We start from the raw sequence: 141,912 nt of genomic DNA on the forward strand, positions 1-141,912 counted from the left end.
TCCCTTCAATCTATGTGTTTAGCTTATTTCATTGTGTAACTAAACTCATAGGATTCTAGGGATGTGTTAGTAACGACTTTGGTTATACAATTTCAATTTTCTAGTTAATATCCATTTTGTTTTTACTTTGTTTCTTCCCTAAGTAGTTTTGATGCTGCATGATTGAGTGACACAATCTTGTATGATTTAATATAGCCTGCTTCATAACTGTGAGAGAGTTCTAGCGAGTTAGATTCACTTAGTAGATGCTACAGTTAGCTTTCCTTAAAACGGCACTGTTAATTGAGAGTGAGGAATTTTCAAGGGTCTTAGGAGCTTTATGGAGTTACGTGTTAGGATTGACAACCATAATTTTGTAATCAACGTTTTCAAGGGTCTTAGGAGCTTTATGGCGTACGGGCCGGCCTAGTGACCTGGATTGCGGCCGCAGTCCTTGTCATGTAGAATGAGGATATGGTAAACGTCGATGAGAATGAGAAAAATGGTTGCGCGACCGTGATATTTGAGAAATGATATATTTTGGTGCCTCGGGTCTTTCTAAAGTTAAAACCCCGATGGACACTTGGTGCCAGAAGTCGTTTTGATATACGATTTTATGTGAATTAGTTGGGTACTTTCTCCGAGTTTGTTTGTGGATTGAGTTTATACCCAGGAAAAGGTGGTACTAGTTGATGGCATTCCTCTCTGCGGCTGGCACTCGAGGAACCACGGGACACTCCATACAGAGCAAGCAAGTCTTAGGGATGAGACACCCGCGCAAGGACCTCAATTCTCATTAGGAGGTCTAGGCTTAGGAATATTCATGAACAACGAGCTTCTTGAAGCTCTGAAATCATTCAATTATATTTGATAAAAACTGTTTTCGGCAATGAGCCCACTGAGTATGATTTTACGTACTCAGTCCTGCATGTGTTTTCCCTATGTGCGGGTTGAGCGGTGATGAGCGGGCGGCGGTGTTGAGCAGAGCAGAGGAAAAATAATGAATACGATATGTTGAAACTATAAGTGTCGTTGTGTCTTCATACATAGCTTCACTTCTCTTGGTCGCTTCCGCTATACTATGAAATTTGTGATCTTTTGGTTGGGTTAAACTATGTTATTTCGTGGGAATATTTTGGGATATGGAACAGTTGGAATTGTCTTTGGAAACTTTGTTAAGTATTTATTGTGATAGTCTTTTTGGATTCCACTACTAAGGCATTATTTTTCTTCTAGTAAACTGTTCATTAAATGCTTTGGCTAAATCCCTTTAGATGAAACCCTAGCCTATGATCCTTGTGCATTTATGTCTACCTAGTTAGCGAACGCCATATTTATTGTACCCTAAAATGGCAGGTCGTTACAAATATAACTAATTTTTTACCTAGTTAGAATACTAATCTATAATTAATTAAAGACTAAAGTCTAGTTTGGTCATAAATATATGGTCATTTTATGAAAAAATGTGCCTTAATATGAAACAAGTGGACAAGTGGGCAGTCCTTTTTCCCGATACATTTCAGCCTATGTATGGGTGTTTAGTTTTTGCTTACGTTTGTTTTTCCTTTTCCGCTGTTCAGAACTGATATATATGACACAAACGATGAGACTGTTTGGATGATGGACTTCCTAGATGTCTAGATATCCATATTATCCTTAGTTTGAGTATTTTGAAGGAAGATCAATAATATGCACAACTCATGTACCAACATTTGTGAGAGATTTAGAATTTCGCAGTAATAATAGGCTGAAGTTATCACATTTATAATTGGTGCTGCCTTTTTGAGCACTATGGTAAATTCACAACTTAGCTTCAACATTTTGTGTGATTAAAAATGCATTTTTGAGCTGATTCTGTTCGTGTTTATGTTTGATGCTATAAGCAATTGTTTATCTCGAGGAATGAAGATATTAAATAGGCTTATGATTTTCGAAAATTGTAAGCTTTGGTTTCTTCATTTCATCTAATTATTCTGACTGTCTACTCGTGGTTTTACCTTTACTACATTTTTCGGTAGTGTAGTTTTTAATTGTGAGTACTTAATACATAAGGAAAATTGTAAGTTGTACAAGAAAAGAATTGAATGAATATCATGAAGATATTCGAGTACATAAAAAAATTGTCAAAAATACAAAGAAATAGCCCCAAGTAATGCAAATATGAGCTACACTCATAGAGGAATTATACGTTCCTGGTTATTTCAGATCCCAATTTAATATTTATCTTGAAAGAACAAAGAGTCAATAAACATTACTTCATTTGTCCACAAAAAATATACTCCCATATGACATTAATAGCATTTGGTGGACACAAAATACAAATCCACCAACATTCAATTATGGGTATTTGAAAAAACAGAAACTATAAGTTGTATACAAGAAAACAAATTGATAGAATATCACGAAGATATATGATACAGGCCAGAAAAGATAAGTTTGTATTGCTCAACTTATATAATGGAAAAACATACCTAAACCTATGTGGTTCGACTCTCATAATCTGATCCGGGAAAGAACCACAAAGAAAACCTGGATGAAGTTAAATAACTGACTCGATAACAAGACTTACAATAGACCCAACTCTATAAAGAAATAACTATACATAATCTTGGAACATATGAAGTGGATGTCGGTTGCGGTGTGGATGTGTTGGAGCCGATGCAGGTGGCTCAGGTGTTGGTCGTCGAGGTGCGCTGGAGAGCCTAATTATTAATATGAGAGTAATAATTAATAATTAGAAATCAAAGCTCTGTTGGACCGGAAAGTTATCATCTGATAAAGAAATTAGAAATAGCACAAGGTCAAATTCATTATGTATATATATAGCGGGGTGTGTTAGGGTCCTTACAGCATCTTAGTGTAAAACACAGCACTAATCACAGCCCTTAGATCATTAGATTGGATGGTTGTGATTACTTACATTATCATATTAAAAATCTACATTATTAGCCGAGGTACATTATTAGACTAGAAGTGTACATTGTAAGACTAAAACTGTACATTATTAAACCAAAATGCTACATTATTATCCGAGCTACATTATTAGTCTAAAATTCTACATCATTAGATGACATGTGGCATTAATCTAACCGTTAGATCATAAGATCCAATGGACTGCAAGTGTTTTGAGTTTTACTTATACTTAGCGTTCTGACCTGAATACATCCCTATATATAGCAGTTAGTTATATAGAAAACACAAAATTAAGAGAAACAACTACCTTGCCAATATATATATTATATAATTAATAATGTATGGTCACAAATTTATTACCTCCAAAAACATCAGGCACTTGCTCCTATTATACTTTTCTTGACAAATGGCCCATAATCTTCTTCATTTACTCTTTCTTTAAATTCTCTTGGCATATACATGATTTTCAACTGTCGAAGAGAGGAGGAGAATCTCAGACCATCTGGAAGCTTCTCCAAATTGAGGCACTCTATGATGAACAAGGAAGTAAGTTTTGGCATTGCTCCTTTTTCCACTTCCCATTTCTTTAAATCTGGCAACATGTATAATTTAAGGAGCTTGAGTTGTGGAAATGAATTTGAACGGAAAGTTATTGTTTCTGCCATCTTGACGGAGTCCTGTAAAGTCAGCTCTTGCAACATGGGATACTTGCCAAACTCCTCCACGTCTACCTTACCCTTGCAGTTATATAGTTCCAAAGTTACTAAATTTTGACACATCCCTTGTTTGTAGTATGGAAAACCGCCACTCATATTGCATCCATACATCGTCAAAGTAATCAACGATGGAGACATCAACCCCTCATTTAAAACCTCCATATCTTTCTCTGAACTTAGATCACATGACTCAACATAAAGATAAGTCTCACGTAATTGGCTATTTCTGTTGCTCAGCACAATTGACATGCTATCCACATCACAAACTCTAACACGTAGACTCTGTAGACTAATCAATTTGGGGATATCTGCAATGCAAGTTGTCTCACTGTTGATCCATTCTAATGTCTCCAACTCGTGTAGCCCATCTAGTCTTAGTTTCTCCCCTCCAATAACTTCTATTTCAGTATTGAGAAATAGATTCTTTAGTCTTTTCATCTTCCATATCACATTTGACAATCTAATTACATTCCAGACTCTCAAATCTAAGGTCTGCAGGTATGGCATGTTGCATATAGACTTTGGTAGCTCTCTCACATCAGAATTCCTCAAACTCAAGTATCTCAAATGAATTAGTTTACCCACCTTGCTTGGTAATTTCCCCTCTTCAAACCAACAACCTTCTACCACAAATATCCTCAAGTATTGCGACATCTTAAAGTCAATCATACTCTCTTTGAAGCCAATATTGGTTGGTACAATTAAACCATTTTGGAAAAGCATAAACGATATAAGACCTTTAACTTCCTCTAACCCATCTATACCTGACACTTCGCGCTCTATGTCACAACTGATGGCTAATCTACTTTTGGAATTGCCAATGGATGGAGGTATTACTAACCTTGTTTGAGTTGGTGAAAGAATGTCGGCCAGATATTTAGAAGCATCAATGCGCTTCAAAAACTTTTCTTCTTCAGCTTCAGCTTTAGAAGAGCAGAGATCATGCATCAAATCATGAAGCCCACATGTACCAAACTTGATTAGTGGAGGGTAGTAACTTTCTTCATGGAGTTGAACCATACACCTCATAACAAGTTCTGTTAGATATCTTTGGGCCACATCTCTTAGAGTCTCGCTGGGTCCTTTATCATGGTATGAAATGAAGCCTTCCGCCATCCACAATAGATACAATTTCTCTATATCAACATTGTGATCCTCGGGAAAACATGCTAAATAGAGGAAGCATGGCTTCAAGTAATAAGGCAAGGCATCATAGCTTAACTCTAGCACCTGTTTTACTCTTTTGTATTCTTCAACACCTTCTCCATGCCTTAAATATAATTCCATGTTCGCATTTACCTTTATCCATTCTGGTAAATTGTGTTCTTTTGAGCGCAAAATCCCTCCAATAACACGAATTGACAGTGGTAACCCTTCACACTTTGATACAATTTCTCTTCCAACATCTTCTAAAGATTTTAAATCTGTGTCTACGGTTACAATACACACACAAAAAATAAGATGCAGATATTCGATTAAAAGAAACAAATGAAAGTAAACATCTTCTAAAGATTTTAAATATGTGTCAACTGTCACAAAACAAAAAAAAAAACAAGATGCAGATTTTCAATTTGTTCTTAAAAGAAACAAATGAAAGTAAATAGTGCTCTAGATCAATTTCTAGTTGTGGGCAGCCTTACATGGAGTAGTACAATTCATCAAATTAAAATGAATGGAGTGCTCTAGATTATTTTTATCTCACTTCCTAACTTAGTGATTCATTTCACATCATATTGCCACCTTGTTATATCTTGATTATAGAATTTGTTTTTTCTCCTATTAAATAGGGGCATGTATTTGGATATCATATTGAATTAATGCATAATCTGAAGTAATTCAAAAAATATAATCTAATCATAAATTTAATTCAAAAAGTCCAAAATGCCTGTACTTAATCCAACCTACAACGACACATTCGAAATATCTTGTAAAATGAAAATTAAAAAATCCAAGAAAGTTAGTTACATTTCATTTAAAAAGGCTCTAATTTCTAATAGAATAACACAGAAATCATAAACAGCCAAAAATAGTGTTATGATCAAATAATGACTAATTTAATGCATAACTTTCGATTTTGTATATTAAAATTAACAACACAAAGACACAACTTTATCATCAACAACATTAAACATGTAAAGATAAATATCAACGCAAAGACAAATATCAACGTAAAGACATAAGTATATCAACACAAGACTAAAGACATAAGTATATCAACACAAGACTAATAATAAAGTTGTGTTTTAGTTTTAATAATTTTAATACTATAAAAAAGAGTTGTATTGGAAATTAATTTTACCATAAAGCGACCCGGCAAACATATTCAGAAATGCTCTATTTAGATGACACGCTCTAATTACACGATTATAACATCGAAGAGAGAAGAGAGTTAAACTTCTGACCTGGAGATAAATTTGCTACTTTTTGAAGTAAAGCCCAACCTTCATCTTGTGCAAGAAACTTCAACTTGAGAGGTTCGGATTCTTGATTAGCAATATTCTGGGAGCGAGTGGTGAGAATGACATTACAATTCACCGGAAAAGCTTGCTTTATGATCTCCCAATCATCATTATTCCAAATATCATCAATCACCACCACACATTTCCTCTCCTTCAGAAAACTATGTATTCCTCTCACCAGCTCTTGCTCTTCCATGCCACCAACCTCTGCGTTTCTATCAAGTTGTTTCAAAATATCAACAAAAACGGCCTTTGGTTGAAACTGTTGGGTGATGCAAACCCATGCTCGGGCATAAGATTGGAGGTCTCTGTGGTTGTAAATCTTTCTAGCGAGAGTAGTTTTTCCGAGACCACCCATCCCATATATCTTCACTACTCGTTTCCTCCTCGTTTCATCCTTCACCATGGAGAGTAAAAGCTCGATGTCTTTCTCCATTCCCACAAAATCACGATCAATCTCATGACCATACGTCTGCCTCAACATGCGCTGCCGCTCATCATCTCCCTGCCTGGAGAGAGATGAGCTTTCTTGTCCCAACTCCGACTCTAACTTGTTAGTGAGCTCGGCCAGGGCTGATATTATGTGGCGAGCCTCTTTCCCAACCTTGTGGACACTGATGCACTCACACATGATGCAAATGTACCTTTTGAATTTATCCTTGAGGCTCCTCCGCCCTTCTTCCCTTTTGGATTGGACTTCAAAGGCATACGTTTCAAGCAGATTCTCAGCTTTTAAAGCCAAATCTTTGAGTTGGGAAATGTAAAGCTTTAGAGTTGGAGAATTGCTTCTATCTCTGTCAGCTCTCATCAACAAGGCATGGATGCTTCTCAGATCTGCTTTGACTTTCTCAACATCACCACCCACACAAAGCAAAAACTTAGTTTCTTCAACCAGCAAATCACGAAGGATTTCCAGAGAAGCATTTGCAACAAATTCTGCCATTCTACACAAATGCTTCACAGCAATACAGAGATTTTCAAAGTGGAGAAAAGAAGTACACCCAATTAAAGCAGATGGAATTTTTTGATAAGGAAGGAAGCTCACTATACTTGCCTTGTGTAGTATAGAGATCCTACTTTTAGTCATTGGAGTTTGCTTTATTCTTTTGCTTTAATAATGTTTGGAAGTTTGCTTTATTCTTTAGTAATGTTTAGGGATTTAATTTATTCTTGAAGAGCCTACACCAATTCACCAAGGATTTCCAGAGACGCATTTGCAACAAATTATGCGATTCTACTTTTTTTCTCTCTCTCTCTCTCTTTTTTTTTTTTGCCCTGCCTTTTATCAGTAAATTAGCAATGCAAAGATGCACACACACTTGCATGTTTAGTTTCTGCGACTCTTGTCCGTATTGCCTTGGTCTTTTCGTAACACTACACAGGACTAAGGCCAATGTTTTAAAAATAGGACCGATAAGTGAATAAGTGAAGCTATCAGTTCATGGTTCAACTGGTCGGACTGATTAGACCAGTGGTTCAACCGTAATACTACTCCCTCCGTCCCACAAAAAATGTCAAACTTGTGGGACGACATGAGATTTTATGAAGTTTTGTTTTGTGTGTTAAGTGGAAAGAGAAAATATAATACTACTTATATTATTGTGAGATAGAACTTTTTTTTTTTTTTGAAGTGGAAATGTGATATCTTTAGTAGAACAATCTAAAAGGGAAAGTGAGATATCTTTTATAAGATGGAGAGAGTATTAAATACTATATATTTTATATATAAGTTAAATAGAAATGATTAATATAATTTAATACTTCATATAACACTATAATTTAAATTTTATTGGTGATAAAATAATTTAAATATAGATGATAAATATAATTAAATATAGATGATAAATATAATGGGGTGCGTTAAAATGACAACACCTCTTAAAATAACACCATACCACCATTCCTAGCCAATCATTTGTACACGTGGATGAATAATAAGTTGTCATGTGGCAATAAAAAAAATGCTCAAGTGCAAAAATCTCAGCTAGCAATATACAACACCCTATACAACAATTTTTTCTCAGCCAGCAATATCCAACACGCTGCACAACAATCTATAGATTGCTATGTAGCGTTTATAATATTGTTGGATATATGGTGTCACGGTGTCACTTTAAAAGGTTTTATCATTTTAACACAAACCTATAATTAAAGACTCCATATAATATAAATTTAAGTAAAATGAATGCGGTATAATTTAAAGGTAGATGATAATTGCATTATATATAAAATTATAAATTTTGTGAATGATAAAAATATAATTATAGACCATGCATGTTAAGTATAACTAAATTATAATTGATGATAAACAAATTAATCATATACAAGTACAGCTCCATTGTGCATAAAATTATTTGCATATAAAATAATTAATTAGTTTATATAGTATTACCGTGTATAATTAAATATGGTAATTATAATGATTATTTATCTAATTATATATTACCTCCATCCACGAAAATTTGTCCCATTTTTACATTTCCGTTCGTCCCCCAAAATTTGTCCCATTTCACTTTTACTATTTTTGGTAGTGGACCTCATATTCCACTAACTCATTCCTACTCACATTTTATTATAAAACTAATATATAAAAGTAGGACCCACAATTCACAAACTTTTTCAACTCACTTTCCATTACATTTCTTAAAACCCGTGCCCGGTCAAATCGGGACGAATTTTCGTGGACGGAGGAGGTAGTATAATAAAAATTGAAGTTCATGTTCACAAATAAGAAGGTGGTGGAGTGGTTCTGAAAAATTTTAAAACCGGTCCAACCGGCCGGCTCACCAGGTTCGAAACGGCACAACCTTCTCACGGTTTAATAGCATGAATCGGACCGGACCAAGCACCTGTTCGCGTCTGAATCGGTCGGTCTGATCCGGTTTTTAAAACACTAAATAAGGCCGATAGATCTTTTCGCATCAAAACAAAGGGCTTTTGTTCTCTTCGTGGCTATGTCATCATCCTCAGAATATGGATCGTCGTATCTATTAATATCCCCTAAACCTTGGATTCTCGAACCTGTTAGGATGGCAATGTAGTTAAACCTCTGGCTGTGTTTATTATAGTAACCCTTGCATAAAGAAGAGGAGTTGATATGATCCAATCTTTGCTGATGCATGATTACTGATTAGATAAGTACTTTATAGGAACCACTGGTTTAGTTGAGCCTTGTGTTTTCCTCTAACTAATCTGGTTCCTTCGTCAAAATAATGAAGGTGAGAATCATGTTTGGTAAAAAGAACTTTATTTAACAAATATCCTTATTTGCATGACTGTATTAACTTCAATTTGGCTAGTTGCCTAGTTGCGACTATTGTCCGCAGAAAATTTTGATTGTACTACAATACTACTTGGAGAGTGTGTTCAAATTTCAGTTAGGAGTGATATGTTTCTACATTTAAACTTTGTTTTCCTTTTTCCCGAAACATTTCAGCCTATGTATCTAGTGTTTAGTTTTTGCTTTCGTTTGTTTTTCCTTGTATGCTGTTCAGAACTGATATATTGACGCAGAAAGCAAGTGACTTGGTGGAACAAGGATGGAAGTGTTTGGATGATGGATTGCTTAGATGCCTGCATTTCACTTCATTTTTTGGGAATTCTTCATGATATTTTTGTCAAAATTGGAGCTTCAAATGTGTCTAGATATCCATATTATCCTTAGTTCGAGTATTTTGAAGGAAGGTCAATAATAAGCACAACTCATGTACCAACATTTGTGAGAGATTTAGAATCCGCAGTAATAATAGGCTGAATTTATCACATTTGTAATTGGTGCTCGCTTTTTGAGCAGTATGGTAAATTGACAACTTAGCTTCAACATTTTGTGTGAGATTGAAAATGCATTTTTGAGCTGATTCAGTTTGTGTTTGTGTTTGATTCTATAAGCAATTGTCTATCTCGATGAATGAAGATTCTAAATAGGCTTGTGACTTTTGAAAATTGTAAGCTTTGGTTTCTTCATTTTATCTTAATTATTCTGAGTGTCTACTCTTTGTTTTACCTAATTTACTATATTTCTCGGGAGCATAGTTTTTTATTGTGAGTATTTAATACAAAAGGAAAATTGTAAGTTGTACAAGAAAAGAGTTGAAAGAATATCATGAAGAATTGAAGATATTCGAGTACATAAATTTTGTTTTTCCAAAAATACAAAGAAATAGTCTAAGTAATGCACATATGAGCTACACTCCTAAAGGAATTATACTTCTTGGTTATTCAGATCCCAATTTAACATTTATCTTGAAAGAACAAAGAGTCAATAAGCATTACTTCACCTGTCCACAAAAACTATAGGAGCATATAACAATAATAGCATTTGTTGGTCAAAAAAAACAAATCCACCAAAGTTCGTATTGCTCAACTTACATAATGAAAATGGCAAGACTCTTTTATAATGGAAAATCAGACCTAAACCTATATGGTTCGACTCTCATAATCTAATACGGGAAAGAACCACAAAGAAAACCCAGATGAAAATAAATAACTGACTTGATAACAAGACTTAAAATAGACTTTCTCGAAAATAACTAAACATAATCTTGGAACATATGATGTGGATGTGGATATGGTTGCGGTGCGGATGTGTTGGAGCCGATGTAGGTAGCTCAGGTGTTCGTTGTGGAGGTACACTGGAGAGCCTAATTATTAATATGAGAGCACAATAAACACAATTCAAGAAATTCTTATCATTAATTGAGCCAATAAATGCGAATAAGCAAGTCTTGAGAGCCTTCACTAGGAATCAAAGCTCTGTTGAACTGGAAAGTTATCATCTGAAGAGAGCAAGATCATTATGTATATATAGCAGTTAGTTATATAGAAAACACAAAAGAGAAACAACTTCCCTAGCCAATATATATATATAACCATGTTTGGCGGGATAGATAACTCATCTAGGGATGAAATTTTATGAACAAAAATGTCTTTTTGTTCATAGAATATCAACCCAAGAGTCTTTTTGTTCATAGAATTTCATCTCTAGATGAGAAACTCCGTCAAACATAGCTATCTACCCTACCAAACATAGCGATAGTATATAATTACTAATGTATGCTCACAAAGTTATACCTCCTAAAACATCAGGCACTTGCTCCTAAGTTCTCAGCTTACGGCCAAGAAATCTTCTTCACAAAAATATTCTTCTCATAGAACGGAACCTAATATATTCTTTTCTCGACAAATGGCCCATAATCTTCTTCATTTACTCTCTCTATAAATTCTCTTGGCATACTAATGATATCCATCTGTCGAAGAGAGGAGGAGAATCTCAGACCTTCTGGAACCTTCTCCAGATTGGGGCACTCCGTGATGACAAAGGAAGTAAGTTTAGGCATTGCTCCCTTTTCCACTTCCCATTTCTTTAAATCTTGCAAATCGTCTAATTCAAGGAACTTGAGTTGTGGAAATGAATTTGAACGGAAAGTTATTGTTTCTGCCATCTTGACGAAGTTCTGTAAAGTTAGCACTTGCAACATGGGATACTTGCCAAACTCCTCCACGTCTACCTCACCCTTGCAATTACATAGTCTCAAAGTTACTAAATTCTGACACATCCCTTTTTTGTAGTATGGAAAACCGCCACCCAAATTGCATTCAAACATTGTCAAAGTAACCAACGATGGAGACATCAACCCCTCATTTAAAACCTCCATATCTTTCTCTGAACTTAGATCACATGACTTAACCTCAAGACGAGTAACACGTAATTGGCTATTTTTGTTGCTCAACACAATTGACATGCTTTCCTCATCACAAACTCTAACACCTAGACTCTGTAGACTAATCAATTTGGGGATATCTGCAATGCAAGTTGTCGGACTGTTGATCCATTCTAATGTCTCCAACTCGTGTAGCTCATCCAGTCTTAGTTTCTCCCCTCCAATTACTTCAATGTAAGAAAATGGGAGAAACAGATGCTTTAGTCTTTTCATCTTACAAATCACATTTGGCAATCTAATTCCATTCCGGACTCTCAAATCTAAGGTCTGCAGGTATGGCAGGTAGCATATAGACTTTGGTAGCTCACCCACCTCAGAGCCTTGCAAACTCAAGTATCTTAAATGAATAAGTTTGCCCACCTTGATTGGTAACTTTCCCCCTTCAAACTCACAACATTCTACCACAAATATCCTCAAGTATTGGGACATCTTAAAGTCAATCGTACTTTCGTTGAAGCCTATGGTTGGGAAAAAAGAAGGCTTTTGCAAAAGCATAAACGATCTAAGACCTTTAACTTCCTTTAACCCATCTATACCTGACACTTCATGTCGGAAGTCACAACTGATGGCTAATCTGCTTTTGGAATTGCTAATGGATGGAGGTATTACTAACCTTGTTTGAGTTGGTGAAAGAATGTCGGCTAGATATTTAGAAGCATCAATGCGCTTCAGAAACTTTTCTTCCTCAGCTTCAGCTTTAGAAGAGCAGAGATCATGCATCAAATCATGAAGCCCACATGTATCGAACTTGTTTAGTGAAGAGTAGGAACTATCTTTATGGAGTTGAACCATACACCTCATAACAAGTTCTGTTAGATATCTTTGAGCCACGTCTCTTAGAGTCTCGTTAGGTCCTTTATCTTGGTATGAAATGAAGCCTTCCGCCATCCACAATAGATACAATTTCTCTAAATCAATATTGTGATCCTCGGGAAAACATGCTAAATAGAGAAAGCATGTTTTCAAATAATAAGGCAAGGCATCATAGCTTAACTCTAGCACCTGTTTTACTCTTTTGTATTCTTCAACGCCTTCTCCATGCGTTAGATATGATTCCATGTTCGCATTTACCTTTTTCCATTTTGGTAAATCGTATTCTTTTGGGCGCAAAATTCCTCCAATAACACAAATTGACAGTGGTAACCCTTCACACTTTGATACAATTTCTCTTCCAACATCTTCTAAAGATTTTAAATCTGTTTCAACTGTCACAATACACAAAAAAAATAAGATGCAGATATTCAATTATTCTTAAAAGAAACAAATGAAAGTAAACAGTGCTCTAGATCAATTTTTAGTTGTGGGCAGCCTTATAACATGGAGTAGTACAATTCATCAAATTAAAATGAATGGAGTGCTCTAGATTTTATCTCTCTTCCTAACTTAATGATTTATATCACGTCACATAGCCACCTTGGTCTATCTTGATTATAGAATTTTTTTTTTTTGCTCCTATTAAATATGGGCATGTATTTGGATATCATATTCAAGTTAAGCAAAATCCGAAATAATTCAAAAAATATAATCTAATCATGGATTTAATTCCAAAAATCCAAAATGCTTGTAGTTAATCCAACCTGTAACGACACTTTCAAAATATATCTTGTAAAATGAAAATTAATCAAAAATCCGAAAAAGTTAGTTACAGACTTACAGTACATTTCATTTAAAAAGGCTCTATATTTCCAAGAGAATAACACAAAGAAAACATAAACCAGCCAAAAATAGGATTATGATTAAATAACTAATTTAATGCAAAAATTTCAATTTTGTATATTGAAATTAATAACACAAAGATATAACTTCATCAACACAACATGTAACTTTAAATATCAACACAAAGACATAAGTATATCAACAAGACAACTAATAAAGTTAATGTCTTTGTATTGATAATTTTAATATAAAAAATTAAAATAGTTATGCGTTCTGTATTGGAAATTGATGTTACTATAATGCAACCCGCCAAATATATTCAGTAATGCTATATTTAGATGACACGCTCTAATTACACAATTATAACATTGAAGAGAGAAGAGAGTTAAACTTCTGACCTGGAGATAAATCTGCTACTTTTTGAAGTAAAGCCCATCCTTCATCTTCGGTCAGAAATCTCAGCTTGTGAGGTTCGGATTCTTGAATAGCAATATTCTGGGAGCGAGTGGTGAGAATGACATTACAATTCACCGGAAAAGCTTGCTTTATGATCTCCCAATGAATATCTTCCCATATATCATCTATCACAATCACACATTTCCTCTCCACCAATAAACTATGAATTCTTGTGACCAAATCCTCAACATCCAAGACACCAACGTTTATGTCTTTGTCAAGTTGTTTCAAAATCTTTCCCAAAACTTCCTTTTGTTCAAATTGTTGGGTGATACAAACCCAAGCCCGGGCATAAGACTGGAGGTCTATGTGGTTATAAACCTTTCTGGCAAGAGTAGTTTTTCCGAGACCACCCATCCCATATATCTTCACTACTCGTTTTCTTCTGGTTTCGTCCTTCACCTTGGAGATCAAAAGCTGGATGTCTTTCTCCATGCCCACAAAATCATGCTCAACCTCATGACCATACGTCTGTCTCAACAGACGCTCAGCTTCCTGCTTGGAATGAGATGATGAGCCTTGATGATCCAACTCTGACTCTAACTTTTTAGTGAGGTCGGCCAGGGCAGATATTATGTCGCGAGCCTCATTCCCAACCTCGTGGACACTGTAGCACTCACACATGATGCAAATGTACCTTTTGAATTTATCCTTGAGGCTCCTCCGCCCTTCTTCCCTTTTGGATTCAACTTCGACCGCATACGTTTCAAGCAGATTCTCAGCTTTGAAAGCAACATCTTTGAGTTGGGATATGTAAAGCTTTAGAGTTGGAGAATTGCTTCTCTCTCTGTCTGCTTTCATCAACAACGCATGTATGCTTCTCAGATCTTCTTTGACTTTGTCAACATCAGCGCCAACACTAAGCAGAAACTTAGTTTCTTCAACCAGCAAATCACGAAGGATTTCCAGAGACACATTCGCAACAGCATCTGCCATTCTACTTTTTCTCTCTTTTCTCTCTTCTTGCTTTGATCAGTAAATTAGCAATGCGAAGATCCACACACGCTTACAATGTGATAATGAAATTTGATTTCTGTATTCCACGTTGTGGGAACCCATACTACCTTATCTTTTTTCAATAATTCAACTGAAAAGTTGGATTGGTTTTTAACTTTTTATGGTGTCTTTTTTCTTTCTGTCACTTTATCTTTAGAAAATCTCCAATAATGTTTACTAAAGAAGGCATCCAATCTGTAATTTCTTACCTTTGGACAAAATGTCTAGCACATTATTGTGTAGATCTAATATAAATATCGCATTCCATTTAATTGTTTTTTTAAAATTCTAAAACAAAATGGAAACAAATGATAATATAAGTTGAAATTTCCTTTACATACAATAATTAATTTAAATACAAAACAAAAATACAGTATAGCATTTGCTTCCACAATTTCATTGAGAGCTTCCTTATTTTCCACATTTCAAGACGTAGTGTCACAGTTTTAACCTGGTGCCTGAATTAGAGTTGGTTGCACCACTTGGTCAGACTTGTCAATTCCATTACTATTATACTAAGGGCTTTTGTTCCTAAAAACCATAAACTTTCATTGAATTCCGGTTTTTTCCACCAACTTTGAAATTGGTTTTTAAATTCACGAACTTTAGATTCGTTTGTTTCTTCCCACAGCAGGTCAGAGTTAAAACCCGGCCGGTCTGTGTCATTTTTAATCCTATTTGGCAGTAAATCATAAGTGAGATCCTATTTTGTAATGCCACATATTTATACTCTCTTTGTCCCATAATAGATTTCACACTTTTCTTTTTAGTTTGTTTCACAAAAGATGTCACATTCTAAAAAGCTCCTTATCACATTAATATAAATATACTCCCTCCGTCCCGCTACAAGTGAGACACTCCAAATAGGACGTTGTTTTACAAAAATGATAAAAATAGTTAGAGGAGAGATAAAGTAAAGTAAGTAAGATAATAATGTATATACGACTCTCTTCTATATTATTTTCTCTATTACATTGTTTTCTTTCCACTTTATGTATTTATTATCATCTTCGCCTAACTATTTTGCTATATTCCCATTTTCCACCCTTCATCTTTCCTGTATTCCCATTTTCCACCATTCATGAGGCCTCTCCAAACTCAAACGTCGTCAAACCCACCAGCCACTGACGCTCTCCCCTCAACTATTCCGACCTCGATCACCTCAGCCCCATCGGCAGCAGTGTTGCCTATGAAAGCGGCAACGAGATGCGCCGTGAAATTCATAAATCCAAAGAGAAACATAGAGATTGAGCATACCGAGAGAGAAGCTGAGACAGGGGCGGATCCAGCCCTTTAGCATGTGGGGCATTTGCCCCTCCACACCTCTTCCCCTCCATTCTATATTTATACAAATTTTCATGTATATATGTAAAACTATACTAAATGCCCCTCGTCCAAAACAAAATTTTTATTCATTTTGCCCCTCCTGTAATGAATTTCTGGCTACGCCCCTGAGCTGAGACATCTCTTAGCTGACCCGGCGGGGACTAACAGACGAGCTTCACAGAGAGAGAGAGAGCTAGACAGAGGAAAGACGGTGCGAAAAAGAGACATCGCACTTAGAAATTAAAGAGTTTTCCAAGAAGGAGAAGACTGATGGACGGGGGAGTCAACTCCGGCTCGCACGCCGGCGACAAAGTAGCACCGCGGTGGAGGCGGGACAAAGCCAGCAGCCGTGACGGCGGCAGAGGATCGTCACGAGAAGACAAAGACAACGTGAATTGAACAGGAGCTAGACGAGGATGGAGGCTGGTCATGAGCATCCCAGCGGCCGAATCTGATCGTAAGAGGGCCGAGAAAAAGAAATGAAAGAAAGATGGGAACAGAGCTGTAAGCAGTCACCGGTGAAGCCGCCGTGAATTCGGCGCCGAGAGAAATTGGGCAGAGATTATTTAAAGATTATTTCTTTAATTCCAAGTTTTAATTTAAAAAAATAGTTACGGTTGTCCACGTTGGACAATTACGCACCGGAAAATTATATTCGGGTCGGGTTGAGAAGAAGCAGACGAATCTAAAGTTCGTGAATTTAAAAACCAATTTCAAAGTTGGTGGAAAAAATTGGAATTCGGGAAAAGTTTACTCCCTTCGTCCCCAAAGAGTATGAACTTTAGGTTCGGCACGAGTTTTAATAAATAAGGGGAAATGATGTTAGTGGAGAGTGGGGTCCATATTATTATAATACTTATAAGTATTGATGGTAATGATATAAGTTGTAAATAAAATAATGTGTAGGGGTAGTAGTTGTTTGAATTTTTCAAAATTAGAAAAGTTCATATTCTTTAGGGACGAACGAACAAAAAAATACGAAATAATTCATATTCTTTGGGAACGAATGGAATATGATTTTTAAGGCTAAAAATCCTTATATGTTAACTAAGAGGCATCTCCAAAAACCCTTATATGTTAACTAGCACATTTATCTTTTTTTTTCATAAAAATTTATTATTCAAAAGGAAAGGTAAATATAACACATCATATTATTTTAAGGAGTTTTTTAGCTTTTCATTAAAAGTAGGTAAAAGAAAGAGAAAAATCGGGATAACAAAATCTCAACTGAAACATTTAGCATAAATACTGTTGAATCATCTAAATTGGTTGTTACTGCTAAATACATAAATTCGACCAACAAAGTCGGAAACCTGGACAATACCATCAAACTCACCTCATTCCTTACTTCTAGTGATTCACTCATGCTCTCAAAGACAAGTGGTCTCTTTTCAATATGGAGCAAGGAAATTGAAAGTGTTACAAATTTAGGAAAAAGAGAAAGGTCCTCAGTTCAAATTATCCATGAAGCGACGTCGTCAGAAGGCCACGGAAAGGTCCTCAGTTCAAAATTCTAATTCCTCTGATCTACGCCCCTGTTCTTCCTCTCAGTAAGTACAAATCAATCGACATAATTCTCGGTCGATTGGCTGCAGTTTGTATTTCACTCCGGCACAAACCGGTTTTGAGGGATCGATTGTTCACCGTAGCATGGATTGTACTTGGTGTATCCTTTAATTATGTCTCTCTCTGTGTGTATATGTGTATGTGTGTAAAATGTGAATGATTTGGGGGTGAATTTGAGTTTTATTAATTGAGCATTGCTGCTGATCTTAGCTGAGTAAGATGGGTAAATACCTAGAAATATACATTTGGCTTGTAGCTTTGAACAGTTATCTTTGAGAAGAGATAATCTTGCAATTTTACGAAAACCTTGGATTCTGAAACCTGTTAGGATGCTAATGTAGTTTAACCTCTGATTGTGTTTTTTCATAGTAACCTTGGCACAAAGCAGAGGAGTTGGACACTCTCCAGTCTCTGCTGATGCATCATTAACTATTTAGGTTCGGTTGATAATGATGTTGTGGTGAATTTGAGTTTTATCTGTGTGAGTATTATTGCCACTGCTGATCTTAGCTGAGTAAGATGGGCAAATACCTAGGGATATATTTTGCTTTGTTAGTGTTTGTAACTTCAAACTGTTAGCCGTGAGAAGAGAAAATCTCGCAATTTTTCGAAAACCTTGGATTCTTGAACCTGTTACGATGCTAATGTAGTTAAACCTCTGGCTGTGTTTATTATAGTAACCCACCCTTGCATAAAGAAGAGGAGTTGGATATGCTCCAATCTTTGCTGATGCATGATTACAGATTAGATAATTATTTTAGGAACCACTGGTTTAGTTGAGCTTGAGCCTTGTGTTTTCTTCTAACTATTCTGGTTCCTTAGTCAAAACAATGAAGGTGAGTTTCATGTTCGTTAAGAAGAAGCTTATGTAACAATTATCCTTATTTGTATGACCGTTTTCACTTATATGATGTTTCATATTCAGGAAAATGGTAATTGTTTAGTATTTTTCTGACGGATACAACAATGTTTCCTTAGATGCATATTTATCAATTTGGCTAGTTACAACTCTAGTCCTCTGAAAATCTTGATTGTATAATACTAGGAAAGTGTGTTTAAAATTCACTTAGAAGTCCAAGTCTTATAGGGTTGAGTCCTTTCTAATAGAAGTATATTGCAGGAGTGATATGTTCTCTACATTTAAATTTTAAACATAGTTTTCCATTTTCCTTTTTCCCCGAAACTTTTCAGCCTATGTATCTTGTGTTTAGTTGTTGCTTCTTGTTTTTCCTTATATGCTTGTTCAGAACTGATATGAGCAAGTGACTTGGTGGAACAAGGATGGAACTGTTTGGATGAAGGATTGCCTAGATGCCAGTGTTTCACTTCATTTCTTGGGAATTCTTCATGACATTTTTGCCAAATCGGAACTTCAAGTGTGTCTGGACATCTATCCATATTTTCCTTATTTTCTAATTTGTGTAATCCAAGGAAGATAAATAATAGGCACAACTAATGTACCGACATTTGTGAGAGATTTAGAAATTCACAGTAATAATAGGCTGGCCGTTAATGGCACATCGATAATTGGAGCTGCCTTTTTGAGCAGTATGGTGGAATGATAACTTAGTTTCAGCATTTTATGTGATTGAAAATGCATTTTTGAGCTGATTCTGTTTATGTCTGTTTTTCATTCTATAATCTGTGAGAATGGGCTGATTTGTCTGGTGTCGTCTATAAGCAATTGTTTATCTTGAGGAATGAGGATTCTAAATAGGCTTATGATTTTCGAAAATTGTAAGCTTTGGTTTCTTCATTTTATCCAATTATTCTGTGTCTGCTCTTGGTTTTCTCTTTACTTCATTTGTCGGAACAGTGTTTGATTCTAAATACTCTACTAATACTAACTTAAGAAGCAAATTTCCATCTTTGGTTGTAGCATCATTTACTGTCCAAGTACTAAGAGTGAGGGTTTGTTGTTAATGAATCGTCCAAGCTGGAACGCTTTGTTTGCAATAGCCGTTATTGGACTCTGTATTCTGTACCATTCTGTATTCAAGAACACTCTTTATAATACAAGAAAATGAACCGATAGAATATCATGAGTATATGTAATACAGGTCTTGACATGGAGGAAGAAGTTAGTTCTGGGTTTGAAAAAGATGAGGTCTTCTTACTCAATTGAAATAGTAGAAATAACAAGACTCAAATATAATGGAAAAACAAACCTAATCCTCCGTGGTTCGACGCTCATAATTTGATCTGGAAAAGAACCACAAAGGAAACCAAAACGGAAATAAATAACTGACTCGATAACTATACTTAAAATAGACTTGACTCTATATAAGGAAATAACTGAACATAATCATAGAACTTAGGATGCGGGCGTGTTGGAGCCGATGTAGGTGTCTTGGGTGTTGGTCGTGGAGAGTCGGGAGGTGCACTGGAGTGTGATAAAAATGTGGTTGGAGTGTGATCCGTATGAATATGAGAGTACATAAACAAATTCAAGAAAGTCTTCAGTTGAGAGAGCCTTCACTAGGTTGTTGGAACAGAACGTTTTCTTCTGATAAGGAAATAGCACAAGTAAGGTCAAGATCATATATATAATCAAATACTACTAATATGCTACTTGCTAACTAATCAACACATTACATTAAAAATGTCAAATGAATAATGTACGTAAGCTAAAAAATTCCATTACCACCTAATTAGCCTCATCCTTCTTATTTGAATATCGACAAGTGGCCCATAATCTTCTACATTTACTCTCTCCGCGAATTCTGTTGGCATAGTAATTATCATCTGTCGAAGAGTGTTTAGTTTTTGTTTTCGTTTGTTTTTCCTTATATGCTGTTCAGAACTGATATAAGCAAGTGACTTGGTGGAACAAGGATAGAACTGTTTGGATGATGGATTACCTAGATGCCTGCATTTCACTTCATTTTTTGGTAATTCTTCATGATATTTTTGTCAAAATTGGAGCTGCAAGTGTGTCTAGATATCCATATTATCCTCAGTTTGAGTATTTTGAAAGTAAATCAATAATATGCACAACTCATGTACCAACATTTGTGAGAGATTTAGAATTTCCAGTAATAATAGGCTGAAGTTATCACATTTATAATTGGTGCAATCTTTTTTAGCAGTATGGTAAATTGACAACTTAGCTTCAACATTTTGTGTGAATAAAAATGCATTTTTGAGCTGATTCTGTTTGTGTTTGATGCAATAAGCAATTGTTTATCTCAAGGAATGAAGATCCTAAATAGGCTTGTGATTTTGAAAATTGTAAGCTTTGGTTTCTTCAATTTATCTACTCTTGGTTTTACCTTTACCATATTTCTCGGTAGCATAGTTTTTGATTGTGAGTACTTAATACATAAGGAAAATTGTAGGTTGTTAAAAGAATATCATGAAGATATCCGAGTACATAAAACATTCAAAAAATACAAACAAATAGCATAAGTAATGTGAGCTACACTCCTAAAGGAATTATACGTTCCTGGATACTTAAGACCCCAATTTAACCTATATATTGAAAAAACAAAAAAGTCAATAAATATTACTACTACTTCATCTGTCCACAAAAACTATACTCCTATATAACATTAATAGCATTTGTTGGACAAAAACAAAACAAATCCACCAACATTCAATTGTGGGCATTTGAAAAAATAGAATTATAAGTTGTACTCTACAAGAAAACAAATTGATAAAACATCACGAAGATATATGATACAGGCCAGAAAAGATAAGTTCGTATTGCTCAACTTATATAATGGAAAAACATACCTAAACCTATTGGTTCGACTCTCATAATCTGATCCGGGAAAGAACCACAAAGAAAACCCAGATGAAAATAAATAACCGACTCGATAACAAGACTTAAAAAGACTCAACTCTATAAAGAAATAACTAAACATAATCATGGAGCATATGGTGTGGATGTCGGTTGCGGTGTGGATGTGTTGGAGCCGATGTAGGTGGCTCAAGTGTTGGTCGTGGAGGTGCGCTGGAGAGCCTAATTATTAATACGAGAGTAATAATTAATAGTAATAAGAAATCAAAGCTCTGTTGGACCGGAAAGTGATCATCCGATAAAGAAATTAGAAATAGCACAAGGTCAAGATCATTATGTATATATATATTGCAGTTAGTTATATAGAAAACACAAAAGAGAAACAACATCCCTAGCCAATATATATATATATTATATAATTAATAATGTATGGTCACAAATTTATTACCTCCAAAAACATCAGGCACTTGCTCCTAAATTCTCAGCTTGCGGCCAAGAATCTTCTTCGCAAATATATTCATCTCATAGAACGGATCCTAATATATTATTTTCTCGACAAATGGCCCATAATCTTCTTCCTTTACTCTCTCTTCAAATTCTCTTGGCATACTCATGATATTCATCTGTCGAAGAGAGGAGGAGAATCTCAAACCATCTGGAACCTTCTCCAAATTGCGGCACTCATCGATGAACAAGGAAGTAAGTTTTGGCATTGCTCCTTTTTCCACTTCCCATTTCTTTAAATCTTGCAACTCGCGTAATTCAAGGCGCTTGAGTTGTGGAAATGAATTTGAACGGAAAGTTAATGTTTCTGCCATCTTGACAAAGTTCTTTAAAGTTAGCACTTGCAACATGGGATACTTGCCAAACTCCTCCACATCTACCTTACCCTTGCAGTTATATAGTCTCAAAGTTGCTAAATTTTGACACATCCCTTGTTTGTAGTATGGAAAACTGCCACTCATATTGCATTCGAACATGTCCAAAGTAACCAACGATGGAGACATCAACCCCTCATTAAAAACCTCCATATCTTTCTCTGAACTTAGATCACATGACTTAACCTCAAGATAAGTCTCACGTAATTGGCTATTTTTGTTGCTCAATACAATTGACATGCTATCCTCATCACTAACATTAACACCTAGACTCTGTAGACTTATTAATTTGGGGATTTCAGCAATGCAAGTTGTCTGACTATTGATCCATTCTAATGTCTCCAACTCGTGTAGCCCATCTAGTTTCAGTTTCTCCCCTCCAATCACTTCTATGCCATGAAATGGGAGAAACAGATGCTTTAATCTTTTCATCTTACAAACCACATTTGGCAATCTAATTCCATTCCGGACTCTCAAATCTAAGGTCTGCAGATATGGCATGTTGCATATAGACTTTGGTAGCTCACCCACCGTAGAGCCATACAAACTCAAGTATCTTAAATGAATAAGTTCGCCCACCTTGATTGGTAACTTTCCCCCTTCAAACTCACAACCTTCTGCCACAAATATCCTCAAGTATTGCGACATCTTAAAGTCAATCGTACTCTCTTTGAAGCCAATGGTTCGTAAAAATAAACCATTTTGGAAAAGCATAAACGATCTAAGACCTTTAACTTCCTCTAACCCATTTATACCTGACACTTCACGCTCGAAGTCACAACTGATGGCTAATCTGCTTTTGGAATTGCCAATGAATGGAGGTATTACTAACCTTTTTTGTGATTGTGAAAGAATGTTGGTCAGATATTTAGAAGCATCAATGCGCTTCAGAAACTTTTCTTCTTCAGCTTCAGCTTTAGAAGAGCAGAGATCATGCATCAAATCATGAAGCCCACATTTATCGAACTTGCTTAGTGGAGAGTAGGAACTAGCTCTGTGGAGTTGAACCATACACCTCATAACAAGTTCTGTTAGATATCTTTGGGCCGCATCTCTTAGAGTCTCGTTAGGTCCTTTATCTTGGTATGAAATGAAGCCTTCCGCCATCCACAATAGATACAATTTCTCTAAATCAATTTTGTGATCCTCGGGAAAACATGCTAAATAGAGGAAGCATGGCTTCAAGTAATAAGGCAAGGCATCATAGCTTAACTGTAGCACCTGGTTTACTCTTTTGTATTCTTCAACACCTTCTCCATGCCTTAAATATGATTCCATATTCGCATTTACCTTTTTCCATTCCGGTAAATTGTATCCTTTTTGGCGCAAAATCCCTCCAATAACACAAATTGATAGTGGTAACCCTTCACACTTTGATACAATTTCTCTTCCAACATCTTCTAAAGATTTTAAATCTGTGTCTACGGTCACAATACACACACAAAAAATAAGATGCAGATATTCGATTAAAAGAATCAAATGAGAGTAAACATCTTCTAAAGATTTTAATATGTGTCAACTGTCACAATACAAAAAAAAAAATAAGATGCAGATTTTCAATTTATTCTTAAAAGAAACAAATGAAAGTAAATAGTGCTCTAGATCAATTTCTAGTTGTGGGCAGCCTTACATGGAGTAGTACAATTCATCAAATTAATATGAATGGAGTGCTCTAGATTATTTTTATCTCACTTCCTAACTTAGTGATTCATTTCACATCATATTGCCACCTTGTTATATCTTGATTATATAATTTTTTTTTCTCCTATTAAATAGGGGCATGTATTTGGATATCATATTGAATTAATGCATAATCTGAAGAAATTCAAAAAATATAATCTAATCATAAATTTAATTCAAAAAGTCCAAAATGCTTGTACTTAATCCAACCTACAATGACACATTCGATATATCTTGTAAAATGAAAATTAAAAAATCCAAGAAAGTTAGTTACATTTCATTTAAAAAGGCTCTAATTTCTAATAGAATAACACAAAGAAATCATAAACAGCCAAAAATAGTGTTATGATCAAATAATAACTAATTTAATGCATAACTTTCGATTTTGTATATTAAAATTAACAACACAAAGACACAACTTTATCAACATAACATTAAACATGTAAAGTTAAATATCAACGCAAAGACATAAGTATATCAACACAAGACTAAAAATAAAGTTGTGTTTTAGTATTAATAATTTTAATACTATAAAAAAGAGTTGTATTGGAAATTAATTTTACCATAAAGCGACCCGGCAAACATATTCAGAAATGCTATATTTAGATGACACGCTCTAATTACACGATTATAACATCGAAGAGAGAAGAGAGTTAAACTTCTGACCTGGAGATAAATTTGCTACTTTTTGAAGTAAAGTCCAACCTTCATCTTGTGTAAGAAACTTCAACTTGAGAGGTTCGGATTCTTGATTAGCAATATTCCGGGAGCGAGTGGTGAGAATGACATTACAATTCACCGGAAAAGCTTGCTTTATGATCTCCCAATCATCATTATTCCAAATATCATCAATCACCACCACACATTTCCTCTCCTTTAGAAAACTATGTATTCCTCTCACCAGCTCTTGCTCTTCCATGCCACCAACCTCTGCGTTTCTATCAAGTTGTTTCAAAATATCAACAAAAACGGCCTTTGGTTGAAACTGTTGGGTGATGCAAACCCATGCTCGGGCATAAGATTGGAGGTCTTTGTGGTTGAAAATCTTTCTAGCGAGAGTAGTTTTTCCGAGACCACCCATCCCATATATCTTCACTACTCGTTTCCTCCTCGTTTCATCCTTCACCATGGAGAGTAAAAGCTCGATGTCTTTCTCCATTCCCACGAAATCACGATCAATCTCATGACCATACGTCTGCCTCAACATGCGCTGCCGCTCATCATCTCCCTGCCTCGAGAGAGATGAGGTTTCTTGTCCCAACTCCGACTCTAACTTGTTAGTGAGCTCGGCCAGGGCTGATATTATGTGGCGAGCCTCTTTCCCAACCTTGTGGACACTGTAGCACTCACACATGATGCAAATGTACCGTTTGAATTTATCCTTGAGGCTCCTCCGCCCTTCTTCCCTTTTGGACTCGACTTCAACCGCATACGTTTCAAGCAGATTCTCAGCTTTGAAAGCCAAATCTTGGAGTTGAGATATGTAAAGCTTTAGAGTTGGAGAATCACGTCTATCTCTGTCAGCTCTCATCAACAAGGCATGGATGCTTCTCAGATCTGCTTTGACTTTGTCAACATCACCGCTCACACTAAGCAGAAACTTAGTTTCTTCAACCAGCAAATCACGAAGGATTTCCAGAGACGCATTTGCAACAAATTCTGCCATTCTACACAAATGCTTCACAGCAATACAGAGATTTTTCAAAGTAGAGAAAAGAAGAACACCCAATTAAGGCAGATGGAATTTTTTGATAAGGAAGGAAGCTCACTATACTTGCCTTGTGTAGTATAGAGATTCTACTTTTAGTCATTAGGAGTTTGCTTTATTCTTTTGCTTTAATAATGTTTGGAAGTGTGCTTTATTCTTTAGTAATGTTTAGGGATTTAATTTATTCTTCAAGAGCCTACACCAATTCACCAAGGATTTCCAGAGACGCATTTGCAACAAATTCTGCGATTCTACTTTCTTTTTCTCTCTCTCTTTCTTTATTTTTTTTGCCCTGCCTTTTATCAGTAAATTAGCAATGCAACACACTTATATGTTTAGTTTCTTCGATTCTTGTTCGTATTGCCTTGGTCTTTTCGTAACACTACACAGGACTAAGGCCAATGTTTTAAAAATAGGACCGATAAGTGAACAAGCGAAGCTATCAGTTCATGGTTCAACTGGTCGGACTGATTAGACCAGTGGTTCAACCATAATACTACTCTCTCCGTCCCACAAAAGATGTCAAACTTGTGGGACGACACGTGATTTTATGAAGTTTTATTTTGTGTGTTATGTGGAAAGAGATAATATAATACTATATATATTATTGTGAGATAAAACTTTTTTTAAAAATGAAAATGTGACATCTTTAGTGGGACAATCTAAAAAGAAAAGTGAGACATCTTTTATGAGACGTAGGGAGGATTAAATACTATATACTCCCTCTATCCCATTAAAAATGAAATGTTTTCCTTTTTTTACTGTCCCATTAAAAATGAAATGTTTCCTAAAATGGAAACAACTCTATCTCTACTTTTTCATCTCTCTTACTTTACTCTCTCTTCATTCACTCACAAAATAATACTACATAAAATTCCGTGCCGATTTCCAAATGTTTCATTTTAAGTTGGACGGAGGGAGTATTTTATATATAAGTTAAATAGAAATGATTAATATAATTTAATACTTCATATAACACTATAATTTAGTAGTAAATTTTATTGGTGATAAATAATTTAAATACAGATGATAAATATAATTAAATATAGATGATAAATATAATGACAACACCTCTTAAAATAACATCATACCACCATTCATAGCCAATCATTTGTACACGTGGACGAATAATAAGTTGCCATGTGGCAATAAAATAATGCTCAAGTGCAAAAATCATTTGTTCTCTTCGTGGCTATGTCATCATCGTCAGATTATGGATCGTCGTATCGATTAATATCCCCTAAACCTTGGATTCTCGAACCTGTTAGGATGGCAATGTAGTTAAACCTCTGGCTGTGTTTATTATAGTAACCCTTGCATAAAGAAGAGGAGTTGGATATGATCCAATCTTTGCTGATGCACGATTACAGATTAGATAAGTACTTTAAAGGAACCACTGGTTTAGTTGAGCCTTGTGTTTTCCTCTAACTAATCTGAACCTTCGTCCAAATAATGAAGGTGAGAATCATGTTTGGTAAAAAGAACTTTATTTAACAAATATCCTTATTTGCATGACCGTATTAACTTATATGATGTTTCATATTTAGGAAAATGGTAATTGTGAGTATTTTTCTAAACGGGTGACTCAAAGTTTCCTTAGATGAATATTTAGGAAAATGCATGGTAGTCAATTTGGCTAGTTGCCTAGTTGCGACTATTGTCCGCAGAAAATTTTGATTTTATAATACTACTTGGAGAGTGTGTTCAAATTTCAGTTAGGAGTCCAAGTCTAACAGGGGTTGAGTTATTCCTAATAAAAGTATATTGCAGGAGTGATATGCTTCTACATTTAAACTTTGTTTTCCTTTATCCCGAAACAATTCAGCCTATGTATGGGTGTTTAGTTTTTGCTTTCGTTTGTTTTTAACTTATATAAGCAAGTGACTTGGTGGAACAAGGATGGAAGTGTTTGGATGATGGATTGCCTAGATGCCTGCATTTCACTTCATTTTTTGTTAATTCTTCATGATATTTTTGTCAAATTGGAACTTCAAGTGTGTCTAGATATCCATATTATCCTTAGTTTGAGTATTTTGAAGGAAGATCAATAATATGCACAACTCATGTACCAACATTTGTGAGAGATTTAGAATTTCGCAGTAATAATAGGCTGAAGTTATCACATTTATAATTGGTGCTGCCTTTTTGAGCTGATTCTATTTGTGTTTGATGCTATAAGCAATTGTTTATCTCGAGGAATGAAAATTCTGTAAGTTTGGTGGTCGCATAAGCTGAGCCGAGAGTTGGGTTTTGGTTCGAGGCACACGTGACATGCCAGCTGCATGGGTCCATGTGGATGTGTCAGTTTGTTGTAACCGTTTTGGAGAGTCTAGCAACCGATGCATGAAGTAGTTAGATGCTCATATAAAACAGAGAACAACGCTCTGATCTTAAAGAAGAGAGAAAGTAGAGTGATCGAGTTTTCCATCTTGAGTGAATACGATCTTGAGATTAGATTGTATAGATTCTTGAGAGTTCTTTCTCCTTGTTCATCAATCATTGTAAAGTGAGGTAGTGTGATCAATAAAGTAGCTCAACCCAGATTTTCTCGTGGATGTAGACGTGAGTCGAACCACGTTAAACCCTTGCGTCCATTGTCGCTTCTTTTGTTCTTTCAATCGTCGCTTCGATCTAACAAGTGGCGCCGTCTGTGGGAAAGGGATAGACGATTATGGCGATGGCACGTTTCAAGACGGAGAAATTCAACGGGAAAACAGATTTCGGCCTATGGAGAATCAAGATGAAGGCTCTACTGATCCATCAAGGGCTCATGGATGCATTAGTCGAAGAAGAGGGCGATGATAAGCCAGCTGCTAAACGGCAAGAGATCTTGCAGAAGGCTCACAGTGCGATCATCCTCAGCCTTGATGATAAAGTGTTGAGGGAAGTCGCGCATGAAACTACGGCTAGCGCGATCTGGAAGAAGCTCGAAGGCCTTTATATGGTTAAATCTCAGGCAAACAGGTTATATCTGAAACAATTATATCCTATAGATTTACTGATGGAAAAAGTTTAAGTGAGCAATTAGATCAGTTCTCAAAGTTTGTTGATGATCTTGAAAACGTGGATGTGAAATTGGAAGATGAAGATAAGGCCATAGTTCTCCTCAATGCTCTTCCCTCCATGTATGAGCAGTTGAAGGATGCGTTGCTATATGGCAGAGATAAGCCAATCACTATTCTTGAGGTGCAAACTGCGTTGAAGACCAAGGAGTTCCAAAAGCTCAGTCAGTCTCAACCGGACGCATCTGCAGAAGTCTTGAATGTGAAGAAATTCAAGAAGTTCAAGCAGAAACAGAGCCTACCCAAGAATCAATCTGAGAAGGATAAGAAGGAAACAAAGAGTTGCCACTACTGTAAAAAGCCTGGCCACATCAAAAAGAATTGCTTCTCTTGGAAAAAGAAGCAAGAGGCCGAGAAGAATGATCAAGGCTCTACTGACATTGTGCAGGTTGAAGAACCTCACCAGATTATGAACATCATGGAAACCGAAATTAGTGACTGTTGGATCATAGACTCGGGTTGCAGTTTTCATATTAGTTCACACAAGGAATGGTTTCAAGATTTTTATCCTTCTCAAGGGTCTGTATTATTGGGAAATAATCATGTTTGTAGTATAAGGGGAAGAGGTAGCATAAGACTAAGGCTAAATGATCAATCTATTGTTCTGCTATCAGATGTCAGGTTCATACCCGAGGTGAAAAGAAACATGATTTCTCTTGGTGTTCTTGAATCAAAAGGGTATGGTTTTAGATCAGACAATGGTCATCTAAGGATATACAAAGGTTCTGTTGAGATTATGAATGCAGTGAGAAAGAATACCCTATACTATCTTGATGCTACTGTTGTTAGTGTTTGTTAGTGGTGTTATGAATGCAATTGAGAAGGCAAGTGATGATTTCATAATTTGGCATCAAAGGATGGGTCACCTGGGAGAAAAGGGGATGAAGGATCTGATTAAGAGGGGCTTGATTAAGGCAAGAGCAGAAGCATATTTAAAGAAGTGCGAGCAATGTGTAATGGGAAAAGGGAAGAAATTACCATTCCCTAAGGGAAAGCACACTTTTGTTTCTGTGCTTGACTATGCACATAGTGACATTTGGGGGCCTTCTCAGCCATCTACTATGAATGGAGGAAAGTATTTCATGACTATCATCGATGATTATTCAAGGAAGTTGTGGGTACAGATCCTTAAGAAGAAGTCTGATGCTTTTAGCTTCTTCAAAAATGGCATGCAATGGTGGAGAGGGAGAAAGGCACTACACTCAAATGCTTGCGGACTGACAATGGGCTTGAGTATCTCTCTGCTGAGTTCAGTGATTTCTGCAAGGTCAGAGGCATAAGAAGGCATAGAACGGCTCCTAGAAATCCTTAACAAAACGGAGTGGCCGAGAGAATGAACAGGACTATCATGGAACGAGTTAGGTGCATGCTCCTGACTTCTGGGGCAGATAAGAGGTTTTGGGGGGAGGCTGTATCTACTGCAGCAGTTGTTATAAACAAAAGTCCTTCGTCTGCAATAAACTTTGATATTCCTGATAATCTCTGGTATGGTACAATGCCATATTTTGCTAGCCTAAGATCTTTTGGGTGCAGGGCATATGCGCGTGTGAAACAAGGCAAGCTTGATGCAAGAGCTATCAAATGTATGTTCCTTGGATATCAGCCTGCCTGGTTCTAAGGCATTCAGGCTGTGGTGTACAGATCAAGGAAATGGAAAGCTGATAATGAGCAGGGATGTTATTTTTTATGAGAGTTTAATGCCTTGTTTGATAAAGAAAGACAAGTGGAGGTGGAGCCACAACAAGAGGCCATGCAGGGTGAGGGCATCAGCACTAATGATGATGTCTCAGTCTCCACAAGGACAGATGGTCCTCCAGTGCAGCAGAATCTCATGGAAAAATCAAAGAGGACAAGAAAACTGCCTTCTAAGTTTTCTGACAATGAAATGGCATTCTTTGCTCTATGTGTGGCAGAGGAAATAGAGTTCAGTGAACCTGGGACTTATGAGGAAGCAATGAGTGGTTCTGAGTGGGAGAAATGGTTGGAGGCTATGGTTGAGGAGATAGACTCTCTTATGAAAAATAAAACATGGATTCTGGTAGAGAGGCCAAGTTCTCAAAAGGCTGTTGGCTGCAAATGGGTTTTTAAGGAAAAGATGGAGTTTGCTAATGGAAATAAGATCAGGTACAAAGCTAGGTTGGTGGCCAAGGGCTACACACAGTAAGAAGGGATAGACTTCACTGAAATTTTCTTACCCGTGGTGAAGCACACCTCCATAAGGATTTTACTATCTGTTGTTGCACAAAGGAACTGGGAGCTACACCAACTTGATGTCAAGACCGCCTTTCTACATGGAGATTTGGTTGAGACCATATATATGGAGCAGCCAAAGGGTTTTGAGGTTCCTGGGCATGAAAGGAAGGTCTGCCTCTTGAAGAAAAGTTTGTATGGATTGAAGCAAAGCAGCAGACAGTGGTATCTTAAGTTTGATGCTCATCTCAACAACATTGGTTTCATGAAGTCGGCTTATGACAATTGTGTGTATATCAAGACAGGAAGGCTATTGCTTATTTGGTCTTGTATGTTGATGATATGCTTGTGGCAGCTGCAGACATGGGAGAAATCAAAGCTATAAAGGATGAGTTGATGAGAGAATTTGAAATGAAAGACTTGGGTGAAGCCAAGAGAATTCTTGGGATAAACATCCTTAGAAACAGAACTGAGGGAGAAATTTGGCTACTTCATATGGATTATCTCAAAAAGCTCATTCAGAAATTTCAGATGCAGGATTCTAAGGAAGTGGCAGTGCCTCTTGCTCAACACTTCAATTTATCCAAGGACCAGGCACCCAAAACAAATGAGGAAAGGTCACAGATGATGAAAGTCCCATATGCAAACATAGTTGGGAGTGTGATGTATTGTATGATATGCACCAGACCTGATCTGGCACATGGGATCAGTGTGACTAGCCGCTACATGAAGGAATATGGCAGGGAGCATTGGTCAACTCTTAAATGGTTGCTGAGATACATGAAAGGAACAGATAATGTAGGGATTTTGTTCAAGAAGCAGAATAGTGATACTGGTGATCCATTGGTTGGATATTGTGATGCGGATTATGCATCGAATCTTGACACCAGAAAGTCTGAAACTGGATATGTGTACAAGCTACATGGATGATATGACACGGTTGCTAGACGTCAAGAGTGTCCCTCTCGGCGTGAGCCATGGATCGATTGGGGTCCAAGGATAAGAGGGAGGTCATGCCACATACCCAATACAGCTCGAGGGATGGCCAGGGAAGCGAGGAAGAGGGAAGGCTCAGATTTGAGGAGAAATCCTTTCCAAGAAGGGGAGGATGATACGACCATGGAAGCCGTGCACCAAAGCTTGTACCTGCAGCTATCTTCAATCAGTATTATGCCCGTCAAGATGACTTCCAAATGCTTTGAAACTGCCACAATTATCTTCGTCTTTCAGAGAGCTTCGCGTGAGTATCTTACACGCCCCAATCGGAGTTCAGAGGAGAGAGTTATGGATGATTTACTAAAGCGCGCAGAACAGGCAGGGAGGGAGCTCCCGGACGGGTGTTTTCACCATGAAAATCACCCGACCGGGTGAAAGTGTTGTGAAGCATTTCCAGATTCCAGAAGAAACACCCGGGCGGATGTTTTGGACCGCACAATTCACCCGACCGGGTGAATCACCCGAGACTTAGTTTTTGTGGGCCTTTTTCACATTTTGGGCTCTTAGTATAAATACCTTTTTGGTGTCATTTTTCATTCTAGATAATATTGTGATTGAAGTTATCTTCCTAGTGAGTTTTTTCCTCTTTGAGGAATGTATCCAATTCCTTCCTTGAAGGTTGCTCGTCTCAATTTCATAGATTGATTCAAGTAGAGGTATGCATCAATGGGGTGTATCTATTGAGTAGTGGAGCCAAGGGGTGATAGAGCTATTGAAAGTTGCCTAAGGTTGTTTCCATTATTTTGGTCAAGGTCCTAAGGTCATAACTCTTTCATCTCATCATTATACACATGCTTTTCATTCTTAATCTACCATCCTTTCTTGTTTAGATTCAATTTTTGTTGGTTGGATCATCTATTATCTTTTGTCTTGTGTTGATAAATTGAAAATAGCATCACAAAAACAGTTAGATCAAGCATCATAAATGGGTAATCCTTGGGAAATGGATCATAAAATACATGGATCCTTATCAATGGAGCAGCAATCAGTTGGAAGTCCACCTTGCAATCAGTGGTAGCTTTGTCCACTACCGAAGCTGAGTACATAGCGCTAACCGAGGCAATCAAAGAAGGCGTTTGGTTGAAAGGGATACTCAGTGATTTTGGAGTTGAACAAAAAGTTGTTAGGGTGCTATGTGATAATAACAGTGCGATATGCTTGGCGAAGCATCAGATCTTACTTACATGAAAGGAGCAAACACATTGATGTAAGACTTCACTACATCAGAGACCAGATTGAGAAGAAAAAGGTGGAGGTGTTAAAGGTTGGAACAGATGATAATGCGGCCGACGCTTTAACAAAGGCTGTGTCATGCTCGAAGCTCAAGCATTGCTTGGAGCTGGTGAGTGTGCTTCCACATTAAGGTGGAGTGTGTTTGGAGAATCGGGTGTGGGCGGTTGCTTACACGACCAAGGTGGAGATTGTAAGTTTGGTGGTCGCATAAGCTGAGCCGAGAGTTGGGTTTTGGTTCGAGGCACACGTGACATGCCAGTTGCATGGGTCCATGTGGATGTGTCAGTTTGTTGTAACCGTTTTGGAGAGTCTAGCAACCGATGCATGAAGTAGTTAGATGCTCATATAAAACAGAGAACAACGCTCTGATCTTAAAGAAGAGAGAAAGTAGAGTGATCGAGTTTTCCATCTTGAGTGAGTACGATCTTGAGATTAGATTGTATAGATTCTTGAGAGTTCTTTCTCCTTGTTCATCAATCATTGTAAAGTGAGGTAGTGTGATCAATAAAGTAGCTCAACCCAGATTTTCCCGTGGATGTTGACGTGAGTCGAACCACGTTAAACCCTTGCGTCCATTGTCGCTTCTTTTGTTCTTTCAATCGTGGCTTCGATCTAACAAATTCTAAATAGGCTTGTGATTTTGAAAATTGTAAGCTTTGGTTTCTTCAATTTATCTACTCTTGGTTTTACCTTTACCACATTTCTCAGTAGCATAGTTTTTGATTGTGAGTACTTAATACAAAAGGAAAATTGTAAGTTGTTAAAAGAATATCATGAAGATATTCGAGTACATAAAAAATTCCAAAAATACAAATAAATAGCATAAGTAATGTGAGCTACACTCCTAAAGGAATTATACGTTCCTGGATACTTAAGACCCCAATTTAACATATATCTTTAAAAAAAAAGTCAATAAATATTACTTCATCTATCCACAAAAACTATACTCCTATATAACATTAATAGCATTTGTTGGACAAAAAAAAAAAAACAAATCCACCAACATTCAATTGCGGGCATTTGAAAAAAGAGAATTATAAATTGTAATACAAGAAAACAAGTTGATAAAACATTACGATGATATATGATACAGGCCAGAAAAGATAAGTTCGTATTACTCAACTTATATAATGGAAAAACAAACCTAAACCTATGTGGTTTGAATCTCATAATCTGATCCGGGAAAGAACCACAAAGAAAACCCGGATGAAAATAATAACTGACTCGATAACAAGACTTAAAATAGATTTAACTCTATAAGGAAATAACTAAACATAATCATGGAACATATGATGTGGGTGTCGATTGCGGTGTGGATGTGTTGTTGGAGCCGATGTAGGTGGCTCAGGTGTTGGTCATGGAGGTGCGCTGGAGAGCCTAATTATTAATACGAGAGTAATAATTAATAATTAGAAATCAAAGCAATGTTGGATCGGAAAGTTATCATCTGATAAAGAAATTAGAAATAGCAGAATGTCAAGATCATTATGTATTATATATAGCAGTAGGTTATATGGAAAACACAAAAGAGAAACAACTTACTTAGCCAATATATATATTTATATAATTTTGAATGTATGGTCACAAATTTATTACCTCCAAAAACATCAGGCACTTGTTCCAAAATTCTGAGCTTACGGCCAAGAATCTTCTTCACAAAAATATTCTTCTCATAGAACGGACCTTATTCTTTTCTCGACAAATGGCCCATAATCTTCTTCCTTTACTCTCTCTATAAATTCCCCTGGCATACTCATTATATCTATCTCTCGAAGAGAGGAGGAGAATCTCAGACCATCTGGAACCTTCTCCAAATTGCGGCACTCCGCAATGAACAAGTAAGTAAGTTTTGGCAATGCTCTTTTTCCACTTCCCATTTCTTTAAATCTTGCAATTTGTCTAACCCTAGCTGGTTGAGTTGTGGAAACGAATTTGAACGGAAAGTTATTGTTTCTGCCATCTTGACAAAGTCCACTAAAATTAGCTCTTGCAACATGGGATACTTGCCAAACTCCTCCACATCTACCTTACCCTCGCAGTTATATAGTCTCAAAGTTACTAAATTCTGACACATCCCTTGTTTGTAGTAAGGAAAACCGCCACTCATATTGCATTCAACCATCGCCAAAGTAACCAACGATGGAGACATCAACCCCTCATTTAAAACCTCCACATCTTTCTCTGCACTTAGATCACATGAGCTAACCTGGAGACGAGTCTCACGTAATTGGCTATTTATGTTGCTCAACACAATGGCCATGCTATCCCCATCACAAACTCTAACATGTAAACTCTGTAGACTAATCAATTTGGGGATATCAGCAATGCAAGTTGTCTCACTGTCGATCCATTCTAATGTCTCCAACTCGTGTAGCCCATCTAGTCTTAGTTTCTCCCCTCCAATCACTTCTATGCCATGAAATGGGAGAAACAGATGCTTTAGTCTTTTTATCTTACAAATCACATTTGGCAATCTAATTCCATTCCGGACTCTCAAATCTAAGGTCTGTAGGTATGGCATGTTGCATATAAACTTTGGTAGCTCACCCACCTTAGACTCATGCAAACTCAAGTATCTTAAATGAATAAGTTCGCCCACCTTGATTGGTAACTTTCCCCCTTTAAACCCACAACCTTCTACCACAAATATCCTCAAGTATTGCGACATCTTAAAGTCAATCGTACTCTCTTTGAAGCCAATATTGGTTGGTAAAACTAAACCATTTTGGAAAAGCATAAACGATCTAAGACCTTTTACTTCCTCTAACCCACTTATATCTGACACTTCACGCTCGAAGTCACAACTGATCGCTAATCTGCTTTCGTAATTGCCAACAGATGGAGGTATTACTAACCGTGTTTGAGTAGGTGAAAGAATGTCGGTCAGATATTTAGAAGCATCAACGCGCTTCAGAAACTTTTCTTCTTCAGCTTCAGCTTTAGAAGAGCAGAGATCATGCATCAAATCATGAAGCCCACACTTATCGAACTTGTTAAGTGGAGAGTAGTAGTAAGCTTTATGGAGTTGAACCATACACCTCATAACAAGTTCTGTTAGATATCTTTGGGCCACATCTCTTAAAGTCTCGTTAGGTCCTTTATCTTGGTATGAAATGAAGCCTTCCGCCATCCACAGTAGATACAATCTCTCTAAATCAATATTGTGATCCTCAGGAAAACATGCTAAATAGAGGAAGCATGGCTTCAAGTAATAAGGCAAGGCATCATAGCTTAACTCTAGCACGTGTTTTACTCTTTTGTACTCTTCAACACCTTCTCCATGCCTTAAATATATGTTCGCATTTACCTTTTCCCATTCATGTAAATTGTAATCTTTTGAGCGCAAAATCCCTCCAATAACACGAATTGACAGTGGTAAACTTTGACACTTTGATACAATTCTCTTCCAACATCTTCAAAAGATTTTATATCTGTGTCAACTGTCACAATACACACAAAAAATTAAGATGCAGACATTCAATTTATTTTTAAAAGAAACAAATGAAAGTAAATAGTGCTCTAGATCAATTTATAGTTGTGGGCAGCCTTACAACATGGAGTAGTACAATTCATCAAATTAAAATGATTCATATCACATCACACTGCCACCTTTGTCTATCTTGATTATATTTTTTTTTCCTATTAAATAGGGCATGTATTTGGATATCATATTGAATTTATGCATTATCCGTAATTATTCATTATCCGTAATTATCACAAATTTAATTCCAAAAGTCCCAATTGCTTTTACTTAATCCAACACTGCAACGACACATTCAAAATATCTTGTCAAATGAAAATTCAAAAATCCGAAGAAGTTAGTTACAATACATTTCATTTAAAAAGGCTCTATATCTAATAGAATAACACAAAGAAAACACAAACCAACCAAAATAGGGTTATGGTCAAATAATAACTAATTTAATTCATAACTTTCAATTTTGTAATTCGACATAACTTCATCAACACTATCATGTAATTTTAAATATCAACACAAGACAGTTAATATAGTTATAGTATGTCTTTGTATTGATAATTTTAATATAAAAAATTGAAAGAGTTATACGTTCAGTAATGCTATATTTAGATGACACACTCTAATTACACAATTATAACATCGAAGAAAGAAGAGTTAAACTTCTGACCTGGAGATAAATTTGCTACTTTTTGAAGTCAAGCCCAACCTTCATCTTCTGTAAGCAACTTCAACTTGTGAGGTTCGGATTGTTGATTAGCAATATTCTGGGAGCGAGTGGTGAGAATGACATTACAATTCACCGGAAAAGCTTGCTTTATGATCTCCCAATGAACATCTTCCCATATATCATCTATCACAATCACACATTTCCTCTCCACCAATAAACTATGAATTCTTGTGACCAAATCATCAACGTCCAAGTCTTCAATGTCTGTTACACTGCTATCAAGTTGTTTCAAAATCTTGCCCAAAATGGCCTTATGTTCGAATTGTTGGGTGATGCAAACCCATGCTCGAGCGTAAGATTGGAGGTCTGCGTGGTTGTACACTTTTTTGGCGAGAGTAGTTTTTCCGAGACCACCCATCCCATATATCTTCACTACTCGTTTTCTTCTGGCTTCGTCCTTCACCTTGGAGACCAAAAGCTCGATGTCTTTCTCCATGCCCACAAAATCATGCTCAACCTCATGAGCATACGTCTGTCTCAACAGACGCTGCTGCTCAGCTTCCTGCTTCGAATGAGATGATGAGCCTTGATGATCCAACTCCGACTCTAACTTGTTAGTGAGCTCGGCCAAGGCTGATATTATCGAGCGAGCCTCTTTTCCAACCTTGCGGACACTGCAACATTCAAGAATGATGCAAATGTACCTTTGAAATTTTTCCTTGAGAGTCTTTCGTCCTTCCTCTTCGGATTGCACTTCAACGGCATACGTTTCAAGCAGATTCTCAGCTTTTTCCGCCAGATCTTTGAGTTGGGAAATGTAAAGCTTTAGAGATGGAGAATTGTGTCTCTCTCTGTCAGCTTTCATCAACAAGGCATGAATGCTTCTCAAATCTTCTTTGACTTTGTCACGAAGGATTTCCAGCATTGTTTCTTCACGAAGGATTTCCAGAGCAGCATTTGCAACGAATTCTGCCATTCTATTTTTTCTCTGTTTTCTCTCTTCTTCTTTTTTTTGCCCTGCTGCTTTTGATCAGTAAATTAGCAATGCGAAGATCCACACATACTTGAGTATGAACGTAGTGGGACCTCTGGAAGTAGGCAAGCTTATTGAATGTTATATTTTAATTTTGATTTCTGTATCCACGTTGTGGGTCCCATTTTCGAGCATTGGGAGGCCGATATGTTCTTACAAAAAGGTTGAAACCTCATCCTTGCCGACAGTATTATAAGGGATGTTCAATCAGGGTATGTAGTGGCCCGCTAAAGGGAAGAGAAGAAAAGCCATTTGTTTCGATACGTGTTTATTTTATGCGATTCTTTTCCGCATTGTCATCGGAAAAAAGGGTTTTTCTTCTCTTCGTGGCTATGTCATCATCGTCAATAATGGATCGTCATATCGATTAATATCCCCTAACCCTTGCTCATATTTGATCAATTGAATGGGAACAGCATTTGAATTTTGAGAAGATAAATTGGTACTCCCTCCGTCCCTGATTAAGAGTCACACTTTGACCGGGCACGGGTTTTAAGAAATGTAAACAAAAGTTGTTGAAAAAGTTAGTGCAAGGTGGGATCCACTTTTTATATTGGTTTTATAATAAAATATGAGTGAAGTGAGTTAGTGGAATGTGGGACCTACTTACCATTTATGGTAAAAATAAAGTGTGACTCTTAATTGGGGACGACTACAATGAAAAAGTGTGACTTTTAATTGGGGACGGAGGGAGTATTTTGCAAAGAAAATTTGAATTTCACCCATAGAGATAATGAATTGAAATAAATATGATCGCACTAATGCGACATAAAAATGAACAAGTAGGTATTTATAAGTGAAAAAAATGATGACAGAATAACTATAATCTTTATATGATTCTAGAACACACACTCCATGTCTTGTTCTCATTTATGAAAGTGAAAACTTGCTACCTAACCAAGAACTCAGATTTTGGAATTTTGGACTCTTTTCTTCAACCAGCAAACCGAGAAGGGTTTCCAGAAACACATTGCTAGTAACAGATTCAGCTGTCCTAATTTTTATTATTTTCTAATTTTGTGTAGATTAGTAGTGTAAATTAGATTTTGTGTTATTGCTTACTCTATTTATCAACGAAATAATGTCTCAATTATTATTTTGAGATATCTACGTTTTAAAGTTTTACATAATACAGAGGAGGAGAACGAGTAGTTTAGTAGTGATTCACGTATTTCCAATTAATAATGTGATAGCTATAACAAGCAAAGGTATTCAAATTTAGGAAAAAGAGTGGCGAAAGAGATTGTTTGAAGACTGGGATTAAAGAAGAGTATGGCTTCTCGGTCCATTGCTTGAAGGACAAAGATTAAATTTTAGAGGGTAGGGAATTGGGTCAAGAAGAGCGGCACAAATTTTAGTACTCAATGTGTCCACCAATGCTTTACCAAATTTGACCAAATATAAATTTAAGATAGGTAGTAGAAGGTGAGCTGAACGGGTTAGAGAAGGTCAGTCTTACTTTTATATAGTTTTAGAGTAGAGTCCATTTTTAGTTTTACACGTATACAAATTTGGTCTATAACATTTACGTTTTGATTTTTCAATCATGAATAAATAAAAATGGTACGAAGATGGTCTGTTTTGAAAGACATTATCACAAGTTAATGATCAATGCTAATTAACTAATTTTTGACATAATTAAAATACTAATCTATAGTTAGTTAAAGACTTAAATCCATTTTAATTATAAAGACTAAAATCCATTTTGGTCATAAATATATAACGATTTTATGAAAATATGTGGCTTAATAGTATGAAACAAGTGGACAAGAGTATAAATTGTTACAAGAGTATAAATTGTTGCAAACTAAAAACACAAATACTCCTAAAACTATTTTTTTAATTTATATCCGAAGCATTTTTATTTGTATTATTGATATTTTTTTATGTCTATACATATTTTTTGGGATTAAAAAGATATTAGTCTGAAACCCAAACAAGTAGTGATAGGCTTGAAAATTTTTAACCCGATAAATTGCAGCTTTATTAAACCCTATTAGATTAGCTTGCAAATCTATTACGGCCGGACCCAATTGACATTTCTACCTGTGCATAGACATGCCCAACAACAACTATTCAAAAAGATAATATTATTCGTTTTCTAAAAACAAAATTAATGCTAATTGATCAAATATTATTTTATTAATCAGTTGCAACCATTTTCTTAGGTTATCTCCTACGGCGCCCTTTCCGTTCGCCCGTCGGGGACGGGCGACCCGACGGGCGCCATAGTGGGCGGGAAGGGCGCCCACGCCCGTCCCGGGTGCCCCTGCGACGAGCTCGCCCCTCCCGTCGACGGGCGAGTGGGACGGGCGCCACTGTGGCGAAGGTCGCCCGTCCCAACTCGGACGTCCGACATATATTTTTTTTTTTTTTTTAAACTCTATAAATAGGGCTCCTCCAACGTCATTTCATTCACACCACTTGTGTTGACAAGTTTCTCTCTCTAAACCTCTTTTTTCAATTATCTGTAATGGCGAGTAGTCGTGCGGGTGGTAGTGGCGGAGGCGCTAGTGATAGTGATGGCTTTAGCGATGATGAATTGGATCTCGCTGTGCAAGCGGCGATTGATCGACGGATCCGGCAGAGGCAGCAGCGGCGGCAGCAGGCGGCGGCGGCCGTGCCTCGGCCAATCCATCGCCGACGGCATGTACCCCGGGACCACATTGCTGCACATCAGCGGTTGTATGAGGACTACTTTGCTCCAGAGCCGCGTTTTGGGGATGCCTTATTCCGCCGACGTTTTCGGATGCATCGTCCTCTGTTTATGCATATCGTTGGTGCATTAGAGAGGAGGTACGAGTTTTTCAGGATAAGGGAGGATGCGGCTGGCAAACCCGGACACACGCCAATACAGAAGTGTACGGCCGCAATCAGGCAACTGGCGTACGGAGGGCCGACCGACATGTTCGACGAGTACCTCCACATTGGGGAATCTTCCGCCGTCCAGTGTATGTTGGAGTTTTGCGCGGGCGTTAGAGCGATATTCGGGGATCAGTATCTTCGACATCCGGGTCCCGAAGACTGCCAGCAGCTGATTAATATGCACGGGTCGGTGCACGGGTTCCCTGGGATGTTGGGCAGCATCGATTGTATGCATTGGGAGTGGAGGAACTGCCCCATCGCCTGGAAGGGGATACACACTTCCGGCTTCAAAGCCAAGCATCCCACGATGATCCTTGAAACTGTAGCTGACTACCGGCTGTGGATATGGCATGCTTATTTTGGAGTAGCCGGGTCGAACAACGACATCAACGTCCTCCAGTCGTCGCCCCTGTTCAACGATCAGTGCAATGGCGTTGGTCCCGCCATCAGTTTCATCGCCAACGGCAACCAGCACAACATGGGATACTATTTGGCGGATGGGATATACCCAAGCTGGCCCATCTTTGTGAAGTCGATCAAGCATCCGGTCGGGCCAAAGAAGAGCTACTTTGCGACCCGGCAAGAGGCAGCGCGCAAGGATGTTGAGCGCGCATTTGGTGCGCTCCAGAATCGATGGGCGATGGTGAGGGGTCCGGCACGGCAGTGGTATATCCCCAACATCGGCGACATCATGTACGCGTGTATCATTCTGCACAACATGATTGTCGAAAGTGAAGGGGACGAATTGACTCAGTGGAATAGCGAAGATGACACGGGTGCCGGACCCAGCCACGGCGTGGCCACCGCGAATGTGAACATGGGTGTACCTCATGGAGAGGTTGAGCGGTTGCGCGCATTTACCGACATGCGGCAAAGAAATGCCCATATTCGACTTCAGGAGGATATCATCGAAGAGGTTTGGACGCGGAGGGGTGGACACTGATGTGGTTGTTTTTTTTTTCGCATGATGTATGTTTTTTTTTCTACTATGTAATTTTTTTTTTCGAATTATGTATGTTTTTTTTTTAATGAAATATTCGTATTTCCCGTTCGTATTTTTGTCGGATTATGTCTTCCGTGAATTTAAATTTTAATTGTGAATTAATTTAATTGTGGGAAGGGCGAGTGGGAAGGGTTAGTGCAGTGGGAAGGGCTAGTGATGTGGCAGTGGAATAGGAGGGGCTAGTGCTGACGTGGCATGGGAAGGGCGCGTGGGAGGGGCGAATGGGAAGGGCGCCGCCGGAGACAACCTTAGGATATCACCAAACCTTGTTCGCACCATCCAGCCGGCCGGCCGGCCAATCTCTCCCCATTTCTTTCCCTTTATCACTTCGCTTTCCCAAAATCAAATTAACAATATCTCCCTCAATATCACCACCCTCAAATCCGCCCCCCTCCGCCGCCGCCGCTAGTGCCACGCCGCCGACGCAGCATCTTCAGATGCTCGGCCAATCCCAGCTCCAAAACGTCGTCGTACTGGAGAGCCACTTCACCCCTCCCACCACGAAACACGAGATCGACGACAGCCCCCCGCCTCGGCACAGGCTTCTTCCTCCACCCCACCCTCCTCGCCACCTCCATCCACTCCGTCGCCTGCCTCTCCCCCTCCCACCGCGCCCAAATCGCCCGAACCCTGGCCTTCAACCACCGCGGCGCCGTCATGCTCACCACCCCCCTCGCCCCCAGTAATAATAGGCAGAAGTTGTCACATTTATAATTGGTGCATCCTTTTTGAGCAGTATGGTAAATTCAAATTGACAACTTAGCCTCAACATTTTGTGTGATTGAAAATGCATTTTTGAGCTGTTTGATGCTATAAGCAATTGTTTATCTCGAGGACCGAAGATTCTAAATAGGCTTATGAGTTTCGAAAATTGTATCTTTAGTTTCTTCATTTTATCTAATTATTCTAAGTGTCTACTCATGGTTTTACTTTTACCACATTTCTCGGTAGTATAGTTTTTGATTGTGAGTATTTAATACAAAAGGAAAGTTGTAGTAAGTTGAACAAGAAAAGAGTTAAAAGAATATCAAGAAGATATTAGAGTACATAAAAATTTCCAAAAATACAAATAAATAGCACAAGTAATGCACATATGAGCTACACTCCTAAAGGAATTATACGTTCCTGGTTATATCATACCCCAATTTAACATTTATCTTGAAAGAACAAAGAGTCAATAAACATTACTTCATCTGTCATCAAAAACTATAGTATATACAGGCCACCTTTATCTTGAAAGAACAAAGAGTCAATAGCATTTGCTGGACAAAAACAACAAATCCACCAACATTCAATTGTGGGCATTTGAAAAAAGAGAATTATAAGTGATACTACAAGAAAACAAATTGATAAAATATCACGAAGATATATATATGATACAGGCCAGAAAAGATGAGTTCGTATTGCTCAACTTACAAATGGAAAAACAGGGCTAAACCTATGTGGTTCGACTCTCATAATCTGATCCGGGAAAGAAGCACAAAGAAAACCTGGATGAAAATAATAACCGACTCTATAACAAGACTTAAAATAGACTCAACTCTATAAAGAAATAGCTAAACATAATCTTGGAGCTTATGATGTGGATGTCCGTTGCAGTGCGGATGTGTTGGAGCCGACGTAGGTGGCTCAGGTGTTGGTCGTGGAAGTGCGCTGGAGAGCCTAATTATTAATACGAGAGTAATAATTAATAATTAGAAATCAAAGCAATGTTGGATCGGAAAGTTATCATCTGATAAAGAAATTAGAAATAGCAGAATGTCAAGATCATTATGTATTATATATAGCAGTTAGTTATATGGAAAACACAAAAGAGAAACAACTTACTTAGCCAATATATATATTTATATAATTTTTAATGTATGGTCACAAATTTATTACCTCCAAAAACATCAGGCACTTGTTCCAAAATTCTGAGCTTACGGCCAAGAATCTTCTTCACAAAAATATTCTTCTCATAGAACGGACCTTATTATTTTCTCGACAAATGGCCCATAATCTTCTTCCTTTACTCTCTCTATAAATTCCCCTGGCATACTCATGATATCTATCTCTCGAAGAGAGGAGGAGAATCTCAGACCATCTGGAACCTTCTCCAAATTGCGGCACTCATTGATGAGCAAGTAAGTAAGTTTTGGCAATGCTCCTTCTTCCACTTCCCATTTCTTTAAATCTGGCAAATTTTTTAATTCAAGGAACTTGAGTCGTGGAAATGAATTTGAACGGAAAGTTATTGTTTCTGCCATCTTGACAAAGTCCTGTAAAATTAGCTATTGCAACATGGGATACTTGCCAAACTCCTCCACGTCTACCTTACCCTTGCAGTTATATAGTCTCAAAGTTACTAAATTCTGACACATCCCTTCTTTGTAGTATGGTAAACCGCCACTCATATTGCATTTAGACATGTCCAAAGTAACCAACGATGGAGACATCAACCCCTCATTTAAAACCTCCATATCTTTCTCTGAACTTAGATCACATGACTTAACCTCAAGACGAGTCTCACGTATTTGGCTATTTTTGTTGCTCAACACAATTGACATGCTATCCTCATCACAAACTCTAACACTTAGACTCTGTAGACTAATCAATGTAGGAATATCTGCAATGCAAGTTGTCTCACTGTCGATCCATTCTAATGTCTCCAACTCGTGTAGCCCATCTAGTCTTAGTTTCTCCCCTCCAATCACTTCTATATCACCATATGGGAGAAACAGATGCTTTAGTCTTTTCATCTTCCATATCACATTTGGCAATCTAATTCCACTCCAGACTCTCAAATCTAAGGTTTGCAGGTATGGCATGTTGCATATAGACTTTGGTAGCTCACTCACCTTAGAGTGATACAAACTCAAATATCTTAAATGAATAAGTTCACCCACCTTGATTGGTAACTTTCCCTCTTCAAACTCACAACCGTCTACCACAAATATCCTCAAGTATTGGGACATCTTAAAGTCAATCGTACTCTTTTTGAAGTCAATCATACCATAAAACTTGTGGAGAAGTATAAATGATCTAAGACCTTTAACTTTCTCTAACCCACTTATACCCGACACTTCACGCTCGAAGTCACAACTGATGGCTAATCTGCTTATGGAATTGCCAATGGATGGAGGTATTACTAACCTTGTTTGAGTTGGTGAAAGAATGTCGGTCAGATATTTAGAAGCATCAATGCGCTTTAGAAACTTTTCTTCTTCAGCTTCAGCTGTAGAAGAGCAGAGATCATGCATCAAATCATGAAGCCCACACTTATCGAACTTGTTAAGTGGAGAGTAGTACACAGATTTATAGAGTTGAACCATACATCTCATAACAAGTTCTGTTAGATATCTTTGGGCCACATCTCTTAGAGTCTCATTAGGTCCTTTATCTTGGTAAGAAATGAAGCCTTCCGCCATCCACAATAGATACAATTTCTCTAAATCAATTTTGTGATCCTCGGGAAAACATGCTAAATAGAGGAAGCATGGCTTCAAGTAATAAGGCAAGGCATCATAGCTTAACTCTAGCACCTGTTTTACTCCTTTATATTCTTCAACACCTTCTCCATGTCTTAAATATGATTCCATGTTCGCATTTACCTTTTTCCATTCTGGTAAATTATGTTCTTTTGAGCGCAAAATCCCTCCAATAACACGAATTGATAGTGGTAACCCTTCACACTTTGATACAATTTCTCTTCCAACAACTTCTAAAGATTTTAAACCTGTATCAACGGTCACAATACACAAAAAAAATAAAAATAAAATAAGATGCAGATATTCAATTTATTCTTAAATAGTGCTCTAGATCAATTTCTAGTTGTGGGCAGTCTTACAAGACGGAGTAGTACAATTCATCAAATTAAAATGAATGGAGTGCTCATGATTATTTTTATCTCCCTTCCTAACTTAATGATTCATATCACATAACATTGCCACGTTGGTCTATCAGCCTTAAATATCAACACAAAGACATTCGTATCAATATAAGACAGTTAATAAAGCTATGTCTATATCGAAAGAGTTATGCGTTCTGTATTGGAAACTAATTGTACCATAATGCGACCCGCCAAACATGTTTAGTAATGCTATATTTAGATGACACACTCTAATTATACAATTATAACATCGAAGAGAGAAGAGAGTTAAACTTCTAACCTGGAGATAAATCTGTTACTTTGTGAAGTAAAGCCCATCCTTCATCTTCGGTCAGAAATCTTAGCATGTGAGGTTCGGATTCTAGATTAGCAATATTCTGGGAGCGAGTGGTGAGAATGATATTACAATTCACCGGAAAAGCTTTCTTTATGATATCCCAATCATCATTTTGCCAAATATCATCAATCACCACAACACATTTCCTTTCCTTCAGAAAACTATGTATTCCTCTCACCAGCTCTTGCTCTTCCATGCCACCAGTCTGTGCGTTGCTATCAAGTTGTTTCAAAATATCACCGAAAACGGCCTTTGGTTGAAACTGTTGGGTGATGCAAACCCATGCTCGGGCATAAGATTGGAGGTCTATGTGGTTGTAAACCTTTCTGGCGAGAGTAGTTTTTCCGAGACCACCCATCCCATATATCTTCACCACTCGCTGCTGCCTCTTTTCATCCTTCACCTTGGAGACCAAAAGCTCGATATCTCTCTCCATGCCCACGAAATGAGGCTCAACCTCATGACCATACGTCTGCCTCGACATCCGCTGCTGCTCAGCTTCCTGCTTGGAATGAGATGATGAGTCTTGTTGATCCAACTCTGACTTCAACTCTTTAGTGAGTTGGTCCAAGGCAGGTATAATGTCGCAAGCCTCCTTCCCAACTTCGTGGACACTGTAACACTCAGACATGATGCAAAAGTACCTTTGAAATTTGTCCTTGAGGCTCCTCAACCCTCTTTTGGATTGAACTTCAACGGCATACTTTTCAAGCAGATTCTCAGCTTTGAAAGCCAAATCTTTGAGTTGGTGAATGTAAGTCTTTAGAGTTGGAGAATCATGCCTCTCTCTGTCAGCTTTCATCAGCAAAGCATGTACACTTTCCAGATCTCGTTTAACTTTCTCAACATCAGCGCCCACACCAAGCAAAAACTTAGTTTCTTCAAACAGCAAATCACGAAGGGTTTCAAGAGAAGCATTTGCAACAAATTCTGCCATTCTATTTTTTCTCTGTTTTCTCTCTTCTTTTTTTTTTTTTGCCCCTGCTTTTGATCAGTAAATTAGCAATGCGAAGATCCACACATACTTGAGTATGAACGTAGTGGGACCTCTTGAAGTAGGCAAGCTTATTGAATGTGATCTTTTAAATTTGATATCTGTATCCACGTTGTGGGACCTCAGGAGGTAGGAAAGCTTTTATGTAATTTGTGTACTATGAAATTTGATTTATGTATCCACGTTGTGGGTCCCATTTTCGAGCATTGGGAAGCCGATATGTTCTTGCAAAAAAAGGTTGAAACCTCATCCTTGCCGACAGTATTATAAAGGGGGGGGCCTAACTCAATGTCTTGCAAGAAACCCACCTCTCAATGCCTCATACTTATACCTGAGAGGTGTTGCAACTACACGACACAACAGTAGTGGGAAGAGAAGAAAAGCCATTTGTTTCGATGCGTGTTTATTTTCTGCGATTCTTCTCCGCATTGTCATCGGAACAAAGGGTTTTTCTTTTCTTCGTGGCTATGTCATCATCGTCAATAATGGATCGTCGTATCGATTAATATCCCCCAACCCTTGCACATATTTGATCAATTGAAAATTAAGAAATTCAGATAAATGGGAACAGCATTTGAATTTTGAGAAGATAAATTGGTATTTTGCAAAGAAAATTTGAATTTCACCCATAGAGAATGCGACATAAAAATGAACAAGTAGGTATTTATAAGTGAAAAAAATGATGACAGAACAACTATAATCTTTATATGATTCTAGAACGCATACTCCATGTCTTGTTCTCATTTATGAAAGTGAAAACTTGCTACCTAACCAAGAACTCAGATTTTGGAATTTTGGACTCTTTTCTTCAACCAGCAAACCGAGAAGGGTTTCCATAAACACATTAGTGGTAACAGATTCAGCTATCCTATTTTTTATTATTTTCTTATTTTGTGTAGATTAGTAGTATAAATTAGATCTTGTGTTATTGCTTACTCTATTCATCAACCAAATAATGTCTCAATTATTATTTTGAGATAGTATCTACGTTTTAAAGTTTTACATAATACAGAGGAGGAGACCGAGTAGTTTACTAATGATTAACGTATTTCCAATTAATAATGTGATAGCTACAACCACGTGGTGGGTCCATTATTATTTATTAGCTTCGTGTAGTACTAGTACTACCTTATCTTGTTTCAATAATTTAAATGTTGTGTTAAAATTCTAATATCTTGCCCTACATCAGCTTGGTAACGATTCTAGTTCACCTATAAATGTATGAATAACCCTCCTCTTTATAAGACCTTTTAAGGGGTGAGTGGTCTATTTCTAATACGGTGTCTTTTCTCTTTCGTCACTTTAGGATTACGATCGTCCAAAGCTAACTATTCCGTCAAATTATAACATTCAATGTTTTTAATCTCAACTTTGACCAAATTATCATTTTTGTTGATAATTTTTTAATAAATTCGACAATATTAATTATTATTAGAATAAAATTATATTTAAAATAATATACTAACTTTTATTTCAAAAACCTTAGTTCTCATTCACGATATTAATCCTCTTCTTCCTCTTTCTTTCATCCACAACTGCGTAAGAAGCGAAGAACCCTAGTTCTTGAATGACTCAACTGCGTCAGCTATCGAGCGTTCGAGCTACAGCTGAGGGTCTGGGTCCGACGAGTGGCAACCAACGTAATAGTACCATCAAATTCACCTAATTTTTGAATAAAAAGACAACTACCATCAAGCTCACATCATTCCTTCATTCTAGTGATTCTCGAAGACAAGTTGTCTCTTTTCAATATCAAGCAAAGAAATTGAAGGTATTACAAATTTAGGAAAAAGAGAGGCGAAAGAGATTGTTTGAAGACTGGGATTAAAGAAGAGTATGGCTTCTCGGTCTATAATTGTTTGAAGGACAAAGATTAAATTTTAGAGTGTCAAGAAGAGCGGCACAAATTTTGGTACTCAATGTGTCCACCAATGCTTTACCAAATTTGACCAAATATAAATTTAAGATAGGCCGTAGAAGGTGAGTTGAACGGGTTAGAGAAGGCCAGTCTTACTTTTATATAGTTTTAGAGTAGAGTCCATTTTTAGTTTTACACATATACAAATTTGGTCTATAACATTTACGTTTTGATTTTTCAATCATGAATAAATAAAAATGGTACAAAGATGGTCTGTTTTGAAAGACATTATCACAAATTAACTGTCAATGTTATTTAACTAATTTTTGACATAATTAGAATACTAATCTATAATTAGTTAAAGACTTAAATCCATTTTGATTATAAAGACTAAAATCCATTTTTGTCATAAATATATGACCATTTTACGAAAATATGTGGTTTAATATGAAACAAGTGGACAAGAGTATAAATTTTTGCAAACTAAAAACACAAATACTCCTAAACCTATTTTTTAAAATTATACTTGATGCATTTTTATTTATATTATTGATATTTTTTTAGGTCTATACATATTTTTGGGATTAAAAAGATATTAGTCTGAAATCCAAACTACTAGAGTTAGGCTTGAAAATTTTTAACCCGATAAATTGCAGCTTTATTAACACGTATTAGATTAGCTTGCAAATCTATTAAGGCCGGACCCTATTGACATTTATAATTGTGCATGGACATGCCCAACAACAACTATTCAAAGACAATACTATTCGTTTTCTAAAAACATAATTAATGCTAATTGATCAAATATTATTTTATTAATTAGTTGCAGCCATTTTCTTAGGATATCACCAAACCTTGTTCGCACCATCCAGCCGGCCGGCCGGCACTATCTCTCCCCATTTTTTCCCGAAATCAAATTAACTTGGAAGAACAATGTCGACTTGCATTATTTCCCTCAAAACACTCACATCTCACACCACCCTCAAAGCCCCCTCCCTCCGCCGCCGCCGCTACTGCCACGCCGCCACCACATCTCCACCGCCGCATATACAGATGCTCGGCCAATCCCAGCTCCAAAACGTCGTCGTACTGGAGAGCCACTTCACCCCTCCCACCACGAAACACAAGATCGACGACAGTCCTCGCCTCGGCACGGGCTTCTTCCTCCTCGCCACCTCCACCCACTCCGTCGCCCGTCTCTCCCCCTCTGATCACCGCGCCGAAATCGCCCGGACCCTCGCCTTCACCCACCGCGGCGCCGTCATGCTCACCACCCCCCTCGCCCTCAATTTCTCCAAAGGCATCCCCCTGCTCCAGGTCCTGGAACCGAGCGATGAAACTCCACCAGTCTGCAGCCGCAGCTGCGCGGCTGCAGACTGGCGGACTCGCCACCACAGAAGGACAATGTCCTTCGGCCGGTGGCGAGGCACCAGAGCCTGGGGCTGGCGATGATGGTGGGGAACGCAAGGGGAGAGAGGGGCGTGGGAGCGAGGGCGCCGTGGCCGCTGGACGATAGGGCGGGGTGGATCGAGCACGGGTGGTTCGGGGTGGGGATCAGGGATCCTGAGGCGGGGAGGTGTGGGGAGTTGAGGGTGGCATCGGTGTCGAAGACTATGGGGAGTTGTTAGAAGTCGTTGGGAAAACTGTTGTTCTTATTCGATGATTATGAATACAAAGATTACACCATTATATAGGCTAGAGAGACTCTAAGTATGGTAAACCTAATTTACAATTATTGCTATGCTAAATATGGTACCATATATTTTCTATCAATTGCATATATTCTTCAAAATCTTATGCAATATTCTTCTGACACTCCTCTCAAGCTAGGTAGTGGGGTTCCCGATACTTGGCTTGCATAGTACCTCTTGAAACAACTTCGAGTTCACTGCCTTTGTCAAAATATCCACCAACTGATCTTTGGATTTGACATAAGACATTTCTACTACCTTAGCTTCAATATTCTCCTTGATAAAGTGTCTGTCCACCTCTGCATGTTTTGTTCTATCATGTTACACCGGGTTTTCGGAGATACTAATAGCCGTCTTGTTGTCACAAAAGAGTCTACAAGGAAGGGCCGATCGGAGGTCCAATTCCGTCATCAGTTTTCGCAACCACAGTATCTCCGTCAGTCCATTTTTGATTCCTCTAAACTCTGCTTCTGCGCTGGAAAGTGCCACTACTTTCTGTTTCTTGCTTCTCCACGTCACAAGGTTTCCTCCTACAAAGGTGAAGTACCCGGCAGTTGATTTCCTGTCATTGGGGTTCCCGCCCAGTCAGCATCGGTGAAGCCATGTATTTCCATGTGTCCATGTTTTCAAACATAAGTCCGTGTTCCGCTGTTCCCTTCAAGTAGCGGACAATCCTCAAGACTGCTTCCCAATGTTCTTCTTGAGGTGCATGCATGAATTGGCTCACTACTCCTATTGCGTATGCAATATCTGGTCTTGTGTGAGATAGATAAATAAGTCTTGCGTATGCAATGTCTTGCCCCTTCCTTTATCTGTAGTCCATGATTTTGCACCATCGGGGTGTCCATGGGTTTGCAGTCGATCATCCCAACTTCTGCTAATAGATCAAGAACATACTTCTTCTGATTTATGAAAATCCCCTTTTTTGACCTTATCACTTCAATTCCCAAGAAATATTTGAGAAGACCGAGATCCTTCATCTCAAATTCATGAAACAGATTCTTCCTTAGTTCAGCTATCTCTGCCTCATCATCTCCGGTAATGATCATGTCATCCACGTATATAATTAAACACGTGATCTTGCCGCCTTTTTTCTTGATGAATGAAGTGTGATCTGAGTTACTAGTTACTCTGTTTGTACCCGTACTTCTTCATCACTTCCGTGAACCTTCCAAACCATGCCCTTGGGGATTGTTTTAATCCATACAACGTCTTCTTGAGTTGGCATACTTCCCCATCTAAGAAATCTCCAGAGAATCCCGGTGGAGGTTCCATGTACACTGGCTTTGGCAACTCTCCATGTAGGAATGCATTGGTCACATCAAACTGATGAAGTGGTCACTCCTTATTGGTGGCAATTGAGAACAACACTCTAACAATGTTAATTTTTGCCACCGGTGAGAAAGTCTCGTCATAATCTACACCATAAGTCTGGGTGTACCTTTTCGCCACGAGACGAGCCTTCTATCTCTCTATCGTACCATCATGTCTTCTTTTTATTGTGAACACCCATCTGTAGCCAACTGTCTTCACCCCTTCGGGTAACTTGCCTCGTACCCACGTGTTGTTTTTCATCAATGCCTTCATCTCAACAAACATTGCTTCCCTCCTATTCTTATGCTTCATTGCTTCTTCGGCTGACTGTGGGATCTCCTCTTCTTCATACAACGCAACTTCAAAAGCTCAAGCTATTTTTGTCAGGTTTCCTTGAACAAAGTTTGCCACCCCATATCGACTCTTCTTCCCAATCTTCTCTGGAGAGTATCTCTTTGGCGGAATTCCCCTCGTACTCCGAAAAGGAAGTGCATATCTCCCCGTGTCTCCATCTATTGTATTGTCTTCTACAAGAGGTTTTGTTTCAACAGTGTCAGTGGTAACTGGAATTTCAACTGTTCTTGGTTCAGAGATTACCTCAGATATCATTGGAGAAGGATTACAAGGACTTAGGTGAGATGGCTCTTGTGGTGAGACCTGCCCGGCAGAAGTGACAACTGGATCTGTTGGTTCCTCAATCGAGGAGCTTGGAACTGGCATAACCCAACTTAGATAGTCCGTAGAACTACCTAGATCACTCTCCCCCTGACTACTAAGGTGGGTGTGGTAGAAAAATTCTGGTTCCTAAAAAATTACAGTTCATAGTGGTGGTGATTTTTTTGGTGTTGGGATCAAAGCATCTGTACCCTTTTTGGTTTACCCCATACCCCACAAAAACACATTTCGTTGCACACGGTGAGAGTTTTGTTCTTTCATGTTTAGGTATATTAGTGTAAACAGTACAACCAAAGACTTTCGGAGGAAGGTTAAGGTATTCGGGAATTTTGGCTTGTTTGGATAAAATATCGAGGGGAGTTTTCATGTTTAGGATTTTGGTTGGGAGGCGATTGATGAGAAAGATGGATGTAGCAACAGCTTCGGGCCAAAAATGTTTGGGAACTTTGGATTCAATCATAAGGGCTCGGGTCATTTCTAAAATAACTCTATTCTTTCTTTCAGCTACCCCATTTTGTTCAGGTGTATAGGTACAAGAAGTTTGATGAATCACTGCATTATTTATACAAAACTGGGTTATAGCACTGTTAACGAATTCTCTCCCATTATCGGACCTAAGGGTTTGGATAGTGGTATGAAATTGTGTCTGGATTAGTTTAAAAAAGGATGCAAATCTATCAAAGACTTCCGACTTGTGTTTCAAAAAATAAATCCATGTCATCCTAGTACAATCATCAACAAATATCACAAAATATCGAAAGCCATTTCCACCAATAAAAGGCGCATGACCCCAAACATCAGAGTGTACTAAAGAAAATATAGATTTCATACCGAGTATTTGTGGGTTTAAAAGTCTGTTTGTGGCTATTGGCTAAAACACAAGTCTCACAAGAAAAATCAGAAGAAATAGAAAGGTTCGGATAAAGTAATTTAAAGTAACCAGGAGAGGGGTGTCCTAGTCTTCGGTGCCAGAGCCAAGTTTCCTGTTTCGTGGATCTGTGAGCCAGCATCGCACTTCATGTTGGGCTATCTCATCTACGTAGTAGAGCCCTTGCTTCTAAGTGCCACGCCCAAGAATCCTCCTCGTCTGAATATCCTGCAGAATACAAAGGTCGGGATGCATTAGAAGTGTGCAATTTAACTCCTTCGTCACATGACTTATGGACATCAATCTTTGAGACAGTGTAGGCATATATAGATAGTTCTTAAGCCGGAGTGTAGGTGAAATCTCAATAGTGCCAGACCCCACACAGTAATCAATTCCCCATTTGCAGTTCGAATATAAGATCTAGTAACTTCACTAAAATCAAGAAAATTATTTTTATCCGGAGCCATGGTATCAGTTGCCCCACAGTCAAATATCCAGCCCTTCGAATTTTTATCAGTAACATCATAAACATGAAATGCAGCGGAAAAATTTTGTAGGGGTGCAAATTTATTTTTTGACTCAAAATTGAGGTAATTTTCGGATTTTTGGAGAGATAGGGGTCTTTTTCGAATTTTCGGCAAGTCTGGGGTCAGATATAAGGAGATGGGGTCATTTTTTATATTTCACATACTTCAAGGGGGGGAAAATAAACATCTTTGTAAGTAAAATTAGGGTTTGGATTTAATCCAAACCCTTTACCTCCTTTAGACGCGCCGCCTCTTATCTCCTTCCATTCTGCCAAATTTCCGATGCCCCTCACGTTGCCGCCGGCCGGTGGAAGCTCCTGACGCACCACCGTTCCAACTCTGGTTGATTCCCCATGGTTTCCGGCTTCGATTCGCCCCTTCTCCGTTTACACTGACCGTCATTTTCGCCTGGGCTTGATAAGCTCTCGCCTTCTGCCGTTCTTCCCACCAATCAGGATATCCGACCCGTTTGAAGCAGGTCTCCCAAGTGTGTTTCTGTTTCCCACAATGGGAGCACCACAATTTCGACGAGTCGAGCTTGTTTCCCAGTCGAATGGTGGCCGCGGGGCGCGGTGGTGGTGGGTCGTTCCGATTCAGAGGTTGTTGGGTCTGGGCGGCGAGGCCTTGTCCGATTTCTCCACCAAATGATGAGTCGGCACTGCCGTTGGCTTCGTCGGTGGGTGTGGAGGACGCAGTGGCATGATTCGACGTCGAGCCGCCTCCTTCACCCATCCATACGCTGCCTCCACTAATGGTGTTGGCTCTTCTTTCAGAATTTCCCGTCGGATTGAGTCGTATTCCTGATTTAATCCGGTCAGGAACTTGATGAGCCTTTTGGAGTTTGAGAACGTCCGGAATTGATCGATTCCTTTGTCACAGCAGCTAATTGGTTGTTTCTGACTCCGATCTATATTGATCCATAGTCCATGAATCTTTCTGTAGTATGTTTCCAATCTATATTTCCTTGTTTGATGTTAATTGCTTTTTCTTCCAGGTCGTAGATGAGGTACTTGTCGGCTTTACTCTCGAACGTCACCGCGAGATTGTCCCAGAGCGCCTTTGACGTCTGATGATGGGCAAAGTCTGCAATGATCTCATTGTCGATGTTGTCGACAATCCATGAGAACACCACTAGGTCATTCTCCTCCCATTCGTCATATCCCTTGCTCCCCGGTTCTGGGGGATCGTTTTTGACGTACGAGTAGGTGCCCCTGCCTCTGATCTTCACCTTGATCAATCTTGCCCACAAAGGGTAGTAACAAGAAATCAAAGCTCTGTTGGACCGGAAAGTGATCATCCGATAAAGAAAAGAAATAGCACAAGATCAAGATCATTATGTATTATATATAGCAGTTAGTTATATAGAAAACACAAAAGAGAAACAACTTACTTAGCCAATATATATATTTATATAATTTTTAATGTATGTTCACAAATTTATTACCTCCAAAAACATCAGGCACTTGCTCCTAAACTCTCAGCTTACGGCCAAGAATCTTCTTTACAAATTTATTCTTCTCATAGAACGGACCCTAATATATTGTTTTCTCGACAAATGGCCCATAATCTTCTTCATTTGCTCTCTCTATAAATTCTCTTGGCATACTCGTGATATACATCTGTCGAAGAGAGGAGGAGAATCTAAAACCATCTGGAACCTTCTCCAAATTGCGGCACTCCGTGATGACCAAGGAAGTAAGTTTTGGCAATGCTCCTTTTTCCACTTCCCAATTCCTTAAATCTTGCAACTCGCCTAATTCAAGGAGCTTGAGTTGTGGAAATGAATTTGAACGAAAAGTTATTGTTTCTGCCATCTTGACAATGCCCCGTAATTCTAGCTCTTGTAACATGGGATACTTGCCAAACTCCTCGATGTCTACCTTACCCTTCAAGTTATATAGTCCCAAAGTTACTAAATTTTGACACATCCCTTGTTTGTAGTATGGAAAACCGCCACTCATATTGCACTCAGACATCATCAAAGTAACCAACGATGGAGACATCAACCCCTCATTAAAAACCTTCATATCTTTCTCTGAACTTAGATCACATGACTCAACCCGAAGACAAGTATCACGTATTTGGCTATTTTTGTTGCTCAACACAATTGACATGCTATCCTCATCACAAACTATAACACATAGACTATGTAGACTAATCAATTTGGGGATATCTGCAATGCAAGTTGTCTCACTGTTGATCCATTCTAATGTCTCCATCTCGTGTAGCCCATCTAGTCTTAGTTTCTCCCCTCCAATCAATTTTATGCCACAAATTGGGAGAAACAGATGCTTTAATCTTTTCATTTTACAAATCACATTTGGCAATCTAATACTAATCTGGACTCTCAAATCTAAGGTCTGTAGGTATGGCATGTTGCATATAGACTTTGGTAGCTCTCTCACAACAGAATTCCTCAAACTCAGATATCTTAAATGAATAAGTTTGCCCACCTTGATTGGTAAATTTCCCCCTTCAAACTCACAACCTTCTACCACAAATATCCTCAAGTATTGCGACATCTTAAAGTCAATCGTGCTCTCTTTGAAGTCAATCATACCATAAGACTTTTGGAGAAGTATAAATGATCTAAGACCTTTAACTTCCTCTAACCCACTTATACCTGACACTTTACTCTTAAAGTCACAACTGATGGCTAATCTGCTTTTGTAATTGCCAACTGATGGAGGTATTACTAACCTTGTTTGAGTTGGTGAAAGAATGCCGGTAAGATATTTAGAAGCATCAATGCGCTTAAGAAACTTTTCTTCTTCAGCTTCAGCTTTAGAAGAGCAGAGATCATGCATCAAATCATGAAGCCCACATGTATAGAACTTGTTTAGTGAAGAGTAGGAACTATCTTTATGGAGTTGAACCATACACCTCATAACAAGTTCTGTTAGATATCTTTGGGCCACATCTCTTAGAGTCTCGTTAGGTCCTTTATCTTGGTATGAAATGAAGCCTTCCGCCATCCACAATAGATACAATCTCTCTATATCAATATCGTGATCCTCGGGAAAACATGCTAAATAGAGGAAGCATGGCTTCAAATAATAAGGCAAGGCATCATAGCTTAACTCCAGCACCTGTTTTACTATTTTGTATTCTTCAACACCTTCTCCATGCCTTAAATATATTTCCATGTTCGCATTTACCTTTTTCCATTCTGGTAAATCATATTCTTTTGCACGCAAAATCCCTCCAATAACACAAATTGATAGTGGTAACCCTTCACACTTTGATACAATTTCTCTTCCAACATTTTCTAAAGATTTTAAATCTGTGTCAACTGATCACAATACACAAAAAAATAAAAATAAAATACATAACATTGCCACTTTGGTCTATCAGCCTTAAATATCAACACAAAGACATTCGTATCAATATAAGACTGTTAATAAAGCTATGTCTACAATTTTAATATACAAAATCGAATCGAAAGAGTTATACGTTCTGTATTGGAAACTAATTTTACTATAATGCGACCCGCCAAACATGTTTAGTAATGCTATATTTAGATGACACACTCTAATTATACAATTATAACATCGAAGAGAGAAGAGTTAAACTTCTAACCTGGAGATAAATCCGTTACTTTGTGAAGTAAATAGTGCTCTAGATCACAATACACAAAAAAAATAAAAATAAAATAAGATGCAGATATTCAATTTATTCTTAAAGAACCCAATGAAAGTAAATAGTGCTCTAGATCAATTTCTAGTTGTGGGCAGTCTTACAAGACGGAGTAGTACAATTCATCAAATTAAAATGAATGGAGTGCTCATGATTATTTTTATCTCCCTTCCTAACTTAATGATTCATATCACATAACATTGCCACGTTGGTCTATCAGCCTTAAATATCAACACAAAGACATTCGTATCAATATAAGACAGTTAATAAAGCTATGTCTATATCGAAAGAGTTATGCGTTCTGTATTGGAAACTAATTGTACCATAATGCGACCCGCCAAACATGTTTAGTAATGCTATATTTAGATGACACACTCTAATTATACAATTATAACATCGAAGAGAGAAGAGAGTTAAACTTCTAACCTGGAGATAAATCTGTTACTTTGTGAAGTAAAGCCCATCCTTCATCTTCGGTCAGAAATCTTAGCATGTGAGGTTCGGATTCTAGATTAGCAATATTCTGGGAGCGAGTGGTGAGAATGATATTACAATTCACCGGAAAAGCTTTCTTTATGATCTCCCAATCATCATTTTTCCAAATATCATCAATCACCACCAAACATTTCCTCCCATTGGAAAAACTATGAATTCTTGTCACCAACTCGGCCTCTTGCATGCCATCAATCTGACTCTGTTGGACGCTGCTATCAAGTTGTCTCAAAATCTCGCCAAAAACAGCCTTAGGTTGAAACTGTTGGGTGATGCAAACCCATGCTCGAGCATAACTTTGGAGGTCTTTGTGGTTGTAGACCTTTCTGGCGAGAGTAGTTTTTCCGAGACCACCCATCCCATATATCTTCACTACATGGGGCCGTTTCACATCCTTCACCTTGGAGACCAAAAGCTTGATGTCACTCTCCATGCCCACGAAATGAGGCTCAACCTCATGAGCATACGTCTGCCTCAACATCCGCTGCCGCTCATCATCTCCCTGCCTCGAGAGAGATGAGCTTTCTTGTCCCAACTCCGACTCCAACTTGGTAGTGAGCTCGGCCAGGGCTGATATTATGTGGCGAGCCTCATTGCCAACTTCATGGATACTGCAACACTCACCAATGATGCAAATGTATCTTTGAAATTTTTCCTTGAGGCTCTTCTGCCCCTGCCTTTTGGATTGAACCTCAACGTCATACGTCTCAAGCAGATTCTCAGCTTTTTCCGCCAGATCTTTGAGTTGGGAACTGTAAAGCTTTAGAGTTGGAGAATTGCTTCTCTCTCTGTCAGCTTTCATCAACAAGGCATGGATGCTTCTCAGATCTGCTTTGACTTTCTCAATATCACCGCTCACACTAAGCAGAAACTTAGTTTCTTCAACCAGCAAATCACGAAGGATTTCCAGAGAAGCATTAGCAACAAATTCTGCCATTCTACTTTTTTTTTTTTTTTTTTTTTGCCCTGCTTTTTGATCAGTAAATTAGCAATGCGAAGATCCACACATACTTGAGCATGAACGTAGTGGGACCTCTGGAAGTAGGTGAGCTTATTGAATGTGATATTTTAAATTTGATATCAGTATCCACGTTTTGTGGGACCTCAGGAGTCAGGAGGTAGGAAAGCTTGTGTAAATTATGTACTCCCTCCGTCTAAAGGTATTAGACCAACTTTCTCTTTTGGGATGTCCCAGCATATTAGACTTATTTCCTTTTTTAGCAAAAAGCATTTATCTTATTTTATTCTCCACCTACTTTTTTCTCTCTTCTCTCTCCTACTTTTTCCCTCTCTCATACTTTACTCTCTCCTTTTTAACTATTTAAATACCAATTCCTTAAATCATGTGCCCAAAAGAAGTGAGTCTAATACTCCGGGACGGAGGGAGTAATACTTTGAAATTTGATTTCTGTATCCACGTTGTGGGTCCCATTCTCGAGCATTGGGATGCCGATACGTTGTTGCAAAAAGGTTGAAACCTCAACATCAACATCAACATCAAGGGGCCCCACATCCCGGTCCTATAGTATTGTGACGAGTCTTCAATTAGGATGCGCAGTGGCTTAGGGCCTAACCCACCTCTTGGCTTACACTTGTGCCTGAGAGATGTTGCAACTACAAGGCATAGCAGTAGTGGGAATAGAAGAAAAGCCCTTTGTTCGAATACGTGCTTAGTTTATGTGATTCTTCTCCGCATTGTCATCAGAACAAAGGACTTTTCTTTTCTTCGTGGCTATGTCGTCATCGTCAGATAATGGATTGTCGTATCGATTAATATACCCAACCCCTTGCACATATTTGATCAATTGAAAATTTAGAAATTCAGATAATTGGGAACAGCATTTGAATTTTGAGAAGATAAATTGGTACTACTATTTTGCAAAGAAAATTTGAATTTCACCCATAGAGATTCTGCCATTCTACTTTTTTCTGTTTCTTCTTTTTTTTTTCTCTCCTTTTGACAGATGACAAATTGTGTTATCTAGGCAAGTGCTTCTCGTCAATAGAATAGCTGTAACAACTCTCGGGAAGTGGCCAAGTGGGCAAGCTTATTCATCTATATTGAGAGATTAGTAATGTATTCAAATGCGATACCTGCACCTATGATTATTTTTATACACCGATCACGTCTTGATAGACATGGTTTCAATTATTTTACAAGGTTAGGTATTCATATTGTTGACTTCATAGACAGAGACAATTATTTAAACATAAACACAGTCATGTTTTTAGTATTATCTTCTCAAACCATGGTTGTTGATATTTTGACCAATCATAAATAGAGTACACTATATTAAACTTTGAAATTATATTAAATGTGATACTTACCTTTAAAAATATCTACGCATGTCCCAAGACTTTGATGTAATATTACTAAAGAGACTTTGATGTAATATTTTAGTCTAAAATACTACTCTTTCCTTCTGTCCACCATTTAAAGAGTCCTTTTGATTCGGACGGTTTTAAGAAAAGAGAAAAGAGAAAGTGAGTGGAATGTGATACTCATTTAAAGTATTAATTTTATATTGAATTGTGAATGTAAAAAGTTGGTAATGTAGGATTTGCATACTAAAAATTGAATAAAATAAATAGTTTTATAAATTATGGACAAAGCGAAATATCAAATGGGCTCTTTAAATGGTGGACGGAGGGAGTATCCTCCAACTCTTAAAAGGGTATCTTAGTTATTTGTATTGATAGACGGCCATCATTTCCTTTTCTGAATTTGTAGGGACGTCACACTATCCACTACTATATAAATCTATAAAAAATAGAATATGAAACCTGTATAAAACGGGTGGAGTATGTTAGAAAGTTATCATTTCTCTTTCATAACAATTTGACTAAAATGTCTTTTAATGACTAGAGGGTATTTTAGACCAAAAAAGTCCAATGCAAAAGTCCCCCACCAATATTACATCAAAGTCTAAAGGCGTGTGAGTATATTTTTAAAATTTGAGTACTGCATTTCATAAAATTTAAAAACTTTAGGTACTAAAGTATAATTCTTTCAAAGTTTAGGTACTAAAGTATAATTCACTCTATTTTAATTAGTGTTCTCAAATTGTTGATCATATTAAAATATATATTTAGGCACATCAATAATACTTGAGAAATAGGATTGGCTCAATCCGCAGAATAAGGCATGATGCTTCTCATTTGACCAGCAAATCACGAAGGGTTTCCAGAAACACATTTGCAAGATATTATGCCATTCTTTTTTTTTTTTTTTTTTTTTTCATCCTCTTCTATCGTGTTATCTAAGCAAGTGCTTCTCGTCAATATAGAAATCCATGCACATTGATTTAAAATGGGAGAATAGCTGTAACCACTTTGTAGATCCATTATTTTTGGTATTTAAATAGTTGACACCGGATGTACATGTTTATAAATATAAGAGTAGTTATTTTTATATATACGGAGTGGTTTACAAAAATGACGTTTAATTTTTATTAAATAATTTAGAACGTATTTTAAAATGAAAGGATAGAGATCTCGCCATGTGGGCGAACCTTATGATTTAAAATGAGAGGATTAGCTGTGTCCATGATTATTTTTATAGCAACCACGATTTCAAAGAAATGGTCATGATTATTCCATTTCAAAAAATTATTAAAAATTTGAAAAGGCTATTTTTCTCTTTTGATATATGGTAGTTATTCAATCCCTTATATTTCTCATTCCTTCCGTATTAGTATTATACTACTACTATAACTTATAAATGGCTCATTCTTTCCTTATTATTATACTATTAACTAATAATTAAGGAAAATCACGATAAGTTTGAACTATTAGCAAACAAATCTTTTATTTTCATTTAATATATTTATTATTTTGTTAGTTTGATTGATAATTGTTATATTGGTTGTTTCTTTGTACTCCATATAATATTCATTATTTTAATTAATTTCATATATTGTTTCATATGTGATAATCTATTAATTAATAGTATTAATGAATAGTTATATTGATTATTAAAACTTTTTAATTTGAATAGGTATCCATACATATAATACGAAAGACAATACAGATTTTCATATTCTTTATACTGATTGTTTAAAATGTTTCATATTGATTATTTAAACTGTTCACGTTGCCATTGGTATTTAAAAATAAATGTATTGATAGGTAGGACGTATTCATATCCAAACGCTAAATACAACTAAAATTCAAAACATTTGCCATTCATTGAATCTTATGATCTAACGGTTAGATTAACGTCACGTGTCATTTAATAATATAGATTTGTAGCCTTGGATAATAATGTAACATTTTAGTAGATTAGTGTAGATTGTCAGTCTAATTATGTAGCTCGACTAATAATGTAAACTTTTAATACAATAATGTAGTTTATCACAATCATCCAATCCAAGTATTCAAAGACTGTGATTTGTATTGTGTTTAAGGACCCTAATATGCCCCTGCGTGTATATAAACAGAATAATACTCCCTCGTCCCACTTTAGGAGTCTCTGTTGAGTTCAGCACAGGTTTTAAGAAATACAAGGGAAAGTTGGTGAAAAAAGATAGTGGAATGTGGGTCCTACTTTTATATATTAGTTTTATAATAAAATGTGAGTGTAAAAGGTGAGTGGAATGTGAGGCCTATTACCAATTATGGAATATTCCAACCGGGACTCCTAAAATGGGATACCTAAGAGTAGTAAATCGGGACTTCTAAAGTGGGACGGAGGGATTACTTACTAAATAGGGATGAGTTGATCATAACTGTTTTTTACAGAGTAATAATAATTATTATTATTTGATACTAGTCTTTATGTTGTTATGAATTTCCCAAAATCATACTCCCCCTCTGTTTGCTAATAAGAGTCTCATTTTTCTATTTTAATTCGTACGCGAATTAGAGTCCCGATTCACTCTTACTATAAATAGTAACATGGTCTCACTATAAATAGTAATAGGGTCTCACTTTCCACTAACTCATTCCACTCCCATTTTATTCACAAACTAATATATACAAATAAAACCTTTATTCCATTAACATTTTTCTATGCAATTTTTTAATATTTCTTAAAACTGGCTCATTAATTAAACTCTTACGGACGGAGGGCGTACCACCCAACTTTTCGCGCAATGACATAAATAGACAAAGGCCACGTACATAAAAAAATCCAGAAAAGGGAAAAAAGTTACAGAATGAGGTTAGACAAAAGGATGAATTCTATCTGATCTACGCCCCTGTTCTTCCTCTCAGTAAGTCAATTTCGTTGTGTGTATTTTGGCGCCGTACAAATCAATCGACGTAATTTCCCCTAATTCTCGGTTGATTGGCTGCAGTTCGGATTTCACTCCGGCACAAACCGGTTTTGAGGGATCGATTGTTCACCGTAGCCTTGGCAGGAGCTTTCGCGCATGGATTGTACTTGGTGTATCCTTAATTATGCCTCTCTGTGTGTGTAAAATGTGAATGATTTGGGGGTGAATTTGAGTTTTATCAATTGAGCATTGCTGCTGATCTTAGCTGAGCAAGATGGGCAAATACCTAGGAACATATTTGGCTTTGTTAGTGCTTGTAGCTTTGAGAAGAGATAATCTTGCAATTTTACGAAAACCTTGGATTCTGAAACCTGTTAGGATGCTAATGTAGTTTAACCTCTGAATCTGATTGTGTTTTTTTATAGTAACCTTGGCACAAAGAAGAGGAGTTGGACACCCTCCAAACTCTGCTGATGCATCATTACACACTGGATAACTTTCGGTTGATAATGATGTTGTGGTGAATTTGAGTTTTATCTATGTGAGAATCATTGCCACTGCTGATCTTAGCTGAGTAAGATGGGCAAATACCTAGGAATATATTTTGCTTTGTTAGTGTTTGTAACTTCAAATTGTAAGCCACGAGAAGAGAGAATCTATCTTGCAATTTTTCGGAAACCTTGGATTCTTGAACCTGTTACGATGCTAATGTAGTTAAACCTCAGGCTGTGTTTATTATAGTAACCCTTGCATAAAGAAGAGGAGTTGGATATGCTCCAATCTTTGCCGATGCATGATTACAGATTAGATAATTATTTTAGGAACCACTGGTTTAGCTGAGCTCGAGCCTTGTGTTTTCTTCTAACTATTCTGGTTCCTTAGTCAAAAAAATGAAGGTGAGTTTCATGTTCGTTAAGAAGAAGCTTATGTAACAATTATCCTTATTTGTATGACCGTTTTCACTTATATGATGTTTCATATTCAGGAAAATGGTAATTGTTTAGTATTTTTCTGACGGATACAACAATGTTTCCTTAGATGCATATTTATCAATTTGGCTAGTTGCAACTCTAGTCCTCTGAAAATCTTGATTGTATAATACTAGGAAAGTGTGTTTAAAATTCACTTAGAAGTCCAAGTCTTATAGGGTTGAGTCCTTTCTAATAGAAGTATATTGCAGGAGTGATATGTTCTCTACATTTAAATTTTAAACATAGTTTTATATTTTCATTTTTCACGAAACTTTTCAGCCTATGTATCTTGTGTTTAGTTGTTGCTTCTTGTTTTTCCTTATATGCTTGTTCAGAACTGATATGAGCAAGTGACTTGGTGGAACAAGGATGGAACTGTTTGGATGAAGGATTGCCTAGATGCCTGTATTTCACTTCATTTCTTGGGAATTCTTCATGACATTTTTGCCAAATCGGAACTTCAAGTGTGTCTGGACATCTATCCATATTTTCCTTATTTTCTAATTTGTGTAATCCAAGGAAGATAAATAATAGGCACAACTAATATACCGACATTTGTGAGAGATTTAGAAATTCACAGTAATAATAGGCTGGCCGTTAATGGCACATCGATAATTGGAGCTGCCTTTCTGAGCAGTATGGTGGAATGATAACTTAGTTTCAGCATTTTATGTGATTGAAAATGCATTTTTGAGCTGATTCTGTTTTTTTTTTTTTTTTTTTTTTTTTTCATTCTATAATCTGTGAGAATGGGCTGATTTGTGTGGTGTCTATAAGCAATTGTTTATCTTGAGGAATGAGGATTCTAAATAGGCTTATGATTTTCGAAAATTGTAAGCTTTGGTTTCTTCATTTTATCCAATTATTCTGTGTCTGCTCTTGGTTTTACCTTTACTACATTTCTCGCAGTATAGTGTTTGATTCTAAATACTCTACTACTAACTTAAGAAACAAATTTCCAACTTTGTTTGTAGCATCATTTAGTCCAAGTGCTATGAGTGAGGGTTTGTTGTTAATGAATCGTCCAAGCCGTTATTGGACTCCGTATTCTGTACCATTCTGTTCTTCATGCCGTACTCTGGGTTTGATAATACAAGAAAGGATATGTAATACAGGTCATGACATTGAGGAAGAAGTCAGTTCTGGGTTTGAAAAAGATGAGGTCTTATTACTCAATTGAAAGAATAGAAATAACAAGACTCAGATAGGAAAAACAAACCTAATCCTCCGTGGTTCGACGCTCATAATTTGATCCGGGAAAGAACCACAAAGAAAACCCAAATGGAAATAAATAACTGACTCGATAACGATACTAAAATAGACTTGACTCTATATAAGGAAATAACTGAACATAATCATGGAACTTTGGATGTGGATGTCGGTTGTGGTGCGGGCGTGTTGCAGCCGATGTAGGTGTCTTGGGTGTTGGTCGTGGAGAGTCAGGAGGTGCACTGGATTGTGATAAAAATGTGGTTTGGAGTGTGATCCGTATGAATATGAGAGTACATAAACAAATTTTGATTATATAATACTTGGAGAGTGTGTTCAAATTTCAGTTAGGAGTCCAAGTCTTATAGGGTTGAGTTAATTCCTAATAAAAGCCTATGTATCTAGTGTTTAGTTTTTGCATTCGTTTGTTTTTCCTTATATGCTGTTCAGAACTGATATATATGACGCAGAAAGCAAGTGACTTGATGGATTGCCTAGATGCCTGCATTTCACCTTATTTTTTGGAATTCTTCATGATATTTTTGTCAAATTTGGAGCTTCAATAAACATCCAATTATACGTTCCTGGTTATTTCAGATCCCAATTTAACATTTATCTTGAAAGATTACTTCATATGTCCACAAAAACTATAGTGTGTAACAATAATAGCATTTGCTGGACACAGAAAACAAATCCACCAACATTCAATTGTGGGCATTTGAAAAGAGAGAATTATAAGTTGTACTACAAGAAAACAAATTGATAAAATATCACAAAGATATATGATACAGGCCAGAAAAGATAAGTTCGTATTGCTCAACTTATATAATGGAAAAACATACCTAAATCTATGTGGTTCGACTCTCATAATCTGATCCGAGCCAGAAAAACATACAGGCCAGAAAAGATAAGTTCGTATTGCTCAACTTATATAATGGAAAAACATACCTAAATCTATGTGGTTCGACTCTCATAATCTGATCCGGGAAAGAACACAAAGAGAACCTGGATGAAAATAATAACGGACTCGATAACAAGACTTAAAATAGACTCAACGCTATAAAGAAATAACTAAACATAATCTTGGAGCATATGGTGTGGATGTCGGTTGCGGAGCGGATGTGTTGGAGCCGATGTAGGTGGCTCAGGTGTTGGTCGTGGAGGTGCGCTGGAGAGCCTAATTATTAATATGAGAGTTATAATTAATAATTAGAAATCAAAGCTCTGTTGGACCGGAAAGTTATCATCAAATAAAAGAAATTAGAAATAGCACAAGATCAAGATCATTATGTATTATATATAGCAGTTAGTTATATAGAAAACACAAAAGAGAAACAACTTTCCTAGCAATATATATATTTATATAATTAATAATGTATGGTCACAAATTTATTACCTCCAAAAACATCAGGCACTTGCTCCTAAATTCTCAGCTTACGGCCAAGATTCTTCTTCTTCACAAAATATTCTTCTCATAGAACCGACCCTTATATATTCTTTTCTCCACAAATGGCCCATAATCTTCTTCCTTTACTCTCTCTATAAATTCTCTTGGCATATTCATAATTTCCATCAGTCGAAGAGAGGAGGAGAATCTCAGACCATCTGGAACCTTCTCCAAATTGCGGCACTCATAGATGAACAAGGAAGTAAGTTTTGGCATTGCTCCTTTCTCGCAAGTGTAGTTTTTCCGAGACCACCCATCCCATATATCTTCACTACTCGGGGCCGTTTCACATCCTTCACCTTGGAGACCAAAACCTTGATGTCACTCTCCATGCCCACGAAATGAGGCTCAACCTCATGAGCATACGTCTGCCTCAACATCCGCTGCCGCTCATCATCTCCCTGCCTCGAGAGAGATGAGCTTTCTTGTCCCAACTCCGACTCCAACTTGGTAGTGAGCTCGGCCAGGGCTGATATTATGTGGCGAGCCTCATTGCCAACTTCATGGATACTGCAACACTCACCAATGATGCAAATGTATCTTTGAAATTTTTCCTTGAGGCTCTTCTGCCCCTGCCTTTTGGATTGAACCTCAACGTCATACGTCTCAAGCAGATTCTCAGCTTTTTCCGCCAGATCTTTGAGTTGGGAACTGTAAAGCTTTAGAGTTGGAGAATTGCTTCTCTCTCTGTCAGCTTTCATCAACAAGGCATGGATGCTTCTCAGATCTGCTTTGACTTTCTCAACATCACCGCTCACACTAAGCAGAAACTTAGTTTCTTCAACCAGCAAATCACGAAGGATTTCCAGAGAAGCATTAGCAACAAATTCTGCCATTCTACTTTTTTTTTTTTTTTTTTTCCCTGCTTTTTGATCAGTAAATTAGCAATGCGAAGATCCACACATACTTGAGCATGAACGTAGTGGGACCTCTGGAAGTAGGTGAGCTTATTGAATGTGATATTTTAAATTTGATATCAGTATCCACGTTTTGTGGGACCTCAGGAGTCAGGAGGTAGGAAAGCTTTTATGTACTTTGTGTACTATGAAATTTGATTTCTGTATCCACGTTGTGGGTCCCATTCTCGAGCATTGGGGGGCCTATACGTTGTTGCAAAAAGGCTGAAACCTCAACATCAACGTCAACATCAAGGGGCCCCACATCCCGATAGTATTATGACTTCTAAAAGCAACTCTAATGCCGGCTAGTCGATCTACGTCGCTAGCCGGTCGGCTAAACGAACCATTGCAATCGGCCAGTTCGAAATCGGTGTGGACTAGCCGATCGCCTGGCGCTGGCCGATGCGCTGGCCGCCATTATGGCGTGCCGATCGGCCAGCGCTATTTTTTTAATTTTTTTTAATTTTTGAAAAACTATATAAACGCGATTTTCTCTTTCTCTAAATTTCTGTACAAGAGCAACATCTAACGATGGACAAAAACAACTAGGCTCAATACAAAATTAAGATCTAAAACAGACACATGTCATACCGGCAAACTATAACGGATTCAAGGCATACTAACATTTTTTAATGTATTTTTTTAATAAATTAATGAGGAGTAGAGTGGGGCAGTGGCTCGTGTGTGTAAGCCCGGATTTTTTTTTATTATATAATTTTTATAATTTTTAGTTAATGTACTTTTTTTTTATTTAAATAAAATTAACGAACTTTTTCTGTATATGTGTCGTAAATTTAATTCCATATTTTGTGTTTAATTCCGTAAATGTAGTTGTTTTTTAATTATTTTTATTGCGGCTGGCCTAAATTTGATGTGGCAGGTGGATTTTTAGTGCTGCTGACGTGGCAGGGAGAGAGAGTGGCAAGACTTAATACGTGCATTATGACCAGCCCAAGCAAGACTTACTATATCCATGTGCATTATGCCCCCTAATTTCTATAAATACGAAGGAGTTGTTCCTCCGTAATAATAGTGGAATTAATGTCGCATGAGTCTTCAATTAGGATATGCGGTGGCTTAGGGCCTATCCACCTTTTGGCCTTAAACTTGTGCCTGAGAGATGCTATGCCGTAGTGGGAATAGAAGAAAAGCCCTCTATTCCAATACGTGCTTAGTTTCTGTGATTCTTCTCCGCATTGTCATCAGGACAAAGGACTTTTCTTTTCTTTGTGGCTATGTCATCATCGTCAGATAATGGATTGTCGTATCGATTAATATCCCCCATACCCTTGCCCATATTTGATCAATTGAAAATTTAGAAATTCAGATAATTGGGAATAATTGGGAACAGCATTTGAATTTTGAGAAGATAAATTGGTACTGCTATTTTGCAAAGAAAATTTGAATATCACCCATAGAGATAATGAATTGAAATAAATATGACCGCACTCATGAGACATAAAAATGATGAAAGAGCCTTTTAATGCAAAGTGAGAAAAAACATCTACTTATATGATTCTAGAACGCATACTCCATGTCTTGTTCTCGTTTATTAAAGTGAAAACTTGGAATTGTATTTTTTTTCTATTCTTTTCTCGGTAGATTAGTTGTATTTCCTCCGTCTCAGAAGAATATGCACTATTTTTTTAAGTCTGTTCAATAAAAATATGCATTTTCTCATTTTGAAAACTCTCTTCTCTCTATTGAGGTGGACCCATTCGCATTAATAATACTTTAATTACTTTATTCTTGTATATCTTTCTTACTTTATCAACTTTGCATTAAAACTCGTGTTGAACCCGAAATTCATATTCTTTGGGATGGAGGGAGTATAAATTAGATCTTGAGTTATTGCTTACTCAATTTATCAACGAAATAATGTCTCAAATTCTCAATTATTATTTTAAGATGTCCACGTTTAAGAGTTTTACTCCATTCGTCTCATATTAAGAGTCACACTTACGTTTATGTACTCGTTTTATAAAAATAATAGAATAAATACTTCTTCCGGCTTTTTAAAAATAGGGATATTTAAAACGGCACAGGTTTTAATGCACAATTTGGTAAAAGTAAGAGAGAGTAGAGAAAAATTAGTAAAGTAAGAGAGAGAGGGAGAGAGAAAAATTGGTAAAGTATGAGGGAGAGAGAGAAAAAAAAATAATAGAATTAATGTTAGTGAATTATGGGGCTCACTTTATTAGGGAAGTGTAAATGACATAAGTGGTAAATAAATTGATGTATAAGATTGTAAAGATTTCCAAAAATAGAAAGTTTGAATGTTGTTAATTTTAAAGAACGGACTAAAATGAAAAGAGTTGCTATTTTTAAAAAACGGAGGGAGTAGTGGTAAAAGTAGATTTTTCTCTACATTATTCTCTCTCTTTACCATTTTACTACTTTAACTATTTATTATTCCCCGTCCCAATTAAGTTGAGTCGCATTTTTTTTTGGAATTCCCTTTTTGACAAAAAATAAAACATCTAATCACTCTTACTTCATTCAATCACTTAATTTACTCTCTCTTTATAATTCCTACTTTATTCCTCTTTCCTACTTTCCAATACAATTTCTTAATCTCCGTTTCCAAAAGTTATGTATTAACTAAATTGAGACAGAGAGAGTATCATTTTTATAAAACGAGCGTAGAAACGCAAGTGTGACTTATAATGTGGGACTAACTCCCTTCGTCTCACAAGAATGTGTAATCTTTCCTTTTTAATCCGTCCCACAAGAATATGCATTTTCCATCTCTGGAACTTTTTTCTCTCTAATAAGGTGGGTCTCATTCCCCACTAATAATATTATACTTAATTATATTTTCTCTCTATCCCTCTTTTATTTTACTTACTAGTTTTGCGTTAAAATTCGTGTCAAACCCAAAGTGTATATTTTTTATGGACGGAGAAAATACTTATACTCCATCCGTTCTATAGTAATTGAGGCAATTCTTTTCAGCACGGAAATTAAGAAAAATTGTGTTGGATGAGTTAAGTAAAGGAAGAGTAAAGTAGGAAATGAAAAAAGTAGAGAAAAAGCAGAGAGAATAAAGTAAGAAATAGTAAAGTACTCCCTCCGTCCATGAATAGGAGTCCCGGTTCATAATTACCACAAATGATAAAGCGACCTCATATTCCACTAACTCATTCCACCCACATATCATTTAAAACACTAATATATATAAGTGGGACTTATATTCCACTAACTTTTTTCCACACACATTTTTTAGCATTTCTTAAAAACCGTATCGAATAGAAATGAGACTGCTATTTGTGGATGAAGAAAATAAGTGATAAGAAATGTATTTAATTTTACTAAAATGAAAAATGATTTCTTATCGTGGAATGTATTAAAATAACACAATGACTTTATTAATGTGAAATAGACGTAGGGAGTACTACTGAAATATTAGACCGAGTAGTGTACTGTGTACAAGTGATTTTTCCAATTAACAATGTGACAGCTATAAGTCTAGTATACTAGTACTACCTTATCTTGTTTCAATAATTCAAGTGAACAGTTGGAATGGTTTTTACTTTTTATAGTGTCTTTTCTCCAATATAGTGAAAACCATCTTTTTGAAAAATCTCCAATTATCTTACCTTGGACAAAATGCCAAGCACATTAATTTGTAGATCTAATCTAAATATAGTATTCCGTTTAATTAAATTAGTTAACTAATTTTAAATTAATAATATACAAGCTTGAATTTACCTAATTTTTTAAAATTCTAAAAATTAAAAATGGAAACAAATGATACTCCCTTCATCCCGATTAAGAGTCAAACTTTTCTATTTTGGTCCGTCCCAAATTAAGAGTCACACTTCATTTTTACTATTAATAGTAAATAGGTCTCACATTGCACTAACTCAATTCACTCACATTTTATTACAAAACCAATATAAAAAATATGGGTCTCACGTTCCACTAATTTTTTCAACCATCTTTTCTTTACATTTGTTAAAACTTGTGCCCGATCAAAGTGTGGCTCTTAATCGGGGACGAATGAAGTAATAAAAACTGAAATTTCCTTTACATACAATAATTAATTTTAAAAAAAATACTTCATCCGTCTCATAAAAGATGTCACACTTTCCTTTATTGTTTGTCTCACAAAAGATGTCACATTTCCATTTTCAGAAAAAGTTATCTCTCATATTAATATAAAAAATATATTTTCTCTCTTTATCTAATTCACAAAATAAAATCTTCTAAAATTCTGTGTCATCCTGCAAATGTGATATTTTTTTATGGGACGGAGGGAGAGTAAAGTATAATAGGAGTACACAATTTCATTGAGAGCTTCCTTTAGAATTTTCACACATTTCAAGATGCAGTGTCCCAATTTTAACTTTTAACCTTGTGCCTGAATTATAGTTGGTTGCACCATTCGGTAAGACTTGTATATTCTATTTATATCAAAAGGAGAGGTAAATCTATAAATTATACTCCCTCCGTCCCAATAAATATGAAACATTTGGTTTATGATACGGGATTTTATGCAGTGTTGTTTTGTGAGATAATAAAGAGGGAGTAAAGTAAGAGAGAGAAAAGTAAAGATAGTAATACTTCCATTTTAGGAAACGTTTCATTTTTAGTAGGACAACCTAAAAAGAAAAACGTTGCATAAATAATACTAAAAATCATTTTTTTTTCAAGAAAGATAAATGAGAAGATATCATATAATTTTAAGGAGTTTTTGACCTTTTCATTAAAAGAAGGTAAAAGAAAAAGAAAAATCAAGATAACAAAATCTCAACAGCAAACATTTAGCATATATCCTCAATAATTTAAAATTGGTTGTTACTAATTAAATAAATTCCACCAACAAAAAACATTGAATACCTTGAAAATCGAAAACCTAATTTTTGGATAAAAAGACAACTACGATCAAGCTCACCTCATTCCTTCACTTCTATTCACTCCGTCCCGGCTAAGATGACACATTGCTTAGCCGACACGAGATTTTAGGAGTTATTGGTTTAAGTGTTTAATTTGAAATAAAGAAGGTGGGTGTAAGCATTAAAGTAGAGAGATAAAGAAATATGGATATTTTAATAGAAGTGAGAAAAAGTGGTTGAGTGTATTAATTGGAGAAAGAAAGTTACCAAAAAATGAAATGTGTTATCTCAGTTGGGACAAACTAAAAAGGAAAACGTATTATCTTAAGCGAGACGGAGGGAGTAGTATTCATTCATGCTCTGAACACAAGTGGTCTCTTTTCAATATCAAGCAAAGAAATTGAAGGTGCTACAAATTTAGGAAAAAAAGAGGCGAAAGTGATTTGTGTGTGAAGATTGGAATTATAGAAGACTATGTAGACGTCACCACGGTTCGTGAACCGCCGGTTCCCAGTTCGGAACCGCCGGTTCCGGTTCCCAAAAATATGGAACCTGAACCGGCCCGCCTAGGGTCAGGCGGTTCCGGTTCCGGTTCCGGTTCATGCACGGTTCCAAGCCGGTTCAAAACCGGCGGTTCCCAAACGGTTCCGGGCCGGTTATAAATAAATAAAATGAGAATGACAATTGACAAATGGAGTAGAAGTCGACATTGGAGTTGGAACAATTGGAATTTTATTGAAACAATCATACATAACAATCATACAAATTTGAACTATATGTGAATGTCGATATTACAAATACAAATGTTGAAATTTGAAAATTGAAATTACAAAAGAATCAAAAGACTTAAATAAAAAAAAGTTGAAGTAAAAAACAATAAATTATAAATGTAAATAGATAGTATATGTATATACTCTTAGTCGGCGAAGGAGATGTTTCTAGATAACTAAATTGAGGATACCTTTAGCAATTCAACCTTAATTGTTGAGTTTAATTTTAACCATCAACAATCATGGTAGAATTGTCAAAAGTCTCCCGGATTTAGTTTTATAGAGAAGTCTTCTTCACCGATTAGAGTATATACAAATACAATTATGTAATTGTATTTGTATATTTTAAAATTGAAACAAAGTGAAAAAAAAAAAAAATAAAGGAAAAGGACTTGAGCCCAACTTAAATTTAAAATTTAAGTTGGGTTGCCTACGTATCCTTAATGCCCGATTACATTAAGGAATCAAAGTCCACGTAGTTCTCTTACCTTACTTACCTATCCGGCTATCGGCGGACGGCGGTAGACCTCCAACTCATTCTTCTTCTTGTTGTTCATCTTCGTCGGGGTAGTAGTCTTGGTCATTTTGTACTTGGGTGTTCCAATCTGGCTCTTGGTCTCTAATGTCAGCCGAACACCAATCATCAAGTAACATGGTGGCTTCCATATTTTGGCCGGTTAGTCTACTTCTTCTATCGTCCAAGACGTTGCCTCCAACACTAAAAGCGGACTCGACGGCGACAGTGGAAGCCGGAATTGAAAAAATCTCCTTGGCCATTGATGCAAGTATGGGAAAATCTTTCTCATGTGTTCCCCACCAATCGAGGACGTCAATTTGGTTGGGAACGGGACCTTCATCTTCATTCAAAGAAAAACGTGAGTCAAAATATAAATCTAACTCACTTACCGTCCTCGCCGACGAACTGGCGCCGGTGGTGTAACCGTATAGGTCGGCCAATTGGGATTGTGCGTCGGGGTCATCATCATGAAAGAACCCAAAATTGTGTTGTTGTTGAGGGGTGGGCCGTTGTCTCACTTGGTGGGTACTGTTGTACTTGGCTTCGTATTCGGCAAAGAGAGCTCGTAACTCAAACTCAAATGCATGTTTGATGACGGAGAGATTGGGGAGGTTTATTTGGAATACTTCGGACAAACGTACATTGTAGCTCTCATTGGTGTTCTTTTGCAAATCTCGAAGTGGTTGAAGATCAATAGAACCAAAATTCGTGTAATAAAATTCTAAAAACTTCAACGTACCAGCTAATTTCCATTTCGGATCCAAAACCTTTGCAATCAAAAACACTGATGGAATCTCACGGAAATACTTAAGCCATTTGTCAATCATATAATATAAAACACACATCTCAGGATTTGAGACGGAATTTTTCATAGACGTCTTAAAACCAAGTGATATGTACATGCAATGCTCTAAAACACGAACAGATGTGCAATAATAAACACCGGATAACTCAACAGTTGCATTTTTGAAACCTTTGAACAATTTAAACAAACTCATGCTTTGCTCCCAACATGCATGCGTTAGATATAAATCATCAACGGGATTGGTCCTAAAAAAATCAATCAAATAATCTATATGCTCCAAAGTAGAGTTCAAACAATCATATGTGGAGTTCCATCTAGTAGACACATCAAGAGAAAAATTTGTGTACCTTATTTTCTTTTGACGACAATACTTTTTCCAAGCCTTACCAATAGGAATCTTCCAATGGATCAAGCTTACGGCAGTTCTAATAGGATCAACGTGCTTTTGCCACAAAGATAGAGCATCTTGTACACATAAATTTAAAATATGACAAATGCATCTTTGATGAAAATACTTACCATTTATAACCGGGGCACAAGCCGCAATTAAGTCGGCAATACTTGCAGTGTTAGCGGTTGCATTATCAAAACCAACAGAAAAAAACCTTATTGCACAATCTATATTCATTCAAAACTTGAATAATTAAAGCAGCAATCGCGGGTGCGGTGTGTGGTGTAGGAAATTGTCTAAAACCAATCAAACGCTTGTGCAGCGTCCAACTATTGTCCAAAAAATGACATGTAATGCCCATATAAGAATTTCTTTTAAAAGAATCAGTCCACACATCAGAGCAAATATTTACTTTGTGACCCAGGGTGGACAAAAGACGTATTACTTCTCTTTGTTTTTCAAAAAATTGTCTGTTGTTAGATCTTTGGTGTGAAGTTGCGGGTATTCTTTTAGCACCCACATTAAAAGCGGTTTGCATAGTGACTTCATATTTTTTGTCATCAAAAAAATTGAATGGCAAATGCTTCATTGCAGCCCATCTAACCATGGCATCTTGAGCGACTTTATGATCATATTTAAAAAGAGGCGTACCTGTTGTTTCAGACGCACCGGTCGGGAAGTTTAGTTGGGTTTGGGATTTAGCGGTCCCATATTCGATCGGATGCTTTGTCTTTAAGTGACGATGGAGAGTACCATAGCCCCCACCGGCCGAAAATGGGTAGAATTTATCGCAATAGTTACAATATGCCACAAATTCACCGGTCTCTTGTTGAGTGGTTCCATCTAGTACCGGGACTTTTTTATAATGTTTAACAAAAATATCCGATTTCAACGCCTTCTTAGTTTTACCTCGCCCGGTTTGAGTTTGAGGAGGAGGAACCGCTTCATCATTTTCACCAACTAGTCCGGCGCTCGTCGGAGGATATTGTTCCGATCCTCCATCTCCGGTTTCACCATTACCATCGTCGTCGTCGGATGATAAATGCACGTTCCCATAAGAGTGATAAGACTCGTAACCTTCGCCGCCACCGGCACTCATATGGCTAAGTACCATGGCAGCCCTATGATCTTCTTCTGCCTACAAATATTATATACAAACGGAAACGGTGTAAGTGTAACTATATAAATAAATGTGTAGTACCAAAAACAAGAATATATTTATATATTATATATAGTTGTGAATTTAAATAGAATTTGTAAAATTAATTTCCAACAACCAACTTACTTGCAAACGCATAGCGGTTTGTCGGGAAACCTCATCCATAACGTCACGACGACTAGGGCGCCTTGATTTCCGACGACCACTTTCATCTTGGTCTTGGGCAATTCCCTTGCCCCGATCACCACCACGACGAGATGAAGACATTTTGGAAATTGAAAAATAAAGAGAGAGACGAGAGAGTATGATAATGATACGATGATAGTAGTGAGTAGTGACTAGTGAGGGATGAATAGATGATATTATGATAGACAATTGAAGTAAATTATAAGAACAACAACTTGAGCAAATTAAAGAGAATGGAGATAGAGATGAGAGAAATTGTGAGATTGAGAAGAGAAATCCTTGTTAACACAAGAATGAGGTGAGTAGAAATGAAGGGGAAGGGGGTATGTTGGGGTTTGTATACTAAAAGATGCTTCGAGCGTACATGCCTTTGTACAGTCAGCTTGTGCATGTATACGAGAAACGCCACATCCACTTGTTTACCTAATTATGAGAATAAATAATATAATATAATGGTTTATTATTGAAATATAATAAACAAGTCTAAGGCTTTTTACTAAGAAGGTCAAGTATGGAAATTTGATGAACCTCCTCATGAGTTTTCCAGTAGGGGACTTGGCCAGATCTAGTAAGAAGAAAAACGTATTCACAACCTAGATAGGCTTTGGCTACCTATTGGTACGGTTGCGGTGTTTGTGATAATTCTCTCTTACCTAAGACGAGATTAGTAACACCGGTGTGGTAAAGCACTGAAAGGATCTAAAGTGAAATGTATTCTTTATTGCTATCTACCGTAAGAATATATTTCGGAAATTTTAGTATTTTCTAGTCTATGGAATTAATATCTATATTGTTTATTCAATCAAACGCCACTTTGACTTATCAATATGTGAGAGTTTGTACGTAACTCAAGTTCATGATATCTTGGGTGGTAGTAATTGAATAACATGAAGGTATTGGAATATTATTTCATAGGATTCGCGTGCCCAGTGTGGTATGATTAAATCCCTAAGGGGTGATCCCCAAGAGGTGTTTGAAAAAGGAATTTATTATTCAGAAAACTGCGCAGTTGGAATTTATTCCACGAATAATAAATAAAGTTTCAAACTAGAAAAACTCTTTGGAGAATTAATTTATTCTAGTCACATAGCAGACAAAAGAATTAAATTGATGGATCAAGATAATCTTAAACGCGGGAAATATTATAAAATAAAATGGACCCAAGTTATTTGTAATTTGGTGATTTAAGTGGGAGTGCAATATTATTCTTTAGTGGAACAAAATAATATTCCATTGATAATATATTAAATCATGGGTCATTTGATTTAATTAGTAATTTATCTAATGGGTGAGCCCAACACTTAAATCATTCCATGGATCCCCAAACCTAGCCCAACAAGTCCATTATAAATAGTGATGAGATGTGGAAACCCTAGAACACAACACAATTCACAACACTCCTCCAAACCCTAGCCGCCGCCGGCGGTTTTCTCTCTCTCTCTCGTGCCTCGGTTTACGTGCCTTGGCACGTGGGAGAATTAGGGTTTGAGTTTGTGATTGGGTTTTCTCTAGATCTCTTCAAGACTATTTTGATTATCTAAGATCCGCCCACACGGATGGAGAATCAAGGACTAGGGAATAGGTTGGAAGATTCACGGTCGATAAACCAAGGATCTCCGGGTGGTGCAGCTAGCAACTACGATCCTATGACGGATCAAAATGAGGTAACAATCCAATCTACATCAAATTGCATGATTATGTGTTTATTTGATGTTAAATCTATAGATCTAGGTTAATTGCATGAAATTGGAATCGAATGCATAACCACCTAAATAGATCCGTTCTAGGGCCTATTTGATTTCCGTGTCTTCCGCTGCGGTATGTGCCAACAACTGGTATCAGAGCCAATTTTTAGGCTCTGGTTATGTATTTGATTAATTGAATTTTTCGAAAATTGTAGTGTTAAAACTTGGGATTTTCGAAAATAATGCAATGTTTGATTGGATCTATGTTTTTCTTGATTTCAATTTTTGGATCTATGATATGATGTTCTAGATCGATGAAAGAATATTATGAATCTTGGATTTTATTCAAGTTTTTCACAAAGATATTCTAGATCTATGATGAACATCATTAGATCTATATATTCTAAGTAATATGTACTAGATTATATGTTTGTAATTACATATATGTATATGTTTAAGTGAATATATGTTTTTAAATCAAGAAATAAAGTGGTCCATGATTGAATACTTGGATCGATGAAAGAATATTATGAATCTTGGATTTTATTCAAGTTTTTCACAAGAATATTCTAGATCTAGGTAAGTATTCATAGATCTATAGTTTTTATGTTCTTAATATGCAAGAATAATTTAAATTGCTAAATGCTAGATGTTTAAATATACATATTTGATATGAACATAAAAGATTGTTACAAGAGTAAGAAACGATTAATTAAGATTTAAGATCGCGGTCAAGCGAAGCGACCGCGATGAATCAAGTTAATTAAATTGAAAACGATTAAACGATCACAAGGGTTTGAACCCTAGTTGTGTTCGGATACCGGGCTGCCTTCATCGGGGATCGCCGATCCAGATCTGGTGAGATAAGGCGGCGGCGGTCTTCGGCTGGTCGGAGGCGTCGGCGGGCAGCAGCTCCGGCAGCCGCTGCATCGTCTTCGGACAGCAGCGCCGGGCAGCGGCTGCACAGCCACGTGACAGCAGCGAGCTCCAGCAGCTACGTCGTCTTCGGGCGACAGTGGAGAGGCTGACCGGCGGCAGCAGCGACAGCCACAGTCAGCGGCGTCTCCAGCGGGCAGCAGCAGTGGCGTCGTCGTCGTCTTCGGGCGCCGGCGGACAGCAGCTGCAGCAGCGCCGTCTTCGGGCGGCGGCAGGCAGCGGCAGAGGCGGCCACTGCAGTGGGAGCAGCCGCGGGAGGCGGCGGCGGTCGGGCGCGGCAGCCCAAACCCTAATTAGGGTTTTGGGTCTCGTCGTCTCGTTCTTCATTTTCGTTTTCGTTTGTTTTCGTTTCTTAAGGCACAAGCTATTTATAATTGTGGTTTAAAATCCTAAACCTAGAATATTTAAAATATCTTGTGGGAATTAGAATGATTTTGTCATTAAAGTCAAGATTCTAATTTAAAAAATGAATATTTGCCTTCTTTAAAATTGCCAATTGAATAATTAGTCAAATAATTGATTTAATTTGTTAATTAGTTGATTTTGGTGGATTATATCCATCTAGATAATATCATGGTAATTAACATAAGGAAATTCAAATATTTGTTAGAACTAATTTTTGGCTTTTCCGTAATTGGATAGAATTTTAAAGAATATATTCTTAATATGCTTTCATGTTTTAATTTTAAGGTTTAATTGAAATTGTCTTAATTTTAATTGGTGTGTTATGGAATTATTTCCTAGAAATATACCTAAGGAAAAGACATAAGTTTTTCAATGGTTAAAACTTTGAAATTTTCGAAAATTGCATAGGAAATAATTGGATGGATTTTAATTGGAATTCAATTCCTAGTTTGAATTTTGTCTTTAATTTGATGTAGATGGATTTTATTTCATCTAGATAACATCGGTTTAATTAAAGAAGTGAAAAATTCATTTGGCATTAACATGCTACTTAAATCCTAAATTATTAAAGTTTTAAAATGATTAATTGGATTTTAATTGGAATTCAATTCCTAGTTTAATTTGAATTTTATCTTTAATTTTGATGAAGGTGAATTTGTTTCATCTAGATAACATCGAATTGATTTAAAGATATGAGAAATTCATAGAGCATTAATTTTGCTATTAAAATCCTTAATTATTTATTTAAGTTGAATTTTGTCTTTAATTTTGATAAAGGTGAATTTTATTTCATCTAGAAAATATCATGTTGAATTAAAGATGTAATAAGATTCTACTTGTAATGTGATTTTATGAAAGCTATAAGAATTTTAATTCTCAAATTTAATTGGTGTGTTTTAAATGGATTTAGTCTTAATTGGATAAGTGCGGATTTTTATATCCAAGTGGGCATTTTAAATTAAGACTTAGCTAATCTTTTATGATATACACCTAGACATTAATTTTAGGATAATGATGGATTAATTCTATCTAAGTAAATCCTAATAGTATTAAAAGGTAATTCTAATAATCAAGATACGTTATTTTAACTAATAATGTATGATTATTTAAGATTGGACTTAATGTCTAGATAATCTTGTTCATGTGAAGGTAGAACTTTGTTTCTATCTATATAATCTATTTAAGATGCTTAATTAAATAATCAAGTTTCATCTTTATGGTTATGTGAACCTTTTGTAAATGTGTTTGCATGTTTTATTGATGATAATAGATATTTAATTGTGGGTTATGATTTTATTTGCTAAAGTCTAGTTTAACTCATGCATCGCCTATGTACTTATTGCCTCACATGCATAGCTAGTACATGTTTAATTGTTCTTTGAATGTGGATATCTGCCTTATCTGCTTAAGTAATAATTAAACTATTAAAACCACAAATAAGAAAATATGAAGCGATAATTACAACACGTTTGTATATGGCCTCCATAAAATTGGTCTTAGTGCGAAGTAGTGACCGGCCTGTCTTTACGGGAGGAGCATTACCAGTTCGTAAGTTTTGACTTCTCTAGATAAAGGATTATTAAAATCGTAAAATTAGTTTTTCAGTAATATCGCGACTGGTTTTTACCGGAGCAATATTGCTGCCAAATTATAAGGATTGTATTTTAATAATGCTTAGAGGGAGCTATAGGAGGAGGTGCTTGTCCGGTCCGACCTTTCTTTAGAGGAGTTCACGCACAAGTAAAGAATCCTTAGTGCTTAATTTTATGGTTATACGCTTTAGCATTGTTAGTCAGCCATGCCATTCTTATGGTCTCTGGACTATCTGTCGACATTGTGGCCAGTAAAAATAATGAATTTCTTGCATGAATAAGACTCGGCTTCCTAGTAGAAGAACGTTTGTGCATGATTTTTGGATGTAAAATTGATGAATTGTTTTGTGGTTATTTGCAATTCTTTGAAATTTTACATGTTTATATTATTGGTGTTTATTCTCAGCTTGAACGAAAGATGTTTGATACTTGGGATATTTATTATGCCATACTTAGTTCGAGGAAGCATGACTCTGAATTGTTTAAGGAATGGAAAAGTAAGCTTGATGTTGATCGTTTGATCAATGACTTGAGGTTGATTCTCAGCAAGAATCGTCCGCCCACATACCATCTACAAGGAGAGGACAAGAAGTTTCGTGATCAGTGGCATACCGCGGAATGTCATCTCAAGGGCTTCGTTTTAGCCAATGTTGGCAATGCCCTTGAGAGGTTTGACGATCCCAAAAGGCCGCTGGTCAACAAGCCCACGTGGTTTGAAGAAAAGTCCTCTAAGGTACGAGCTGGTATAGCCGTGAAGCATTTAAGGAATGATGTTTTTGAAGAGGGCCGAGACGTGGGGGTATATGCCCTAGTCATGCTTGGCTACTTCAATCAACTTCACTTGTCGGGGGGGAAAATTGACCCAGAAACCCAACAGATGATGATCCTTGATGGGCTTCCAGATAGCTTTAATGAAGTCAGAGATGAAATTTTGTTTAGCGACAAAAGATTTTCATTTTTGGAGCTTTATAACAAGCTTGTGGCTGCTCAAACTAAGATGAACAGAAGGGGTGGACCTTTGAGATGATCATGTTCAAGTCAGAAGAGTTTATTTTGCTTTATTTACATTGTTGAATTTTGAGTTTTTGATATTGTTTGGTTTTGATATCATATGGATTATTGATATGGAATTTTTACTTCCTAGTTTATCAATTGTGTTTTTGGATTATCGATGTCATTTTATAATGCTTGCATTATTAGATAAATGAAGTTTTGATTATCCAATTATTTATGACATCAAATGTAACATGGTTAATATCAAAATATTTACTTGTGGTTAAACTTGTTGATTCAATTGTTATGAAGTTTTCTTCTAGAAATATTGATTATTAAGTTTCTTTAATCCTTAAGTCTTTTGAACCATTATTTTGTTGATGAGTCAATAGAACGTTAATGTTCGACATGGATTCAATACAAAATAAAATGATCTTATGATCGCGTTTGTTCAAATAAAGGTGTAAGAAAAATAATCACAATAATTGATTACAAGACAAGTAAATTAAATTCAACTAGAAACAAGATAAGTATTTTTATAAATACTAGAAGTTCTTGTATAGTAAATATAGTATGCACATTAAATTTATTTTAATGTTCCAAGCCTAGAGTTGACTATTTAATTAGTTATTATTTTATTTATTTTGTTGTGAAAGTGATAATTAAAATAGTGGGAGCTTTTCTTAATGAATAATTAAATTCTAAGTGTTTAATAAGAGCGTCATGGCTCGTTTTATTAAACTAGGATGAATTTAACTCCAGACACTGTTTAAATTGTTTTAATAGCCTTAAAGAATATTGAGACTGCTATTTTTCTACTTTTAAAAGTGGGAGCTAAATTTTGTCTCATAGAATATTCATAAATGGAATTAAGGTAATGTTTAGTAGAGTTAAAGGGGTTCACACCCTAGGATGAAAGAGGTGATGAATTGCACACTTTTTAAGACTCTAATAACATTAAAAGACATTTCCAAGTTAGCTATTAAAAATTAGAATTACTTTTGGATTTCCAAAGAAAGTATTTCTAAAGATCACAACAAATGCTTAAATAAATGAACTCTTGGAATTTATGACTATAAAACAAAGAATGCAATCATTCGGTTTTATTTGTTATAAGGACTAATTTCCAGTTAGTCATTGTGATGAGGTAATTATGTTCATACATAAATTTACATCACAAGTAATATAGCAAGGATAATACCAATTTAGGTTGGTATTATATAATTAAAGTTTTGGGAATCATATTCGACATGATTAAAACTTTATATATTGCTATAAGTACTCTACTTTAATTAGTAGAAATTCAGAAGGATCAAAATAATGGATTTTGATAGAGGAATATGTATAAGTGCACTTGAGAAAGGCACATAAAATTATTCCACTGGATCAAATGGCCTAGAAATATTTTGATCAAATATTCGTGCTCCTTAGGAAGAATTAAGGTTATAAATTACAAGTATATTTTCGTTTCATGTACTCTAGCAAACTATGTTGGTAGATTCTTTTATAAAGAATTATAGTTTTGAGTACATAGTGGCCAAAGCCTGCTTTCAGTATAAGTGGGAGAAAGAAATTGTGCGTGAATGTGTAGCACAAGGCCAATAAAGCGGTAGGTATACTCGAAAGCATTCTTTGAGTATAAGTGGGAGATTGTTGGGGTTTGTATACTAAAAGATGCTTCGAGCGTACATGCCTTTGTACAGTCAGCTTGTGCATGTATACGAGAAACGCCACATCCACTTGTTTACCTAATTATGAGAATAAATAATATAATATAATGGTTTATTATTGAAATATAATAAACAAGTCTAAGGCTTTTTACTAAGAAGGTCAAGTAGGGAAATTCGATGAACCTCCTCATGAGTTTTCCAGTAGGGGACTTGGCCAGATCTAGTAAGAAGAAAAACGTATTCACAACTTAGATAGGCTTTGGCTACCTATTGGTACGGTTGCGGTGTTTGTGATAATTCTCTCTTACCTAAGACGAGATTAGTAACACCGGTGTGGTAAAGCACTGAAAGGATCTAAAGTGAAATGTATTCTTTATTGCTATCTACCGTAAGAATATATTTCGGAAATTTTAGTATTTTCTAGTCTATGGAATTAATATCTATATTGTTTATTCAATCAAACGCCACTTTGACTTATCAATATGTGAGAGTTTGTACGTAACTCAAGTTCATGATATCTTGGGTGGTAGTAATTGAATAACATGAAGGTATTGGAATATTATTTCATAGGATTCGCGTGCCCAGTGTGGTATGATTAAATCCCTAAGGGGTGATCCCCAAGAGGTGTTTGAAAAAGGAATTTATTATTCAGAAAACTGCGCAGTTGGAATTTATTCCACAAATAATAAATAAAGTTTCAAACTAGAAAAACTCTTTGGAGAATTAATTTATTCTAGTCACATAGCAGACAAAAGAATTAAATTGATGGATCAAGATAATCTTAAACGCGGGAAATATTATAAAATAAAATGGACCCAAGTTATTTGTAATTTGGTGATTTAAGTGGGAGTGCAATATTATTCTTTAGTGGAACAAAATAATATTCCATTGATAATATATTAAATCATGGGTCATTTGATTTAATTAGTAATTTATCTAATGGGTGAGCCCAACACTTAAATCATTCCATGGATCCCCAAACCTAGCCCAACAAGTCCATTATAAATAGTGAGGAGATGTGGAAACCCTAGAACACAACACAATTCACAACACTCCTCCAAACCCTAGCCGCCGCCGGCGGTTTTCTCTCTCTCTCTCTCTCGTGCCTCGGTTTACGTGCCTTGGCACGTGGGAGAATTAGGGTTTGAGTTTGTGATTGGGTTTTCTCTAGATCTCTTCAAGACTATTTTGATTATCTAAGATCCGCCCACATGGATGGAGAATCAAGGACTAGGGAATAGGTTGGAAGATTCACGGTCGATAAACCAAGGATCTCCGGGTGGTGCAGCTAGCAACTACGATCCTATGACGGATCAAAATGAGGTAACAATCCAATCTACATTAAATTGCATGATTATGTGTTTATTTGATGTTAAATCTATAGATCTAGGTTAATTGCATGAAATTGGAATCGAATGCATAACCACCTAAATAGATTCGTTCTAGGGCCTATTTGATTTCCGTGTCTTCCGCTGCGGTATGTGCCAACAGGGTATTTATAGGAGAAAAATCAGAAATAAAAAAAAAACAAAAAAAAAAAAATTTTGAATTTTGAATCGGCCGGTAAACCGCCGGTTTCTCGCCGAAAACCGGCGGTTTGGGCGGTAAACCGCCGGTTCCACTGACAAAAACCGCCGGTTTCCCTGCCGTTCTGGACACCTACGCCTGCAACCCTAGCCTGCACGCCTGAAAAGCTGCCGGAACCGCCGGTTAAAGCTGTCGGAACCGCCGAAAACCGGCGGTTTGGTACACGGTTTCTGACAGAAACCGGCGGTTTCTGCGCCCTACGCCTGCACCCCTATACCCTAACCCCTGAAAAGCTGCCGGAACCGCCGGTTTCCGGCGAACTGGCGGTTACGGTTCTTGTTTTATCGCGAACCTGAACCGGCCCGCCTAAACCGCCGACGCATACCCGGTTCCGAACCGCCACCGCGGTTTCGGTTCACGGTTCCGAACCGCCGGTGACGGTTCCGGGCCGGTTCGGACGGGCCGGTTCGGTTTGGTGACGGCTAAGACTATGGCTTCTCGGTCCATTGTTTGAAGGACTGAGGTTAAATTTTAGAGTATAGGGAATTGGGTCAAGAAGAGCGGCTCAAATTTTAGTACTACCTGTGAGTGTGTTGCTATGTGTGTGCGTGTGTTTTTTTGTTGTGTGTGTGTGTGTGTGTGTTTTTTTTGCTCTGTGTGTGTGTTTTGCTGTGTGTGTGTGTGTGTGTTTTGCTGTGTGTGTGTGCGTGTGTTTTTTTTTGCTCTGTGTGTGTGAGTGTGTTGCTATGTGTGTGCATGTGTTTTTTTTGGGGTGTGTGTGTGAGTGTGAGTGTGTTGCTATGTGTGTGTGGATTTTTTTTTCAATAATTAAAATTTTTAAAATTTTAATTTTATCATAAAATTGGATGATTTTAAATTCAAATATAATATAAAATAATATTTATATAATTTTGTTAAATTTTAAAATAAGTAAAATATAAAATGAAATGTAATGGAATGGTCATTCTTTAGCTAAATTGAATGAATGGTTATTCCCATGGGGAATGGAATGGTGATTCCTAAGAAAATAAAATACCAAGCAAATGAATGGAATTGAGGTAGGAATGCCATTCCATTCCATTATACCAAGCATGACCTTAAAGTCATCGTACAGGAGAGCCACTTCACCTCTCCCACCACGAAACACGAGATCGACCACAGCCCCCGCCTCGCCACCTCCATCCACGCCGTCGCCCGCCTCTCTTCTTCTCTCCAGGCCCAAATTGCCAGAACCCTCGCCTTCACCCACCGCGGCGCCGTCATGCTCACCACCCCCTCGCCCTCAATTTCTCCAGAGGCATCGCCCTGCTCCAGGTGCTGGAGCAGAGCGATGAGACTCTGTCACGGCTGCAGACTGGCTGACTCGCCACCGCAGAAGGACGATGTCCTTTTGGCGGTGGCGAGGCACCAAAGCCTGGGGCTGGCGATGATGGCGGGGAACGCGAGGGGGGAGAAGAGGGGCGTGACGCCATGGCCGTTGGACGACGGGGCGGGGTGGATCGAGCACGGGTGGTTCGGGGTGGGGATCGGGGATCCTGAGCCCGGGAGGTGTGGGGAGTTGAGGGAGGTGTCGGTGTCAAAGATTGTAGGGAGTCCGTGGTTTAATATGGAGGGAGAGGTCGTCGGGGTTGCGTCGTGGGAGGTGAAGGACGAGGCGGATCGATTCTCGGTGGGTTTCGCGGCGCCGGCGTCGAGTGTTAGAGCGGTGGCGGAGTATGTGAGGATGAAAGGGGGGAAGAACTGCTTGTGATGGATAGTTGGGTCGATGGTCATGTCTATTATGGACAAGATATTTGTTAACGATTTATTATGTTACTACTTCCTACTCCCTCCGTCCCACGAAAGATGTCACACTTGTGGGACGACACAAGATTTTAGGAGGTTTTATTTTGTGTGTTAAATGGAGAGAGAAAATATAATTTTTATATTCATATGAGAGATAACTTTTTCCAAAAAGAAAAATGTGACATCTTTTGTGAAACAAACTGAAAAAGAAAGTCTGATATCTTTTATGGGACGAATGGAGTACTTAGTTGCAACTTATTTCTACATTTTTTAAAAACTGAATTATAAATTATCTTGTAGGTGTCTTTTAAACACATGGAAATGTTAAGTGTGTTTAGGATCGGCTTTCAAAAAATCACATAATTCAACAAAGAAGAGTACTATGATACTTTTGAAAATTGCAAACTTTGATTTATAATTTAGTTTTTAAGAAGTGCGGAAAGGAGCAAAAGTTGACCATATTTCATGATTTATTTATTAATTTACTCTTTTATTATAGGATAACATATAAGTACGCTAATGTCCTAAAACAAAGTTGAATGATGTACATTAGTTTAAATATGCATCATTTCAACTTGACTATCGACTAATGGGGGCACCTAGAATATGGCAAAATGGACCTTGAACCTCGTTTAGCTCCATCGCAGATTCTCTAATAAATGCATCGAGGTTTGCATCACCTCTTCTCGTTCCGTCGAGGTAGTTTATTAGTAAGAGCAACTCCAAGGAAGAGGGTAAATGAAGAGGTAAAGAGAAATAACTACCATTTTTACATATTCTTCATAAAATTTCATGCTCCAAGAGAAAGGGTATTTGAGGAGGTATTATACCTTCTTTCATGTTGAGGAGGTATCTTTACCACTTCAAGATAGAAAAGGTATAAAGTTAATTATTTTGTTTGCTTTTTGAATTTACCTTCTTTCCTTGTAGTGCATTACTTTTTAAGAAGTTATAATAACTTTTTTGAGGAGGTAAATGAGAAATATACCTTCTCAATATACCTTTCCCCCTTAGAGATGCTCTAAGGATTCTGTTTAAGAAATTAATTTGATTTTTTAATTTTTTAATTAAACATAGAGTAGTCATAATCTTAAAAATTGAAAAGTGTAATTTTAGAATTATGAAATACATTCAATTATAATAGCTACAAAGGTAAGAGAAATTATGTCTTTATTATATTACCAATTAATACTATTATGAAAATCTTAATACAATTACTAAAATTATGAATCATAATATTATTATGTTCTCAATTGATAACATATTATACAAATTTGAATATAATAGTACTAAAATTAGTGAATCATTTTATCGATTAAAAATGTAATTAAAGAAATCTCACTTCCATTATTATGCCAATTAAATAAGTAAACGTGGAATCATATTCATGGAATAATCAACTTCAACAAAATTAATTTGATGACTAACAAATGGCCCTAAGATACTAAGCTAAAATTAAGAAACAATTGTGATTAAGTAACTAATAATAATAATAATAATAATAATAATAATAATAATAATAATAATAATAATAAAGTAAAATAATTATAGGAGATAGTATATTCCAACCAATTGGGCTGGATACATATTATGATTTCTCAATGTATGGCCCAATATTTTAATATGTTTTCTGACAAATAACTTAGGTCCAAATATATTCATAATTATTCACACCTAATGTCCTCAAAAGAAATAATTTTCAGATATTCATATATTGATTCTAATTTCTAAATACAATCGGCAAAATTCAGGTGAAAAAAGGAATTATATTTAATAAAACATCTTCTTCCTTTGATTTAACGACCGACTTCTGCTTTCACCGATTTCTTCGATTTTCAGGTGATTAATTTTGCAATTATATTCCAGAATTTCACATTGAATTTTGCCTGGGCATTAATTTCCTGTACACTTACGTTGTGAATTATTGTTTCTGTTCCATAATTGCATAAATTGTGTGAATTTTCAAAACCCTAATTGAACCCTTATTGATGATCGATTATCTAAGATTTTTGTATCGTTGCAGAGATTACGAGTTGGAGCTTTGTAGATCAAGCATCTTTTTGAAGATTTTAACAGTGATTCTGACAAAAAAAAAAAAAAGTTTACTTTGCAGGTACCCTTTTTTCTAAATGTTTCTGAAAGATTAGTGCTTTTTTTTTTTTTTTTTCTAAATTTTGCTGCTGTCATATATAGTAGGCTATGGTAACTTACTGTTTATTGAATCTGAGTATTTGCTGGTTTTCTTTTGATCACATGGTATAATTGTTTCCTGTTGGATTCTTAGCTGTGTGAGGAGAAGCATTTATTTTTGATTCTAAAGTTTGTGGGTGATACTTAGATAAATGGATAGTGCAAAAATGTATTTTGAGCAAGTGAGCTGTCCTAATTATGAATGCAAGCTGGCTAATTAAGTGGATTTTTATGGGAGCATTAATTAAGCTCAAACTATCTGCAAGAAAGAATAATTCTTTCAGAGAACTCAAGGTAGTTGTTACGGATTGAGATATTAGGAGTCGATATAAAAGTTCCAGATTTGGTATAGAGTTAAAGAAGTAGCATCCATTGAATTATCTGGTTATATTGTTTGATAATATTGATACAAAGTTGCATTTATAACTTCTTATTTTTAAAGCTTGTACATGCATATAATGGGAAAAATGTCCGCTGATGGGTGTCTTTGGTCTTTGCTTTGCTGCCATTTAACATTCTGTGTTGATCCCTGCAATGCTCCTTTTATTTCATTTTAAACTGCATTCCATCATCATTTCTGTGTGGGACTTGGAATGCATCTGCAGTGTAGTTTCAGGGTTAAGGTAAATCTCTATATAACATGCATTTTGGTTTTCTTTTAGGCACAGGTTTGTCAGTGTCCTGTCGTCATATTCAACCCTTCTGAGCGTTGGTTTGATGCGTATATATTCTAGTAATACAACATTGCCATGCAAGATTGTGTTAACTGGTTTCTCAACACTGATAGTTTGTGGAAACTGATGCCATGTCAGCATCTACAAAATTTGATATATCTAGTAGTCCTGATAGGCCATTGTATGCATCTGGCCGCCGTGGTTTCTTTGGTACCACCTCACTGGACAGATTAGGTAGCTTTCAGGAGAACTTGGAGAACCCACTTTTATCAAGTCTGCCAAGTATGACAAGAAGCAATGAATCGGTAACTCAAAATGATGTAGTCAACTTCTTCCATAGTGTGCGTATTGGTCCAAAGTCCATGGTCGTAGATCATAAGTTGAATAGGCCGGCAGATTTTAAGCGGCTTGCCCCTGGAAGACTCTCTTCCGGCATCTTCGAAAAGCAAACATCTAACTTCCCACGCACTAGACGATCTCAGACGCCTAAAATCTGGTGTGCGGGAAGGTGGTACTAGAGCTAGGTAATTGTTACTAATCTTATCCGGTCCCTTATATTTCTTACCCATCTGAAGTGAGCAGCATATTATAATGTTCCACCTTCATCAGGGAACGCGTGAAGATATTCAATGACTGTTTATAAGAAGTTAACAAGTGTTTCCATGCTATTCCATCGAGAAAGGGATCCCGACTGGATGCCTTGTCAATCGATTGTTCAGCATCTGGGATGGGTGTTAGAAATAGGGATTGCAAAACCATGATATTTCAAGTGATTGCAAAAGGAATTATATTAATAAAACATCTTCTTTGTTTGATTTATTGACCCTTCTGCTTTCACCGATTTCTTCGATTTTCAGGTGATTAATTTTGCAATTATATTTGAGAATTTCACATTGAATTTTGCCTGGGCATTAATTTCCTGTACACGTACGTGTGAATTATTGTTTATGTTCTATAATTGCATAAATTATGTGAATTTTCAAAACCCTAATTGAACCCTTATTGATGATCGATTATCTAAGATGTTTGTATCATTGCAGAGATTACAAGTTGGAGCTTTGTAGATCAAGCATCTTTTTGAAGATTTTAACAATGATTGGTACCCTTTTCTCTAAATATTTCTGAAAGGATTAGTGCTGTTTTTTTCCTAAATTTTTCTGCTGTCAGATATAGTAGGCTATGGTAAACTTACTGTTTATTGAATCTGAGTATTTGCTGGTTTTTCTTTTGATCACATGGTATATTCTTTTTCTGTTGGTAGTTGATGTGGTTTCTTAGCTGTGTGAGGAGAAGCATTTATTTGGCTTCTAAAGTTTGTAGGAGATAAATGGATAGTGCCAAAATATATTTTGAGCAAGTGATCAATTATGAATGCATGCTGGTTAATTAAGTACACTCCCTCCGTCCCTCTGTAGCTGAATCGTATTCTTTTTTGGTTTGTCCCACTGTAGTGAGTCGTTTCTTTTTTGGCAAAAAGCAACAACTTTTCTTCTCTCTTACTTTATTCTCTCTTCATCTCTCTACCTTTTTCCTTTCCTACTTTATCATTCATTTACTTAACTCACTTAACACAAGTTTTCTTAAATCTCGTGCCGTAAAGAAACACCTCTACTACAGAGGGACGGATGGAGTATATTTTTATGGGAGCATTAATTAAGCTCAATTATTTGTAACACAAAGGTTCAACATTTAGACTATCTGCAAGAAAAAATAAATCTTTGAGAGAACTCAAGGTAGATATTAGGAGTCGATATAAAAGTTCCAGATTTGGTATAACGTTAAAGATGGTAGCATCCGTTGTATTATCTGGCTACATTGTTCGATTATATTGATACAAAGTTGCATTTATAACTTTTTTATTTTTGAAGGCTTGTACATGCATATAATGGGAAAGTGTCTGGTGATGGGCGTTTTTGCTTTACTATCATTTAACATTGTGTGTTGATTCCTGCAAAGATCCTTTTCTTTCATTCAAAACTGCATTCCACTGCAGTTTCTATATAACATGCATTTTGGTTTCTTTTAGGCACAGGTTTGTCAGTGTCCTGTCGCCATATTCAACCCTTCTGAGTGTTGGTTTGATGCGTATATATTCTAGTAATACAACATTGCCATGCAAGATTGTGTTAACTGGTTTCTCAACACTGATAGTTTGTGGAAACTGATGCCATGTCATCATCTACAAAATTTGATATATCTAGTAGTCCTGATAGGTCATTGTATGCATCTAGCCACCGTTGTTCCTTTGGTACCGCCTCAGTGGATAACCCACTTTTACCAAGTCTGCCCAAGTATGACAAGAAGCAATGCATCGGTAACTCAAAATGACGTAGTCAACTTCTTCCATTGTGCGTGTTGATCCACGGTCACGTTCCATGGTCGTAGATCATAAGTTGAATAGGCCAGCAGATATTAAGCGACTTGCTAGTGCTGCTGTTGGCATGCCCCTGGAAGATTCTCTTCTGGCATCTTCGAAAAGCAGGCAACTATCTTCCCTTCCCCCACACTAGACAATCTCAGACGCCTAAAATCTGGTGTGCGGGATAGATATTATAATGTTCCACCTTCATTAGGGAACGCTTGAAGATATTCAATGACTGTTTATCAGTAGTTGGCACGTGTTTCCCTGCTATTCCGTTGAGAAAGAGATCCTGGCTGGATGCCTTGTCGATCAATCGTTCAGCATCTGGAGCGGGTTTTGGGAGAAAGGGATTGCAAAACCATGCTTTTTCAAGTGGTATTGAGTTGGATCGACAAAGGTCTGAAGAAGGGACAAAGAATACCATTCCAAGAAAGCACACTCGAACTTCTAAGGCTGATGCTAGGGTTTGTGCTCATTTCCTTCTTTCTTTCCCATTGTCACTATTTGTTCTTTTTCTTCTTTTGTTTCTCTGTGAATTTCCAAAAGGAACTCTGTTTTTCTTAAAAAGACATCACGATGCCTATTTCTTGTCTCATATTTTTCATGCTCATGATTTTGAAGGAAAAATTACTCAATGACCTTGCATGCTTCTGTCAAATTAATTGTTTTTTGTTTATCCATGTTATTCTTGTCATGAATTGATGTTGGACTTCCATAGGTACTTGATTGAAATTGATCACTAAAACCATTTTATCGAAGGCCTGACTTTATATTTCCTTACAATTAGATGGATGCACATACTACTATCCTTGCCTGGCCACCTGCTACTATGGATAAGGACAGGGATGCACTAAGAGTATCTAGTTCTAATTCAGTTCAGGGTGAGGATCAAACTATATCCATTGCTGTTGATGGTTGGGAGATTTCCAAAATGAAGAAAAAGCGCACAGGTATAAGGATAGACTATGCTGGTAGTTCAATGACAACAAAAGCAGTTCCCGAAACATTTCAGCGTATGCATCTAGTGTTTAGTTCTTGCTTTGGTTTGTTTTTCCTTATGTGCTTGTTAAGAATTGATATACTCCCTCCGTCCCCGAAATGTTGTCCATGTTTGACTCGACATGAGTTTTAAGAAAAGTGAGTCGAAAAATATGCATGTGTTAAAAAGAACCTTATAGGAACCACTGGTTTAGTTGAGCCTTGTGTTTTCCTCTAACTAATCTGGTTCCTTCGCAAAATAATAAAGGTGGGAATCATGTTTGTTAAAAAGAATCTTATTTAACAAATATCCTTATTTGTATGACCGTATTAACTTATACTAGTATTTAGGAAAATGGTAATTGTGTGTATTTTCTGAACGGGTGACTTCAAAGTTTCCTTAGATGCATATTTAATTTAGGAAAATGCATGGTAGTCAATTTGGCTAGTTGCCTAGTTGCGACTATAGTCCGCAGTGTATAATACTTGGAGTGTGTGTTCAAATTTAGGTAAGGAGTCCAAGTCTTATAGGGTTGAGTTATTCCTTATAAAACTATATTGCAGGAGTTATATGTTTCTACATTTAAACATAGTTTTTTGTTTTCCTTTTTCCCAAAACATTTCAGCGTATGTGTTTAGTTTTTGCTTTCGTTTGCTTCATGATATTTTTGTCAAATTGGAGCTTCAAGTGTGTCTAGATATCTATATTATCCTTAGTTTGAGTATTTTGAAGGAAGATCAATAATATGCACAACTCATGTACCAACATTTGATAGAGATTTAGAATTTCGCAGTAATAATAGGATGATGTTATCACATTTGTAATTGGTGCTGCCTTTTTGAGCAGTATGGTAAATTGACAACTTAGCTTCAACATTTTGTTTGATTGAAAATGCATTTTTGAGCTGTTTGTGTTTGTGTTTGTGTTTGTGTTTGATGCTATAAGCAATTGTTTATCTCGAGGAATGGAGATTCTGAGTTTCGAAGATTGTAATCTTTGGTTTCTTCATTTTGTCTAGGTGTCTACTCATGGTTTTACCTTTACCACATTTCTCGGTAGTATAGTTTTTGATTGTGAGTATTTAATACAAAAGGAAAGTTGTACTAAGTTGGACAAGAAAAGAGTTAAAAGAATATCATGAAGATATTCGAGTACATAAAAATTCCAAAAATACAAAAAAATAGCACAAGTAATGCACATATGAGCTACACTCCTAAAGGAATTATACGTTCCTGGTTACATCAGATCCCAATTTAACATTTATCTTGAAAGAACAAAGAGTCAATAAACATTACTTCCATCTGTCCACAAAAACTATACTCCTATATATCATTAATAGCATTTCTTGGACACAAAATACAAATCCACCAACATTCATTTGTGGGTATGTGAAAAAACAGAAACTACAAGTTGTATACAAGAAAACAAATTGATAGAATATCACAAAGATATATGATACATGCCTGAAAAGATAAGTTCGTATTGCTCAACTTATATAATGGAAAAACAGACCTAAACCTATGTGGTTCGACTCTCATAATCTGATTCGGGAAAAAACCACAAAGAAAACCTGAATGAAAATAATAACCGACTCGATAACAAGACTTAAAATAGACTCAACTCTATAACGAAATAACTAAACATAATCTTGGAGCATATGATGTTGGAGCCGACGTAGGTGGCTCAGGTGTTGGTCGTGGAGGTGTGCTGGAGAGCCTAATTATTAATATGAGAGTAATAATTAATAATTAGAAATCAAAACTCTGCTGGACCGGAAAGTTATCATCTGATAAAGAAATTAGAAATAGCACAAGTCAAGATCATTATGTATATACATAGCAGTTAGTTATATAGAAAACACAAAAGAGAAACAACTTCCCTAGCCAATATATATATTTATATAGTTAATAATGTATGGTCACAAATTTATTACCTCCAAAAACATCAGGCACTTGCTTCTAAAATCTCAGCTTCACAAAATTATTCTTCTATTAGAATGGACCTTAACATCCTTCTCGACAAATGGCCCATAATCTTGTCCATTTACCCTCTCTATAAATTCTCTTGGCATATTCGCGATTTTCATATGTCGAAGAGAGGAGGAGAATCTCAGACCATCTGGAACCTTCTCCAAATTGCGGCACTCCGTGATGACCAAGGAAGTAAGTTTTAGCATTGCTCCTTTTTCCACTTCCCATTTCTTTAAATCTTGCAACTCGTCTAATACAAGGTGCTTCAGTTGTGGAAATGAATTTGAACGGAAAGTTATTGTTTCTGCCATCATGACAAAGTCCCGTAAAATTAGCTGTTGCAACATAGGATACTTGCCAAACTCCTCCACGTCTACCTTACCCTTGCAGTTATATAGTTGCAAACTTACTAATTTCTGACACATCCCTTGTTTGTAGTATGGAAAACCGCCACTCATATTGCATCTAAACATCTTCAAAGTAACCAACGATGGAGCCTTCAACCCCTCATTTAAAACCTCCATATCTTTCTCTGAACTTAGATCACATGACTCAACATAAAGATAAGTCTCACGTAATTGGCTATTTCTGTTGCTCAGCACAATTGACATGCTATCCACATCACAAACTCTAACACGTAGACTCTGTAGACTAATCAATTTGGGGATATCTGCAATGCAAGTTCTCTCACTGTTGATCCATTCTAATGTCTCCAACTCGTGTAGCCCATCTAGTCTTAGTTTCTCCCCTCCAATCACTTCTATATCACCATATGGGAGAAACAGATGCTTTAGTCTTTTCATCTTCCATATCACATTTGGCAATCTAATAGCAACATCGAACAATACTTGCAAATCTAAGGTCTGCAAGTATGGCAGGCTGCATATAGACTTTGGTAGCTCTCTCACATTAGAATCCCTCAAACTCAAGTATCTTAAATGAATTAGTTCGCCCACCTTGCTTGGTAATTTCCCCCCTTCAAACTCACAACCTTCTACCACAACTATCCTCAAGAATTGCGACATCTTAAAGTCAATCGTACTCTCCTTGAAGCCAATGGTTGGTAAATATGAATCTTTTTGGAAAAGTATAAATGATCTAAGACCTTTAACTTCCTCTAACCCATCTATACCTGACACTTCACGCTCAAAGTCACAACTGATGGCTAATCTGCTTTTGTAACTGCCAACGGATGGAGGTATTACTAACCTTGTTCGAGTTGGTGAAAGAATGTCGGTCAGATATTTAGAAGCATCAATGCGCTTCAGAAACTTTTCTTCTTCAGCTTCAGCTTTAGAAGAGCATAGATCATGCATCAAATCATGAAGCCCACACTCATCCAACTTGTTAAGTGTAGAGTAGTACTCAGCTTTATGGAGTTGAACCATACACCTCATAACAAGTTCTGTTAGATATCTTTGAGCCACATCTCTTAGAGTCTCGTTAGGTCCTTTATCTTGGTATGAAATGAAGCCTTCCGCCATCCACAATAGATACAATGTCTCTAAAACAATTTTGTGATCCTCGGGAAAACATGCTAAATAGAGGAAGCATGGCTTCAAGTAATAAGGCAAGGCATCGTAGCTTAACTCCAACACCTGATTTACTCTTTCATATTTTCCAACACCTTCTCCATGCCTTAAATATAATTCCATGTTCGCATTTACCTTTTTCCATTCCAGTAAATCGTATTCTTTTGATCGCAAAATCCCTCCAATAACACAAATTGACAGTGGTAACCCGTCACACTTTGATACAATTTCTCTTCCAACATCTTCTAAAGATTTTAAATCTGTGTCAACGGTCACAATACACACAAAAAAAATAAGATGCAGATATTCGATTTATTATTAAAAGAAACAAATGAAAATAAATAGTGCTCTAGATCAATTTCTAGACGTGGAGTAGTAGTACAACCCATCAATTTCTCTTCCATCAACTTCTAAAGATTTTAAACCTGTGTCAACCGTCACAATGCACACACACACAAAATAAGAAGCGGATATTCAATTTATTCTTAAAAGAAACAAATGAAAGTAAACATCTTCTAAAGATTTTAAATATTGCAACTGTCACAATACACAAAAAAAATAAAAATAAAATAAGATGCAGATATTCAATTTTTTCTTGAAAGAAACAAATGAAAGTAAATAGTGCCCTAGATCAATTTCTAGTTGTGGGCAGCCTTACAACATGGAGTAGTACATTTCATCAAATTAAAATGAATGGAGTGCTCTAGATTATTTTTATCTCTCTTCCTAACTTAAAGATTCATATCACATCACATTGCCATCTTGGTATATGGATCATAGAATTTCTTTTTCTTCTATATTAAATAGGGGTATGTATTTGGATATCATATTGAATTTATGCATAATCCGATATAATTCAAAAAGATTTTAAATAGGGGCATGTATTTGGAATTTTGGATATCATATTGAATTTATGCATAATCCGAAATAATTCAAAAAATATAATCTAATCATAAATCTAATTCCTAATGTCCAAAATGCTTGTACATAATCCAACCTGAGACGATACATTTGAAATATCTTGTAAAATGAAAATTCAAAAATCCGAAAAAGTTAGTTACATTTCATTTAAAAAGGCTCTATATTTCTAATAGAATAACACAAAGATAACATAAACCAGCCAAAAATAGGGTTATGATCAAATAATAACTAATTTAATGCATAATTTTCAATTATGTATATTAAATTTAATAACAAAGGCATAACTTTATTAACACAACATGTAAATTTAAATATCAACACAAAGACATAAGTATATCCACCGACGCATCCAATGTATGTTTGGATGGGACAAATGCCCCACTTTTTCATAGATACATACACAGGGGAGTGATCAATTGCTAACTCATTATTTAATTGCTAACTACAACTAATTTAAGACAATATGATTTTAGAAAACGTATAGTCTACAATTTGCCACGTGTAATTTTTCTGTTTATTAATTAAATCGAAAAAGATAAAAAAAAAAAAGAAAAAACTCCAAATTAGGGTTTTGGATGAAAATATGAATATAATGTTTCGAAAATATCAACACAATGCTTTGAGAATGCCAACACAATGCATTAAGAATGTTAACTCATTGCTTATATTGACATTCTACATGTATTATATTAACATATTTTATATAGTATGTTTACATTTCTGCTTTACGAAAAAATAAAAAAAAAATTGATTTTTTTTTATAATTTTTACGTCGGAACATATGCATGTAGGATATCATTGGAATCCTTAAAAAATTATCTTTAATTTGATATATGTTATATGAATTTAAAGTTTTGGGATTTCTTTTAAAAGTTAGTTATAACTAATTTTGTAGTTAATTGACATTAATAACCCTATTGATATTTTTTGTGCATGATATTAATACTTAAGGGTTAAATGATCTTCACCTTTAATTTAAAAATCTAATGCCTATCATTTAGTTATAGTTAGCAATAGGCCTGCTTATTCGGCCGGTTCCGGTTCTACTCGGTCCGGTGACCGGATACCCGGTTACAAATTTTCATGAATCTTAGAACCGGAACCGGAACCGATTTATAACAATTAATGCCTAAAAATTTAAATAAACACACAAAAATGCAAACAAAAATATTGAAAATCTTAACATGGAGTAAAAATATAGTTCTTGACCACTAATCACGTGATTTATGCACAACTACGTCTCAAAAGTGGTATACAAATTAAGTCTAGTCCACAGATTATGGAATTTCAATTCTTTAATATCTTTATTACATTGTTATTCGTATTCACTCAGCAAAATAGCTTCCAACAAATAAAACAATAAGAAGGAAAAATGAGTCATGAAATTGATTACTTCAATGATTGAGATAATTCACAAAACTCGTAGATTTGTTATTTTTAATTTTCTAAATGCTATAGCCTATTTTCACCACGTATATGTTATAGTCTATGTGCATATAAGGCCTATAAATCAATATAATTTCAAAGTAGTACTATTTGATTTTGTCGTATATTTTGCAACGATATAGATGTGTATCAAAATATACACTATTGATGTTAATTGAAAAAAATTGGATAAACTATACAATATGTTAGTAATTGAAAGCATATCAAACGAATTTATATTTGAAGCACATTTTTTTGATGTATTTCTAACTCAATTGAATACAAAAAATGAGGAGATATCAAATGAAAAATATGTACACCATAGTTGCGGGCTCCTTAGGAAGTTAGGATTAACTGTAATTTAAGTGAAAGACATAAATTTTATTAAAACTAAAATTAAAAATCTGAAATTAATATATTATCCGATTCCGGGTAAGAACCGGTAAGTTCCGGGTAGAACCGGAACCGAAAATTTTGAAAAATATTCGAACCGATACCGGAACCGGTTCTCCGATTCCCGGTTCCTCAATTACCCGGCCGGTTCCGGTTCCGGTTCCAATTCCGGGTACCCAAGAAGCGGAGAACCGATTAAGCTGGTCTAGACGTCTAGTTAGCAATTTAGGGGTGAGTTAGCAATATAACACCTCCCTAATATTATTCTAATACACATATATTCACACTACTTTGCGCCTCTTCATTTAATATAAAACAAATTTATTTGCCCATCCCTCTTCGCAAAGGCCCGGACTAAAATCTAGTACAAGCATAAAGCCTTAGAAAATAGAAAAGACATAAAACTTTTTCCCTCTCTCCTCCACAATTCAAAAATTTTCTCTCGTCATTATAATATATTATAATAATTTTATACTCCCTCTATCCCATTAGAAATGAAACGTTTTCTTTTTTAGTTTATCCCATTAAAAATGAAACATTTCACAAAATGGAAACATTTTTTATCTCTACTTTTTCATCTCTATTACTTTACTCTCTCTTAAATAACTTACAAAACAACACTACATAAAAACATGTGCTGATTCCCAAATGTTGCATATTTAATAGGACGGAGGGAGTATTTATTTATTTGTATGTTATTTTTGCCCCTCCGACTCTAATTTCCTACTCCATCCCTGGCCGTATATCAACACAAGACTGTTAATAAATTAAGTCATGTATTTGTATTGATAATTTTAATATAAAAATCGAAAGAGTTATACGTTATGTATTGTAAATTAATTTTACTATAACGCGGGCCGCCAAACATATTAAAAAATGCTATATTTAGATGACAAGCTCTAATTTACACAATTATAACAACGAAGAAAGAAGAGAGTAAAACTTCTGACCTGGAGATAAATTTGCTACTTTTTGAAGTAAAGTCCAACCTTCGTCCTCTGTCAGAAATTCTAGCTTGTGAGGTTCGGATTGTTGATTAGCAATATTCTCATAACGAGTTGTGAGAATCACATCACAATTTACTGAAAAAGCTTGCTTTATGATTTCCCAATGAACATCTTCCCATATATCATCTATCACCACCAGACATTTCCTCCCCTTCAAAAAACTTTGAATTCTTGTGATCAACTCGCGATCTTCCATACCATCAGTCTGTTTGACGCTGCTATCAAGTTGTTTCAAAATCTTTCCGAAAACCGCCTTATGTTCAAACTGTTGAGTGATGCAAACCCATGCTCGAGCATAAGATTGGAGGTCTTCGTGGTTGTACACCTTTCTCGCAAGTGTAGTTTTTCCGAGACCACCCATCCCGTAAATCTTCACCACTCGTTTTCTTCTGGTTTCGTCCTTCACCTTGGAGACCAAAAGCTGGATGTCTTTCTCCATGCCCACAAAATCATGCTCAACCTCAAGACCATACGTCTGTCTCAACAGACGCTGCTGCTCAGCTTCCTGCTTGGAATGAGATGATGAGCCTTGTTGATCCAACTCCGACTCTAACTTGTTAGTGAGCTCGGCCAGGGCAGATATTATGTCGCGAGCCTCATTCCCAACCTCATGGACACTGCTGCACTCACACATGATGCAAATGTACCTTTTGAATTTATCCTTGAGGCTCCTACGCCCTTCCCTTTTAGATTGCACTTCAACCGCATACGTTTCAAGCAGATTCTCAGCTTTTTCCGCCAGATCTTTGAGTTGGGAAATGTAAAGCTTTAGAGTTGGAGAATCGCGTCTCTCTCTGTCTGCTTTCATCAACAACGCATGGATGCATCTCAGATCTGCTTTGACTTTCTCAACATCACCGCTCACACTAAGCAGAAACTTTGTTTCTTCAACCAGCAAATCACGAAGTGTTTCCATAAACACATTTGCAAGAGATTCTGCCATTCTACTTTTTTCTGTTTCTTTTTTTTTTTCTCTCCTTTTGACAGATGACAAATTGTGTTATCTAGGCAAGTGCTTCTCGTCAGAGATCAATACATATATTGATTAAAAATTTTAAAAAAGAGAATAGCTGTAACAACTCTCGGGAAGTGGCCAAGTGGGCAAGCTTATTCATTTATAATGAGAGATCAGTAATGAATTCAAATGAGATACCTGCACCTATGATTATTTTTATACACCGATCACGTCTTGATAGACATGGTTTCCATTATTTTACTAAGGTTAGGTATTCATATTGTTGACTTCATAGACAGAGACAATTATTTAAACATAAACACAGTCATGTTTTTAGTATTATCTTCTCAAACCATGGTTGTTGATATTTTCACCAATCATAAATAGAGTACACTATATTAATCTTTGAAATTATATCTACCAATGTCCCTAGACTTTGATGTAATATTACTAAAGAGACTTTGTACTTTATAAACATTTTTTAGTCCAAAATATTAGACCATTTAAAGAGTCCTTTTGATTCGATATGATTTTAAGAAATTGTTTGACTTTGTGAAGAAAAGTAAAAGGAGAAAGTGAGTGGAATGTGAGACTCATTTAAAGTACTCCCTCCGTTCCATAGTAATAGGGTCATTTTGTCATTTCGATACGATCCATTCTAAGGGCATCCACAAGCCTCACCCTATGCACCGCCACATCAACATTTTATCCTCCGCCCCTTCCACCTGCAATGGGGCGGACTATAGCCCGACCTAAGCATTTTATTTATTTTTTGAATATTTAAACACTACAAAAATTGGAGAAAACAACTTCATTCCATAGAAAGTTCAAATTTTACATTACGAAATAAAAAAAAAAACTACAAATCCTCAATGATCGTGGCGCTTCCAAACTTCTTCAATTATGTCGTTCATGAGCATCGCGTGATCTTGTTGGTTGCGCATTGAGGTCCGTCTCTCTAGAACCTTACCGAAGCCTATCGGTAATCCTCAAGCGACAAGCGGGATCGCCGTGCTGGAGATAGATCCAGCTTCATCATCGACCCAATCGGTGACATGTCCAACTTCATGTTCGACTATCATGTTATGCATGATGATACACGCATACATGACATCGGCGATGACTTCCTTGAACCAGAAACGCGCCGCACCTTTCACTATTGCCAACCGCGATTGGAGCACACCAAAAGCCCTCTCCACATCCTTCCGCGCAGCCTCCTGCTTTGCCGCAAACAATACTCTCCTCTGCCCAATTGGGCAGCTGATCGTCTTCACAAAGACAGGCCACCTTGGGTATATGCCATTGGCCAAGTAGTACCAAAATATGATATCTACGGCCGTTGGCAGTGAACTCGATGGACGGGTCGCGACCCCTGCATTGATCGACGAAGAGGGTGGACGAGTTGAGGACGTTGATGTCGTTGTTCGACCCGGCTACACGGAAGTATGCATGTCAGATCAAGACCCGGTGGTCAGCGACGACTTTGAGAATCATCGCCGGGTGGCTACCCTTGTAGCCACTAGTAAATTGGCCTCTTCACACCGTCGGGCAATTCTTCCACTGCCAGTGCATACAGTCGATCTCCCTAGCATTCCAGGGAAGCCGTGGACCGTCTCGTGCATCCTCATTGGCAATTATCAGCAGTTGGGCATTGCAAATATGTGTAGCCAAAAGCCTCTACAACTCCCCTACAAAAATTCTTCAGACAATCGCGGCCAGTTGTCTCCCCAACGTGAAGGTACCCGCCGAACATATCCGCTGTGGTGCCATAGGCCAACTGCCGGATCGCAACCGTCCACTTCTGCAGCGGCGTAAGTGCGGGTCTGCCAATGCCCTCTTCCCGATACTGGAAGTATTCATCACGTCACTCCAATGTCTGGACAATGGGGAGAAAAAGTTCTCTCCGCGTTCTAAAACGGCGGTGAAAAACCGTCGGGCCCCACCGTGGTTGCTCGGCAAAATAGTCTGCGACCAGACGTTGGTGAGCTACGTCGTGCTCGTGGGGGACATACGTCTGACGTCGAATCGGGCGAGGGACCCGCGCCCCCGCCGCCGTCACCTGCTCCGCCGCTACACGCTCGCGCTCCATTGTGCCAAGCATTCCGTCGCGACGTCATTAACGCAATCGAACAAGGCCCGAGTCAAGTCCCGTCTATTGCCGTCCGATGTACTCCAATCGTTGCCGTCAGGATTCAATTTTTTAGTGAGAAAACTGGAAAGTGAGGGATGAGAGAGATGAGAGAGAAAAATTAGGAGATGTGAAATTGGGGTGTTTGAAATGGTAGAGAATTGGGGTGTTTAAATAGAAAAAAAAATAAAAATTTTAAAAAAAACAAAAACGCGTGTTATCGTCCGTCGCATCGTCCGTGATGCCACAGTGGCGGACGATGCGACGGACGATGGGGAATCGTCCGCGCTTCATCCACGGACGATGGAGAAGCCATCGTCTGCAATGCATCGTCCGCCCCATTGTGGATGGCCTAATAGAGTCATTTCCCTTTTTAATAAAAGTCAACATATTTTTCTACACCTACTTTATTCTCTTTTACTTTATTCTCTCTTCATTTCTCTACCCTTTTCATTTTCCACTTTACTCTCCATTCACTTAACTCACCTAACATAATTTTTTAAAATCTTCATGCCGAAAAGAATCGCCTCCATTACTATGAAACGAATGGAGTATTAGTTTTATATTGGATTGTGAGTGTAAAAAATTGGTAATGTCGGGGTTTGCATACTAAAACTAGAATAAAGTAAATAATTTTATAAATTGTGGACAAACCGAAATAGCAAAAGAACTCTTTAGAGCGTCCACAATAGCGGCTAGGCCACCGGCTAGCCGATTCGCGTCGCTAGCCGGTCGGCTAGCCGAACTATTGGAATTGGCCAGCCGCGAATCGGCGAAAAAATCAGCGTGGGCTAGCCGATTTGAGGGCGCTGGCCGCCATTGTGGCGTGCCGCCAGCACTATTTTTTAATTTTTTTTATTTATTGCATTTTTAATGTATTTTTTTTATGAATTTTTTTAATTATGTAAATTTTAAATAGGCACACAGACGACGGGCTAGACCCAATACAAAATTAAGACCTAAAACAGAAACATGTCATAGCGTCGGGCCGGGGGCGGTGGCTCGTGTGTGGAAGGGGGTGTCGCCCCCCTTGACCCCCTGACTCGCCCGTTCGGCTAGCGGCAAACTATAACGGATTCAAGGCATACTAACATTTTTTAATGTATTTTTTTAATAATTTAGTGAGGAGTAGAGTTGGGCGGTGGCTCGTGTGTGGAAGTCCGGATTTTTTTTATTTTTAGGTAATGTACTTTTTTTATTTAAATAAAATTAACGAATTTTTTCAGTATATGTATCGTAAATTTAATTCTGTATTTTGTGTTTAATTCCGTAAATGTAGTTGTTTTTAAATTATTTTTATTGCGGCTGGCCTTAGGCTAGCCTATTTGAGTAAAATGCTGATGTGGCTGGTGAATTTTTAGTGCTGATGACGTGGCAGAGAGAGAAAGTGGCTGGCCTATGACTGGCCTATTCTTATTGTGGATGCTCTTAAGAGCATCCACAATGCCGGCTAGCCGATTCGCGGCGCTGGCCGATCGGCTAGCAGAACCATTGCGATCGGCTAGAAAATCGGCGTGGGCTAGCCGATTCAGGGGCGCTGGCCGCCATTGTGGCGTGCCGATCGGCCAGCGCCTATTTTCGTTTTTTTTTTTTTGAAAACCTATATATACGCGATTTTAGTTTCATTTTCATTTGCACCACTTGTTTTAACGAGTTTTTTCTCTCTCTAACTTTCTGTACAAGAGCATCATAGAGCGATGGAAAACAACAACGAGTCCAGTCCAGCGACGAGCGGCTCTCATACTCCCACAGTACCCATGGGATCTGGATGGGGGAAGATGGGCGGGCAGATGAGCCCAGGGTTTAACGTCCCTTGGCCGCAGTTGATGGGGATGATGGCCGGTGCGCCGGGGGGGATGCAGGGGGGGAACCAGGGTGGTATGCCGGGGAGTGTGCCGTGGGGGATGCCGGGTGGGGTGCAGGGGAGCCAGGGGAGCGGTGGGCAGTCAGCGCTGGGATGGGGAGGTATGCCCCAGATGCAGTAGCAGATGCTGCAGCAGATGATGGGGATGATGTGGCAGGGGGGGATGCAGCACGGTATGCATCCCGGGATGCAGATGCAGGGGGGGATGCAGGGGTCACCGGGAGGGGACACGGTCTATCGTCCCTCGCTTGATTTTTTGACAGCTTCGTCTCACACGTCGACCCAAGTGGAGACGCAGTTCACTGGCGACGACCTTCTGTCATTGCATGATATGAGGATCGATCTAGGGGATCCGGATACTCCCTTTCCTGCAAGGCGGGCCGCGCCCAAGAAGAAGACGAAGGGGAAGGCCAAGGCGGTCGGTGAGTCGTTGCAGCCCGCTGTTGACGACACCCCACCCGGAGGAAGTGGACAGAGGATGAGTACGCCGGGGTGGCAAGGGGGTGGTTGGAGGTGTGTGACGATCCGCTGGTTGTGAACAACCAGCGGGTCGTCAGCATGTGGGCGAAGATCAGAGCTGCGTATAGGAGGCACTGCCCGCACGGGAAGGACTTCAGCGGAGAGGAGTTCCGGAAGGGGTGGGAGCGCATCAGGCCCGCGGTCGGCCGTTTTTCGTCGTTGTATGCCAACGCCGTCCGTCAGCTCACTACTGGGCAGAATGAGGAGGACGCCCGGAGGATAGCCGAGAGTCAGTTCCCCTTGGCGGGGAAGTATAAGGACTTCCTCTTCTGGGAATGCTTTTTGTTGCTGAAGGACTCCGAGAAGTTCCGGGTGGGGTGCGAGGCTGGGTGGCAGAAGAAGCAGAGGCTGAACTATTCCGGCGACTACAACGGCAGCAGCGGCGGATCCCACGACCTCCCCCCGGATGCTGAGGAGTTTCCCTCCCCTCCATCCGTTGCTCGTCGCCCTCGCCCGGTTGGCCAAAAGCGGCGCAACGGGCAGCGAGGGGAGGATCCCCCCTATCGCCCCATGAGGTCATCTCCCCACCCCTCACCTCCACGCGCGTACACTTTATTATCGCGTGCAAAGACGGGGAAGGTATGTTCGCGGTCTTCCAAGAGTGGAAGGCCGCAACCGACCCCACGGAGAAGAGGCTCCTCGATGCTCGAGAACATGCGGCTGGATTTGGATGCCTCGAGGGCACTGGTAGGGGGTCAGACGCGGGCTCAGATACCCCGGGTGGCGACGGCGACGATGGCGACGACGAGGAGTAGAGAGTGGCGGGGCTCGTGTGTGGAAGCCCCTTTTTTTTTGAAAAAAATCATGTATTTTTTTTAACCTATGTACCTTTTTTTTTAATGAAATGAATGAATTTTCCGTATATTTTATTCCGTAATTTAATCGTAAATTTTATTCCGTAAAATGTGGTTTTTTTGAATTATTTTTATTGCGGCTGGCCTATGGCTGACCTATGCTGATGTGGCAGGTGGATTTTTAGTGCTGCTGACGTGGAAGAGAGAGAGTGACTGGCCTATTTATCATCCAAGTCTTGAGCCTTGAGGGGTATCTTAGTTATTTGTAATGATAGAGTGCTATCATTTCTTTTTCTGAATTTGTAGACACGTCACCACTATCTACTACTATAATAAATCTATAAAAAATAGAATATGAAACCTGTATAAAAAGGTTGGAGTGAAAGTTATTCACTTTCATAACAATTTGACTAAAATGTCTTTTAATGACTAGAGGGTATTTTAGACCAAAAAAGTCCAATGCAAAAGTCCCCCGTCAATATTAATGTTACATCAACGTCTAAAGGCGTGTGAGTATATTTTAAAAATTTGAGTACGGCATTTCATAAAATTTCAAAGTGTAGGTACTAAAGTGTAATTCACTCTATTTTAATTAGTGTTATCAAATTGTTGATCATATTATAAATATATATTTAGGCACAACAATAATACTTAAGAAATAAGACTAGTTCAATCCGCGGAATAAGGCATGAATGCTTCTCATTGACCAGCAAATCACCAAGGGTCAGAAACACATTTGCATTTGCAAGATATTAAGCCATTCTAATTTTTTGTTCTTTCATTTTCATCCTCTTCTTTTGATAGATTACATGTTGTGTTATCTATGCAAGTGGTCCTCGTCAATATAGAGATCCATGCACATTGATTTAAAATGAGAGGATAGCTGTAACCACTTTGTAGATCCATTATTTTTGGTATTGAAATAGTTGACACCAGCTGTACAGGTATATAAATATAAGAGTAAGTTATTTTTATATACGCAGTGGTTTCGTAATGACAAAAATGACGTTTAATTTTTATAAAATAATTTAGAACTTATTTTAAAATGAAAGGATAGAGATCTCGCGATGTGGGCGAACCTTATGATTTAAAATGAGAGGATAGCTGTGCCATGATTATTTTTATAGCAACCACGATTTCAAAGAAATGGTCATGATTATTTTTTTGATGCTTTCGGTAGGAGTACTACGTAGGAGCCTGGGGGCTGGATCCCCTACGGTGCTTAAAAGCACAGCAGCTTGTGCTGTGGTGCAAAACGCATTATTGTAGGAATAAAATGCATGACTGCTGGATCCTCTACGGTGCGATTAAACACAGCATGAAATGCTGTGCATTAAACGCAAAATTTAACTCATCAAACGACATGCAATCCGTGGGATATGATCATGGGCTATTTCTTAATTATTATTGTAGCTTCATTTTATCATAACTGAGGTTGCGGTGATATGCATTTATTTCTAAAGTAACTTTTTGATATTTTTTCCATTTTAAAGTTTTTTAGTGATTTAATTTTTTAAAAAAATAGTATAATAAAAAATAAAAATGAATATGAAAGAATAAACATATTAAAAAGGGAAAAGTAGGCGTTCATATCCATCTTTTATTTTGTTTATTGTACTAAAATATTTTAAATTAAATCATAAAAAAACATTAAAATGAAAAAAATTAGCAAAAAATTTCAATGCCTCAATTGTAGTCAACTAATATTTCACGAATCACCGCAACCTCAATTATGAATGAAGCTAAAAATATAATTACGAAATAGCCCATGATCATATCCCACTGATTGCATGTCGTTTGATGTATTAAATTTTGCGTTTCATGCACAGCATGAAATGCTGTGTTTAATCCCACCGTAGAGGATCCATGTCCAGGAGCCTGAAGCATAAGTGGTTGATTTAATGATTTAAATTGTGCCAGGTGAATTTAATAAATACTTCAAAAAATAATTAAAAATTTGAAAAGGCTATTTTTGTCTTTTGATATATAGTAGTTATTCAATCCCTTATGTTTCTCATTCCTTCAGTAAGCATGATTGATAGGGTTGATAACTCATCTAGGGATAAAATTTTATAAACAAATTGGTTCAATTTGTTTATAAAATTTTATCCCTAGATGAGTTATCAACCCTACCAAACATAGCCGTAACTATAACTAATAATTAGGGCGTGTTCACTTTGTTTGATTGGGGAAGATGAGAATTAAAACATGATATATGTGAGGGGCCCACAGAATAATATTCAGAACTAATGTTCAGTGTACAAGATATATGTCATGTTTAGATTTTGGAAAAAATTAATAATTTGTACTCTTTTATGAGTGGACCAAAAAGCCCCTGCTGCATTTGTTCAGTTGGATCTCGTCAAAGCAAATGTCTGAGATCGAGATAGAAGAAGAGTAGGAGCTCTACTCAACGGAAAACGGGAGCTCAACCAACCGCTCGACGAGGGATGGTTAACATAGCAGTCCTCGACGATTTCTTGGCGGTCATTTTCGCCGGGTTTGTGATTGCCGACGTTCTCATATTCGCCGGAGTTTCTGCGGTAGAGAGAAGATGGCTGCTGCTGCTCGCCATTTCTTCCAACCATCTATAACCCATATCCATCTTTCCTTCAACCCAATTTTTTTCACCTTCCAAGAAAATAAAATAAATTAAATTAAACCACAATCAACATTCAACACTTCTCTCTCTCTCTATCAATTTGTTGAACTAACAAGAAAAGTAGTTCTTCAATACACCAACATCTACTACTGTGGAGCTGCTGCAACTTCTGGTCAAGACGATTGATGGCTTTTTGTTATTTTTGCCCTAACAAAATCTCAGTGCAAATGAAAATAGGGGGAAAATCGAAAATTGGCTGGGCAAAAATGTAATCTTTACTCCATTTCTGGGTTTGTGGGCTCAGCCAAGCTTCAAAAACCATTTCGGGAAGTTTCTTCATAGTTGAGTCGTTTCCTTATATGGTAACTTTTTCCTTTCCTATTACTTTACTCTCTCTACTTTATTCACTTTATACTTTATTCTCTTTACCTTTTCCTCTCTCTTACTTTTTTATCTATTTATTTAACACACTCAACATTCATTTTTAAAACTCTATGTCGAAAAGTTCCGCATCAACTATGAAGAAATGGAGGGAGTGTATTGGTTGTTTCATTGTACTCCATATAATATTTATTATTTTAATTAATTTCATATATTGTTTCATATGTGATAATCTATTAATTAATACTCCCTCCGTCCCATAAAAGTTGAGATAAAACTTTTGGGCACGGAGATTAAGGATTTATATTAAATAAATAGGAGAGATGGAAAAAGTAGGAAAGATAAGAGAGAGTAAAGTAAATGATGGAATAAAGTAAGAGTGATTAGATGCTTTGTCTTTTGTTAAAAAAGGAAATGACTCAACTTCGTTGGGACGGAGTAAAAAGGAATACGACTCAACTTTATGGGACGTAGTATTAATGAATAGTTATATTGATTATTAAAACTATGCACCCCTGTTATACGCCCCTGTTCTTCCTCTGAGTAAGTCGATTTTCTCCCGTTGTTTGTATTTTGGCGCCGTACAAATCAATCGACGTAATTTCCCCTAATTCTCGGTTGATTGGCTGCAGTTCGTATTTCACTCCGGCATAAACCGGTTTTGAGGGACCGATTGTTCACCGTAGCCTTGGCAGGAGCTTTCGCGCATGGATTGTACTTGGTGTATCCTTTAATTATGCCTCTCTGTGTGTGTATGTGTGTGTAAAATGTGAATGATTTGGGGGTAAATTTGAGTTTTATCAATTGAGCATTGCTGCTGATCTTAGCTGAGTAAGATGGGTAAATACCTAGAAATATACATTTGGCTTTGTTAGTGCTTGTAGCTTTGAACAGTTAGCTTTGAGAAGAGATAATCTTGCAATTTTACGAAAGCCTTGGATTCTGAAACCTGTTAGGATGCTAATGTAGTTTAACCTCTGATTGTGTTTTTTCATTGTAACCTTGGCACAAAGCAGAGGAGTTGGACACCCTCCAGTCTCTGCTGATGCATCATTAACTATTTAGGTTCGGTTGATAATGATGTTGTGGTTAATTTGAGTTTTATCTATGTGAGAATCAGTGCCACTGCTGATCTTAGCTGAGTAAGATGGGCAAATACCTAGGAATATATTTTGCTTTGTTAGTGTTTGTAACTTCAAATTGTAACCCACGAGAAGAGAGAATCTTGCAATTTTTCGAGAACCTTGGATTCTTGAACCTGTTACGATGCTAATGTAGTTAAACCTCTGGCTGTGTTTATTATAGTAACCCTTGTATAAAGAAGAGGAGTTAGATATGCTCCAATCTTTGCTGATGCATGATTACAGATTAGATAACTATTTTAGGTACCACTGGTTTAGTTGAGCTTGAGCCTTGTGTTTTCTTCTAACTATTCTGGTTCCTTAGTCAAAACAATGAAGGTGAGTTTCATGTTCGTTAAGAAGAAGCTTATGTAACAATTATCCTTATTAGCATGACCGTTTTCACTTATATGATGTTTCATATTTAGGAAAATGGTAATTGTTTAGTATTTTTCTGAACTGGTACAACAATGTTCCCTTAGATGCATATTTATCAATTTGGCTAGTTGCAACTCTAGTCCTCTGAAAATCATGATTGTATAATACAAGGAAAGTGTGTTTAAAATTTACTTAGAATTCCAAGTCTTATAGGGTTAAGTCCTTTCTAATAGAAGTATATTGCAGGAGTGATATGTTCTCTACATTTAAATTTTAAACAGTTTTTTATTTTCCTTTTTTCCCGAAACTTTTCAGCTTATGTATCTTGTGTTTAGTTGTTGCTTCTTGTTTTTCCTTATATGCTGTTCAGAACTGATATGAGCAAGTGACTTGGTGGAACAAGGATGGAACTGTTTGGATGAAGGATTGCCTAGATGCCTGTATTTCACTTCATTTCTTGGGAATTCTTCATGACATTTTTGCCAAATCGGAACTTCAAGTGTGTCTGGACATCTATCCATATTTTCCTTATTCTCTAATTTGTGTAATCCAAGGAAGATAAATAATAGGCACAACTAATGTACCAACATTTGTGAGAGATTTAGAATTTCACAGTAATAATACGCTGGCCGCTAATGGCACATCGATAATTGGAGCTGCCTTTTTGAGCAGTATGGTGGAATGATAACTTAGTTTCAGCATTTTATGTGATTGAAAATGCATTTTTGAGCTGATTCTGTTTATGTCTGTTTTTCATTCTATAATCTGTGAGAATGGGCTGATTTGTCTGGTGTCTATAAGCAATTGTTTATATTGAGGAATGAGGATTCTAAATAGGCTTATGTTTTTTGAAAATTGTAGCTTTGGTTTCTTCATTTTATCCAATTATTCTGTGTCTGCTCTTGGTTTTATCTTTACTAAATTTCTCGCAGTATAATGTTTAATCCTAACTACTCTACTACTAACTTAAGAAACAAATTTCCATCTTTGTTTGTAGCATCATTTACTGTCCAAGTACTAAGAGTGTGGGTTTGTTGTTAATGAATCGTCCAAGCCGGAAATCTTTGTTTGCAATAGCCGTTATTGGACTCCGTATTCTGTACCGTTCTGTTCTTCATGCCGTATTCTGTATTCAAGAACACTCTTTATAATATAAGAAAACGAACTGTTTGTGTTTGATGCTATAGCAATTGTTTATCTCGAGGAATGAAGATTCTAAATAGGCTTGTGATTTTGAAAATTGTAAGCTTTGGTTTCTTCAATTTATCTACTCTTGGTTTTACCTTTACCACATTTCTCAGTAGCATACATTTTGCTTGTGAGTACTTAATACAAAAGGATAATTGTAAGTTGTTAAAAGAATATCATGAAGATATTCGAGTACATAAAAAATTCAAAAAATACAAATAAATAGCACAAGTAATGTGAGGTACACTCCTAAAGGAATTATACCTTCCTGGTTATTTAAGAGTCAAATAAATATTACTTCATCTTATCCACAAAAACTATACTCCTATATAACATTAATAGCATTTGTTGGACAAAAAAATACAAATCCACCAATATTCAATTGTGGGCATTTGGAAAAAGAGAATTATAAGTTGTAATACAAGAAAACAAATTGATAAAACATCACGAAGATATATGATACAGGCCAGAAAAGATAAGTTCGTATTGCTCAACTTACAATGGAAAAACAGACCTAAACCTATGTGGTTCGACTCTCATAATCTGATCCGGGAAAGAACCACAAAGAAAACCCGGATGAAAATAATAACCGACTCGATAACAAGACTTAAAATAGACTCAACTCTATAAAGAAATAACTAAACATAATCTTGGAGCATATGATGTGGATGTCGGTTGCGGTGCGGATGTGTTGGAGCTGATGTAGGTGGTTCAAGTGTTGGTCGTGGAGGTGCGCTGGAGAGCCTAATTATTAATACGAGAGTAATAATTAATAGTAATAAGAAATCAAAGCTCTGTTGGACCGGAAAGTGATCATCCGATAAAGAAAAGAAATAGCACAAGATCAAGATCATTATGTATTATATATAGCAGTTAGTTATATAGAAAACACAAAAGAGAAACAACTTTCCTAGCCAATATATATATTTATATAATTAATAATGACCCTTCACAAATTTATTACCTCCAAAAACATCAGGCACTTGCTCCTAAATTCTCAGCTTGCGGGCCAAATATTCTTTTCACGACAAATGGCCCGTAATCTTCTTCCTTTACTCTCTCTATAAATTCTCTTGGCATACTAATGATAACCATCTCTCGAAGAGAGGAGGAGAATCTCAGACCATCTGGAACCTTCTCCAAATTGCGGCACTCCGCAATGAACAAGTAAGTAAGTTTTGGCATTGCTCCTTTTTCCACTTCCCATTTCTTTAAATCTTTCAACTTTCCAAACGAAAGCTTCTTAAGTTGTGGAAATGAATTTGAACGGAAAGTTATTGTTTCTGCCATCTTGACAAAGTCCACTAAAGTTAGCTCTTGCAACATGGGATACTTGCCAAACTCCTTCACGTCTACCTTACCCTTGCAGTTATTTAGTACCAAAGTTACTAAATTCTGACACATCCCTTGTTAAGTGGAGAGTAGTACACAGATTTATGGAGTTGAACCATACATCTCATAACAAGTTCTGTTAGATATCTTTGGGCCACATCTCTTAGAGTCTCGTTAGGTCCTTTATCTTGGTATGAAATGAAGCCTTCGGCCATCCACAATAGATACAATTTCTCTAAATCAATAATGTGATCCTCTGGAAAACATGCTAAATAGAGGAAGCATGGCTTCAAGTAATAAGGCAAGGCATCATAGCTTAACTCCAACACCTGATTTACTCTTTCATATTTTCCAACACCTTCTCCATGCCTTAAATATAGTTCCATGTTCGCATTTACCTTTTTCCATTCCGGTAAATCGTATTCTTTTGAGCGCAAAATCCCTCCAATAACACAAATTGACCCTTCACACTTTGTTACAATTTCTTTTCCAACAACTTCTAAAGATTTTAAACCTGTGTCAACTGATCACAATACACAAAAAAAATAAAAATAAAATAAGATGCAGATATTCAATTTATTCTTAAAGAACCCAATGAAAGTAAATAGTGCTCTAGATCAATTTCTAGTTGTGGGCAGTCTTACAAGACGGAGTAGTACAATTCATCAAATTAAAATGAATGGAGTGCTCATGATTATTTTTATCTCCCTTTCTAACTTAATGATTCATATTACATAACATTGCCACGTTGGTCTATCAGCCTTAAATATCAACACAAAGACATTCGTATCAATATAAGACAGTTAATAAAGCTATGTCTATATCGAAAGAGTTATGCGTTCTGTATTGGAAACTAATTGTACCATAATGCGACCCGCCAAACATGTTTAGTAATGCTATATTTAGATGACACACTCTAATTATACAATTATAACATCGAAGAGAGAAGAGAGTTAAACTTCTAACCTGGAGATAAATCTGTTACTTTGTGAAGTAAAGCCCATCCTTCATCTTCGGTCAGAAATCTTAGCATGTGAGGTTCGGATTCTAGATTACCAATATTCTGGGAGCGAGTGGTGAGAATGATATTACAATTCACCGGAAAAGCTTTCTTTATGATATCCCAATCATCATTTTGCCAAATATCATCAATCACCACAACACATTTCCTTTCCTTCAGAAAACTATGTATTCCTCTCACCAGCTCTTGCTCTTCCATGCCACCAGTCTGTGCGTTGCTATCAAGTTGTTTCAAAATATCACCGAAAACGGCCTTTGGTTGAAACTGTTGGGTGATGCAAACCCATGCTCGGGCATAAGATTGGAGGTCTATGTGGTTGTAAACCTTTCTGGCGAGAGTAGTTTTTCCGAGACCACCCATCCCATATATCTTCACCACTCGCTGCTGCCTCTTTTCATCCTTCACCTTGGAGACCAAAAGCTCGATATCTCTCTCCATGCCCACGAAATGAGGCTCAACCTCATGACCATACGTCTGCCTCGACATCCGCTGCTGCTCAGCTTCCTGCTTGGAATGAGATGATGAGTCTTGTTGATCCAACTCTGACTTCAACTCTTTAGTGAGTTGGTCCAAGGCAGGTATAATGTCGCAAGCCTCCTTCCCAACTTCGTGGACACTGTAACACTCAGACATGATGCAAAAGTACCTTTGAAATTTGTCCTTGAGGCTCCTCAACCCTCTTTTGGATTGAACTTCAACGGCATACTTTTCAAGCAGATTCTCAGCTTTGAAAGCCAAATCTTTGAGTTGGTGAATGTAAGTCTTTAGAGTTGGAGAATCATGCCTCTCTCTGTCAGCTTTCATCAGCAAAGCATGTACACTTTCCAGATCTCGTTTAACTTTCTCAACATCAGCGCCCACACCAAGCAAAAACTTAGTTTCTTCAAACAGCAAATCACGAAGGGTTTCAAGAGAAGCATTTGCAACAAATTCTGCCATTCTATTTTTTCTCTGTTTTCTCTCTTCTTTTTTTTTTTTTTGCCCTGCTTTTGATCAGTAAATTAGCAATGCGAAGATCCACACAGACTTGAGTATGAACGTAGTGGGACCTCTTGAAGTAGGCAAGCTTATTGAATGTGATCTTTTAAATTTGATATCTGTATCCACGTTGTGGGACCTCAGGAGGTAGGAAAGCTTTTATGTAATTTGTGTACTATGAAATTTGATTTATGTATCCACGTTGTGGGTCCCATTTTCGAGCATTGGGAAGCCGATATGTTCTTGCAAAAAAAGGTTGAAACCTCATCCTTGCCGACAGTATTATAAAGGGGAGGGCCTAACTCAATGTCTTGCCAGAAACCCACCTCTCAATGCCTCATACTTATACCTGAGAGGTGTTGCAACTACACGACACAACAGTAGTGGGAAGAGAAGAAAAGCCATTTGTTTCGATGCGTGTTTATTTTCTGCGATTCTTCTCCGCATTGTCATCGGAACAAAGGGTTTTTCTTTTCTTCGTGGCTATGTCATCATCGTCAATAATGGATCGTCGTATCGATTAATATCCCCCAACCCTTGCACATATTTGATCAATTGAAAATTAAGAAATTCAGATAAATGGGAACAGCATCTGAATTTTGAGAAGATAAATTGGTATTTTGCAAAGAAAATTTGAATTTCACCCATAGAGAATGCGACATAAAAATGAACAAGTAGGTATTTATAAGTGAAAAAAATGATGACAGAACAACTATAATCTTTATATGATTCTAGAACGCATACTCCATGTCTTGTTCTCATTTATGAAAGTGAAAACTTGCTACCTAACCAAGAACTCAGATTTTGGAATTTTGGACTCTTTTCTTCAACCAGCAAACCGAGAATGGTTTCCAGAAACACATTTGTAGTAACAGATTCAGCTATCCTATTTTTTATTATTTTCTTATTTTGTGTAGATTAGTAGTATAAATTAGATCTTGTGTTATTGCTTACTCTATTCATCAACCAAATAATGTCTCAATTATTATTTTGAGATAGTATCTACGTTTTAAAGTTTTACATAATACAGAGGAGGAGACCGAGTAGTTTACTAATGATTAACGTATTTCCAATTAATAATGTGATAGCTACAACCACGTGGTGGGTCCATTATTATTTATTATCTTCGTGTAGTACTAGTACTACCTTATCTTGTTTCAATAATTCAAATGTTGTGTTAAAATTTTAATATTTTGTCCTACATCAGCTTGGTAACGATTCTAGTTCACCTATAAAAGTATGGATAATCCTCCTCTTTATAAGGCTTTTTAAGGGTGAGTGGTCTATTTCTAATACGGTGTCTTTTCTCTTTCGTCACTTTAGGATTACGATCGTCCAAAGCTAACTATTCCGTCAAATTATAACATTCAATGTTTTTAATCCCAGCTTTGACCAAATTATCATTTTTGTTGATAATTTTTTAATAAATTCGACAATATTAATTATTATTAGAATAAAATTATATTTAAAATAATATACTAACTTTTATTTCAAAAACCTTAGTTCTCATTCACGATATTAATCCTCTTCTTCCTCTTTCTTTCATCCACAACTGCGTAAGAAGCGAAGAACCCTAGTTCTTGAATGACTCAACTGCGTCAGCTATCGAGCGTTCGAGCTACAGCTGAGGGTCTGGGTCCGACGAGTGGCAACCAACGTAATAGTACCATCAAATTCACCTAATTTTTGAATAAAAAGACAACTACCATCAAGCTCACATCATTCCTTCATTCTAGTGATTCTCGAAGACAAGTTGTCTCTTTTCAATATCAAGCAAAGAAATTGAAGGTATTACAAATTTAGGAAAAAGAGAGGCGAAAGAGATTGTTTGAAGACTGGGATTAAAGAAGAGTATGGCTTCTCGGTCTATAATTGTTTGAAGGACAAAGATTAAATTTTAGAGTGTCAAGAAGAGCGGCACAAATTTTGGTACTCAATGTGTCCACCAATGCTTTACCAAATTTGACCAAATATAAATTTAAGATAGGCCGTAGAAGGTGAGTTGAACGGGTTAGAGAAGGCCAGTCTTACTTTTATATAGTTTTAGAGTAGAGTCCATTTTTAGTTTTACACATATACAAATTTGGTCTATAACATTTACGGTTTGATTTTTTAATCATGAATAAATAAAAATGGTACGAAGATGGTCCATTTTGAAAGACATTATCACAAATTAACGGTCAATGCTAATTAACTAATTTTTGACATAATTAGAATACTAATCTATAATTAGTTAAAGACTTAAATCCATTTTGATTAAAAAGACTAAAATCCATTTTGGTCATAAATAAATGACCATTTTATGAAAATATGTGGCTTAATATGAAACAAGTGGACAAGAGTAAATTGTTGCAAACTAAAAACACAAATACTCCTAGACCTATTTTTTTAATTTATACTCAGACGCATTTTTATTTATATTATTGATATTTTTTTATGTCTATATATATTTTTGGGACTAAAAAGATACTCCCTCCGTTCCATAGTAACAGCGGCGTTTTTCCATTTTCGTCCTTCCATAGTAATAGAGTCATTTCCCTTTTTAGTAAAAGTCAACACATTTTTTCACACCTCACTACAAAAAAATCGCATTTTAGTGGCGGATATTAGCAATTTTCCGTCACTAAAGGTGTTAGTGGCGGATTTAGTGGCGGAACAGAACCGCTGCAATATATTCGCCGCTAAAATATCAGTGGCCTACTTTACTCTCTCTTACTTTTTTCTATCTTCATCTCTCTACCTTTTTTTATTTTCCACTTTATTCTCTCTTTACTTAACTCATCTAACGCAACTTTTCTTAATCTCTGTGACGAAAAGTTTTGCCTCCATTACTATGGAACGGAGGAAGTATTAATTAGTCTAAAACCCAAACTACTAGAATTAGGCTTGAAAATTTTTAACCCGATAAATTAGTATTATTAACCCCTATTAGATTAGCTTGCAAATCTATTACTGCCGGACCGATTGACATTTCTACTGGTGCATAAACAACAACTATTCAAACACAATATTATTCGTTTTCTAAAAAAAAAAATTAATGCTAATTGATCAAATATTATTTTATTAATCAGTTGCAGTCATTTTCTTAGGATATCACCAAACCTTGTTCGCACCATCCAGCCGGCCGGCCGGCCAATCTCTCCCCATTTTTTTTTTCCTTTATCACTTCGCTTTCCCAAAATCAAATTAACTTGGAAGAAAAATGTCGACTCGCATTATCTCCCTCAAAACACTCACATCTCACACCACCCTCAAATCCCCTTCCATCCGCTGCCGCCACCGCATCTCCACCGCCGATGCAGCATATACAGATGCTCGGCCAATCCCAGCTCCAAAACGTCGTCGTACTGGAGAGCCACTTCACCCCTCCCACCACGAAACACGAGATCGACGACAGCCCCCCGCCTTGGCACGGGCTTCTTCCATCCACTCCGTCGCCCCCCTCTCCCACTCTGATCACCGCGCCGAGATCGCCCGAACCCTTGCCTTCACCTACCGCGGCGCCGTCATGCTCACCACCCCCTCGCCCTCGATGAGACTGCAGACTGGCGGACTCGCCACCGCAAAAGGACGATATACTTCTTGTTAGATATTTTAGTGTAATTGGATTAACTTGAATGATCGTAATTATTATAATGATACATCATTTAAGTATGGAGGTGCGGAGTGCAGACTTATTTGAATTCGTTATAATATTAGGAGCGAAGCTCCTAGATAGATGAACGGGGTCCGGGGGCAGCGCCCCCGAGTAGCGGGGTCCAAGGGGCAGAGCCCCTGGCTGGGCAAATTTTTTATTTCCGACAAAGTTACTGTATCGGAAATTCATCCGAAAATATAATTTCCGAAAGTCGAAGGACTAAATTGCAATTTTGGAAACCTTTGAAATTCGGTTATTTTCGGTTTCATTTCCCAACAGTTGCAATGTTTCATTGCACTGTTTCATCTTCTTCTTCTACTGATCATTTTCTGGTTCAATATCATCGAAAATACAAACATATGATCTTCTTATACTCTGAATTTTATCCGATCAAACATTTTGGTTGAATCTCGAAATTGATTTGATCTGAAAGTGATAAACACGACTTTCAAATATCCGGTTTGTGTTTCTCTGTTTTATATCTCCCTAACACTTCTGGCGGTGGCGAGGCACCAGAGCCTGGGGCTGGTGATGATGGTGGGGAACGCGAGGGGGGAGAGGGGCGTCGGAGCGAGGGCGCCGTGGCCGTTGGACGACGGGGCGGGGTGGATCGAGCACGGGTGGTTTGGGGTGGGGATCGGGGAGGTGTGGGGAGTTGAGGGTGGTGTCGGTGTCGAAGATTGTGGGGAGTCCGTGGTTTAATATGGAGGGAGAGGTCGTCGGGTTTGCGTCGTGGGAGGTGAAGGACGAGTCGGATCGATTCTCGGTGGGGTTTGCGGCGCCGGCGTCGAGTGTGAGAGCGGTGGCGGAGTATGTGGAGACGAAAGGGAGGGAAGAATCGCTTGTGATGGATAGTTGGGTCGATGGTCATGTCTATTATGGACAAGATATTTGTTAACGATTTATTATGCTACTACTCCCTACTCCCTCAATCACACAAAAGATGTCACACTTGTGGGATGACACGGGATTTTAGGAGGTTTTATTTTGTGTGTTAAATGGAGAGAGAAAATATAATTTTTATATTCATATGAGAGAGAACTTTTTCCAAAAAGGAAAATATGACATCTTTTGTGGGACAAATTATAAAGGAAAGTGTGATATCTCTTGTGGGACGAAGGGATTAGTTAGTTGCAACTTATTTCTTAATTTTTTAAAAACTGAATTATAAATTATCTCGTAGGTGTCTTTTAAACACATGGAAATGTTAAGTATGTTTACGATCGGCTTTCAAAAAATCACATAATTCAACAAAGAAGAGTACTATGATACTTTTGAAAATTGCAAACTTTGATTTATAATTTAGTTTTTAAGTAGTGTAGAAAGGATCAAAAGTTGACCATATTTCAAGATTTATTTATTAATTTACCCTTTTATTATAGAATAACATTTAAGTACGCTAATTTCCTAAAACAAAGTTGAATGATGTACATTAGTTTAAATTTGCATCATTCGTAACCATAAAATTAAACCAACTTGACTATCGACTAATGGGGGCACCTAGAATATGGCAAAATGGACCTTGAACCTTGTTTTGCTCCATCACAGATTCTCCAATAAATGCAACAAGGTTTGCATCACCTCTTCTCGTTCCGTCGAGGTTGTTTGTTAGTAAGGATTCTATTTAAGAAATTAATTTGATTTTTAAATTTTTTAATTAAACATAGAGTAGTTATAATCTTAAAAATAAAAAAAGTGTAATTTTAGAATTATCAAACACATTCAATTATAATAGCTACAAAGGTAAGAAAAATTATGTCTTTATTATATTACCAATTAATACTATTACGAAAATCTTAATATAATTACTAAAAGTATGAATCATAATATTATTATGTTCTCAATTGATAACATATTATACAAATTTGAATATAATACTAAAATTGTTGATATATGGTTATTATCATTTTATCAATTAAAAATGTAATTAAAGAAATATCACTTCCATTATTATGCCAATTAAATAAGTAAACGTGGAATCATATTCATGGAATAATCATCTTCAACAAAATTACTTTGATGACTAACAAATGTCCCTAAAATACTATTCTAAAATTAAGTTAAACAATTGAGAATAAGTAACTAATAGAAATAAAAACAAAAGTACTCCCTCCGTCTCGCTTTAGAAGTTCCGGTTGATCAATTTTAGGCGTCCCGCTTTAGGAGTCCCGGTTGAGATAAATTAATAAAAATGCCTACAAAGTGTTAAAAGTGGGTCCCAACATCTACTGTAACTAATAAAAAAGTATTAAAATTGAGTCTCAATCTCCACTATAACATTTATTTATTGGACACTCAATTAAAAGTAGGTCCCAACATCCACTATAATATTTATTGATTACACACTGAAATATTTTTTTCTTAAAACATATGCCCGACTCAACTGGGACTCCTAAAGCGGGAAGGAGGGAGTAAAATAATTATAGGAGATAGTATATTCCAACCAATTGGGCTTGATATTTCTCAATGTATGGCCCAATATTTTAATATTTTTTATCTGACATATAACTTAGGTCCAAATATATTCATAATTATTCACACCTAATGTCCTATAATGAAATAATTTTCAGATATTCATATATTGATTCTAATTTCTAAATACAATCGGCAAAATTCAGGTGGAAAAAGGAATTATACTTATTTAATAAAACATCTTCTTCCTTTGATTTAACGACCGACTTCTGCTTTCACCGATTTCTTCGATTTTCAGGTGATTAATTCTGCAATTATATTTGAGAATTTCACATTGAATTTTGCCTGGGCATTAATTTCCTGTACACGTACGTTGTGAATTATTGTTTCTGTTCCATAATTGCATAAATTATGTGAATTTTCAAAACCCTAATTGAACCCTTATTGATGATCGATTATCTAAGATTTTTGTATCATTGCAGAGATTACGAGTTGGAGCTTTGTAGATCAAGCATCTTTTTGAAGATTTTAACAGTGATTCTGATAAAAAAAAAGTTAACTTTGCAGGTACCCTTTTGTATAAATGTTTCTGGATTAGTGCTGTTTTTTTGTTTTTCTAAATTTTGCTGCTGTCAGATATAGTAGGCTATGGTAACTTACTGTTTATTGAACCTGAGTATTTGCTTGTTTTTTCTGTTGTTTCCTGTTGGTAGTTGATGTGGATTCCTAGCTGTGTGAGGAGAAGCATTTATTTTGGATTCTAAAGTTTGTAGGTGATATTTAGATAAATGGATAGTGCAAAAATGTATTTTGAGCGAGTGAGGTGTCCTAATTATGAATGCAAGCTGGTTAATTAAGTGGATTTTTATGGAGCATTAATTAAGCTCAATTATTTTTAACACAAAGGTTCAACATTTAGACTATCTGCAAGAAAGAATAAATCTTTCAGAGAACTCAAGGTAGTTGTTACGGATCGAGATATTAGGAGTCGATATAAAAGTTCCAGATTTGGTATAGAGTTAAAGAAGTAGCATCCATGGAATTATCTGGTTATATTGTTCGATAATATTGATACAAAGTTGCATTTATAACCTTTTATTTTTAAAGCTTGTACATGCATATAATGGGGAAAATGTCCGCTGATGGGTGTCTTTGGTCTTTGCTTTGCTGCCATTTAACATTCTGTGTTGATCCCTGCAATGCTCCTTTTATTTCATTTTAAACTGCATTCCATCATCATTTCTGTGTGGGACTTGGAATGCATCTGCAGTGTAGTTTCAGGGTTAAGGTAAATCTCTATATAACATGCATTTTGGTTTTCTTTTAGGCACAGGTTTGTCAGTGTCCTGTCGTCATATTCCACCCTTCTGAGCGTTGGTTGGATGCGTATATATTCTAGTCATACAACATTGCCATGCACGATTGTGTTAACTGGTTTCTCAACACAGATAGTGTGTGGAAACTGATGCCATGTCAGCATCTAGAAAATTTGATATCTCCAGTAGTCCTGATAGGCCATTGTATGCATCTGGCCACCGTGGTTCCTTTGTTACCGCCTCACTGGACAGATCAGGTAGCTTTCGGGAGAACTTGGAGAACCCACTTTTATCAAGTCTGCCAAGTATGACAAGAAGCAATGCATCGGTAACTCAAAATGATGTAGTCAACTTCTTCCATTGTGTGCGTGTTGATCCAAAGCCCATGGTCGTAGATCATAAGTTGAATAGGCCAGCAGATTTTAAGCGGCTTGCTAGTGCTGCTGTTGGCATGCCCCTGGAAGATTCTCTTCCGGCATCTTCGAAAAGCAAACATCTAACTTCCCCCACACTGGACGACCTCAAGACGCCTAAAATCTGGTGTGCGGGAAAGTGGTACTAAAGCTAGGTAATTGTTACTAATCTTAGCCCGTCCTTATATTTCTTACCCATCTGAAGTGAGCAGCGTATTATAAATTTCCACCTTCATCAGGGAACGCGTGAAGATATTCAATGACTGTTTATCAGTAGTTAACAAGTGTTTCCCTGCTATTCCATCGAGAAAGAGATCCCGGCTGGATGCCTTGTCGATTGATCGTTCAGCATCTCTGCATCTGGGTTGGGTTTTGGGAAAAAGGGATTGCAAAACCATGCTATTTCAAGTGGTTTTGAGCTGGAGCAACAAAAGTAAGAAGGAAGGATAAAGAATGTCATACCAAGCAAGCGCACTCGAACTTCTATGACTGATGCAAGTGGGTTTGTGGTCATTTCTTTCCTTCTTTCTTTCCCATTGTCACTATCTGTTCTTTTTCTTCTCTGTTTCTCTGTGAAATTTCCAGAAAGAACTCTGTGTTTTTCTTAAAAATGGAATCACTATCCCTGTTTCTTATGTTTAAGATTTTAAAGGAAAAATAATTCAATTCAGTATATTGAATGACCTGCATGCTTCTGTCAAATTTGGACATTTCTTGCCTATCTGGTAATCGGGTATTAATCGTTTTTTTGTTTATCCACGATATTCTTTTCTTGAATTGATGTTGGACTTCAGTACTTACTTGATTGGAATTGATCACTGAAACATTTTTATTGAAGGCCTGACTTTATATTTTCTTGCATTTAGATGGATGCACGTGCTAATACCCTAGCAAGACCACCTGCAACTATGGATAAGGACAGGGATGCTGTAAGAATCTCTAGTTCTAATTCAGTTCAGGGTGAGGATCAAACTATATCCATTGCTGTTGATGGTTGGGAGATTTCCAAAATGAAGAAAAAGCGCACGAGTAAAAAGGTAGACAATGCTGGTAGTTCACTGAAGACTAAAGCAGTTGATGGTTATAGGGAACCTAAACAAGGAACACATCCGCGTCTAATTCCCGAAGCCCGTTCAAGGGTGGCTGATGCCTATTGCTTCAGGTATGCCGCGCTATAGTTCTGTTGTCAATGATACTCCTGTGATAACAAAATGTGTTTACAAAAAAAATTTACTTCATTGTCTGTCTGGTGGATATATATGCAACTCTTAAGAATAATAAGTTCCCTTTCTACTGGTCTAATGTGTATATCTGTATGTGAATGATGTTGGGGTGAATTTGAGTTTTATCAATTGAGCATTACTGCTGATCTTAGCTGAGTAAGATGGGCAATTACCTAGGATTATATTTGGCTTTGTTAGTGTTTGTAACTTTGAACAGAAGAGAAAATCTTCCAAATTTCAAAAAAACATTGGATTCTAAAACCTGTTAGGATGCTAATGTAGTTTAACCTGGACCGTGTTTATTATAGTAACCCCTGCACAAAGAAGAGGAGATGGATACACTCCAATCTCTGTTGAAGCATCATTACAGACTGGATAACTATTTAGTTCGGTTGATTATGATGTTGGGGTGAATTTGAGTTTTATCTGTGTGATCATTGTTGTTGCTGATCTTAGCTGAGTAAGATGGGTAAATATCTAGGAATATATTTGGTTTGTTAGTGTTTGTAACTTCAAATTGTTAGCCGCGAGAAGAGAGAATCTTGCAATTTTTCTCGAAAACCTTGAATTCTCAAACCTGTTAGGATGCTAATGTAGTTTAACCTCTGGCTGCATTTATTATATTAACCCTTGCATAAAGAAGATGAGTTGGATATACTCCAATCTTTGCTGATGTATGATTATAGATTAGATAACTATTTTAGGTACCACTGGTTTGGTTGAGCCTAGCATTTTCTTCTAAATAATCTGGTTCCTTCGTCAAAATAATGAAGGTGAGAATCATGTTTGTTATGAAGAAGCTTATGTAACAAATATCCTTATTTGTGTGACCGTATTAACTTATATGATTAGGAAAATGGTAATTGTTCATTATTTTTCTGAACGGGTGACCGCAAAGTTTTATTAGAAAAATGCATATCATCAGTTTGGCTATTTGCAACTCTGGTCCTCATAAAATTGTGATTCTATAATACTAGGAAAGAGTGTTCAAAATTGATTTAGGAGTCCAAGTTTTATAGGGTTGAGTCCTTTATAGTAGAAGTATATTGGAGGAGTGTTATGTTCTCTACATTTAAACATAGTTTTATTTTCCTTTTTCCGAAATATTTCAGCTTATGAATCTAGTGTTTGGTTGTTGCCTTCGTTTGTTTTTCCTTATATGCTTGTTCAGAACTGACATATATGATGCAGAGAGCAAGTGACTTGGTGGAACAAGGATGGAACTGTTTGGATGATAGATTGCCTAGATTCCTGCATTCCACTTCATTTCTTGGGAATTCTTCATTATTTTTTTGTCGAATTGGAGCTTCAAGTGTCTAGATATCCATATTATCCTTAGTTTGAGTATTTCGAAGGAAGATCAATAATATGCACAACTCATGTATCAACATTTGTGAGAAATTTAGAATTTCACGTAATAATAGGCTGAAGTTAATGACACATTTATAAATGGTGCTGCCTTTTTTAAGCAGTGTGGTAAATTGACAACTTAGCTTCAACATTTTGTGTGATTGAAAATGCATTTCTGAGCTGATTCTGCTTTGTTTGTGTTTGTGTTTGATGCTATAAGCAATTGTTTATCCCGAGGAATGAAGATTCTAAATATATAGGCTTATGATTTTTGAAAATTGTAAGCTTTGCTTTCTTCATTTTTATCTAATTATTCTGAGCGTCTTACTCTAGGTTTTACCTTTACTACATTTCTCGGTAGTATAGTTTTTTATCGTGAGTATTTAATACGAAAGGAAAATTGTACCAAGTTGGACAAGAAAAGAGTTAAAAGAATATCGTGAAGATATCCGAGTACATAAAAAATTCCAAAAATACAACTAAATAGCACTAAGTAATGCACACATGAGACGTTTCTGGTTATAGCATTTGCTGGTAAAAAAAAAAAAAAATCCACCAACATTCAATTGCGCTACAAGAAAACAATTTGATAAAACATCACGAAGATATATGATACAGGCCAGAAAAGATAAGTTAGTATTGTTCAACTTATATAATGGATAAACTGACCTAAACCTATGTGGTTCGACTCTCATAACCTGATCCGGGAAAGAACCAAAAAGAAAACCCGGATGAAAATAATAACCGACTTGATAACAAGACTTAAAATAGACTCAACTCTATAAAGAAATAACTAAACATAATCATGGAGCATATGATGTGGATGCCGGTTGTGGTGCGGATGTGTTGGAGCCGATGTAGGTGGCTCAGGTGTTGGTCGTGGAGGTGCGCTGGAGAGCCTAATTATTAATACGAGAGTAATAAATAATAATTAGAAATCAAAGCAATGTTGGACCGGAAAGTTATCATCTGATAAAGAAATTAGAAATAGCACAATGTCAAGATCATTATGTATTATATATAGCAGTAGGTTATATGGAAAACACAAAAGAGAAACAACTTACTTAGCCAATATATATTTATATAAATTTGAATGTACGGTCACAAATTTATTACCTCCAAAAACATCAGGCACTTGTTCCAAAATTCTGAGCTTACGGCCAAGAATCTTCTTCACAAAAATATTCTCTTCTCATAGAACGGACATTATTCTTTTCTCGACAAATGGCCCATAATCTTCTTCCTTTACTCTCTCTGAAAATTCTCTTGGCATATTCATGATATTCATCTGTCGAAGAGAGGAGGAGAATCTCAAACCATCTGGAACCTTCTCCAAATTGCGGCACCCCGTAATGACCAAGGAAGTAAGTTTTGGCATTGCTCCTTTTTCCACTTCCCATTTCTTTAAATCTTGCAACCCGCCTAATGCAAGGCGCTTCAGTTGTGGAAATGAATTTGAACGGAAAGTTATTGTTTCTGCCATCTTGACAAAGTCCTGTAAAGTTAGAATTTGCAACATGGGATACTTGCCAAAGTCCTCGACGTCTACCTTACCCTTGCAGTTATATAGTCTCAAAGTTACTAAATTCTGACACATCCCTTGTTTGTAGTATGGAAAACCGCCACTCATATTGCACTGAGACATCATCAAAGTAACCAACGATGGAGACATCAACCCCTCATTTAAAACCTCAATAGCTTTCTCTGAACTTAGATCACATGACTTAACCTGAAGACGAGTCTCACGTAATTGGCTATTTTTGTTGCTCAACACAATTGCCATGCTATCCTCATCACAAACTGTAACATCTAGACTCTGTAGACTAATCAATTTGGGGATATCTGCAATGCAAGTTGTCTCACTGTTGATCCTTTCTAATGTCTCCAACTCTTGTAGACCATCTAGTCTTAGTTTCTCCCCTCCAATCACTTCTATGTCACCATTTGGGAGAAACAAATGCTTTAGCCTTTTCATCTTACAAATCACATTTGGCAATCTAATTCCATCCCGAACTTGCAAATCTAAGGTCTGCAAGTATGGCAGGTTGCATATAGACTTTGGTAGCTCTCTAACATTAGAATCCCTCAAACTCAAGTATCTCAAATGAATTAGTTCACCCACCTTGCTTGGTAATTTTCCCCCTTCAAACTCACAACTTTCTACCACAAATATCCTCAAGTATTGCGACATCTTAAAGTCAATCGTACTCTCTTTGAAGTCAATCATACCATAAGACTTTTGGAGAAGTATAAATGATCTAAGACCTTTAACTTCCTCTAACCCACTTATACCTGACACTTTACTCTCAAAGTCACAACTGATGGCTAATCTGCTTTTGTAATTGCCAACTGATGGAGGTATTACTAACCTTGTTTGAGTTGGTGAAAGAATGCCGGTAAAATATTTAGAAGCATCAATGCGCTTCAGAAACTTTTCTTCTTCAGCTCCAGCTTTAGAAGAGCAGAGATCATGCATCAAATCATGAAGCCCACACTTATCCAACTTGTTTAGTGGAGAGTAGTAACTACCTTTATGAAGTTGAACCATACACCTCATAGCAAGTTCTGTTAGATATCTTTGGGCCACATCTCTGAGAGTCTCGTTAGGTCCTTTATCTTGGTATGAAATGAAGCCTTCCGCCATCCACAACAAATACAATCTCCCAGTATCAATCTCTTCATCCTCGGGAAAACATGCTAGATAGAGGAAACATGGTTTTAAATAATAAGGTAAGGCATCATAGCTCAACTCCAACACCTGATTTACTCTGGTGTATTTTTCAACACCTTCTCCACACCTCAAATTCAATTCCATGTTTTCTTTTACCCTTCTCCATTCTGGTAAACTATGTCCTTTTTGATGCAAAATCCCTCCAATAACACAAATTGATAGTGGTAAACCGTCGCATTTTGATGCAATTACTCTTCCAATATCTTCAAATGATTTAAAATACGGATCAACTGCCACAATATACAAAATAATATGAGGCATCCAAACATATTCGAAAACATATTCGAAACAGCTATATTTAGATGGGAAAAAATAAGATGCAGATATTCAATTTATTCTTAAAAGAAACAAATGAAAGTAAATAGTGCTCTAGATCAATTTCTAGTTGTGGGCAGCCTTACAACACGGAGTAGTACAATTCATCAAATTAAAATGAATGAGTGCTCTAGATTATTTTTATCTGTCATCCTAACTTAATGATTCATTCACATCGCATTGCCACCTTGGCATATCTTGATTATAGAATTTTTCTTCTTCTATTAAATATGGGCATGTATTTGGATATCATATTGAATTTATGCATAATCCGAACTAATTCAAAAAGATTTTAAATAGGGGCATGTATTTGGAATTTCGGATATCATATTAAATTTATGCATAATCCGAGATAATTCAAAATATATAATCTAATCATAAATCTAATTCCAAAAGTCCAAAATGCTTGTACTTAATCCAAACTGCGACGACACATTCGAAATATCTTGTAAAATGAAAATTCAAAAATCCGAAGAAGTTAGTTACAGTACATTTCATTTAAAAAGGCTCTATATCTAATAGAATACCGAAAAGAAAACATAAACCAGCTAAAATAGGGTTATTATTAAATAATAACTAATTTAATGCATAACTTTCAATTTGTTTATTAAAATTAAGGGATATTGGCATCTAATATCACAAAACTTTCAAAAAGTTAGGTTTTTCTACGAACTTTAAAATTGACAAATAATATCATGAACTTTGCCCTTTGTTTGTTTTTTTCCACGAATGAAAAAATTCATGTTATTTTAATAGATTGAAGAACAATTTTGGAGGGTGCGTTTCAAGAAAAACTATCTTAAAATGTTGAAAAACTTGAAGCTCTCAAAATTGTTGTTGATAAATTACGAAAAAGATCCGTTTATTTGAAGAATTTTTCATTCGTGGGAAAAAACAAACCCGAGATAAAGTTCATGATATTACTCCATCCGTCCCCTATTAAGAGTCACACTTTTCCATTTCGATCTGTCCCCAATTAAGAGTCACACTTCATTTTTACCACAAATGGTAAGTAGGTCTCACATTCCACTAACTCAATTCACTCACATTTTATTATAAAACCAATATAAAAAAAATGGGTCCCACATTCCACTAACTTTTTCAACTAACTTTTCTTTACATTTTTTAAAACTCGTGCCTGGTCAAAGTGTGACTCCTAATGGGGGACGGAGGGAGTATTTGCCAATTTTAAAGTTCGTGGGAAAAACCCAACTTTTTGAAAGTTTCGTGATATTAGAGGGCAATATCCCTAAAATTAATAACACAAAGACATAATTTTATCAACACAACATGTAAATTAAAATATCAACACAAAGACATAAGTATATCAATACGGGACAATTAATAAAGTTATATCTTTGTATCGATAATTTTAATATAAAAATCGAAAGAGTTATACATTCAGTAATGCTATATTTAGATAACACGCTCTAATTACACAATTATAACATCAAAAAAAGAAGAGAGTTAAACTTCTTACCTGGAGATAAATTTGCTATTTTTTGAAGTAAAGCCCAACCTTCATCTTCTGTAAGAAACTTCAACATGTGAGGTTCGGATTCTAGATTAGCAATATTCTGGGAGCGAGTGGTGAGAATGATATTACAATTCATTGGAAAAACTTTCTTTATGATATCCCAATCATCATTTTTCCAAATATCATCAATCACCACCAAACATTTCCTCCCATTGGAAAAACTATGAATTCTTGTCACCAACTCGGCCTCTTGCATGCCATCAATCTGACTCTGTTTGACGCTGCTATCAAATTGTCTCAAAATCTCACCAAAAACAGCCTTAGGTTGAAACTGTTGGGTGATGCAAACCCATGCTCGAGCATAAGATTGGAGGTCTGTGTGGTTGTACACCTTTCTGGCTAGAGTAGTTTTTCCGAGACCACCCATCCCATATATCTTCACTACTCGGGGCCGTTTCACATCCTTCACCTTGGAGACCAAAAGCTTGATGTCACTCTCCATGCCCACGAAATGAGGCTCAACCTCATGACCATACGTCTGCCTCAACATCCGCTGCCGCTCATCATCTCCCTGCCTCGATAGAGATGAGGTTTCTTGTCCCAACTCCGACTCTAACTTGTTAGTGAGCTCGGCCAGTGCTGATATTATGTGGCGAGCCTCATTCCCAGCCTCGTGGACACTGTAACACTCGCATATGATACAAATGTACCTTTTGAATTTATCCTTGAGGCTCCTCCGCCCTTCTTCCCTTTTGGACTCAACTTCAACCGCATACATTTCAAGCAGATTCTCAGCTTTTTCAGCAAGATCTTTGAGTTGGGAAATGTAAAGCTTTAGAGTTGGAAAATCGTGTCTCTCTCTGTCAGCTTTCATCAACAAGGCATGAATGCTTCTCAGATCTGCTTTGACTTTCTCAACATCACCGCTCACACTAACCAGAAACTTAGTTTCTTCAACCAGCAAATCACGAAGGATTTCCAGAGAAGCATTTGCAACAAATTCTGCCATTCTACACAAATGCTTCACAGCAATACAGAGTTTTTCAAAGTGGAGAAAAGAAGAACACCCAATTAAAGCAGATGGAAATTTTTGATAAAGAAGGAAGCTCACTATACTTGCCTTGTGTAGATAGAGATTCTACTTTTAGTCATTAGGAGTTTGCTTTATTCTTTTGCTTTAAAATGTTTGGAAGTGTGCTTTATTCTTTAGTAATGTTTAGGGATTTAATTTATTCTTCAAGAGCCTACACCAATTCACCAAGGATTTCCAGAGACGCATTTGCAACAAATTCTGCGATTCTACTTTCTTTTTCTCTCTCTCTCTTTCTTTATTTTTTTTGCCCTGCCTTTTATCAGTAATAGCAATGCAACACACTTATATGTTTAGTTTCTTCGATTCTTGTTCGTATTGCCTTGGTCTTTTCGTAACACTACACAGGACTAAGGCCAATGTTTTAAAAATAGGACCGATACGTGAACAAGCGAAGCTATCAGTTCATGGTTCAACTGGTCGGACTGATTAGACCAGTGGTTCAACCATAATACCCACAAAAGATGTCAAACTTGTGGGACGACACGGGATTTTATGAAGTTTTATTTTGTGTGTTATGTGGAAAGAGATAATATAATACTATTTATATTATTGTGAGATAAAACTTTTTTTAAAAATGAAAATGTGACATCTTTAGTGGGACAATCTAAAAAGAAAAGTGAGACATCTTTTATGAGACGTAGGGAGGATTAAATACTATATACTCCCTCTGTCCCATTAAAAATGAAATGTTTTCCTTTTTTGGCTGTCCCATTAAAAATGAAACGTTTCCTAAAATGGAAACAACTCTATCTCTACTTTTTCATCTCTCTTACTTTACTCTCTCTTCATTCACTCACAAAATAACACTACATAAAATTCCGTGCCGATTTCCAAATGTTTCATTTTAAGTTGGACGGAGGGAGTATTTTATATATAAGTTAAATAGAAATGATTAATATAATTTAATACTTCATATAACACTATAATTTAGTAGTAAATTTTATTGGTGATAAATAATTTAAATACAGATGATAAATATAATTAAATATAGATGATAAATATAATGACAACAACTCTTAAAATAACATCATACCACCATTCCTAGCCAATCATTTGTACACGTGGACGAATAATAAGTTGCCATATGGCAATAAAATAATGCTCAAGTGCAAAAATCATTTGTTCTCTTCGTGGCTATGTCATCATCGTCAGATTATGGATCGTCGTATCGATTAATATCCCCTAAACCTTGGATTCTCGAACCTGTTAGGATGGCAATGTAGTTAAACCTCAGGCTGTGTTTATTATAGTAACCCTTGCATAAAGAAGAGGAGTTGGATATGATCCAATCTTTGCTGATGCACGATTACAGATTAATAACTATTATAAGAACCAATGGTTTAGTTGAGCCTTGTGTTTTCCTCTAACTAATCTGGTTCCTTCGCCAAAAAATGAAGGTGAGAATCATGTTTGTTAAAAAGAACCTTATTTAACAAATATCCTTATTTGTATGACCGTATCAACTTATATGATGTTCATATTTAGGAAAATGGTAATTGTGTGTATTTTTCTGAACGGGTGACTTCAAAGTTTCTTTATATGCATATTTAGGACAAAGCATAGTAGTCAATTTGGCTAGTTGCCTAGCTAGTTGCGACTATAGTCCGCAGAAAAATTTGATTGTATAATACTACTTGGAGAGTTGTTCAAATTTCAGTTAGGAGTCAAGTCTTATAGGGTTGAGTTATTCCTAATAAAAGTATATTGCAGGAGTGATATGTTTCTACATTTAAACATAGTTTTTTATTTTCCTTTTTCCCAAAACATTTCAGCCTATGTATCTAGCTAGTGTTTAGTTTTTGCTTTCGTTTGTTTTTCCTTATATGCTGTTCAGAACTGATATATATGACGCAGAAAGCAAGTGACTTGGTGGAACAAGGATGGGACTGTTTGGATGATGGATTGCCTAGATGCCTGCATTTCACTTCATTTTTTGGGAACTCCTCATGATATTTTTGTCAAAATTGGAGCTTCAAGTGTGTCTAGATATCCATATTATCCTTAGTTTGAGTATTTTGAAGGAAGATCAATAATATGCACAACTCACGTACCAACATTTGTGATAGATTTAGAATTTCGCAGTAATAATTAATCGGCTGAAGTTATCACATTTATAATTGGTGCTGCCTTTTTGAGCAGTATGGAAAATTGACAACTTAGCTTCAACATTTTGTGTGATTGAAAATGCATTTTGAGCTGATTGTGTTTGTTTTTGTGTTTGATGCTATAAGCAATTGTTTATCTCGAGGAATGAAGATTCTAACTAGGCTTATGATTTTCGAAAATTGTAAGCTTTGGTTTCTTCATTTTATCTAATTATTTTGAGCGTCTCCTCTTGGTTCTACCTTTACCACATTTCTCGGTAGCATAGTTTTTTAACTGTGAGTACTTAATACATAAGGGAAATTGTAAGTTGTACAAGAAAAGAGTTAGAAAGAATATAACGAAGATATTCTAGTACTCCTATATAAAAAAAATTTCCAAAATTACAAAGAAATACCGCAAGTGATGCACATATGAGCTACACCCCTAAAGGAATTTTACATTCCTTGTTATTTCTGACACCCAATTTAACATTTATCTTGAAAGAACAAATTGTCAATAAACATTACTTCCATTTGTCCACAAAAACTATAGTATATAACAATAATAGCATTTGTAGGTCACAATAAACAAATCCACCACCAACATTCAATTGTGGTTCGACTCTTGTAATCTGATCCGAGAAAGAACCACAAAGAAAACCCTGATGAAAATAATAATCGACTCAATAACAAGACTTAAAATAGACTCAACTCTATAAAGAAATAACTAAACATAATCTTGGAGCATATGATGTGGATGTTGGTTGCAGTGCGGATGTATTGGAGCCGATGTAGGTGGCTCAGGTGTGGCCGTGGAGGTGCGCTGGAGAGCCTAATTATTAATATGAGAGTAATTATTAATAATTAGAAATCAAATGATGCAGTTATAGAAGACAAGTCTTGAGGCTAAGAAAAGTATATTTTTGGTTTTATTTATTTCCTAGTTAATAGAGTTAGATGGAAAAAATATTAGTTATTTTTGCTTATTATCTTTTTAGTTATTTTCTTAACATAAGTTTAGATTTCTTAGTTATTTTCTTTCCATAAGTTTATGATTTCCATTTGTCTATATAAAGGCTTCATTGTTGATCTTAAAAGACAGACTTTGAATAATAATTTGATATTGAGTTTTTATACTCCGAAGTTCTCAATTTAGTTGAGTTCTTTTTATCCATCAGTTAATCAATCTCATACGTTTCTACGTTCATTTGCATCATTTGGTATCACGATCCAGGTTGATTATCAATGGCTGAACGTAGACATGGCGGCAGACGTGGCGATGCTCGTGGCGGCAATCGTGGTGGGGAACGTGGAGATCTCCCAAACGAAGAGGCTGCACGACAGCGTGATCTGTGCAACAACGAGAACGATGATCTGAGACAACAGGTTCGAGACCTCCAGTGCAACATCGAAAACGGTGATCTGCGACAACAGGTTCGAAACCTACAGCAACGTTTGGCGCGATTGGAGAAGCGTCGGGGGAAATCCAACCCGATGAGATCTATTGCGTCGGAGCGTCGTTCGGTGGACGATGCGTTAGTCAACGACGTCTACGGTGGTCAGTCTAAGCCCGTATACGACAAGGATATAATGTCGATGCCGATGTATGATGAGCCCGTATACGGAGAAGATATATTTTCGATACCGGTGTATGAAGAGCCCATATACAACGAGGATATATTATCGATGTCGGTGTATGATAAGCCCATATACGACAAGGATATATTGTTGATGAGCAAATCCTCACCTCCTTTTGTGAAATTTGACGACGCTGCCGAAGACGAGGGCGTTGCCATTTATGACGATGAGGAGTACGATGAGGCTAAAGGGGGAAACCACCTCCTAGGGTTCATGTTTGGGAATGTTTGTTTCGGTGATGGAGCTCGGGCAGCAATGCTAGTCGGAGTTAGTGAACTCTCCGATTCTGTAAAAGTGACAATGGAGCCAAAGGGTCGCAAGGTAATTATTGAGACAAAAGGAAACCCCGAAGTCACAAAGGATGGTGTCACAGTAGCCAAAAGCATTGAATTTTCTGATAATGCCAAAAATCTTGGAGCAAATCAGGCTCTTGGTTTTGGGGATAAAAAAAGAGCAAATTTAGAAGAGCTTGGCATTCTAACTGGAGCGGAGGTCATTAGTGAAGAACAGGGAATGAGTCTAGAGAAAATTCAGATTCACATGCTTGGTTTCGCTAGAAAGGTCACAGGATCTCTTGACGGCACTTTAATTCTACATAGGGGTGGGAACAAGAAGTTGATAGAGGAGAGGTGCGAGCAGTTTAGAACTGTCGTTGTGAAGATTAGTGCAATGTTTGATGAGGAGAACGCACAATTGTCAAAGTTGTCTGGTAGTGTTACAGTATTCAAGGTTGGAGGAGCTAGTGAAGCACAAGTTGGAGTAATTTTGATTGGGTTAAGATGCTATTTCAACGAAGCAGACTCGAGGACTGGGTTAAGATGCTATTTCAACGAAGCAGACTCGAGGACGAGTCTTTTTCAAGAAGGGGAGTATGATGCAGTTATAGAAGACAAGTCTTGAGGCTAAGAAAAATATATTTTTGGTTTTATTTATTTCCTAGTTAATAGAGTTAGATGGAAAAAATATTAGTTATTTTTGCTTATTATCTTTTTAGTTATTTTCTTAACATAAGTTTAGATTTCTTAGTTATTTTCTTTCCATAAGTTTATGATTTCTCTTTGTCTATATAAAGGCTTCATTGTTGATCTTAAAAGACAGACTTTGAATAATAATTTGATATTGAGTTTTTATACTCCGAAGTTCTCAATTTAGTTGAGTTCTTTTTATCCATCAGTTAATCAATCTCATACGTTTCTACGTTCATTTGCATCATCAAAGCTATGTCCATGTTGGACAGGAAAGTTATCATCTGATAAAAGATCAAATGTAGAAAACACAAAAAGAGAAACAACTTCCCTAGCCAATATAGAAAACACAAAAGAGAAACAACTTCCCTAGCCAATATATATGGAGTAGTACAGTAATTAATAATATATGCTCACAAATTTATTACCTCTAAAACATCAAGCACTTCTCGACAAATGGCCCATAATCTTCTCCATTTACTCTCTCTATAAATTCTCTCGGCATATTCCACATTCTGATCCGTCGAAGAGAGGAGGAGAATCTCAGACCATCTGGAAGCTTCTCCAAATTGGGGCAACCCGTGATCTCAAAGGAAGTAAGTTTTGGCATTGCTCCTTTTTCCACTTCCCATTTCTTTAAATCTGGCAACATGTATAATTCAAGGAGCTTGAGTTGTGGAAATGAATTTGAACGGAAAGTTATTGTTTCTGCCATCTTGACAAAGTCCTGTAAAGTTAGAATTTGCAACATGGGATACTTGCCAAAGTCCTCGACGTCTACCTTACCCTTGCAGTTATATAGTCTCAAAGTTACTAAATTCTGACACATCCCTTGTTTGTAGTATGGAAAACCGCCACTCATATTGCATCCAAACATCCTCAAAAAAACCAACGATGGAGACATCAACCCCTCATTTAAAACCTCCATATCTTTCTCTGAACTTAGATCACATGACTGAACCTCAAGACGAGTCTCACGTAATTGGCTATTTTTGTTGCTCAACACAATTGACATGCTATCCACATCACAAAATCTAACACCTAGACTCTGTAGACTAATCAATTTGGGGATATCTGCAACGCAAGTTGTCTGACTGTTGATCCATTCTAATGTCTCCAACTCATGTAGCCCATCTAGTCTTAGTTTCTCCCCTCCAATCACTTCTATGCCATAATATGGGAGAAATAGATGCTTTAGACTTTTCATCTTACAAATCACATCTGGCAATTTAATAACTTTCCGGACTCTCAAATCTAAGGTTTGCAGGTATGCCATGTTGCATATAGACTTTGGTAGCTCACCCACCAGAGAGTTATTCAAACTCAAGTATCTTAAATGAATAAGTTCAGTCACCTTGATTGGTAACTCTCCCCCTCCAATCTTACAACCTTCTACCACTAATATCCTCAAATAATGCGACATCTCAAAGTCAATAGTACTCTCTTTGAAACCAATGACCGGTAAAGATGAAGGCTCTGCGAAAAGCATAAAAGATCTAAGACCTTTTACTTCCTCTAACCCAACTATACTTGACACAATACAATTGTCATAGTCAAAATTGATGGCTAATCTGCTTATGGAATTGCCAATGGATGGAGGTATTACTAACCTTTTTTGAGTTGGTGAAAGAATGTCGGTCAGATTTTTAGAAGCATCAATGCGCTTCACAAACTTTTCTTCTTCAGCTTCAGCTTTAGAAGAGCAGAGATCATGCATCAAATCATGAAGCCCACATGTATTGAACTTGTTAAGTGGAGAGTAGTAACTAGCTTCATGGAGTTGAACCATACACCTCATACCAAGCTCAGTTAGATATCTTTGGGCCACATCTCTTAGAGTCTCGTTAGGTCCTTTATCTTGGTATGAAATGAAGCCTTCCGCCATCCACAGTAGATACAATCTCTTTGTATTAATCTCTTCATCCTCGGGAAAACATGCTAGATAGAGGAAACATGGTTTTAAATAATAAGGTAAGGCATCATAGCTCAACTCCAACACCTGATTTACTCTGGTGTATTTTTCAACACCTTCTCCACACCTCAAATTCAATTCCATGTTTTGATTTACCCTTCTCCATTCTGGTAAAGTATGTACTTTTTGATACAAAATCCCTCCAATAACACAAATTGATAGTGGTAAACCTTCGCATTTTGATACAATTACTCTTCCAATATCTTCAAATGATTTAAAATCCGGATCAACTGCCACAATATACAAAATAATATGAGGCATCCAAACATATTTGAAAAGACTTCCACCATAGTTGAAAAGACTCTAAATTTCTAACAGAATAACCATCCAAACATATTCGAGAAAGCTATATTTAGATGGGAAAGCTCTAAGTTTACAACGAAATTACACAATGAAAATATCGAAAAAAGAAGAGAATTAAACTTCTGACCTGGAGATAAATCTACTACTTTTTGAAGTAAAGCCCAACCTTCATCTTCTGTAAGAAACTTCAACTTGTGAGGTTCGGATTGTTGATTAGCAATATTCTTGGAGCGAGTGGTGAGAATGACATTACAATTCACCGGAAAAGCTTGCTTTATGATCTCCCAATGATCATCTTCCCATATATCATCTATCACAATCACACATTTCCTCTCCACCAATAAACTATGAATTCTTGTCACCAAATCCTCAACTTCCAAGTCATCAATCTTTGCCTTGCTATCAAGTTGTTTCAAAATCTTTCCCAAAACTGCCTTTTGTTCAAATTTTTGGGTGATGCAAACCCAAGCCCGAGCATAAGACTGGAGGTCTCTATGGTTGTACACCTTTATGGCGAGAGTAGTTTTTCCGAGACCACCCATCCCATATATCTTCACTACTCGTTTCCTCCTCGTTTCATCCTTCACCATGGAGAGTAAAAGCTCGATGTCTGTCTCCATTCCCACGAAATCACGATCAATCTCATGACCATACGTCTGCCTCAACATCCACTGCCGCTCATCATATCCCTGCCTCGAGAGAGATGAGGTTTCTTGTCCCAATTCCGACTCTAACTTGTTAGTGAGCTCGGCCAGGGCTGATATTATGTCGCGAGCCTCATTCCCAACCTCGTGGACACTGCTGCACTCGCACATGATGCAAATGTACCTTTTAAATTTATCCTTGAGGCTCCTCCGCCCTTCTTCCCTTTTGGACTCAACTTCAACCGCATACGTTTCAAGCAGATTCTCAGCTTTGAAAGCAAGATCTTTGAGTTGGGAAATGTAAAGCTTTAGAGTGGGAGAATCATGCCTCTCTCTGTCAGCTCTCATCAACAAGGCATGGATGCTTCTCAGATCTGCTTTGACTTTCTCAACATCACCGCCAACACTAAGCAGAAACTTAGTTTCTTCAACCAGCAAATCACGAAGGATTTCCAGAGACACATTCGCAACAGCATCTGCCATCCTACTTTTTCTCTCTTTTCTCTCTTTTCTCTCTTCTTGCTTTGATCAGTAAATTAGCAATGCGAAGATCCACACACACTTACAATGTGATGATGAAATTTGATTTCTGTATTCCACGTTGTGGGAACCCATACTACCTTATCTTGATTCAATAATTCAAGTGAAAAGTTGGATTGGTTTGTAACTTTTTATGGTGTCTTTTTTCTTTCGTCACTTTATCTTTAGAAAAATCTCCAATAATGTTTACTAAAGAAGGGCATCCAATCTATTGACAACCTTCTTTTTTGAATCATCTGTAATTTCTTACCTTTGGACAAAATGTCTAGGACATTATTGTGTAGATCTAATATATATATCGCATTCCATTTAATTATTTTTTTATAATTCTGAAAAAAATTGGAAACAAATGATAATATAAGTTGAAATTTCCTTTACATACAATAATTAATTTAAATACAAAACAAAAATACAGTATAGCATTTGCTTCCACAATTTCATTGAGAGCTTCCTTATTTTCCACATTTCAAGATGTAGTGTCACAGTTTTAACCTGGTGCCTGAATTAGAGTTGGTTGCACCACTTGGTCAGACTTGTCAATTCTATTACTCCATCCGTCCCCGATTAAGAGTCACACTTTTTCATTTCGGTCCGTCCACAATTAAGAGTCACACTTCCTACTTACTATATTTGGACATCAAAAATACCTTTATTTTTAGCAAAATTTACACAAAATGCCATTATCTAACTCCATTTATTTCACAAAATGCCATTATCTAACAAATTTATTACACACAAAAAGTCAAAGAGGTCTCACATTCCACTACCTACATTTATTACACATTCAAACACTTCCCTAAAACCCGTGTCCGGTCAAAGTATGACTCTTAATCGGGGAGGGATGTAGTATTATATTAAGGGTTTTTGGTCCTAAAAACTATAAACTTTCCTTGAATTCCGGTTTTTTCCACCAATTTTGAAATTGGTTTTTAAATTCACGAACTATAGATTCGTTTGCTTCTTCCCACGGCGGGTCAAAGCTGAAACCTGGCTGGTCTATGTGTCATTTTTAATCCTATTTGACATTAAATCATAAGTGAAATCCTATTTGGCAATGCCACAAGTTTATACTATTATGATTGGTATACTGAAAAGCATATTTCGAGCTTGTTGCACGGATAGAATTGCTTGTATACAATAAATTCTACAATCCACTTTCAACCCAAGGCGAGAAGAAGTAATTTTATCGCATTGATGTTTGTTTGTGCATTTATAAGATGTTTCTCAAACATTTAAATGTATAAGAAGCAAATAAGTCTAATTCTTCTACATAGTAGACTGGTCGTGAACGATGTTCACAAAAGGTGACGCAGTCGGTCCTTTGTAGAAGAGAAATAGAATTTCACAACCTAGATAGGCTTTGGCTACCTATCGTGAAAGGTTGCAGTGTCAGTCCACATGTTTCCTTACCTTAGGAAATAAACGACACTGGTATGGTATAACACTGAAGGATCTAACGGTTGAGATAAGTCTTTCTTGCTATTTACTGAAAGACGAGATCT

General features: G+C 36.9%; 15 protein-coding genes and 3 long non-coding RNA genes across 34 annotated transcripts; 6 read left to right on the forward strand and 12 right to left on the reverse strand.

Annotated features, from left to right (window-relative positions):
- Positions 1–2,348: 2,348 nt before the first annotated feature.
- Positions 2,349–7,120, reverse strand: LOC125193471 (putative disease resistance protein At1g50180). 2 transcript variants are annotated; one of them, XM_089070034.1, is made up of 3 exons: positions 6,011–7,120; positions 3,253–5,038; positions 2,349–2,681 (listed from the first exon to the last, which is right to left on the reverse strand). In XM_089070034.1, the coding sequence occupies exons 1-2, from the start codon at positions 7,008–7,010 to the stop codon at positions 3,264–3,266; spliced, it is 2,775 nt and encodes a 924-aa protein (XP_088926160.1). In that variant the 5' UTR covers positions 7,011–7,120; the 3' UTR covers positions 2,349–2,681; positions 3,253–3,263. The 2 variants fall into 2 exon arrangements, with proteins under 2 accessions (XP_088926160.1, XP_088926161.1); XM_089070035.1 differs by having other exon boundaries at positions 2,349–2,751.
- Positions 7,121–10,345: 3,225 nt separating this feature from the next.
- On the reverse strand, positions 10,346–14,916 carry LOC148927037 (putative inactive disease susceptibility protein LOV1). 2 transcript variants are annotated; one of them, XR_016128988.1, is made up of 3 exons: positions 13,842–14,916; positions 11,138–12,992; positions 10,346–10,842 (listed from the first exon to the last, which is right to left on the reverse strand). XR_016128988.1 is itself a non-coding variant. In XM_089057384.1 (2 exons), exons 1-2 carry the CDS (start codon positions 14,833–14,835, stop codon positions 11,227–11,229), a joined length of 2,760 nt encoding a protein of 919 aa, XP_088913510.1. In that variant the 5' UTR covers positions 14,836–14,916; the 3' UTR covers positions 10,849–11,226. The 2 variants fall into 2 exon arrangements, 1 of the variants encoding a protein (XP_088913510.1); XM_089057384.1 differs by lacking the exon at positions 10,346–10,842 and having other exon boundaries at positions 10,849–12,992.
- Positions 14,917–17,496: 2,580 nt separating this feature from the next.
- Positions 17,497–19,398, forward strand: LOC125193116 (uncharacterized). The gene is made up of 2 exons (XR_016128989.1): positions 17,497–17,887; positions 19,035–19,398. It is a non-coding gene; the product is annotated as an uncharacterized LOC125193116 (long non-coding RNA).
- A 2,225-nt stretch (positions 19,399–21,623) lies between these two features.
- On the reverse strand, positions 21,624–25,757 carry LOC148927038 (disease resistance protein RPP8-like). 2 transcript variants are annotated; one of them, XR_016128987.1, is made up of 3 exons: positions 24,754–25,757; positions 21,978–23,828; positions 21,624–21,751 (listed from the first exon to the last, which is right to left on the reverse strand). XR_016128987.1 is itself a non-coding variant. In XM_089057383.1 (2 exons), the coding sequence occupies exons 1-2, from the start codon at positions 25,751–25,753 to the stop codon at positions 22,066–22,068; spliced, it is 2,763 nt and encodes a 920-aa protein (XP_088913509.1). In that variant the 5' UTR covers positions 25,754–25,757; the 3' UTR covers positions 21,624–22,065. The 2 variants fall into 2 exon arrangements, 1 of the variants encoding a protein (XP_088913509.1); XM_089057383.1 differs by having other exon boundaries at positions 21,624–23,828.
- Positions 25,758–34,344: 8,587 nt separating this feature from the next.
- Positions 34,345–36,606, reverse strand: LOC148927039 (putative disease resistance protein RF9). 2 transcript variants are annotated; one of them, XM_089057386.1, is made up of 2 exons: positions 34,873–36,606; positions 34,345–34,653 (listed from the first exon to the last, which is right to left on the reverse strand). In XM_089057386.1, the coding sequence occupies exon 1, from the start codon at positions 36,404–36,406 to the stop codon at positions 35,066–35,068; it is 1,341 nt and encodes a 446-aa protein (XP_088913512.1). In that variant the 5' UTR covers positions 36,407–36,606; the 3' UTR covers positions 34,345–34,653; positions 34,873–35,065. The 2 variants fall into 2 exon arrangements, with proteins under 2 accessions (XP_088913512.1, XP_088913513.1); XM_089057387.1 differs by having other exon boundaries at positions 34,588–34,723; positions 34,873–36,605.
- An 843-nt stretch (positions 36,607–37,449) lies between these two features.
- Positions 37,450–38,397, reverse strand: LOC148927040 (putative disease resistance protein At1g50180). The gene has a single exon (XM_089070260.1). The coding sequence runs from the start codon at positions 38,395–38,397 to the stop codon at positions 37,450–37,452; it is 948 nt and encodes a 315-aa protein (XP_088926386.1).
- A 5,254-nt stretch (positions 38,398–43,651) lies between these two features.
- On the reverse strand, positions 43,652–47,499 carry LOC148927041 (disease resistance protein RPP8-like). Its single transcript, XM_089057385.1, has 3 exons — positions 46,471–47,499; positions 44,204–46,037; positions 43,652–43,984 (listed from the first exon to the last, which is right to left on the reverse strand). The coding sequence occupies exons 1-2, from the start codon at positions 47,462–47,464 to the stop codon at positions 44,593–44,595; spliced, it is 2,439 nt and encodes an 812-aa protein (XP_088913511.1). The 5' UTR covers positions 47,465–47,499; the 3' UTR covers positions 43,652–43,984; positions 44,204–44,592.
- Positions 47,500–53,862: 6,363 nt separating this feature from the next.
- On the reverse strand, positions 53,863–59,568 carry LOC148927042 (putative disease resistance protein At1g58390). Its single transcript, XM_089069860.1, has 4 exons — positions 58,517–59,568; positions 55,899–57,746; positions 54,687–55,728; positions 53,863–54,155 (listed from the first exon to the last, which is right to left on the reverse strand). The coding sequence occupies exons 1-2, from the start codon at positions 59,517–59,519 to the stop codon at positions 55,987–55,989; spliced, it is 2,763 nt and encodes a 920-aa protein (XP_088925986.1). The 5' UTR covers positions 59,520–59,568; the 3' UTR covers positions 53,863–54,155; positions 54,687–55,728; positions 55,899–55,986.
- Positions 59,569–60,721: 1,153 nt separating this feature from the next.
- LOC148927043 (SH3/FCH domain protein) lies at positions 60,722–66,468 on the forward strand. The gene is made up of 4 exons (XM_089070271.1): positions 60,722–60,743; positions 63,718–63,795; positions 63,880–63,970; positions 66,429–66,468. Exons 1-4 carry the CDS (start codon positions 60,722–60,724, stop codon positions 66,457–66,459), a joined length of 222 nt encoding a protein of 73 aa, XP_088926397.1. The 3' UTR covers positions 66,460–66,468.
- Positions 66,469–66,662: 194 nt separating this feature from the next.
- On the reverse strand, positions 66,663–68,284 carry LOC148927044 (putative disease resistance protein At1g50180). Its single transcript, XM_089056237.1, has 2 exons — positions 67,375–68,284; positions 66,663–67,155 (listed from the first exon to the last, which is right to left on the reverse strand). Exon 1 carries the CDS (start codon positions 68,259–68,261, stop codon positions 67,575–67,577), a length of 687 nt encoding a protein of 228 aa, XP_088912363.1. The 5' UTR covers positions 68,262–68,284; the 3' UTR covers positions 66,663–67,155; positions 67,375–67,574.
- A 10,241-nt stretch (positions 68,285–78,525) lies between these two features.
- LOC148927045 (uncharacterized) lies at positions 78,526–82,681 on the forward strand. Its single transcript, XM_089069551.1, has 2 exons — positions 78,526–78,654; positions 82,015–82,681. Exons 1-2 carry the CDS (start codon positions 78,547–78,549, stop codon positions 82,633–82,635), a joined length of 729 nt encoding a protein of 242 aa, XP_088925677.1. The 5' UTR covers positions 78,526–78,546; the 3' UTR covers positions 82,636–82,681.
- Positions 82,682–89,293: 6,612 nt separating this feature from the next.
- Positions 89,294–94,661, forward strand: LOC148927046 (uncharacterized). Of its 7 annotated transcripts, none has more exons than XR_016137808.1 (7): positions 89,294–89,422; positions 89,607–89,696; positions 90,436–90,971; positions 91,057–91,374; positions 91,488–91,546; positions 92,474–93,273; positions 93,597–94,661. It is a non-coding gene; the product is annotated as an uncharacterized LOC148927046 (long non-coding RNA). The 7 variants fall into 7 exon arrangements; XR_016137811.1 differs by having other exon boundaries at positions 92,661–93,273; XR_016137806.1 differs by having other exon boundaries at positions 91,057–91,304.
- A 529-nt stretch (positions 94,662–95,190) lies between these two features.
- On the reverse strand, positions 95,191–116,345 carry LOC125192037 (putative disease resistance protein At1g50180). 3 transcript variants are annotated; one of them, XR_016129056.1, is made up of 3 exons: positions 115,265–116,345; positions 113,481–114,821; positions 95,191–95,300 (listed from the first exon to the last, which is right to left on the reverse strand). XR_016129056.1 is itself a non-coding variant. In XM_089057635.1 (2 exons), the coding sequence occupies exons 1-2, from the start codon at positions 116,256–116,258 to the stop codon at positions 114,355–114,357; spliced, it is 1,461 nt and encodes a 486-aa protein (XP_088913761.1). In that variant the 5' UTR covers positions 116,259–116,345; the 3' UTR covers positions 113,326–114,354. The 3 variants fall into 3 exon arrangements, 1 of the variants encoding a protein (XP_088913761.1); XR_016129055.1 differs by lacking the exon at positions 95,191–95,300 and having other exon boundaries at positions 113,326–113,710; positions 113,931–114,821; XM_089057635.1 differs by lacking the exon at positions 95,191–95,300 and having other exon boundaries at positions 113,326–114,821.
- On the reverse strand, positions 95,307–102,018 carry LOC148927047 (putative disease resistance protein At1g58390). The gene is made up of 3 exons (XM_089057634.1): positions 100,980–102,018; positions 95,722–97,550; positions 95,307–95,574 (listed from the first exon to the last, which is right to left on the reverse strand). The coding sequence occupies exons 1-2, from the start codon at positions 101,977–101,979 to the stop codon at positions 95,761–95,763; spliced, it is 2,790 nt and encodes a 929-aa protein (XP_088913760.1). The 5' UTR covers positions 101,980–102,018; the 3' UTR covers positions 95,307–95,574; positions 95,722–95,760.
- Positions 110,804–112,512, forward strand: LOC148927048 (uncharacterized). Its single transcript, XR_016128757.1, has 3 exons — positions 110,804–110,822; positions 110,912–111,002; positions 112,149–112,512. It is a non-coding gene; the product is annotated as an uncharacterized LOC148927048 (long non-coding RNA).
- A 6,175-nt stretch (positions 116,346–122,520) lies between the features above and the next one.
- On the forward strand, positions 122,521–126,816 carry LOC125192981 (uncharacterized). 4 transcript variants are annotated; one of them, XM_089069993.1, is made up of 6 exons: positions 122,521–122,644; positions 122,829–122,913; positions 123,674–124,230; positions 124,315–124,577; positions 124,942–125,237; positions 126,490–126,816. In XM_089069993.1, exons 5-6 carry the CDS (start codon positions 124,942–124,944, stop codon positions 126,635–126,637), a joined length of 444 nt encoding a protein of 147 aa, XP_088926119.1. In that variant the 5' UTR covers positions 122,521–122,644; positions 122,829–122,913; positions 123,674–124,230; positions 124,315–124,577; the 3' UTR covers positions 126,638–126,816. The 4 variants fall into 4 exon arrangements, 3 of the variants coding, with proteins under 3 accessions (XP_088926119.1, XP_088926117.1, XP_088926118.1); XM_089069991.1 differs by having other exon boundaries at positions 124,315–124,573; XM_089069992.1 differs by lacking the exon at positions 122,521–122,644 and adding an exon at positions 122,654–122,714 and having other exon boundaries at positions 124,315–124,573.
- Positions 126,817–127,233: 417 nt separating this feature from the next.
- LOC148927049 (putative disease resistance protein At1g50180) lies at positions 127,234–132,231 on the reverse strand. Its single transcript, XM_089056143.1, has 3 exons — positions 131,175–132,231; positions 127,765–129,609; positions 127,234–127,547 (listed from the first exon to the last, which is right to left on the reverse strand). The coding sequence occupies exons 1-2, from the start codon at positions 132,178–132,180 to the stop codon at positions 127,841–127,843; spliced, it is 2,775 nt and encodes a 924-aa protein (XP_088912269.1). The 5' UTR covers positions 132,181–132,231; the 3' UTR covers positions 127,234–127,547; positions 127,765–127,840.
- A 4,944-nt stretch (positions 132,232–137,175) lies between these two features.
- Positions 137,176–140,373, reverse strand: LOC148927050 (putative disease resistance protein At1g50180). Of its 2 annotated transcripts, XM_089056099.1 has the most exons (3): positions 139,354–140,373; positions 138,562–139,153; positions 138,255–138,427 (listed from the first exon to the last, which is right to left on the reverse strand). In XM_089056099.1, the coding sequence occupies exons 1-3, from the start codon at positions 140,351–140,353 to the stop codon at positions 138,382–138,384; spliced, it is 1,638 nt and encodes a 545-aa protein (XP_088912225.1). In that variant the 5' UTR covers positions 140,354–140,373; the 3' UTR covers positions 138,255–138,381. The 2 variants fall into 2 exon arrangements, with proteins under 2 accessions (XP_088912224.1, XP_088912225.1); XM_089056098.1 differs by having other exon boundaries at positions 137,176–139,153.
- Between the last annotated feature and the right edge of the window lie 1,539 nt (positions 140,374–141,912).

Source organism: Salvia hispanica, chromosome 4, assembly GCF_029641045.1.
Source record: "Salvia hispanica isolate PSC_SH4W2 chromosome 4, Shi_PSC_v1, whole genome shotgun sequence".
Classification (NCBI taxonomy): domain Eukaryota; kingdom Viridiplantae; phylum Streptophyta; class Magnoliopsida; order Lamiales; family Lamiaceae; genus Salvia; species Salvia hispanica.

Bases quoted from the DNA above. Each gene is read 5' to 3' on its own strand.
- LOC148927045 (XM_089069551.1), top strand. From the start codon at position 78,547: ATGGAGAATCAAGGACTAGGGAATAGGTTGGAAGATTCACGGTCGATA. The intron at 78,655-82,014 runs GTAACAATCCAA...GTTTATTCTCAG, and splicing joins CTATGACGGATCAAAATGAG to CTTGAACGAAAGATGTTTGA.
- LOC125193471 (XM_089070034.1), bottom strand. From the start codon at position 7,010: ATGGCAGAATTTGTTGCAAATGCTTCTCTGGAAATCCTTCGTGATTTG. The intron at 5,039-6,010 runs GTCAGAAGTTTA...TTGTAACCGTAG, and splicing joins AGTAGCAAATTTATCTCCAG to ACACAGATTTAAAATCTTTA.
- LOC148927038 (XM_089057383.1), bottom strand. From the start codon at position 25,753: ATGGCAGAATTTGTTGCAAATGCGTCTCTGGAAATCCTTCGTGATTTG. The intron at 23,829-24,753 runs GTCAGAAGTTTA...TTGTGACCGTAG, and splicing joins AGTAGCAAATTTATCTCCAG to ACACAGATTTAAAATCTTTA.
- LOC148927049 (XM_089056143.1), bottom strand. From the start codon at position 132,180: ATGGCAGAATTTGTTGCAAATGCTTCTCTGGAAATCCTTCGTGATTTG. The intron at 129,610-131,174 runs GTAAGAAGTTTA...ATATTGTGGCAG, and splicing joins AATAGCAAATTTATCTCCAG to TTGATCCGTATTTTAAATCA.
- LOC148927041 (XM_089057385.1), bottom strand. From the start codon at position 47,464: ATGGCAGAATTTGTTGCAAATGCTTCTCTTGAAACCCTTCGTGATTTG. The intron at 46,038-46,470 runs GTTAGAAGTTTA...CCGTTGATACAG, and splicing joins AGTAACAGATTTATCTCCAG to GTTTAAAATCTTTAGAAGTT.
- LOC148927042 (XM_089069860.1), bottom strand. From the start codon at position 59,519: ATGGCAGAATTTGTTGCTAATGCTTCTCTGGAAATCCTTCGTGATTTG. The intron at 57,747-58,516 runs GTTAGAAGTTTA...TATTGTGATCAG, and splicing joins AGTAACAGATTTATCTCCAG to TTGACACAGATTTAAAATCT.
- LOC148927039 (XM_089057386.1), bottom strand. From the start codon at position 36,406: ATGGCGGAAGGCTTCATTTCATACCAAGATAAAGGACCTAACGAGACT.
- LOC148927047 (XM_089057634.1), bottom strand. From the start codon at position 101,979: ATGGCAGAATCTCTTGCAAATGTGTTTATGGAAACACTTCGTGATTTG. The intron at 97,551-100,979 runs GTCAGAAGTTTT...CCGTTGACACAG, and splicing joins AGTAGCAAATTTATCTCCAG to ATTTAAAATCTTTAGAAGAT.
- LOC148927040 (XM_089070260.1), bottom strand. From the start codon at position 38,397: ATGGCAGAATTCGTTGCAAATGCTGCTCTGGAAATCCTTCGTGAAGAA.
- LOC148927043 (XM_089070271.1), top strand. From the start codon at position 60,722: ATGGTTTCAATTATTTTACAAG. The intron at 60,744-63,717 runs GTTAGGTATTCA...AAAAAAATCCAG, and splicing joins GGTTTCAATTATTTTACAAG to AAAAGGGAAAAAAGTTACAG. The intron at 63,971-66,428 runs GTATCCTTAATT...TATGCTGTTCAG, and splicing joins GCGCATGGATTGTACTTGGT to AACTGATATATATGACGCAG.
- LOC125192037 (XM_089057635.1), bottom strand. From the start codon at position 116,258: ATGGCAGAATTTGTTGCAAATGCTTCTCTTGAAACCCTTCGTGATTTG. The intron at 114,822-115,264 runs GTTAGAAGTTTA...TATTGTGATCAG, and splicing joins AGTAACAGATTTATCTCCAG to TTGACACAGGTTTAAAATCT.
- LOC148927050 (XM_089056098.1), bottom strand. From the start codon at position 140,353: ATGGCAGATGCTGTTGCGAATGTGTCTCTGGAAATCCTTCGTGATTTG. The intron at 139,154-139,353 runs GTCAGAAGTTTA...ATATTGTGGCAG, and splicing joins AGTAGTAGATTTATCTCCAG to TTGATCCGGATTTTAAATCA.
- LOC125192981 (XM_089069991.1), top strand. The intron at 125,238-126,489 runs GTATGCCGCGCT...TATATGATGCAG, and splicing joins GCTGATGCCTATTGCTTCAG to AGAGCAAGTGACTTGGTGGA.
- LOC148927037 (XM_089057384.1), bottom strand. From the start codon at position 14,835: ATGGCAGATGCTGTTGCGAATGTGTCTCTGGAAATCCTTCGTGATTTG. The intron at 12,993-13,841 runs GTCAGAAGTTTA...GTATTGTGACAG, and splicing joins AGTAGCAGATTTATCTCCAG to TTGAAACAGATTTAAAATCT.
- LOC148927044 (XM_089056237.1), bottom strand. From the start codon at position 68,261: ATGGCAGAATTTGTTGCTAATGCTTCTCTGGAAATCCTTCGTGATTTG.